This window comes from Diadema setosum, chromosome 8 (assembly GCF_964275005.1).
Source record: "Diadema setosum chromosome 8, eeDiaSeto1, whole genome shotgun sequence".
In the NCBI taxonomy this organism is placed as follows: Eukaryota; Metazoa; Echinodermata; class Echinoidea; order Diadematoida; family Diadematidae; genus Diadema; species Diadema setosum.
Genome location: NC_092692.1, coordinates 2,222,655 through 2,366,833, shown reverse-complemented (window position 1 = coordinate 2,366,833; position 144,179 = coordinate 2,222,655). Strand labels below are relative to the sequence as shown.

The 144,179-nt window shown below is 38.3% G+C and overlaps 1 protein-coding gene across 1 annotated transcript; it reads left to right on the top strand.

Annotated features, from left to right (window-relative positions):
* Positions 1 to 36,042: 36,042 nt before the first annotated feature.
* On the top strand, positions 36,043 to 118,078 carry LOC140231701 (MAM and LDL-receptor class A domain-containing protein 1-like). Its single transcript, XM_072311855.1, has 13 exons — positions 36,043 to 36,124; positions 40,724 to 40,873; positions 47,419 to 47,651; positions 49,791 to 49,911; positions 51,071 to 51,220; positions 52,759 to 52,991; positions 55,901 to 56,021; positions 57,530 to 57,679; positions 64,245 to 64,250; positions 96,325 to 96,557; positions 107,584 to 107,704; positions 111,398 to 111,514; positions 117,705 to 118,078. The coding sequence occupies exons 1-13, from the start codon at positions 36,043 to 36,045 to the stop codon at positions 118,076 to 118,078; spliced, it is 2,091 nt and encodes a 696-aa protein (XP_072167956.1).
* Positions 118,079 to 144,179: the final 26,101 nt, after the last annotated feature.

The window sequence follows — 144,179 nt, the reverse complement described above, 5'->3', positions numbered from 1 at the left end:
CATCCACTTACCAAGAAATACATGCTTTATGAATGGCGGCCTCGATGTCCCGCTGCACTCGTAAAGGGTTTTGTTCATTTCGTGACGTCATATTTTAGGGCCCGAAAAAGACGGTTGTTCCGGAGCGAATATCGGTGAAGCAAATCAGTCAGTTTTAACTCGCGATTTCTCATTCGCGCGAATATCTTTTAATATGTATCATTAACAATCTGTTTTAAGAGACATTTCCCTCTGCTTTGACACCTTCTTTTATATGATTTTCTTGATTTTAATGTCTCGTTCACCATACTTTAAGTCTGCAGTTGTAACGTAGTCTAGGACATTACCGCTGCTTTGCAACATTATTTCATCTCTATCAATCAGTTGATTACCTGTGTGCAAAACTTGTATACACAAGCGCGCGATTGCAGATTGCAGGTGGCAAGCGACCATGTTACCACCTACGAAAGAAATGCACAAGTTCGGCTAAGAGCCATCATCGAAAGAAGAGACGAATAGTGGAATGTTTGCTTGTTTCTGCTCCCAAACATAACAATTTGTTGTTCATAAGGGTGCTACGTATTCAACTAATGTCTTACATACACAACAGGTTTAGAACCGGTGGGCGACGTCCACACAATTGAAAAGTCCCTATTATTCGTTCCTTCTCGCCCTTGAGACGGATACGCTCACAGAAATTCAATTGGTGTGACAACAATATAGCTGGTTAGTTTGCAAAAAGAAAAGAAAAAATGGCGTGCAAAGTTGTGCATGGGAATGTTGCAGCTTTTGAAAAGGAAAATGGCTCACAGGGTTTTATTTAATGTAAATAGAGCAAATCAACCGGGAAAGATTATTTTTTTTTTTCTGTCGGCCAGATATTTTTTGAGTTACTGAAATGAGCGTGTCGTGAATAGGGCTACACAACCCACGCTATTACATGCTTCACGCATGAATATGAGTAGATTGCCAGGTTCTTCGCGTTTGACTGCATATGAGTGGCGTCTTTGAGGTCTTTCGATTACATACTCGTAGGAAAAGTATGCTCATTGAAGTGAGTTAGATAACATATTTTGAACTTTTGTCGTTAGAAATGACTAATGCAGACTTCTGTGTCTATAAAACTGACACTGTATACAGAGGATGTTAATTAAATGCATTATAAAAAAAGTTTTTGATTAAAAAGAAGAATAGATCCCCATGGTCCTAAACATGCCAATGCAGACTCTCTTCTATAAGGATGAAGTACACGAAAACTGGTAAGAACACGTCACACTTAGTGAGGAGAAAGTGTACTCAATATTTTACGTAGGCACAAATGTCTAAAACGACAGTGATTGTATGATATGCCATATACATTTGAACTGAAGTTTTCTCTTCTTTTTTCCGTAATGCAACTCAGTCACCAAAGCTTCATTATTGTTCTCCTCATAATCATTGCTATCATTATTATTGTGGTTATATTTTATCTAGTTATTGGTATTACCACTTTCGTCATATCTCAATTGCATTATCCATGTATTACAAAGTGAGTTAGCAATTTCCATTTTTATAAAATCATATGAATGGGAGGTTATCCTATCTTGAGGCCAAATGCTCATTTAATGGGAAACCAATCCGACTAGTTATAACCACACACACACACAAACAAATGGATATTGTCCTTGATGTAAAAGGGAATAATATCTAATCTTTTGTCGGTTTGTCCTCATAGACAATTGAAGTATTTTCACCTTAAAACAAATTAAAACGCTCGAGTGATTTGCCTCACGGTGACGAATGACATGTAATTCGGACTCTAACGTCACCCTTGGGATTCCGTCATGATATCTCGCGTGATAATGCCCTAATCTTTCGTAATAGTTATCACACGTAATAAGAGTTCATGCAGTGTATAAAAGCCATATTATAGAAGTTTGAAGTTTCAGGCACCAATGATTCAGTCAGAAGAACATTATAATTTTTTTTTGAACGATTAAACTGCATGACACAAAAAAAGAATGGTCTAGGGAGGTTGACATAAAATACTTTGAAATGTGTTACTCCACTTGACACTTTTGGCATTGGTGGGATAAGATATGAATACTGCAGAAAGGAATAGACTTCCCAAGATTGGAGAAATGCTAGAACTTCCTTTTTGAGGGGCATGCCGACATAATTGTACTGTCGTGACAAACAGACAAAAGATCCATGGAGCTTTAAAAGGGGAAAATCCTTGGCTGTGGTTCAATAAAAACTAGAAGTGCGAGGGTAAACAAAGAGGTCTATGTCGTTCACAATCTATAGGAGCCCTGTTTTTCTCAGTCTCACCATGGAGGTGAGTCTCACCTTCTATTCAATGCATGCATCGGGACGTGCTCTGATTGTCACCCAAATTCCATATTCTGAGAGCAATAATTATTGTTGGGAAACTCAAAGCGTTGTTGAATGATCTATCATACTAGTGTCACAACAGCATGAGATCACTGTGAATATGAAAAAAAAAGTTTTATAATGAGTCGGCTGAATCCACTCCCATTTACCATTTCCGCTGAACCAGTAAAACTGGAAAAAACAAAACAAAAAGGGTTGTGAAAACACAGGATACTAACCTTGCTTGAATCATCTCGAATTAGCTATTCTTTGCAAGAAAAAAAAAATGGTCTAGGGAGGTTGAAACAGAATAATTTGAAAAGTGTTACTCCAGTTGACACTTTTGGCATTGGTTTGATAAGATATGAATACTGCAGAAATAATAGAGTTCAAAGGTGAGAGAAATGCTGGAATTTCCTTTTCGAGTGGCAAATATGTTGTAAAATCATTTGATTTTTTAAGTTGTAGCGTTAGATGAGAACAAAAAAAATACTTTGTTTCTGTGCTTTTTTGATGGGCTAAAAAAGCGATTTGCACCAGATAGTCTGACATTAGAAAGACATATTATGCCCACAGAGTTGTTATTCATATATATATATATATATATATATATATATATATATATATATATATATATACATAATACATTCTTCCAGGCGGAAAAATTTCCCCGGCCTATTGTAATGGAATATGAGGACATACAATTTGTGTGCCAATGGTGTTCAATCAAGCAACAGAACGATTGGAATGATGCCGACATGATTATTCCCATGAAGTGAAAAAATCCCCTCGCTTATTGTTTGAGAAAAAAAAAAAAAAAACACACACACTTTTGTTCACACACTCAGGAGCTCTGATTTTCCCAGACCCACCTTCTATTCAATGCATGCATCGGGACATACTCGTGTTGTCACAGAAATTCCATATTCATAGAGCAATAATAATTGCTGGGAATCTGTGTTGTGTTGTTGAATGATCTTCTGTCATTTTCTCATGTCACAATAACATGAGATCACTGTTAAAATGATAAAAAAATATTGTAAGATGGCTGAACCCCATCAGTCTCCACCATTTCCGACGAACCAGTAAAGTAGGTATAAGATTGTAAACTGAAAACAAAAGGGTTGTGGAACAAACACGGGATACTAGATTTGCTTGAATCAATTTGAAGTAGCTCTTCTGATTGTTGATCATTGCATCCCTACTCCTCTTCCTTCTGCCTCATATAGGACGCTGGATGTTCTGCTTTAGAGCTGCCTCATGCTCCTTTTAAGAGGAGATTGGGGAAAAGAATCTGATGTCCTCATTACATGAAGAGACTTATGAAAGGTATTGGTAACAAGATTTGATAAAAAAGTCTGCCTGTACTCATGGGAACACGTGACTAAGAACAACTGATATCCAGCACAATTTTAATGCACATTTGGTTTGAAAACTTGCTGCCTGATACTATGAACTTATGTTTTTGTTTTTTGTTTATCCACGGGGGAGCTATATCCCCAAGTCTAGAAAGTCAGAGGTTCTGCAGCACCCTAGCACTCTTGACTACCAAGGGCATGCAATAGACCTCAATTATGAGTCCCACGTCACAATTGCAAACGTATGGTTGATTGGTCATTGTTAGGAAGATCAAAATTGAAGAAAAAACGCACAAACATTGCCAAGTTTGGATAAAGGTGTAAAGGTGTTTGGATAAATGCTTGGGGTGTATTTTGTTCTGTATCGAAGAACACCTGGGTCTCGTAACAATGATCTTTAGCAGTGACAGTGCAATCCAACGCTGTAATCAGTAGCTCACGTTTGGGCTACAGGAATCAAAAAGGTGTAGGTTGCCATCACGTTGATAGCTTTCGCTGTTTTTTTTTTTTTTTTCCGCAGATGCTCAGGACATTGCCTAGGTCAGATAAAACGGAAAAATTCGCTATGAAGTTGGTGCCTTTTTCCCTGTTTTGGGTAGCGCTTAGCTTCTGGGCTGTGTCTGCTCAAACTGGTAAGTTTCATCATGTTGGATTTTATCTCGCTGCATTTGTTTTTTTTTTTTTGTTGTTGTTTTGTTTTGTTTTGTTTTGTTTTGTTTTGTTTTGTTTTGTTTTGTTTTTTTTTTTTTTGGGGGGGGGGGTGATAAGCCAGTCTGGCGTATCGTCTAATTGCGTTTGTACGAAATCTTTCTTTGTTTAATAAGGTGATTTTGGTCATACACGTATCAGGGGATTTATTAGGTGTTAAAATCAAAATCATATATTTTACCAAAGAATTTCGTGTCACATTATTTAGCATATGTTTTTTTAACAATTTTTAATTAAATTCGAGTATAGTTTGAAGTCATGCAGGTCCGTCAAATTTGAAATTTTGAAGTATTCATCTTGAATACGTTATCGCTCTATAGGATGACCGGAAACTGCCCTTTTTCGTTTCATATTCTGAAAGCTGATGACTTGTAGATGTAATTTGATGGCTTTGTTGAGACTGAGAAAATGAATTGAAAGCTACTGAATTCCTGTATGAATTGAAAAACATAAAAGATTAAATGACTTTTCGAAAGCTGCATACATTCAAACGTATTGCACTTGTCCTTGACCAATTTTCACCCAGACTTCAGTGTGTTGTATCTTAGAGTATCGTCTATCAGAGTTACACTTACAGTTTTTGAAAAATAGCTTAGATGACATCATCGCATAAAAATAAAAGAAAAAAAAAAAACGTCTATTACATTTAACCTTGCTAAATTTCACCAATTTACGTGATATGTCAATGGCGGTCCAATTTTTTTCGAAATGAAAATTTATGACTTTATTAAATGAGCAATACTTCACTAACCCTTTGACGGTTTTCTCTCAGCTTTCAAATGTTGTAGCTGGCACTATAGGCTATCGGGGATATACTCTGCGTTATTTGATGGGATGTCGGAATCATTGCTAAGATTTGGTTGAAATTGATACTTCGGCTTTGATTGAAGGAACATGTTTACAGCTGTACGTATCATGTAGCTGGCATTGCTTGAGAATAAGAGGCTCAGTCACCTCCATTATTATTTTCTACACTTGCTTACTATGTCACGCACATCATTTACAAAAAAAAAACACAAAAACAACAACCAAAACCAACGTTTAGATAAGACGTCATCTTGGATATGCAATTAGGGTCAAAGTCAAGTATAATTACATTGTAACTCTGTATCATAGAAAGTTAAGGCTCTATCGCTCCATATTTTGCAGGTATACCATGTATACAGGCCACGGTACTCAAATCATTTTATAAAATAACGACCACTTTTTCAGATGCGTTCTTGGCTGGGTAAACTGGGGTCAGGGGTCAATAATGCTAATTACTTCTGTATTGGAGATTAATTAGCCTTGGCCTTTGGACGTACATGCTCTATGCCCGCCATATTTTGAACACATGTAGACCATGTTGCCTGGATCATTTCATAAAACAAGAACGCCTTGATCAGATTGAATTTGATCTTGAATATGTTAATTACGGTCAGATTCGAAGTCTCTTTAATCAATGTCCCATAAAGTATGTTATACTCTATAACTCCCATATTTTGCACATATTTCAGATAGACATTGTTACTTGAATCATTACAAAATAACTACTTCTTGTTCAAATACCATCTTGGCTGGGTAAATTGGGGTCAAAGTCAACGATACTTATGCACTTTATCGTAGAATATACAATCTGTACTAACATTATTATGTCTGGAAATACAAGATCTTTGTCCCTCATATTTTGGACACATGTTGAGTTCTTAGGTAGATCATTACATGAAATAGCGACGTGGTGATCAGACGCCATCTTTGATAAGCATATTGTTTTGAAGTAAAACACACTATTATCGTATTTGCGTAAATGCATGTCCTGTTCCCCCATTATTTGTACATAATAATATAGGCCAGATAAATTGTTTTATTTACAAGATGAGGACTCTTTAATAATAAACATGTAGCATTGTTTAATAGTGGAAGTCCCTTTGTTTTTGTTGTTGTTTTTTGTGGCGTATCAACTAACTCGTCCCAGTGACGAGTCTAGTTCTATTTTTCCCGTATTTTGTGATAACTGTACCTCAAAAGTCTTCTAGTCAATGTTCATTCGACTTCATACAATCATGTCAGATTCATGTCTATAGAATGAAGTCTGTTTAATGAGCTCAGTTAATCATAACCTCATCTACGCACCATTTTTGTTTTTAAAGTCAAGTAAGATGATCAATCTCCGTAACCAAAAGACATTTCTATACCAAATTTGATAAGCAGTAACTTCAAGTCACTTGTATTAGTGTTATGTTGTAGTAATCACTAGACAGAACATAATGACGTGCATGTAGGCGTGCATTTTAATTAAAAAAAAAAAAAACTGCTCGCAATGACTCCAAAATCATTCAGCATACTTTGAGCATTTCGAAAATTTGCACGCGCCCACGTCCGTGCGTGCTCCATCTGCGCCTACATGCGCGTACGTAAAGCGAAAATCATATATATAAATATATATATATATATATATATATATATATATATATACATAATCTTTTTACTATTTTTGTTTTTGCATAAAAACGCTTTTTAAAATTATTTAGCATATATTTGCAAAATTCAGGTCAACCCGAATTAAGATGATGTTATACGGGCCCGTCAAAACTGCAATTTTGCGCGTGCTTAAATGGTGACATACAGTGCAAAATATGCCGAAAAATTGTTCATCTAAAATCCGTTAAAGCTCGTTGGGATGAAAGGAAACTCCGTTTTCAGGTTTCTAATTCTGAAAGGTGATGTTGTTGCAGATTGCATTTAATTGGTCGTTGAGGATGACAAAATTCCAGTATGAAAGAAAAAATTCAAAGATTTATAAGCCTATTTCATTGTAATTCACTTATCCTTTGCCAATTTGCATCCATATTCCAGTATGCTGTAGCATCATCGGTCACAGTTAAGTGTCAACGTCATTAGTATAAAAAATCGATTACAGTTGATCATGATAAATTCGACCTATAATATACGTGTCTCTTTATGGCTGTCTGTTTTTTGTTTGTTTGTTTGTTTGTTTTTTGTGGAAAATTGACATGGCTTCTTTCAATGAGCAGTAGCTCCCTAATATCTGTACTGTTTTCTCTGAGCTTTTGATATAAGGTGGCTGAGACCGTAGGCTATCGGAAATGTTCCCTTCGTTTTTCATTGCATGTGGGGATCATGTCTAAAATTTTCATTGAATGTGATACATAGATGCAAAGGAGCTGTTGAGCAACACGTATATATATATATATATATATATATATATATATATATACATGTATATATGTATACATATAAACATATATATACATATTGTGACGCACTCGCCGTTTCGTGATTTTCAGAGTATTTGACTGCCTGTACAAATACCTCCGCGAGCCGTGTAAGGATGGCCGAGTAAAAGGGGTTCGTTTTTTAATGCAGATTCCAAAGATCCCTTTAAATTAAACTACAGTGTGTGTCTGTGAACTAATCGTTATCGTGTCGTCTCAGTAGCAGCTCACCGGCACAAGCTTCATTCATATCAGCACCATCAGCAGCGTCACTTAGATATTGTCACCCGAAGCGTCACTTGTAAGAAGTGTTAAATTGGTACCAACTCAGTCACGCTAACATGATACACCTTTCACAACCATGTAGTGGCACAAGTATCGTTGGTGGATATGGGTAAGTGCTAAGTCACTCATATACCTTCTCCAACTTCCTCTGGCACTTGTCTGGTGACGACTGGAACTAGGATTGTGGGCACGGGGTACTATGTGACGTATCACATTGCCACTGCCCCTATATACTCAGGCGACGACTGGAGCTCGGATCATTGGCACGGGGTATATGCGACAAGTCGCAATGCCAACTATTCCCAAATCGAACTCGATAATGTTATCCTCAGGAACAGTCCACGAAACTCGTGTGTCCTCAGGAACATCTAACACCGCTCTGCACAAGAAGACACAGTAGAGACGTCTAATAGGAGATTTAGGCTGCAACCTTTATTGACTGGCTGGCTAGCTTTCGTCCACTCATGTGAACTTCTTCAGGCCAAGTTATTTTAATAATATGATAATAATAATAGAATACGTTTATAAGGCGCTTAATACAGATGTTTCTAAGCGCACAGTTTACCGGAAAATTAATATTCATACCAAAAGAATACAAAAATACCAAAATACAAATACAAAAATACCAAACATAGATACAGTGTATAAATGCAATAAGTAATAAAAATCAAAATCAGTGTGCACCTCAATCGACCGACCCACAACTGGCCCATTCCAAAGGACTAACTACTGAAAAGATAAGTCCTCAGCAAAGTGTTAAACTGATTAACGGAAGTGGCTTGATGTATATAGGCAGCTAGAGAATTCCAGAGAGAAGGGGCAATTGTAGAAAAAGCACGATCACCGTATTTTGTGGAAGTACGTGGTCCAGGAGTCGGTAGAGGATGAACGGAGGGATCTTGAGGAAGTAATGGAACGTAAAGAAACAAGATTTGTGAGATAATTGGGGGCTTGCCCATTCAGAATTGTGAACGTAAGCAAAAGAAAAGATTTAAAAGATTTAAAAGATATGCGGCGATGTATGGGAAGCCAGTGGAGAGAGCGAAGGATTGGAGTTATGGGCTCGGATTTCCTGGAGAGGGAGACAAGTCTTGCAGCAGAAATTTGTACCCGTTGGAGTGGGAATAAATGTGTCTGAGGGAGGTTAGAAAATATGGAATTGCAATAATCTAGATGACAAGAAACAAATGCATGAGTTAATTTGGCAGTTGTACATGTAGGTCGGTCAAGTAGTTTCTTTATCTTCCCAATTTCCAACAATCCAAAAGATGCTGCCTTACAAATGTGCTTAATGTGGTGTTCAAGGGTAAGATTTTTGTCAATGATCAAACCAAGATCGCATACCCATGCACTCACTACACTTGGTAGAAACATTACCAGAAACTAAATCTGGGAATGAATTGGTGTTTCTATGTTTGGAATATATATGGATCATCTCTGATTTTTGTTCATTGGGGCAAGTTCAGAGTCTGACGAGTGGTCAGGAAGAATCAGTGGATCTTGGTGTCAGCATCAGCGATGAGATTCTTAAGGTAAGTTGACTTAGCCTTGAAGATGCATTCGTAGTATGATTCACACTCGTGACGGTACTGCTCCCGATCAAAACAAAGTCCTGACTTGATCATTCGACATTGGGCCCGGCGTCGTCTTCTCTTTGCCGCTCGAATCTCGGCGTTAAACCATGGTGCGACAGGTCTGATCGTTACAGTTCTCACCTGGAGAGGAGCGTACCTATCTAACAGAGAACGGAGACAGGTGTTGTAATGATTAGCAACTTCAGAAGGACAAGTCAAATCAAGAGAAGAACAGTAAAATTCAATGTTACTATAGAGAGAGTCCATGTCGATGTTGCGAAATTTTCTGTAGTTCACCTGTTTCTTGGGATTCTGCGGCCTTGTGCGGTTTGCTGAGGCAACAATTGCAGAATGATCTGAAGGTAGCGAAGATAACATGCTGACATAATAAATGATATCAGAGTCTGAGTTTCTAGTGACGAGTAGGTCCAGAGTATGACCGGCGCGATGAGTGGCACCTTTGACATGCTGCCTGAACCTGTTGAGGAATTTTGTTTCTTGGTTGCATGCATCGTTAATAGATTTTAAACTAAAAAGTTGCGTGTACCATCGGGTTAAACATATGTGGGTATTCAAAATGATCCCAACTTATACACAACCAGCAAGTAAGAACATATCCCAACTTATCCACAACCAACAAATAACCTCATAACATTAAACGTGTATCTAGTGATAATGCTCTACCACATTAAAATGACAGTTTAAACAGTGTACATAAAGAATCGCTCCCTGTACACAAACCTCATAACATTAAACGTTTAACTAGTGATAATGCTCTACCACATTAAAATGACAATCTAAACAGTGTACATAAAGAATCGTTCCCCGTTTCTACCAGAGAAACTAATTAGTGTTATTAGTTAATACTACTAGGTGTTTCAAAAACATTTCCCACTTTTGATTCTTAATAATTAAAAAAAACTGTATATCAGATAACACTGTCATTGATATGAGTGATAGCTGAACAGTGTACAATTTGGTTGAAAGTGGTTCAAATATGAAAGCATAAATCAGTTTTATGAAATACATGATTGATTTTACAGTTAGGTTCCAGATTTTGCTCTATTTCTAACCCTCTGTACAAAATTTCACTTTGCACAGGGTTCAGTGGGTGTGTATGGGAGTGTGTGGTTAACACCCTGACAATGGTCCTGAACAATGACCAGGGTTTGAATGCTTCATTATTAGTCCAGGCGCAGCGACCCAGAAAAAATGACTTCGTTCAACCCACCCCGCAGAAAAGGTTTGACTGCATGTTTGACTGCATGGGGTGGTCGGTTGGACCCTCTGGAACACCCCTAGGTAGTATGTGATATCAAATTGTGGTATCAATGAAATTTTACAGGCCTTTTTAGTTGCGACATGACCATATTCTTCGAGGAGGCGTCTGCGCACACTAAGACTACTACACGTACCACTAGCACTGCTACAGGCGCCAATGCCAGTGGTGCGTGTTATAGTCTTAGCGTATACAAAGACTTTTTTCCGCCACAAACATCGGTTTTTGCCTGCAAACTAACTTTTCACGCTAAGCTGGGGTCGGTGTAGTGTAGTTTCCAGACGTTTTTATTTCGTCTTTATTTCTCCGAGTTGAAGCAAGCCAAGTGAGAGTGCATACCCAGCGATTGTGACGCCCAAACCGTTTTTTTGCGGCAATCATTGAGCATGCACCCTCACTCGGCTTAGCGCAATACAGCGGGCTTCTGCACAACACACATGCTGTAACTCAGAGAAATAAAGGCGAAATAAAAACAGCTAGAAATTAAGACTAGGATCGGTAACGCTTGTCGCTATTGGGGCACTGAAAAAGTGACAAAGTTATCACAGTTTTTGCATTTATTTCATGAAGGATTCATCGAAACGCCTTAAAACTATATATGTGCATGTTGCTAGAGATGTCAGCAATACAATGGGATACATTGTAAGGTATAATATTGTGCATGGTTACCATGGTAACCGGATGCCTACAGGTGATTGGTAACTCCCAAAAATATCTGGAATTTAGACAGGTTTGTTTCTTTTGCCTTTCGTGCACATCACTCATTGTAGATGAGCTCTACACTGTAAAATTAGTCTGGATAAAAAGGAAAAAGACGCCCAAGATTTTTCCCTCATTCTCTCCTCAGCATTAATTCATTACTGCACTTTTTGAATAAAATCTACACATCATGATATTTCATTTTATTCTCTCTCTCTCTCTCTCTCTCTATATATATATATATATATATACATTTTTTTTTTACAATAGCTAACGAACACAAAAGTACGCTTAATTCTTTGAAGGATAATCCAGCGCACATGTATATTCCTTCTTTAGAAAGGAATTTATCGGTATTCTTGAATAAACTTCCTTTAAGAACATAAACAATCAATTCCTTTCCTCACCTCTTTTCCAGGATTGTTTTGAATAACCATCGCTCTGTAAATACTCGAAAGAGCTACTATAGAATATTGGCTTTGCTTTCTGTATTCATCTTATTTTTAAGGGAAATTTGTGTCCATACATTATTAAAAACTATATACATTTGCCTATCCTTTGAAGTCAAATTTGTGTTGAAAGTACGACGGATCCAACTTTTTCATGCATTTTACTATTCGAGAATGATATCTTTCTTTCAATGGCCGTTTATTATGCCTTTGCTTACAAATTTTGCTGTAACTTGATAATGCTTCAAAATATTTTTTGGGAGTTACCAATCACCTGTAGGCATCCGGTTACCATGGTAACCATGCACAATATTATACCTTACAATGTATCCCACTCAGTGGCGTAGCCAGGGGGGGGGGGGCGATGGGGGCGGTCGACCCCCCCTAAGATTTGGACCGGGGATTTGGGAGGCGAAAAAAAAAATGCGTGTATACTGTATGCATGCACATGAAGCGGGTCTCCTTTGCAACCTTTCATCAAATAAGATATTTTTTTTGAATATTTCACTCAAAGTGTGCACCAGATCGTTGAATTTCAATTCAAAATATGCAAAATCTCTCGTGCTTGGGAGGGGGTATCCCCCTCCCAAACCCTCCCCGTCTGTGCCTCTATTCCTAGCTTAATATACTTTTTAGATTAAAAAAAAAAATAAAATATGAATAATTCTGAGTGCACAAGACTTATCACTTATATTTCGAAAACTCAAGGTTCCCTCATGTATAAGTCGAATTTCCCCTTTTAATCGACCCTTTCCTCCCTCAGTCCCCCCCCCCCATCCGTTTTTTTTTTTTCTTTGGTGATTTCCCAATAATGTTGATTCCATCAAATATGCGTAAACGAGATATCTCAATTTCAACCTTAAAAAGGCAAAAGCTCCATCGGAAGGGAAGGGTGGAGATAACACTCGCCCACGCCTTCTCCCTTCTCGCCCGCCCCTCCCCCCCCCCCTTCCGCCATGCATAGAAGTAGACTGTGGCTATACCCAGATCGCTTTATTTCAATTTTAAAAACGCAAAAGCTCCGCGAGCGGGAGGGGGAATCCCCCTGGAAGCTATACCTCACTAGACTTTATACATACACACAGATGGTGCACATTCGGAATAAAAGCTAAATTCCGTGATTTTAACACTTATGAAAAAGTATTGCACCAAACATTTGCACCAGATCGCTGAATTTCAGGTCTGAAAACAGCGTTCATGATATTCAGTGTAAGAATTAATACAACAAGATTATTTAAATGATACCATTTTATAGGCAAATTGTTCAATAATAATTTACACTAAAATATACTGCAACCTTAAACAAGTGGGACTGTTTCAACTCGTTAAAACACGCAAAAACATGCATCAAATTGCACCATTTGCGACATCAAAATGCAAAAAGTTCTCACCGTGGGAGGGGGGACACCCCCCTCCCACACCCTCCCCTCCCCCTTCGCTCGCTCGGCTCGCTTGGGTTCAGTCGCGTTCATGATATTCAGTGAAAAGAATTAATACAAGAAGATTATTTGAATGATACCATTTTATAGGCAAATTGTTCAATAATAATCTACATCAAAATATACTGCTACCTTAAACAAGTGGGACTGTTTCACGTCGATAAAACGCGCAAAAACATGCATCAAATTGCACCATTTACAACATCAAAATGCAAATAGTTCTCACCGTGGGAGGGGGGACACCCCCCTCCCACACCCTCCCCTCCCCCGTCGCTCGCTCCGCTCGCTCGGGTTCAGTCGCATTCATGATATTCAGTGAAAAGAATTAATACAAGAAGTGTATTTGAATTATACCATTTTATAGGCAAATTGTTCAATAATAATCTACACTCAAATATACTGCTATACCTTAAACAAGTGGGACTGTTTCACGTCGATAAAACGCGCAAAAACATGCATCAAATTGCGCCATTTGCAACATCAAAATGCAAAAAGTTCTTACTGTGGGAGGGGGGACACCCCCCTCCCACACCCTCCCCTCCCCCCTCGCTCGCTCCGCTCGCTCGGGTTCAGTCGCGTTCATGATATTCAGTGAAAAGAATTTATACAAGAAGATTATTTAAATGATACCATTTTATAGGCAAATTGTTCAATAATAATCTACATAAAAATATACTGCTACCTTAAACAAGTGGGACTGTTTCACGTCGATAAAACGCGCAAAAACATTCATCAAATTGCACCATTTGCAACATCAAAATGCAAAAAGTTCTTACCGTGGGAGGGGGGACACCCCCCTCCCACACCCTCCCCTCCCCCCTCGCTCGCTCCGCTCGCTCGGGTTCAGTCGCGTTCATGATATTCAGTGAAAAGAATTAATACAAGAAGTGTATTTGAATTATTAGGCAAATTGTTCAATAATAATCTACACTCAAATATACTGCTATACCTTAAACAAATGGGACTGTTTCACGTCGATAAAACGCGCAAAAACATGCATCAAATTGCACCATTTGCAACATCAAAATGCAAAAAGTTCTTACTGTGGGAGGGGGGACACCCCCCTCCCACACCCTCCCCTCCCCCCTCGCTCGCTCCGCTCGCTCGGGTTCAGTCGCGTTCATGATATTCAGTGAGAAGAATTAATACAAGAAGTGTATTTAAATGATACCATTTTATAGGCAAATTGTTCAATAATAATCTACACTCAAATATACCGCTATACCTTAAACAAGTTGGACTGTTTCACGTCGATAAAACGCGCAAAAACATGCATCAAACTGCACCATTTGCAACATCAAAATGCAAAAAGTTCTTACTGTGGGAGAGGGGACACCCCCCTCCCACACCCTCCCCTCCCCCTCGCTCGCTCCGCTCGCTCGGGTTCAGTCGCGTTCATGATATTCAGTGAGAAGAACTAATACAAGAAGTGTATTTAAATGGTACCATTTCATAGGCAAAATTGTTCAATAATAATCTACACTCAAATATACTGCTACCTTAAACAAGTGGGACTGTTTCACGTCGATAAAACGCTCAAAAACATGCATCAAATTGCACCATTTACAACATCGAAATGCACAAAGTTCTTACCGTGGGAGGGGGGACACCCCCCTCCCACACCCTCCCCCCCCCCTCGCTCGCTCCGCTCGCTCGGGCTCGGTCGCTTCGCTCCCTCGCAGACTAACCGCCCCCCCCCCCCCTAAGATGAAATCCTGGCTACGCCGTTGATCCCACTGTATAGATGACATTTCTAGCAACATGTACATATATAGTTTCATGCAGTTTTGATGAATTCTTCATGAAATAAATGCAAAAACTGTGTGAGTTTGTCGTTTTCAGTGCCCCAAATAGCGACAAGCGTTTACCGACCCTAGTCTTAATTTCTAGCCGTTTTTTCGTCTTTATTTCTCTGAGTTGCAGCTTGTGTATTATGCAGAAACCCGCTGTATATATTGCGCTAAGTGGAGTGAGAGCACACACCCAGTGATTGCGATTCGGTCGTGACAATCACCGGGTATGCGCTCTCACTCGGCTTGCTTGAACTCTTGAAATAAAGACGAAATAAAGACGGCTAGAAACTACACTACACCGAACCCGGCTTGGCGTGAAAAGTTAGTTTGCAGGCAAAACCCTTGTTTATCGAAGAAAAAGTATATGCGCGCTAAGACTACTACACGCAGCACTGGCACTGGCGCCTGTAGCAGTGCTAGTGGTGCGTGTAATAGTCTTGACGTGCGCAGACTCTTTTACGTTTGTTCCAACAAATCAATCAATATAATGAAAAGTGGCCAGTAAAATTCTACTGACACCACAATTTGGAACCACATACTACCTGGGGATGTTCATAGAGGTCCCATCTACCACCTTGTCTGGTCAAACCTTTTCTGCGGGGTGGGTTGAACGAACTCCTTAATTAAGCCTCTTACAGGAATTAGCGCCTTGACTATATTGATTCATGAGAAATTCCACTATCACAACTAGTCTTTATTCAGCCTCTGGCAGTATCTGTGTAAAATCAAACGCCTGCCGATACTGTCGTTGAGTCGTGACAGTGCTCTCCCTATATACTTCTGAAAAACGAAATTACAATGAATACCTTCTGTTCTATCGTAAACATGGTGACAGGAAGGAAAGAAAATCAATTTGTGTATACACTTGTGTATATGAAGCCTTAAATAAATCTACTGTGAAACAAATCGCCCGAATGATAAATGCCGCTGAACTCTTTACCAAAAATGATCTATTTTATAGAAAAAGTGAAAAAAATTGTCAGACTATTTAATTAGTAGACAGTTGTATAAATATGAGAAGTTTTAGACAATTTATGGTTATTAATATCCCAAATTTAGTAATTTTATGTGAAGCAAAATTTGGAAATTATTGCCAGCTGGAATGAAATGTCCATCGTGTGTTTATTTGACCGAAAATCAGTATAAAAATCGGATCACGAATACAGTTGGTGAAAAATTTTTCTTAGCTCACTTTAACATACGCAGTATCAACAAAAATTTTGATAAGTTGCGCTTACTCTTAGAAAACCCAGATCATAAATCTTGCTCCATCATAGGGTTAACAGAAACATGGCTGAACTCTAATATCAGTCATTTATTTTCTTTACCCGGATTCGAATTTGTATTTAGAAATAGAAGCGAGAGAGTTGGTGGTGGAGTTGGTTTGTACATCTCGAAAAAATTTAAATATATTATACATGAGGAGATTAGTGTTATGAGCGATGTACTTGAATCCCTTTTTATTGAATTGATAAATCCACATGGAAAAAATATTATGATTGGCGTAATTTACAGGCCCCCTCGTTCGAATTTAAATGATTTTTTGATTGTTTTGCAGGATTTAGTACAAAATCCCATGATACTTAATAAAGATACATTTTTGATGGGCGATTTTAATATCGATCTCATGAAATGTAACTCCCAAAACACTTCAAAAGAATTTGTAGAAACATTAATGTCTGCTTCGTTTTTACCATTAATCTCCAAGCCTACCCGTGTCGCCAGCCAATCGGCTACCCTCATAGACAACATTTTTTGTAATGTTTTTCCACTTCCTGAGTCTGGTATCGTCCTCTCAGACATCACTGACCATTTTCCTATATTTGCTCAGGTACCAATTAAACTGAATAAACAAAATAATTATTATAAGCGTCGTAAGATTACTGCAGATAATCTTATAAGTCTTCAAAACAGTTTAAAAGAAATCGACTGGTCTTCTGTATACAACACTACAGATGTCAACTTGTCTTATGACTATTTCATATCTACTCTTACCTCCGAAATCGATAACCATATTCCCCTGCGTAATATAAAAAATAGATATAAGCAAATTCCAAGACTCCCGTGGATAACCCATACTTCAGTCTATATTACGATCTATAAAACAGGAAAAATAATTTGTTTTATAAATATAGATGTAATCCCACTGAAAAAAAATAAGAAAAAATATGTTTCATACAAAAACACACTCACCAAATTATTACGTACGCAGAAGAATATGTTTTATGTGAATCAGATAAGCAAATACAAAAATGATATTAAAAACACATGGAAAACATTAAAGAATGCTATGAATACATCTAACAATTCATCTAATATTTCTGAAATTCGGTGGGGCAATGCCTCCAGCAACACTCCCGCTGGCATGGCGGAAATTTTCAATGACTTTTTCTCTTCAATTGGAAAAAATCTTTCTCAAAATATTCCTCTTTCTAGTAAATCTTTTAATGATTTTTTAGATACACCTAACTCCAAAACTATACTTTTTGACCCAACATGTAAAGAAGAAATAATAAAGATTGTTGCTAATTTGAAAGAAGGAAAAAGTCCTGGCCATGACGGAATTGACAACTATTTGATAAAAAACATAATTCCTCAAATAGTGGATCCCTTAGTACACATTATCAACTCATCACTTACAACTGGCCATGTGCCAAATAGCATGAAAATTGCGAAAGTAATTATTATTTACAAGAAAGGGGAGAAGGATGATGTCAATAACTATAGACCCATATCTCTATTATCTTCTATTTCTAAGATTCTTGAAAGAATAGTTTATATCAGGACAGTACGTTTTCTTAAAACCTGCGACATATTCTCAAACTTTCAATTTGGATTCAGGGAAAATCACAGCACAACACACGCACTACTTGCCCTCATCGACAAAGTCACACAAGCACTCGACACACATTCACACACAATAGGTATCTTCTTGGACTTCTCCAAGGCCTTTGACACGATTAACCACGGAATACTTCTCGCCAAACTGTCTCATTATGGAATACGTGGAAAGGCCTTGGAGTGGTTCACGAGTTACCTATCAGAAAGATCCCAATTTGTATATGTTAACGGCTTTGACTCTCAAAGTAAAACAATTGCATCTGGTGTTCCACAAGGGAGTTTATTAGGCCCAGTGTTATTCATTATTTATATTAATGATTTTCATAGATCCTCGGAGAAACTATCTAACCTTTTTTTTTCTCACCCTGACCCAAACATTTTAATAAGAACAGTCAATGAAGAACTGAAAAAGGTTATACAATGGATATACGCAAATAAATTGTCATTAAATATTCAAAAAACAAAAGTTATGCTTTTTAGTAATTCTTTAGATAGCCTCCCAGGCAAAATAACATTCGATACTACTCCCTTAGAAGAAGTTTCTTCCTTTAAATTTCTTGGTGTTTGCGTCGATAACAAGCTTTCATGGAGGAATCATATTGATAACATATGTACAATTATATCACGTAACATTGGCGTAATGAATAGATTAAAATATTATCTTCCTTCATCTGCATTATTAACTCTTTATTCTAGTTTGATACTACCTTATTTAAACTACGGGATTCTTGCTTGGGGTAATACATATCAGATGTTAATTGATAAACTTCTTTTACTGCAAAAGACAGCGCTTAGAATTGTTTTTAATTTACATACCCGAGAATATACAGATGCTTTGTTTTCTGACCATAAAATGTTAAAAGTAAATGATTTGTATGTGTTTCAACTTGGCCAGTTTATGTTTAATTACAACAGTAACTTTTTACCTAAAATATTCCATGATTCATTTCATCGAAATAGTCATGTTCATAACTATCCCACGCGACGATCCGACGAATTTCATCTTCCACTAATGAGAACCGCACATGCCCAAAATACATTTCTTTATACCGGACCCAGACTTTGGAATAACTTAGATAATAGTTTAAAAGATTCCCCCAAATTTGTTACATTTAAATACAAACTCAGAAAATATTTACTTTCTACTTATAATCTTACATAATTTAAATTGTTTTGATTCATGCTTGAGCCTTCACCTGTCCTGATGTCGCATCACTTGGCGTGTTCTGTGTGCAGACTTCTCTTCTTTCTTCTCTCCTCTTCCTTTCCTGTCTTTTGTTCCTCGTAGACTTGTATTGTTACCGTCTTCTCTCCTCTCGGTACTGTCTCGCGTCTTACAGTGTATACGTGTGGGTAATCGAATGTGTGTACGAACGTGTTGTCCTTGTCATATTTTCCCGGTACACGTGGTTCAGTGAGCAGTGTCCGGGCACTAGCATTGGTATTCTATATTTTTTCCCAACCGGTGTATCTCAAAATAATTACATGTATATTGTTATAGAATAGTATATAATTTACTCATTATTTGTCTAGCGATCCACGTCCGACAAGCTATGCTTTTTAGTGGATCACTATTTTCCATAATCGAATTCATTTTCCGCTCTCCCACGAAGTATTTATACAGTGTTTTCCTAAATATTGTACATGTTATATGTTGTTCTATAACTTGTCTCGTATATATATTACATGAATCTTTTGCAAACGTTTGAACAATATTTCATCACGATCACATGTATACTTTGTACTATGTTTTTTTTTGGGGGGATTTTCGTTGATTGGAAATAAACTATGATTGAATTGAATTGAAAAAAAAATGTGGTATTTGCAAACACATGGAAACATGTACTTACTTTTTCCATGTGCATACATTTTACCCTTTACCGTGCATGAATTCAGACTAGCAGTGCCCAGGGCAATCCACATGAATTATTGATTAAGCATTCATGTGCCAGGGAGCCCGAGACTGACGCCTAGTCAACAGGTGGTTCAGGCATGTCCATTGTTCAGGGCCATTGTCAGCACACACTCACATACACATCATTGGTACCTGTGCAAAGTTCAATTTTTGTACAGAGGGTTAAAATTTGACCAAAATCTGAAACCTTATTTTATAATCAATCTTAGATTTAATGAAACTGATTTATGCTTTCATATTCAAATCACCTCCAACAAAATTGTACACTATTCAGCTATTATTCATATCAATGACAGTTTTATCGGATGAATAGTTTCTGAACTATTAATGATTTAAAATGCAAAATGTTTTTTGAAACACCAGATCTATATAGTATCGCCACAAGTGCTGAATGTGACAATATAATAACTTTTCGAGTGATATTACAGATTCTACAACTAATTGGTGTCACTGAAACTTTTTTTATATGCTATACTGTTCGTAAAAAAATGAAATGGATGAAAAATGAAATTGGATTTTTTGACATCAGTAATTTGTGGTAATAGAATAGTGAACTAAACACCTGAAGCATGAACTCGTGTGATGTGATGTGATATGAGGGTTGAAAATGAGAATATCTTAGCAATAATTTTTCTTCCCATTCTAACGAGCTAAAGTGGATTTAAACTTTGCGATTTTACACCATTATAACCAAACCTCCCCTGCGAGAACCCCAACTTCCTCATGCACACACAAACACACACACACACACACACTCATACACACACACACACACACACACAGACAGACATTATAGGTAAATGAAACGGAAAGGTCGTTCTCATTTGAACCCGACAGAGCTCGCAATATGTTTCAGCACATGGAACATCAACGATTTTCTCAATATTTCACTTTGAGCTTCACCGACATTTAATTAATAATGCTCATTCTTTGCATCATTCTATATCATTTTATGTTACACCAATGGCCAAAGACTTTGACTGTGACTTTGAATCCGGTCTCTGTGAATGGGAGCAGGCATACGGCGACGACTTTGACTGGACCCGTAACAGCGGACGTACCGGCTCGTATTCCACCGGACCAGATGGGGACCACACAACCGGCAGTAAGCACCTTGGTTTTGCCTTTTCCTTAATTTTATCATAATTAATACTTGTTTGTGTGAGAAGGAGACTTACAACTGTCTTTTGAACTTCCATGTTGCAATTTCTGTTCGTGTTCATACTTCTATGATTATTAGCACTATCATTACTATTAAATTTTTGAGCCTATTCGTAGGATGTGTATGTGGCCTTTTGAATGAGTCTCTTATCCGAATATGCTCTCTCATAGTCCCGACTCTTTTCTACCTTCTGTCAGAATACTGATGTAAAGGAGTGACAATTTCCTATATTAAAGATAACTGCAAGAAATACTAATGTTGCGGTTGTGAACAGTGTGAATGGGTTAAGAGCAATCAAATCAATGCTAGAAGATACTGAATGAATTGCAAACCTCATGATTCATTATCCAGCCGGAAGGTATTTCCCTTGTGTAAACATTGAATAATATTAGACATCCGCATTAAGTGATTGATAATAATTATGATAGAGATATTTCAGTATTTGTTATATTTTATGGTCTACATAAATTTCCTTTATTTTATTCAGTCCTGTCGGCAGCAAATCTAATTCTGGAATTATTTTGTCGACGTGACGTCACCGCTGACAAAACTGGCGAATTCGATCCTCGCTTTGTTAGTCACGTGATTGCCTTTTTGTCCAATCACCAGCCAAAAGTCTATAGAAATTATAGACCACTAAGTTTGTAACTTTTCTTTTGTTTCAATAATGTCTGTCACAAAAGGTAGCGTCGCCTTGGTCTGCCTCTGGCTCTCGCACCAAAGTATCTCAGGTTGTAAGCTTGTAAGGGTGGCTGGTTGGGTGGCATCCGTGTGAGGTGACCGAACCATTTAATACGTTGTTGCTTGGTATGATGTACAGTAGGACAGATGTGGCACCTACCATGTCTCTGATCACCTCGTTTCGTATCATGTCCCTCCTAGTCTTGTTCACGGCTTTCCTCAGACACTTCATCTCGCACGTTACCAGCTTCTGCTCAATTAAGAGTTCTTGTCAGGGGCCATGTCTGCCACTGGTAAGTGAGAGTTGGCAGGAAGATGGTGTTGATGAGCTTTGCCTTGGTACACATCGGGATATTGGGCGTCTAAGAAGGGGGACCAGTTGGTAGCTGACTGCGTTTGCTTTCTGACTGCGTGTTTTTATTTCTGCCCCCCCCCCCCAAGGAAAAACGCAGTGTCTACATCCAGCTCTATTTCTCAACAACCAAGATATTCACCATTTCATATTTTTGCCAAAGCCCCTGGAAAATATACTCTTTTGAAAAATTCCTTCCTTGTGGAATATTAGTCTATCTAGCTACCAATTTTCCTGGAAAATATCATTTTGTGTTTTTGTTTTGTTTTTAAGTTATCGATGAAAATGTAGATACTTTGGGGAAACCCCATGCAATTGACTGATTTCCCCAAGGAAAAACGCAGTATCTACAATGGAACGAATTTCCCCAAGGAAAAAACGCAGTATCTACAGCGGAATGCTTGCCAGGGCTGTAATGTGGTGCTACATGGCCTAGCCGCTAACTAGCATCTAACGTTAGATCTAGATCTGTACAGTCTAGGCTAGAGTCTGTCTAGACCAAAATAAATTTAAATCGGATGTCTGGACCCAGATCGATCTAGACTAGTTATATCGTTTATTCTAGGCTGGCTAAGTAGCAGGCTACACGAGTCTACTTAAGCAGCCTCAGGCTATGTATGCACGATACTGACAGAAAAAAAAAAAATAGCCTAGAAGGTTTAGTCTAAGCCCTACACGAGACAGGACTCTTTAACTAGAAAAGGTCTAAGCAAATGTTAGCCCGACCAGACCCTGTTAATACGCTACGCGAATACAGCGTCTGACCAGCGAGCGGGCACCTTCAAAGTGGGGAACCACAACACAACTACAAAACTTATGAAAATTTATACGTTCTTCATAAACAATGTACACGTTACCAAACGTTACTCACGTTAAGTGCATGCTTGTTAGTTTATACAGAAGGTTCGTAAGTCCATTGAGAGCCCTCGTGATAAGTCCGTGGAACCAAAAAATGATACTTTCTGGCGGATTCCCTAACACCGTCGGGGTTCATCGTTGCAGAATTCAAAATGGCGCCTTGATCTCTGCGGAAATCTTTTGCGTGCGTGCGATGCGCTGCTTGAGTGTTGGTGTAGCAGCACGGTCGACAGCGCGACCTTTTGAAAGGGCATTCAGATCATGTGACCTCCCGGATATTGGAAATGGCCGGGCGTGAAAGACGATGTACCGTTCGTGAACCGTTCTGGCACACATGCTGCATATAACCATCATTTCTAGGTAAGTTATTAAATCTAAATTTCAATATTCATAGCATAGATATGAAGTCTCATTATCATTTTGTTCGTCAGATGAGTTTGAAGTGACAAAAAAATGATCTAAAGTATCAAAATTCAATCCGATCGCATGCGATCGTTGGACCCTCTTCGTGTTTGGAGCTTCGCTGGTACAGCCCTGTCGCGCTACGTATGTACAGCGGCGACTGGGCTGTGTATAGTTAAGCAAATGTATACATTTGTGATTACCTCGCTTCGTGTGACAAACATGCATTTGTGTTTACCTCGCTTCGTGTGAAAAACGATCAGCTTTATTCTTTCAATATTGAAATAGTTTTGAATAACTTACTCATTATCTGCAGATACATTTTCTTGAGGGCTAGGCTCACGAGTAATTTTCCCCGCGACAACATTTTGTTTTAATCCAAGTACACAATCCCACTGTATGCTGACTAGCCGGGCCCTGTGCTGACTGCATGCTCAGCTAGCTGCAAGCTGTCAGTGTTGTGCTGTTATACAAATGATGCACAGGATAGAGTGCGTTAGTGGAGGCGTAGCGCACTCGAGGGTATTTACAATTGTGGAACATGCACGAGGCGAAGCCGAGTGCATGTTGCACTACATTGTAAATACCCGAGAGTGAGCTGCATCTCCACTAACGCCACGAAATAATCCTGTCCATCATTTGTTTTATAAAATGGGTCGAAAACTAACAGCATTTTTCACGTTGTACGTACCTTTGTGGGTCAATACCAGTCAGCTACATGTAGCACTCGAGAGAGAGAGAGTCGAGTCAAGCACGTCGCACTCGGAAATCCCGCACATGTAAGTACTGTACTGTACTGTACGTATAAGAGTACTGTATACGTACGCCACATATGCACACAAGAAAGGCCGGCCGGCAGCCCGAACTAGAAGTTGTTTACAGGATTGACAGCGCGTATAGTAGCGCGCGGTGCACTTGTAACAACTGATTGAGTGCGCACTGGTACTGCAGTGCAATGGTACTAAAGTAATCAAAGCCCACGTGACTCGTTTCAGCGCTTCCTATTGGCTACGTTCTTGAACCCATTTTATAAATTGTTTTAATGTGCACTCGGTTAGTCTTAATCACACACTGTGTTTTATATAAGGATCACGATCTCATCAAGATATTTACTAATCATTATTATTTCGTTAAGACATTTTGAACATTATGTTTTATTATTGAGCAAGTATATCTAAAGAAAGTAATTTACGTTCAAATTACAGAACAACCGGCAAAGTATTCACATATATAAATAACTGTCTGGTGATTAAGACTAGCTTTGTAGATACTGCGTTTTTCCTTGGGGAAAGTGCAAGTTAGGTGTAGATACTGCGTTTGGCAGTTACGGAAAAGTAGCTTTCCAAACATTTTTTTCAAAAATCTGAATATGTCATATGAACAAGGATTGCCCACTAACTATATTTATGCAAAAAAGTGGAAATCGACAAAAATGTCAGATACTGCGTTTTTCCTTGGGGGGGGGGGGGGCAGATTTCTCTGTCTAGTTTCCCATCTTCTGTAAATATACTGCCCAGGTACTTGAACTCAGTTGTCTGCTTCAGTTGAGCTCCATTGATGTTGATTTCAAGCTTCTCTGGGATTCTACTGACTGTCATGGCTTCAGTCCTACTCACACTGATTTTCATGCCATACGTCTCACAGCATGCGTTGAGCTGATCTGTATGCTCCTGTAGTTTATCCTTGTTGCTGTTTATCATGGCTTGATCGTCAGCAAACAACAGTTCGTTAAGTGCCTCCAGATCTAGGTTTGCGTCCTTTGTAATCTGGTCCATGTATACGATAAAGAGCAGGGGGAGAGGACACAGCCCTGTCTCACCCCAGAAGATACGGGGAACCAGTTGGAAAGTCCAGTAGAGGTGCGAACTGCGCTCTTGCTGTTGGTGTATGTAGATCTGATATTGTCTAGGAGCTGCCCCTTGATGTCATACTGCTCCAGGACCCTCCAGAGCTTATCTCTGTTCACTTTGTCGAATGCTTTCTCTTGGTCAACAAATACCAGATGGAGTGCTTTGTTGTACTCTAGGGCCCTTTCACTCAGCTGTCTCAGTGCAAAGATGGCGACAGTACAGCCTTTCCTTTTCCTAAAGCCAAGCTGGGCGTCGCTCAGGAAGTGTTTTGCCTTCGCCCTGGTGCGTTGCTCCAAGATTTTTGCAGACATCTTTCCTACACGGTTGAGGAGTGATATGCCCCTGTAGGTGCTGCAATCCTTCTTATTTTCCTTTTTCTTCCATATAGGTACCACTCCTGCGTTCTGCCAGTCCTCCCACGCCTTTAGGAAGATGGTTGTAATCCACTCAACTCCCGTCTCTCTACAGGCCAGGATAGCTTCTGTTGTTATGCCATCTACGCCTGCTGATTTTCCGTTAGGGCTGTTCTTGATGGCCCATCTTACTTCACTCTCCAAGATGGTGGGTTCGGAGTTGTCTGGGTGGTTGGGAGTGAACTGCGATTGTGCGTTGCTCACTCCAGATGGATTTAGCAGGTCATTAAGATATTCCTCCCATCTCTGCATGATCTCATCCTCTTCCTGCAGGGGCTGCCCATTTGCATCATTGATCACAGTGATGGGGTCGAAGGGTTCGTCACGTACCTGCGTGGCTTTCACGCTTTTGTAAAACTCTCTCGGGAAGTGTTTACACAATTCACTAAGCTCTTCACCATCTGACCATACTTTTTCCACGAGGCCTCCTTTGCTACTTTTACCACTCGCTTGCTATTTCTTATTGCAAGGTTGTATGTCACGTAGTCATCGTCCTGCTTTGACTTCAGCCAGATCTTGAAGAGCCTCTTCGTTTCTTTGATTGCCTCCTTGACGTCCTCGTTCCACCATGCTGTCGCCTTTCTGGTTCCATTCCCTGCCTTTCTATAGCCGCAGGCCTCTTGCAAGGTGTTCACAAGAGCAGCTTTGCAGGTACTCCAGGCCTCTTCCACATTCATGTTTGCGGGGTCCACCTCTTTCAGCTTTTGGCCTACCAAGTTGAGTATGTGGTCCTGTACCTCAGTATTTTGGAGCTTCCTCGAGTTAATTCTCTCTGCCTGTTCCCTTTTACCTGGCCTCCTCTTCTTCTGTGCTGTGTGTTTCAAAATGATTGGTCTGTGGCCTGTGTCCAAGAACGCGTTGGGTATGGCCCTTGCATCCGTAATACTGTTTCTCATACCAGTTATTGTAAGAATAAAGTCAATTATTACGTCTATCAACTATTAAACCCCACGATAAAAATCTTTTGTTGGGTCATGAATTCCACTAGTTCAGCCTCTTTGTTCCTCAGGCCACAGATGTGCCATGTACCAACCAGTTGGATATCCGTAAATCGTTATCCGTTTTCATGTCCGGTCCGTTTTCCGTTTTGATCAGTCCGTTTAGTATATAATTATCTCCTTTGTCTCGAGCAACAGTTATCCGCTACCTGCTTGCTAGGCCTGTCGTAGCTTCACCAGAGCCCCGTTGGCCAGCATAACCTGTTTCCAACGGCGTAAATCCGTATTGAGGAGTGGGGGGGGGGGGGGAGGGAATGATCGGCGATAGTCACCATCACCACGATTCAAGCTCATAACCGGACCGGCTTGATGCTTGAGGGGGTGGGGGGGGGGGGTGCCCCCCGCACACACACCCACACTTTACAGGGATCGAATGTTTGCATCCCCCACTCTTTTGCGTAAATATAAGTGGCAGCAAAAATATGAGGAATTTTAGTTCTTGCTTTTGCTTGTTTTTTTGTTTTGTTTTGTTTCTTTGTTTGTTTGTTTCGCTTGTCAGCCGACTTTCGGCGGAAAATCAGACCTTAAAAGTATTAAGACTTTTTTGTTGTTGTTTCTCTTGTCTTTGGTTTTCTTTCTTTTCGACTGACAGGCGATTTTGACCCCCCCCCCACTCTTTCAAAAACGTAGCATCGCCCTGAATGGGGGAGGGGGGAGTTTTATCTACTTGACAGAGTCCCACTTGTTAAAGGTAGCAGTACATTTAGATAAAGATTATTATTGAACAATTTTGCCTATGAGATTGTATTATTTAAATAAACTTCTTGTATTAATTATTACACTAAATATCATGAACACGACCGAGCTTGAACGAGCGGAGCGATCGAGGAGGGGGGGGGGGGGGCCGGATGGGAGGGGGCCAGTAAGAACTTTTTGGAATTTGATGTTGTAAATGTTTTTGCGCGTTCTGTCGACTTTAAACAGTCACACTTACTGAAGGTGGCAGTATATTTTGATGTTGATTATTATTGAACGATTTGCTTAAAATTGGTTCATTAAAATAATTTTCTTGTATCCATTATTACGCTGAATATCATTAACGCGACCGAACCCGAGCGAGCGGAGCGAGCAAGGAGGGGGGGGGGGGGGGGAGAGGGTGTTTGATTTAGCAGTATATTCATTGAACAATTTGCCTATAAAATTATTTCATTTAACTAAAATTATTGTATTGCTACTCTTACAATGAATATCAAGAACGCTGTCTGTTAAGCAATCAAAGAGAAAAAGAAAGCACACGAGGGTGTAGATTAAGGGGCATTTTTCTTCCCACACGAAGGTGATTTTGCATTTTCAGACCTGAAATTCAGCGATCTGGTGCAAACTTTTGGTGCCCAAAAACTTAATAATGGAATAAATAGGGCTTTTTCAGGAAAGTGTTAATATCACGAAATTTAACTCTTATTCCAAGTGTGCATCATCTGTGTGTATGTACAAAGTCTAGTGAGGTAGAGCTTAGGTGGTGGGTGTGGGAGGGGGATTCCCCCTCCCGCTCGACGGAGCTTTTGCGTTATTGGAATTGAAATAAAGCGATCTGAAGCACACTTTTGTGGAAAATTCGGAAATTGTCAATTCCCGAAGTGTACTAAGTCTGTAGAGGGACCAAGCAATTGGAAGGGGGCAAGATACCTCTCCCATATTCGATGGAGCTTTTTTCAGTTTTAGAACTAAATTTCAACAATCTGGTGCACACTTTTGTTGGAATATCTAGAAATTAGTCAATTAGAGAAGGTGGGAGGGGATAAGCCCTATACCCCCCTCCTACACGAGATTTTGTATTTTCTGATTGCATTTAAACGTTTTGGTGCACACATTTTGTGGCATATTTGGAAAACTGTCTATGTTCAAAGTGTAGCCACTTGTATGCATGGGGGGGGGGAGGGGGCGGGCGAGCAGGGAGAAGGCTTTTAACACCCTTCCCGTACGAGGGTGCTTTTGCCTTTTTAGAGTTGAAATTGAGATTCTCATATACGCATATTTGATGGAATATTTGGGAAATTATAAAAAACCAACAAATGATCTGGGGGAACTGAGCGAGGTAAGTGTTGATTACAATGGGATATTCCCCTTGTACATGAGGGAACATTTGAGTTTTCGGAATTTAAATGATAAGTCTTATGCACTCAGAATTATTCAGAATTTGTTTGTGGTAAATCTGAAAATTGTACGAAGGCTAGGGAAAGGGGCACAGAGGGGGAGGGTTTGGGAGGGGGTATCCCCCTCCCAGCACGAGAGATTTTGCATTTTTTTGAATTGAAATTCAACGATCTGGTGCACACTTTGAGTGAAATATTGAAAAACTTATGATCTTGCTTGATGAAAGGTTGAAACCAAGAGGGGAAAGGGTTGATTGAAAGAAGATATCCCCTCCCACCCGCGGTGGATCTTTTGCATTCTTTTCCTGTAACTGAAGTGACAGACCTGGGGCACACTTAAGATGAAACATTTGGAAATCTGTCAATCTATAAATAAAAAAAAAAAGGAAAAGGACAGAAAGTGGGAGGAGGTATCCCCTCCCACGCGAGAGAGATTTTTTTTTTCCATTTTCAGAATTGAAATTCTGCAATCTGGTGCACATTTTGGATAAGATATTTGGACAGTTTTCAAAAAAAAAAAGCAAGAAAATTTTCCTCATTTCGGGAATCATCGGGGATCAAAATGATATGTCCCCCCACCCCCGTCCGCATCCCCCGTCCTCCAGGATCGACGCCCCTGTGTACGAGGATGCTTTTGCATTTTTAGAATTCAGATGAAAATATCTCGTAAACACATTTTTGATGTAATCTGGGAAAGTTGCAATCCCAGAAATGTACTTCTTTTTTTTTTTTTTGGGGGGGGGGGGACCCTCCGTTAAGTGAAAGTATCTATTCAATTCAATTCAATATGGTTTATTGTGCAAGTTTAAAAAAAAATAAAAAAAACAATCCAGCAGCTCGAAGGCTGATACGGTTGCTTTACATTAGAATCATAAAAAAAAATGACATTGATAGGATAAGCATGCGTGAAATATGTAAAAAAAAAAAGAAAAAAAAAAGACATAATGCACATCAGACCGGGGCATCAAAAAATGGGATAGGTGAGAGTATTGCGCAACAGGTAAAGAGATACAGTACAGGTGTATGTACTTGTATAGAGAATAACAAATATGGCAAGATGGAGACGAGCGGGCAAGGAAGTAAAATGTTAAAGTGGGTGAAAAATTTCAATGCGTCGAAGCATGAGAACTACAAATAAAGATTGTGATATCGACACAACATCAAACGGAAATGCATATTAGTTATCATACAAAATCCGTAAATTAATTATTAAAAAAAAGGATAGAAAAGGGAAATATATTCAAATAATGGAAAAAAGGAGACGAAATTTTGATATAGAATTAAAAAGGAAAACCTAAAAATTATTGCCGGTTGACATATCAAAATTTCAATACCAGCCAAAACGTGAGGATGTGTTTCCCATGGTTAATGAAAGGGGAAAATAACCGATTGAGGTGGCATAAAATATGAGAGATGACATCACAAACGCATACAGAATCATACCTTAAAACAACAAAAAAGTAAAATAAACCAACAAATACTTCATATTATATATCACACATACGAATGTCTTCCCTTAACCACGTTGACTTCAGAAACATCCAACTATTTCAGTCCTTCAAAATCTCACTATTTAAACATTGTTATTTATGCAACCATCCCTTTAAATTATACATAAAACAACTCAAAATCTGAATAACCCTACACTTTAACCTTCTCAAGGTCATCCACAGACGGCGCCACGAACCCCAACACACAAAAAATGCATATCAAATACATTAAAATCATAATTTCCCTCTGCAATTTTATATTACATGTGTATTTCACTGTCATAGTTTGATATACATATCAGATAAAACAACTCAACTCCAGATGATCTCTTCCTCGGACTTTCCCTATGGGAGCGCTATTCATTACAAATCACACAATTTTTTTTTTAAAGATGCATTAGAGCCATGATATCTGACAAACACCACAGGCAAAACTCCCATAACAAATCAAATTAATACATTACAAAAATATTTTAAAATCATTTCTTCATATAATCATATCTATCATCTAATACCTGTGTTTTGTTTTGTTTTTTTGTTTTTTTTTTGGTGAAAATAAAAAGAAGAAGCAATGAAAAAAAAAAAAAAAAAACCCGAGTCATTCACAAACAAAACTACTTCACACTGTCCAGCAGCAAAATTATTACAGCCAAAAAGCCCAGTTTCATCTAGAACCATTATACGTGAACTGAAACCGGGGGAGGGAAAAAAAAAATCATCTCGGTCATTCTATTAAGAAAAAAACAAAAACAAAGAAAAAGGGCATCTCGGTCATTCCATATATCAAAAACGAATGAGGGCCAAGCGAGTATTAACACCAGTGAGCAACAGCACAGTGAATTAAAAATTGTAGCACAGTACCTGAAGCACGCCTCTTGTATTGCTTATAATTAGCACTTCATGACCAACATACGCAGTACACTCTTTATATACATTGCTTGGGGTATCATGAATATCCAGTTATCAGTAATCAAATATAAACATCAAAACCGAGCAGACAGCGATCACGTAATATAACAAATCAGAATAAACATCATTAGCTTCTGTTGTAATTGCCAGAAGTGTGAGATATGGAATTATATTGACATCCAACAGTATGAGACTCATTCGAATTCAAATACCTCTGAGTTCTACAGAAAGGTAAGTTCAAGTGTTCAGCGTTTCGCAGAGGCAAGTTGTAGCGAGAGATATATTTACGAGTGGGTGGGAGCATGTTGCGGTGCCGCTCAGACTTAAGAAGGGCAGCGCCAAAGCGACATAGTAATTCCTGCCTCCTGTCCTTCAAGGTAGGAATGTCAAAGTGATTCAACTGTTGGCTGTAAGAAGTGGTGTTTGGGTACGTAATACACTGGAGGGAGCGTTTTTGTACCCTTTCGATAGCTTCGCTCTGGGCTGCAGTTATGCTAGATCCCCACACAGGCACCCCGAATTCTAGCAATGGCCTTATGTACATTTTGTAGATGAGGACGAGGTCGGAGACACAGACACCATTCCTTCGTAAGGTGCAGAGTATATACAGGCGTCTAGAAGCACGCGAGACCATTTGGCTGACCTGGTCATCCCACTAGTTATCTCCTCCCACCCACGGAACTTTGCATTTTTTTTTTAAATTAAAGTAACATACCTGGTGCACACTTTATATGTAACACTTGGAAATCTGTCAATCTAAATGTGTATTAAGTAGAAAGGACTGAACGGGGAGGGTATGGAAGGGGGTAAATAGGCCTATCATAATCTAACGAGAGGGAGTTTTTGTATTTTCAGAATTGAAATTTAGCCATTTATGGGTGAAATATTTAAACAGTTTTCTACAAAAAAGTAAGAAATTTCCACACCTCGGGAGTTACGAGGAGGAGAAAAATGTTATGTTTGCCCCCAATACTTATAAAGGGGAACCCCCCCCCCCCTTCTACATAATGAAGGACCTTTTGTAAGTGAAAACTCTGCTGCACACTCTTTGATAAAATATTAGGAAATACGTCAATCTCAAAATTGTACAAAGTGACAAAGGGACCCAGTAGTGGAGCTTTTGCATGTTTATGATTGCAATTCAACGATCTGGTGCTTAGTTCTGGCGGTATTTGGACAATTTTCCATAATGAAAGTTCGAGATTTGTCTTCATCTCGGGAATTGCTTTGGGGACAAATGCTTTGTTTGCCCCCAACATTTCCGTAGGGGCGGAACCCCCCTTTTGCACCCCCCCCCCTTTGCACCCCCCCCCCCATCCCGAAATAGAATCGACGCCCCTGGTCATCCCTGTGTATGCCCGTAGATGTATCCTGACTGAGTCATCAGAGCCATTATCGTTTTAGGAATGATTCAGGAGGGGGGGGGGGGTGGAGTCAATTTAGCGGTATATTTTTTTTTTGTTATTGTTTGTTTGTTTGTTTGTTTTCGTACATAATTTGCAGATGGTCCCGAGTTGGTCGCGTCATAGCATGTTTACATGTAGGCCTATACTATTTGACGTTGTCAACGTCTGGATGTCGGTATTACTTTCTTCGCTCGCGAGCGAAGCGAGCGAGCCTTGAGAAAATTATGTATACATTATCTTAAAAGATAGAATACTATTCAGCTCTGTTACCTCTCTGAAGGTGGGCGTACGAACGTCATGCAATATGCCAATATTTACAAAATCACATTTCTGCTTCCTCCATTTTTTTTTCAAATTTCAGGGGGGGGGGGGGGATGATTGTACAGGCAATCCCCCCTCCTCCATTTCAGGGGGGGGGGATTCATACCCCCATCCCCCCCCCCCACCCCGGATTAACGTCCATGCCTGTTTCCACCTCCTACGGCGGGGACGCGGGGTTGGGCTTTAGGAGGCATATCAATCATGAGAAATTAATAGCAACATGAAATGTAGGAATATTATCAATCATATTTACAGAAGGAGTTTGAGTTTGAGTTTATGTTCTTTCACCATGGGCCCCACACTTTACCCAGTGGCTGTTCATATGGCTTACCCTTTCCCTATCTACTCCACTCCAGATTTCCATCAATTTGAATGATTACGAAGTAACTGCTGCATGATTTTTCCGTCTTTTGTCCATACCTCTTTCACTGACCACAATTTCGTTGCGGCATTGACGAATGTCATTTTGCATCCATTGAGTGTTGGTGGGATTTTAGCTGTGCTGAAGGAAGTGAATTATCACCCAACCACGTCCTCGTTTACCACTTATAAATCCAAGAAAAAGAGTACGTTTACATCTTAAGCCAAGCTTGCTTTTATCGTCTTCTCTGTAAATGAATTGAAAACATATTTGTACGCTCAGTAAGTTGTTGTGGCTTTGATTCTTGATCTGCCTTTAACATGTTTAAAGCCTTATATTATTTACATGGTATAATTTTCCCCTGTTGCAGATGGATATTACGTGTATATAGAGACAAACTCTCGTAGCTATGGGGATTTCGCACGCCTATGGAGCCCCGCCTACAGTGGTTACGGGCCCTTGTGCCTGACATTTTGGTATCATATGTACGGCAGCACTATCAACTCACTGAATGTCTACAAGTCAGAAACAAGATGGCCAAATGCGAATAACATTATATCCTCACTCAGTGGGGACAGGAGAAACCATTGGAGGGTAGAACAGGTAGGGTTTTGTTGTTAAATATTTTATCTTTGTTCTGCTTTATTTGAAATGAAAGTAAAATTTTATGAGAAATATTACGTTTTCAAATAACTCGAAGACAAACTTCGATCTGGTACTAACCGAACATGTGAAAACAATGAGCACCAACTCGGATTGAATACTTTGATGTATTGTACAAGATATGGATATAGGCCAATGTCCTACACACATTTATTAATGGCTTTGATGTATTTAATTTGTCATTGAAGAAAATTGTTCTTAGTGAAGCACTTCAATCCACAGAAAGAGAAACAATAAACTGTTGATTTAGAGGAACCAGCGACAATTTGTTGATTTATTTGATTTGTATATTTTAGTGCTTCAGATGCTTAAAGGTTTTATGACATACAAATGCATGTTGATTTGTGTTAATTCATGATACCCTCAACATCACTTTTTTTTTTTGCGGTTAAACGAATATCTAGAAACAATCCATATATTTTTAGATGATTTTTCTTCTATTTTACTTCAGATTACCTGGTACTTGGATACGCCCACAAAAAACCCTTCAAAACCAAGACTCTGGTTGTGACCTCATCTGTCAATCATTGCTAAAGTTATAATATGTTTAAGAAAAGACATGGGAACCACCTGCCCCTCGACTTCGCATAACTTGCTTGTTTCTCTGATATTAATGTGACTAACAAACAGCGAGGGAACATCAAGTTATGCTCGGTGTCGTTGAGGAAGTATTCCAATATCTTTTGTCCATCATATTAGTACTTTAGCAACGATTGACAGATAAGATCACAACCAGAATCTTGGTTTGGAAGGGTTTTTTTTTTATCTTATTTGTGGGCGTATCTAAGTAACCTAGAAATCTAAGAATGTATGGAAAGTTTCTAGATACAGATTGTATTCGCTTCCCCGCGAAAGTGATTTTGAGCATCATGAATCAACACAAGTCAACATACGTTTGTATGCCATAAAACCTCTATTCAATGAATTGTCTTGGAAAGAGAAATAGACAAAGCAATCTTCAGTTCATCCTTTCCAAACTGTGATGTAGCCGATTTCTTTTCATCTTACCCATAAGCGCGTCTTTTCATCTTACCCCAAAGCGCGTCTTTTCATTTTAGAATGAAAAACTTAATGAAGGGGTGCATGTCTTACATGGAGTTGATGGTCCCAGTCACTCCTTTTAACCAATGTAGTAATGAATAGTAGGCATGTGCACTCTAAAAACGCAAATGTTGAATCAACATTTAAAAGGGCCGAGAAGTGACAGCATTTTTTTTTTTAAGTGCTGCATCCATCTTTTAGAATAACATTTTAAATGTTGAATCTAGCAGGAAAACCAACACTTTGAAAATGTTGTCACTCCTCGGCCCTTTTAAATGCTAATTCAACATTTGTGTTTTTAGAGTGTGTGATTGCTAAATTAATATCAATTATTGCAATTTCCTCAAACAAACATCCACTAAAATTGTATAAGACAAAAAAGGTACATACAGACCAATGTGATTTGTAATCAGCTTGTGTATCAGACAAGCCCTATACTGTAACGAAGAAGGCATGTTTAAACTACATATCTTAACTGCATTTAAGTACAGACATTACTTCTTTCATTTCTCGACATCTAGGGAAATTTTAAATTTCCTCGTGATCAACTGTGAGTTGTACACAGCCTCCATCACTTAAACCTTAAAACCATTCCAATTTACTGCGTCGTGAAAGCAGAGAAACAGCACTAACTCTTGAGCAATTGGAAAAGTTGAACGTCTATACATCGACATCTTCCGTACAAGAGAACTTCCTCGTAATTGTCAATGTGGGTCCTTGTGTTTGAATACATGTGTGTACTACTCTGTCTTTTTTCTATCCCTTAGGCAAATTGTCCTTTCTTTTGTGTAATTTGACTTTTTTCCCTTTTTGAGGGGATTGCATACTACAAGCTCTGCTTTTTAGCAGTCCCTTCAATTTCCAACAAGTTTGTTTCTGAGTTTACCATCTGTCTTGATAATTTACCTATGTCTTCATTACATGTTATTATGTTAACAACATGGTTGTACTGATTTTGTGACGTTATTGGTATACGCGAACATTTCATTGTATCCCTCATTATTTTGTTGGAGTTAAAATAAATCAATTAGACAATTTTTGATTCGGCAGTGAATGCATTTGACTACCTTGTAAGCCGATGATTTTTAATCTCCTTGCCAAATATTCAATTTTTCAGATCAATATCAATGACAACAACACGCCATTTTACATCATCATGGAAGGTGTGAGTGGGAGTAGCTACACAGGTGATATCGCCTTTGATGACATTTACATTTCCCAGGGAATCTGCCACCGAGGTAAATATACCCATCTAAATATCGCAAAATTTCAGTGTTTACTGTATAGGTTCGAATGGCTTACAGAAGAATTTAGCATGAGAGGATTGCCCTTTCTTCTTCTTTTTCTTCTTCTTTTTCAACTTACCAATCAATGTCAACTAAAGATTAAAACGCATTCTAATAAGTAATATTGTGTTATTGTATGTGTTCATAATATTTCACATCAGTAGTGCTCTGTTTTATTTCATTTCATAGTTCCTGATTTTGTATAAAAAAAGAAAAGAATTAAGAATAAAAACAGTCATTGAATCCGAGCTGAATTTCATCGAGTTTTATTTTATTTTCCATCGACTTTAAATTCGAGCCCTATAGACTGCTCACCTGGCTCAGTACAAAGAATTAGAGCACACATTTCATTAAAAAAAAAGAATTCTTCGAAAATGAAAGAAGGAAATATTATATTATTTCAAGTATTCTCTCTGTGAATCCAATTGACAATACATAACTATATGGCCTAATAGCAACCTTGTGTTTCTTCACAACTGATCTACGATGATTCATGCAATTGAATTAAAGTCGAACTTGAATCCACTTAAGTCACAGTAAGAAATTATTTAGTTCCTTCTTGCGAGCTATGAAAAACTCTATGTTAGCAATCAATCAGAACAGGAAACTGACAAAGTGTGTGACGGTAATGTAAAACTATTGAAAGCTTAAATAGAATAGAAATAACATGCTGCGGGTATAAATATAAATAGTACAGTAGTCGATACAGACGCAAGGAGAAATTCAAAAGCGAACGGTTTTTCAAGTTCCGAAAATAATCCTATAGCTCTACGGACGTCCTTCGAATGGCAGCAGGCTACTTCGCCCTTAATCACCTCGCAAAGACAAGCTGTATAGATAAAACTAGAGATTGTAATTTGTCATTACTGACAAATTAAGGTGATCCGATTTTTTTTTAATCAATGATTCGAGTCCTAATCGCAATAAGCATGACCATACAGGTTTCATCTCTGTTTACAGACATTGGCCGTGTGATGTTTGGATTCTCATTTAGAAAAGGGAGTCATATCTGCCATCTTTGGTACCAAATTCTGTATACACTAGATGACGAAGATACAGCAACAAATACATATGACCTTTGACCCACCTTTACACTCCCAAGATGGCATCTGAGGAAAAAGTGGTTATTTTGTGAAATGATTCTTGCGACATCGTCTATACGTGTGCAAAATATGGGACAGAAAGGATAGGTATTCGCCAAGATACAAGATGAAATATTTATGACCTTTGACCCTAATTTACATACCCAAGATGTTGTCCGATCAAGTAGTTGTTATTTTGTGAAATAATGTACGTGACATGAACTAAACATGTGCTAAGTATGGGGGTGGTAGGAGCTGTTTTTTCTTGATTTATTGCAAAGAAAGTTGCAGAAAGAAAGAAATATCTCAACACATCAAAGATAAGCTTTAATTTCAACCAAGATTTTCGATGTGATTTCGACGTTGCATGAAAAAAACGAAGGGCACTTCACGATAGCGCAAAGTCTCAGCTACAACATATTAAAATATGGGAGAAATTCATCGAAGGGTAAGTGAGCTAGTCGCCGATAAAGACAATCATGTCAATTTTCACATCTAGAAAAATTCCCTGCCATAGAGATAACACGTCATAACGAAGATGCAGGAAGAAGTACATATGACCTTTGACCACACTTTGCACAAACAAGATGGCCTCTGTGCCAAAAATGGTTATTTTGTGAAATGATCCTTGTAACATGGTCTTTACGTGTGCAAAATATGGGAACGATAGGACATGTATTCACCAAGATACAGGATGGAACATTTATGACCTTTGACCCTAATTTACATACCCAAAATGGTGTCTGATCAAGTAGTTATTATTTTGTGAAATAATGTAAGTGACATGAACTAAGCATGTGCAAAATATGGTGGTGATAGGGTATGTTTTTCTTGAGTTATTGCAAAGAAAGTTGCAGAAAGAAAGAGATATTTCAATACATCGAAGATAAGCTTTAATTTCAACCATGTTTTTGGACGTGATGCCGACTCCGTATGAAAAGACGAAGGGCACACTTACGATAGCCCAAAGTCTCAGCTACAACATACTAAAATATGGGAGAAATTCACCGAAGCATAAGTGAGCTAGTGCTCGATAAAGATAGTCATGTCAGTTTTCATTTCCAGAAAAACTGCACTCTCATAGAGATAACACGTAAACTGGTCAAATTTGACAATGTTACTTTCAATCCCCTTTTACGAGGTGATGCCGTCATCTAATCAAAATATTGTTATATATGACTGAAAGAACATTTAATAAGCTACAACATATTGAAATTTGGACGAAAATCGACGAAAGAATATGGGAGATACGCTTGAGTGAACTTGAAATTTGATGACGTCATTTTGAAAATTTACTTTTTTTACTTTATTAAGAAATTTGATATCTTTTAATCGTTTTTTCAGCATCGCCAATCCATGAAATGTACAACTCATCAGCTTACAAAATATGTAAAGAAAATGGGGGGTCACCGTCCATCCTGACGAGTAAAATCGGATTTAAAATTGGCAATTTTTTGGCATAGTTGCACTGTATATCGCCATTGACGCGCGCGCGGAATTTCAACTTTGACTGGCCCGTATGACGTCATATTGCGTCGGATTGACTTGAAACTTGGTAGAAATATTCCCTGACATTTCAGAAATCAGATATAAGTGAAAAAACGATAAATTTCTATTGCATATAGGCTGTGCGTGCGTATATGCGCGCGCGCGTACGCGTCCGCCCGATTTTTTCAATTTTTCAAAAAATGCTCCAAATGGTCTGAAACGTGTGCAAAAAAAATTTTGAGCTCGATTGGAGCATACAAATATTTCAACGCGCGCGTTTTGAGATAAAAATGTATTTTGAGAATATGAGTAGAATTCGCTTGACTTGAAATATATACGACTTAAATTTCATTGAAATATTCCATTCCATTAATGAGATATGCCTGAAAATGTGTTTTCATATAATGATGTCATAGTGACGTCACGGTTGACTGATCACTATGATTTTACTTGCGCTGTCGTCTTTGCGACATGATACATATATGGTATAAGTTTGACATTGATAGGCAATGCACTTTCTGAGCTAACCTCTGCACAACTTTTGTCCAGAAATAAAGAAAGAAAGAAAGAATCCGTACAGATACAACAGGTGATCCGAGAGGATTCTCGGATCACCTAATAATGGTCTCTTAGAAATTGACGAAGCTTGACTGTGCAGTAGAAACGACTGATTTCACCCCAAACGTTTTCACGACGAAATGCATCATGTCACATCGAAAAGATGCCGATTCTCAACCTCTTTGAATATCAACCTTTAAAACAAGTGAGACGAAATGTTTGAACAGGGCAAGATTGACAATGTTCTCACGTTAGAAATATTAAACTGATTTTCCATACTTTTTTTTTTTGCTGTATTTTAGTTGAAATCGAAAAATGTTAAAAATTGAAATTTTGCCTTGAAAAGCCAGATCATTATCATCGTTGAACTAGCTGCTGTTGAAGCCGTCTATTAAGGTAGCGTTAGGGATTCGGAAAAAACCAGATGCATCCATGAAAATAGCTATTACGTATTTCACGATAAAATGTACTGTTCGGAGGAGAATAGCACAAGCCACAAAATTGAGGTGAATCCCTGCGATATGAAACGTTTTAATCAGTAGAATTGTAGTTACAGAGAAAATTACAAATAGATCATACTGCAAAACGTCAAAGCAGGAGGGTAGAATATCTAAAAATAGAATAAGTAACTAGTGAATTGGGAAAGAGAAGATTATCTTGTCCATCTTCTAGCTAAAAACTGAGAAAGCCTATTAAAAATAGCATGATGGCATTATCAAAGCTCTAAAATTAATCCATACATCGTTATTGTCCTCTTTTAAATTCATTTGTGTTTTTGTCTCTTTTTGGGGGCATGAAGAATACAATTCAATTGTTCTACTTGATAACAATGTCGCTCCCTGACACACTTGCCCCCCCCCCCTAACCCTCCCCAGAAGTATGTAGAAATACATATTTGATGTCGTTCATAATTATGTAGATGGTCACCATCTTTTCATTGATAGCGTTACGAAATTACACCCGCAAGTATGTTATTTTTCCGTTCATGGAACACCCTGTACAGGTGATTGACATGTAGATGGCGCTGTTTATCCTGTCGGTCTCGTGGGCCTTCTTTGCGTACTGTCGGTCTCGGGCTTTCTTTTCTTAGTGTCGGTCTCATGAGCCTTTATTGCTTAGTGTCGGTCTCGTGGGCTATGTTTGCTTAGTGTCGATCTCATGAGCCTTTGGTGCGTAGTGTCGAACTCATGGGTTGTATGACTCCTGAGCCGTATAACTCTTGGGCTGTATGACTCATGGACCTATTATTGATGTCGGTCTCGTGGACCGTATGACTCGTGCGTGTCGGTCTCGTGGGATGCCCCCGATAGAATTCGCATTATGTTGTAGCACATCGAACAGCAACGATTTTCTTCAACATTTCATTTTGAGTTTTACCGACACATTATCCTCACTCTATGCATCTTTCTATATCATTTTTAAGTTATACCAGTGGCCGAAGACATTGATTGTGACTTTGAATCCGGTCTGTGTGAATGGGAGCAGGCATACGGCGATGACTTTGACTGGACCCGTAACAGCGGACGCACCGGCTCATATTCCACCGGACCAGATAGGGACCACACAACAGGCTGTAAGATCCTTGGTTTTGCATTTTCCTTACTTTTATCATCCTTTATACTTTTTGGGGGGAGAAGGAGATTTACAACTGTCTTTTGAACTTGAACTTTGAACTTTGAACCCATGAAATGACATGTACAACTCATCAGCTTTTAGAATATGTAAAGAAAATGGGTGGTCACCGTCCAACCTGACGAGTAAAATCGGATTTAAAATTGGCGGTTTTTTGGCATAGTTGCACTGTATATCGCCATTGACGCGCGCGCGTAATTTCAACTTTGAGGGGCCCGTATGACGTCATATTGAGTCGGATTGACTTGAAACTTGGTAGAAATATTCCTTGACATTTCAGGCATCCGATAAGTGTAAAAAAAAAATGGCAATTTTCTATTGCATATGAGCTGTGCGTGCGTATATGTGCGGGCGCGTACGCGTCCGTCCAATTTTTTTTTCCATTTTTCAAAAAATGCTCAAAATGGTCTGAAACGTGTGCAAGAAAAATTTGAGCTCGATTGGAGCATGTAAATATTTCAACGCGCGCGTACGCGCACGTTTCAAGGGTGAATATGAATTTTGAATATATGAATAGAATGCGCTTGACTTGAAATATATGTGACGTAAATTTCATTGAAAATTTTTTTTTCCATTGATGAGATATGAATAAAAATGTGTTTTCATATAATGACGTCATAGTGACGTCACGGTCGACTGATCACTATGATTTTACTTGCGCTGTCGTCTTTGGGACATGATACATACATGGTATAATTTTGAAATCGATAGGCATAGGACTTTCTGAGCAAACCTCTGCACAACTTTTGAGGAGAAAGAAGAAGAAAGAATCCGTACAGATACAGAAGGTGATCCGAGAGGATACTCGGATCACCTAAAAAACAAAGAACCAGTACAGATACAGAAGATGATCCGAGAGGATACTCGGATCACCTAATTACTTTGTCGACGTGACGTCACCGCTGACAAAACTGGCGAATTCGATCCTCGCTGCACTTGTCACGTGATTGCCGTTTTGTCCAATCACCAGCCAAAAATCTATGTAGACCCATGAATTTGTAACTCTTATTTTGTTTCAATATTAGAAAGATTAAATGAGAACTTACGTGTTTGAAATTTGATCTTTATTTTACGAGGGAGTTGTAGCTAGGGAGAGAATACATTGAGAGACCCGCTTTGCGCACGCGCATTCATTTTTCGAAGCATCAAATGTGGCTGCTGGATATTTGAAAGATTATGGAGAACTTAGCCTCAAGTTTGAAAACTTTGGGAGGGAGAGGAGGGAATGTATTCTCTTCCTACAACTCCCTCGTAAAATAAAGATCAAATTTCAAACAGGTAAGTTCTCATTTAATCTTTCTATTTTACTTCTGGAGTCTCCGAAAGAGACTACATTGAGATTTTGAAGCCCAGCAGCCATATTTGTAAGAAAGATAACAGAAATGACTCTATGAATTGTCATTTACCAAAAAGGGGTACATTGTTTACCTCGTCTGGTCATTTCTTTAGTAAAGCAGATGTGAGACACTTGCTCCCATCGTCGAGCAAGGGTTTGCTGTAGAAATTTCTGAAAGTTTTTTCATTCGTCCAGCCTGCCTTCTCAAGGATAAACGAAACTGGCAAGTCTGCTCTGTGTGCAGCTGACGTCGCAGCTGCTCTTGTTGAGTGAGCCTTATATTTTGAAGTGTCGATTCCTGCCGCTGCCATAACATCTTTGATCCACCGGGAGATGGTTTGTGACGTTAATTTCGCATGGGGTCTGCGAAAACTAATAAAGAGCCGACGCTCTTCACCTCGAATTTCCTCAGTCCTCCGCATGTAGGCTCTGATGTAGTTGACAACGCACAATCGACGATCTGGGGGGGGGGGGGTAGGCTCTCATGCTCAGTGTGAGGCCAGCGTTTCCCGGCCTATTTTGTTTCAGTAGCTCGTTGAAATGAAGTGTAACTGATGATCCCTTGAGTATCATGTTGTCCAAATTCAGGAGCTGCAATGACTGTGCTCTCTGTGTTGAGATGAGAGCCATGAGCATGCATAGCTTTTTGGTGAGATCTCGCAGGCTCTGTGGATTTGCCGGTGACAGTTTTCTGAGATAGCAAAACACAATATTTACATCCCAAGTATCTACATAGCGAGGTCTTGGGGTTCGGAGATGGAAAACCCCTTCATAAATCTTGATATCAAAATGTTGTTCCCAACTGTAGAGGCACCATCCTCAAGAACTAGGAATGATGCGAGAGCACTTCTTGCTGTGTTGAGTGCATTGTATCCAAAACCTCCTATACATGAAAAAGCTCACTAAGAAATTCTAAAACAAACTGAACACTAGAGTGAAGATGGCTTTTCTTCTTACTCTTGCAAAAGTCTTTCCACTTCCTTATGTACACAAAATATTGCTTCTGGGTAGAGGCTCTCCAAGAAGCGGCCCAAATGTCCACAATTTCCTTCTTTAGTCCTATCCTTTCGAAGGGCTGCCGCATAACCTGCAACAGAGAAGATCAATTCGATCATACAAGGGATGTGGTTCATGCATTACAGGTTGCGTTAATAGGTTCCTACTCCTTGTAATTAGCACTGCTTCACCCTTTAACATCCTTTCAGCTTAGGAAACCATGCCTGTGTGGGCCAATTTGGCACTACCATTATGCCTCAGCTCTATCTGTCCTAATTTTTTGAAGACATCTTGGGATGAGACAGAATGGGGGAAAGGCATAGAATTTGAATTCTCACCAATCCAACGTAAATGCATCTACGGCTTCTGCATTTGGATCTGGCAACTCAAGTTGGTTGTTTAGTCTGGACGCAAAGAGATCAATGTCTGGAAGCCCAAAAACTGAAACTAGTTTGTTAAAGGCGTGCTTGTTAAGCATCCATTCATTTCGGTCACTGAACTTTCTAGACCTGCTGTCTGCCTCAGTATTCTCACTCCCTGGAAGGTGTGCTGCAGTAACCCAAATATTACGTTCCATGCACCACCTCCAGATGTCTCTAGCTGCACTGTCACAGTCCTTTGACTTAATACCTCCCATGTTATTCAAATAAACAACTGCTGTCTGACCTAAGGAGGACATGAGCATCATATAAAGAAGAGCAAAAGGACTTCAGTCCAAACCCGGCTGCCAATGTTTCCAGGTAATTGATATCATTCTTTCTAGCTCTTTTCATTTCAAGATCGTTCCATCTGCCTCCTGTTTCCACGGACAGATTTGTGGCTCCCCAACCAAGCCCACTAGCGTCTGTACGCAGCTCAAGTGTAGGTCTGTTACGATTAATACATGTAGGTGCACACTCCTCAATGACATGATAAATCCACCATTTGAGCTCTTCTTTCCCTTCTAATGACAGCTTCATAGGTCTGTCAAAATGGCCTTTGTTAGCTTTAAGGGCGGCAATTTTGTCACGTTCTAGGCATCTGTAGAAAAGAGGGCCATGTTGGACTCCAGGGAAAGTAGCTATTATCTTCCCGATAACATGTGACACCTGCCTGATTGTGGGTCTAGTATTGTCAAGCAAGTCTGAACAGACTGTGATATGTCCTGCATTTTCTCTTCTGGCAGGGAGATAGTCATATCACCCGTGTGCCGCTTAAACCCTAGGAATGTGAGCTCTTGTTGGGGTTCCAGCATAGATTTCTCCTCGTGGACTACGAAATCTAGTTCAGACAGGAGATTTGTGGTTGCCCGTACAGCCTCCTTTGCTTGTTCTATTGACTCTCCGATAATGAGAGTATCATCAAGGTAGCCTAGTACTTTGTGCCCCATTTCTCTCAGTGTAGCGAAAACAGGTTTCATGAGCTTGGTGAAAAGTCTGGGCTCTGTGCTGAGCCCATTTGGTAGGACTTTGAATCTGTAAAATTTCCCTTTCCATGGAAATTTCAAGAATTTTCTGTATTCAGTGTCAATTGGGATGGAGTAGTAAGCATCTCGGAGGTCGACTGAGGCTAGGAAATCTCCTGGGGAGATTAAAAGGGCAGCTGTATGAATGTTATCCATTTTGAAGTGTTGTACGCTCACACACTTGTTCAAATCTGACAAATCAAGTATTAGTCGGACACCCCCATTTTTCTTGGGTCGTGTGAAAATGTTGGAGAGAAATTCTCCTTCTTCATGACCACATTCTTCGATAACATTCTTAGTCAGTAAGCTTGTGATCTCTCTGTCAATACAAGCTGAAGATTTGGCACCATCACCTGTAAAAAAGCCTCACTCGACCTCCGACTGCCACTGGAGCTTTCCTTTGAATACATTGCACACATGTACAAATACATTGGGGACTGCTGGTATGATCATGATGTGAATCGAAACTACCTACCTCTTTGGGTATGATGGTAGTTATTTCTTGCGCTGCATTGGAGGCCTGTGCTAGGGAGCCTGTTGTGGGGGGCGGCTCGCTGTGCGGGGTGGTGGCTGCTTGCTGTGACCCCACTGTGGGCGCTGACCTAAAAAAGGCCTGCTACTACGGCCGGCTGTTGGTCTGTGTGTTAAAGCAGCTGAACTTGCAGTTCAGCCGGCGCTTCTGTATTGTCGCTTGGAGAAAGCTGCTCCCCTGTACAGGTGGTACGTATAATAGACTGTGGCCGCGAAATTGGGTTTCTCATCACCCCTGATGCAGCTTTCTGCTCCTCTTTGAGATCTTTCGTTCTCTTTCCCAATTCATCCCCGAATAGGAATTTAGTGACGGGAGTGGAAGGTTTGCAAAGATGAGAGTAAGTGGCTGCCATGTCCGTGGCTTGATAAGCTCTTTCCTCAACGAATTGAGTTCAAAATTGGCATTGCACAGCAACGCCAGTGCGTCCTGCTGTGTGTCGGTCAGCCGAGGTGATGGGAAGGACTGTATTAGCGCGCTCAGGCCCTTCGTCAGCGACTTCTGCACACGCTGTAACTTAGCATCTCTACTGCGTGTGTGTTGCGGTAGGTTATCCCAGATCGGGCCGTTCACCTTCGGTGTAGCGAGGTAAACACAGTTGCTCGGGGCTGGATACTTAGATGCCGTCTCTTCCAACACTTTTTCTTCTAGCGGGTGACTGATGAGGTAAGTACCGGTAGTAGAGCTGGCTAAGTCCTCGTCCACCGGTAGCCCCGTATCACCCGGCATGGCAAATTTTGCTGCGAGAACGGGAATTTCTTGCACGTCTGCCGCGTCGACCACTGTACTCAGAAGACTTTCCAGTCTCGATAGTCTGTCCTCGACATCCGAGGATTTTTCGGTCGTCTTTGGGCCCTACTTCGATTGCGGCACTTCACCCGCCATGTTAGTGCCGGAAACCGTATCCGACTTAACTAGTTTCTTTTTCGGCTTGACTTTTTTGTCTGTCGGAGAGGAACGTTCTTCGCAAACGTTGATGCTTTCCGCTGCGCCGGGCTGCTATAGCCGGATGATGCAGCTGTTGGAGCTGTTGTGCCTCCATCACGATGTAGCCACCGCGTGACTTTTGTGGAATGAGGCCGCTAGAAGATGCTGTGCTTGCCGCCTTGCTAAGCACCGAATAATCGTTGTACGATATAGGGAGATTGCGGAAATCTAAATTCCACTAACTGCTGGTTTCTAGAACCGATAGTACCGCGAAAACGCGATAAAAAATAAGAATTTTCGACTGCGATAGGGGAACTACGTTCGAATACTCGTGCGTAGAAACGCGATATGACTGCGCGTGCGCAAAGCGGGTCTCTCAATGTAGTCTCTTTCGGAGACTCCAGAATAACATGTATGTCACAAAAGCTAGGGAGATGTCATAAAGAATACGATGTCCTTGAAGTGAGGGGAATCATTTTCACAGTTTCCTATTCCCGCTGGTTTGATTTAGAAGACCTTGTCACCATTCTGCCGTACTTTTATAAAGAAAATTATACTGCTATCCTATAAAAATCGAACACTTGCTTTTCGGTTACAAAGCAGGGTCGTCACTTTTTTTTGAAGAAATCAAAGTCAGGTATCCCCCCCCCCCCCTCGCCATTATTAGAAAATTGATACGCGAATCAAGTGAACGGATATCAATTATGAGAAATTGATACCAACATGAAATGTAGGAATATTATCAATCATATTTAAAGGAAGGAGTTTAAGTTTAAGTGTATTTTCTTTCACCATGATATGGGTCACACACTTTACCCAATGGTTGTTGAAATGGCTAACCCTATTTAAACCCTAACTCCACTCCAGATTTCCATCAAATTGAATAATTACGAAGTAACTGCTGCATAAATTTTGCGTCTTATGTAGATACCTCTTTCATTGACGACAATTTCGTTGAGGCATTGACGAATTTCAATGCCGTATTGCCACATTGCCACATTTTGCATTCATTGAGCGTTTGTCGGCTTTTAGCTGTGCTGACGGAAGTGAATTATCACCCAACCACGTCCTCGCTTATCACTTAGAAATCCAAGAAAGAGAGAGTACGTGTACATCTTAAGCCAAGCAAGTCTTCTCTGTAAATAGATTGAAAACATGTTTCTACGCTCAATTGTTGTGCCTTTGATTCTTGATCTTGCTTTAAAGCCTTATATTATTTCCATGGTATATTTCCTCCCCCCCCCCCTCTTGCAGTCGGATATTACGTGTATATAGAGACAAACTCTCGTAGCTATGGGGATTTCGCACGCCTATGGAGCCCCGAATACCGTGGTTACGGGCCCTTGTGCCTGACATTTTGGTATCATATGTACGGCAGCACTATCAACTCACTGAATGTCTACAAGTCAGAAACAAGATGGCCAAATGCGAATAACATTATATCCTCACTCAGTGGGGACAGGAGAAACCATTGGAGAGTAGAACAGGTAGGGTTTTGTTGTTAAACATTTTATTTTTGTTCTGCTTTATTTGAAATGAAAGTAAAATTTTATGAGAAATATTACGTTTTCAAATAACTCGAAGACAAACTTCGATCTGGTACTAACCGAACATGTGAAAACAATCAGCACCAACTCGGATTGAATACTTTGATGTATTGTACAAGATATGGATATAGGCCAATGTCTTACACACATTTATTAATGGCTTTGATGTATTTAATTTGTCATTGAAGAAAATTGTTCTTAGTGAAGCACTTCAATCCACAGAAAGAGAAACAATAAACTGTTGAGTTAGAGGAACCAGTGACAATTTGTTGATGTATTTTAATGCTTCAGACGCTTAAAGATTTTATGACATACAAATGCATGTTGTTTTGTGTTAATTCATGATACCCTCAACATCACCTTTTTTTTTTTGCGGTTAAAACAAATATCTAGAAACAATCCAAATATTCTTAGATAATTTTTCTTCTATTCTACTTCAGATTACTTGGATACGCCCACAATAAATTCCCTTCAAAACCAAGATTCTGGTTGTGACCTCATCTGTCGATCATTGCTAAAGTTATGATATGTTTAAGAAAAGACATGGGAACCACCTGCCCCTCGACTTCGTATGCATAACTTGCTTGTTTCTCTGATATCAATGTGACTAACAAATAGCGAGGGAACATCAAGTTCTGCTCGGTGTCGTTGAGGGTCGTTCCAATATCTTTTGTTAATAATATAATAGTACTTCAGCAATGATTAGCAGATAAGATCACAACCAGAATCTTGCTTTGGAAGGTTTTTGTTTGTGGGGGTATCTAAGTAACCTGAAGAAATCTAAGAATGTATGGAATGTTTCTAGAAATTCGTTTCCCCAGAAAAGTGATTTTGAGCATCATGAATCAACACAAATCAACATGAGTTTGTATGCCATAAAACCTATATTCCATGACTTGTCTTGGAAAGAGAAATAGACAATGTAGTCTGCAGTTCATCTTTTCCAAACTGTAATATAGCCGATTTCTTTTCGTCTAACCCAAACCGCGTCTGAACTTAGAATATTTAAGAATGAAATGAAGGGGTGCATGTCTTACATGGAGTTGATGGTCCCATTGCAGTCACTCCTTTTAACCAATGTAGTAATGAATAGTAGGCATGTCTTATTGCTAGATTAATATCAATTATTGCAATTTCCTCAAACAAACATCCATTAAAATTGTGTAAGACAAAAAAAAAAGCTACATACAGAGCAATGTGATTTGTAATCAGTTTGTGTATCAGACAAGCCCTACTGTAACGAACAGCCAATCTTAATTAAGGTATAGAATGCATACTGTTTCTTCACATGAACCCTCCAGAGCACTTGCACCGAGATAGAGAAAGAAAGAGAGAGAGAGAGAGAGAAAGAAAGAGAGAGAAAGAGAAAGGGAGAAAGAGAGGGAGGGAGAGATTAATACAGAAGGCATGTTTAAACTACATATCTTAACTGCATTTAAGTACAGACATTACTTCTTTCACTTCTCGACATCTAGGGAAAATTTTAAATTTCCTCGTGATCAACTGGGAGTTGTACACAGCCTCCATCACTTAAACTTTCAAACCATTCCAATTTACTGCGTCGTGAAAGCAGAGAAACAGCACTAACTCTTGAGCAATTGGAAAAGTTGAACGTCTATACATCGACATCTTCCGTACAAGAGAACTTCCTCTTTATTGTCAATGTGGGTCCTTGTGTTTACATGTATGTGTGTACTACTCTGTCTTTTTTCTATATATAAGGCAAATTGTCCTCTCTTTTGTGTAATTTGACTTTTTTCCCCCTTTTTGAGGAGATTGCATTCTACAAGCTCTACTTTTTATAGCATTTCCTTGAATTTCCAACAAGTTTGTTTCTGAGTTTGCCATCTCTCTTGATTATTTACCTGTGTCTTCATTACATGTTATTATGTTAACCATATGGTTGTAATGATTTTGTGACGTTATAGGTATACGCGAACATTAATTCATTGTATTCCTCATTATTTTGTTGGAGATGAAATAAATCAATTAGACAATTTTTGATTCGTCAGTGAATGCATTTGACTACCTTGTAAGCTCATAATGTTTAATCTCCTTGCCAAATATTCAATATTCCAGATCAATATCAACGGCTACAACATGTCATTTTACATCACCATGGAAGGTGTGAGTGGGAGTAGCTACACAGGTGATATCGCCTTTGATGACATTTCCATTTCCCAGGGAATCTGCCAGCGAGGTAAATGTACCCATACATCGCAAAATTTCAGTGTTTATTGTATAGGTTCGAATGGCTTACAGAAGAATTTAGCATGAGAGGATTGCCCTTTCTTCTTCTTTTTCTTCTTTTTTATTCCACTTACCAATCAATGTCAACTAAAGATTAAAACGCATTCTAATAAGTAATCATTATTGTGTTATTGTATGTGTTCATAATATTTCACAGCAGTAATGCTCTGTTTTATTTCATTTCATAGTTTATGATTTTGTATAAAAAAGAACAGAATTAGAATATTAAAAACAGTCATTGAATCCGAGCTGAATTTCATCGAGTTTTATTTCACTTTCCTTCAACTTTAAATTCGAACCCAATAGATTGCTCACCTGGCGCAGTACAAAGAATTAGAGCACACATTTCATATTTCCTTCTTTCATTTTCTTTTCATTTTTCATTTTCTTCTTTCAAATAATCCTATAGCTCTACGGACGTCCTTTGAATGGCAGCAGGCTACTTTGCCCTTAATCACCTCGCAAAGACAAGCTGTATAAATAAAATAATGGTCTCTTAGAAATTGACGAAGCTTGACTGTGCAGTAGAAACGACTGATTTCACGCTAAACGTTTTCACGACGAAATGAATCATGTCACATCGAAAAGATGCCGATTCTCAAGCTCTTTGAATGTCAACCTTTAAAACAAGTGAGACGAAATGTTTGAACAGGGCAAGGTTGGTAATGTTCTCTCATCAGAAATAACTAAATGATTTTGCATACATTTTTTGCTGTATTTTAGTTGAAATCGAAAAATGTTAAAAATTGAAATTTTGCCTTGAAAAGCCAGATCATTATCATCGTTGAACTAGCTGCTGTTGAAGCCGTTTCTGGAACAAAAAAACTGTACCAACAAATCGAGCTTTATAATAGAAAGATCCCGCCGCTGGAAACCCCTCCCCATCGAGAACCCCAACACACGCATACACACAGACACACACACACACACAGACACACTCGCAGACATTATAAGTAAATAAAACGGAAAGGTCGTTCAAATTTGAACCCGATAGAGCTCGCATTATGTTGTAGCACATCGAACAGCAACGATTTTTTTTTCAACATTTCATTTTGAGCTTCACCGAAACATTATCCTCACTGTATGCATCTTTCTATATCATTTTTAAGTTATACCAGTGGCCGAAGACATTGATTGTGACTTTGAATCCGGTTTGTGTGAATGGCAGCAGGCATACGGCGATGACTTTGACTGGACCCGTAACAGCGGACGTACCAGCTCGTATTCCACCGGACCAGATGGGGACCACACAACCGGCTGTAAGCATCATGGTTTTGTATTTTCCTTACTTGCATCATCCTTTAAACTGTTTTTGGGGAGAAGGAGATTTACAACTGTCTTTTGAACTTCCCTGTTGCAATTTCTAGTTGTGTTCATACTTCTATGACTATTAGCACTATCATTACTATTACAGTAACTATTACAGTATCTGAATAGGCTCTCTTATAGTCCAGACTTCTTTTCTACCTTCTATCAGAATACGGATGTAGAGGAGTGACAATTTGTTGTAGATTAAAGATAACTGAGAGAAATAATAATATTGCGGTTGTGAACAGCGGATAGGGGTTAAGAGCAATCAAAATCATTGCTAGAAGATACCGAACAAATTGCAAACTTAATGATTCTTTATTCAGCCGGAAGGTATTGCCCTTTTGTAAGCATTGAGTAATCATCTCAAAAGGAACGGTATATCCTTAGAGGGATTATCAGGTGTTATACGCAACATTAGACGATCCAATATTTGTTCTGTTTTATGGTCTACATAAATGTCCTTTATTTCATTCAGTCTTGTTGGCAGCAAATCAAATTCTGGAATTACTTTGTCGACGTGACGTCACCGCTGACAAAACTTGCGAATTCGATCCTCGCAGCACTTGACACGTGATTGCCTTTTGTCCAATCACCAGCCAAAAATCTATATAGACCAATAATTTGTAACTCTTATTTTGTTTCAATAATCTATGTCACAAAAGGTAGGGAGATGTCATAAGGGATACGATCTCCTTATAGTGAGGATAATCATTTTCACAGGTTCCTATTGCCGCTAGTTTAATTTAGAAGACCTTGTCACCATTCTAACGTATCTTTATAAAGAAAATTATACTGCTATCCTATAAAAATCGAACACTAACTTTTCGGTTATAAAGCAGGGTCGTCACTTTTTTTGAAGAAATCAAAGTCAGGTATCCCCCCCCCCCCCCTCTCGCCATTATGAGAAAATTGATACGCGAATCAAGTGAAGGGATATCAATACTTATTAGGAACTGATACCAACATGGAATGTAGGAATATTATCAATCATATTTAAAGGAAGGAGTTTGAGCTTGAGTTTATTTTCTTTCACCATGATATGGGTCACACACTTTACCCAATGACTGTTGAAATGGCTAACCCTAACTCCACTCCAGATTTCTATCAAATTGAATAATTACGAAGTAACTGCTGCACAACTTTTGCGTCTTTTGTCGATGCCTCTTTCATTGACGACAATTTCGTTGCGGCAATGACGAATTTCACTGCCGTGTTTGCCACATTGCCACATTTTGCATTCATTGAGCGTTTGTCGGCTTTTAGCTGTGCTGACGGAAGTGCATTATCACCCAACCACGTCCTCGCTTACCACTTAGAAATCCAAGAAAGAGAGAGTACGTGTACATCTTAAGCCAAGCTTGCTGTTAAAGTCTTCTCTGTAAATAAATTGAAAACATGTTACTACGCTCAGTTGTTGTGCCTTTGATTCTTGATCTTCCTTTAAAGCCTTATATTATTTACATGGTATATTTCCCCCCTCTTGCAGTCGGATATTACGTGTATATAGAGACAAACTCTCGTAGCTATGGGGATTTCGCACGCCTATGGAGCCCCGAATACCTTGGTAACGGGCCCTTGTGCCTGACATTTTGGTATCATATGTACGGCAGCACTATCAACTCACTGAATGTCTACAAGTCAGAAACAAAATGGCCAAATGCGAATAACATTCTATCATCACTCAGTGGGGACAGGAGAAACCATTGGAGAGTAGAACAGGTAGGGTTTTGTTGTTAAACATTTTATTTTTGTTCTGCTTTATTTGAAATTGAAGCAGACTTTTGTGAGAAATATTACGTTTTTAAATAACTCGAAGACAAACTTCGATCTGGTACTAACCGAACATGTGAAAGGAAGAGCACCAACTTGGATTAAATACTTTGATGTATTGTACAAGATGTGGATATAGGCCAATGTCCTAAATACATTTATAAATGGTTTTGATGTATTTAATTTCTCATTGAAGAAAATTGTTCTTAATGAAGCACTGTAATCCACAGAAAGAGAAAAAATAAATTATTGATTTAGAGGAACAAACGACAATTTGTTAATATATTTTAGTGCCACAGATGGTTAAAGATTTTATGACATACAAATGCAAGTTGATTTGTGTTAATTCATGATACCCTCAACATCACCTCTTTTTTTTTTTTGCGGTTAAGCGAATATCTAAAAACAATCCATTTATTTTTAGATCATTTTTCTTCTATTCTACTTCAGACTACTTGGATACGCCCACAAAAAATCCCTTCAAAACCAAGATTCTGGTTGTGACCTCATCTGTCAATCATTGCTAAAGTTATGATATGTTTAACCCTAACTAGGCCGGGGGGGGGGGGCCTCCGAGGCCCCCCCCCCCCCTCGACGTTTCGCGCGATGTATCGCTAACGCGAAAAGCTATCGCTGCGACGTTTCATGACTTTTTTCTTTCAAGTCTCCCGCATCTTTTGACACCAAATTTGCGATGCCCGGGCGCGCGGTTCCGAAGTTGCGCATAAATATGTATGTGCATGTCAGACCAAAAATTGCTCAAAAACGTGAATTCGTGTACAATTTCAATGCAAACTGTGCTTACAGGCAAATTTCATAAAAGCATGATTATTTTGGGGTTTTGTTGATTAAAACCAATTCATAACATACTTTTTTGTTCAGAACAATGTCGCGGACAAGTTTCATCGAAAAAACAATGAAAAACATAAAGTCAAAAAAACAAAGAAATACATAAGAAATTCAAAAAAACAATAAAATACATAAGAATTTTTTTCTAATGGCGCAATTTTTTCTCTTATATTTTCTCAGGACACTAAAAAGAATATTTACACAAAAAATGTGCTCATTTTGAGCTTTATTTAGTGATTTATACCAAATTGTCTGATTTCATGCATCATTATGCATAAATTAGCATAATTTAGCATAAATAATAATTTTTTAAAAATTTAACTTCGTGGTACTTTAAATTACATCACAGGCAATGCGTGTGCCAATTTTCATCGCGATCGCGCGGTCGACGGCCGGGATCTGGAGGGGGGGCCTGGGAGGCCCCCCCCCCCCGGCTCTATGATCTACCTAAATAGCCCGGCCTAGTTAGGGTTAAGAAAAGACATGGGAATCACCTGCCCCTCGACTTCGCATGCATAACTGGCTTTTTCTCTGATATCAATGTGACTAACAAATAGCGAGGGAACATCAAGTTATGCTCGGTGTCGTTGAGGGTGGATTCCAATATCTTTTGTTAATCATATTAGTACTTTAGCAACGATTGACAGATAAGATCACAACCAGAATCTTGGTTTGGAAGGTTTTTGTTTTTGTTTTCTTTTTATTTGTGGGCGTGTCTAAGTAACCTGAAGAAATCTAAGAATGTATGTGATGTTTCTAGATATTCGTTTCCCCGCAAAACTGATTTTGAACATCATGAATCAACACAAATCAACATGCCTTTGTATGCCATAAAACCTATATTCCATGACTTGTCTTCGAAAGAGAAATAGACAATGCAGTCTTCAGTTCATCTTTTCCAAACTGTAATAAAGCCGATTTCTTTTCGTCTTACCCAAACCCCGTCTTAACCTAGAATATTTTAGAATGAAATGTAGGGGTGCATGTCTTACATGGAGTTGATGGTCCCATTGCAGTCACTCCTTTTAACCAATGTAGTAATGAATAGTAGGCATGTCTTATTGCTAAATTGATATCAATTATTACAATTTCCTCAAACAAACATCCATTAAAATTGTGTAAGACATAAAAGGTACATACAGAGCAATGTGATTTGTAATCAGTTTGTGTATCAGACAAGCCCTACTGTAACGAACAGCCAATCTTAATCAAGGTATAGATTGCATACTGTTTCTTCATATAAACCCTCCAGAGCACTTGTACCGAGATAGAGAGAGAGAGAGAGAGAGAGAGAGAGAGAGAGAAAGAGAAAGGGAGAAAGAGAGAGGGAGAGATTAATACAGAAGGCATGTTTAAACTACATATATCTTAACTGCATTTAAGTACAGACATTACTTCTTTCACTTCTCGACATCTAGGGAAAATGTTAAATTTCCTCGTGATCAACTGTGAGTTGTACACAGCCTCCATCACTTAAACTGTGAAACTATTCCAATTTACTGCGTCATGAAAGCAGAGAAACAGCACTAACTCTTGAGCAAATGGAAAAGTTGAACGTCTATGCATTGACATCTTCCGTACAAGAGGACTTCCTCGTTATTGTCAATGTGGGTCCTTGTGTGTACTACTCTGTCTTTTTTCTATCTCTTTATAGGCAAATTGTCCTTTCTTTTGTGTAATTTGACTTTTCCCCCCTATTTTGAGGAGATTGCATTCTACAAGCTCTGCTTTTTAGCAGTCCCTTCAATTTCCAACAAGTTTGTTTCTGAGTTTACCATCTCTCTTGATAATTTACCTGTGTCTTCATTACATGTTATTCTGTTAACCATATTATGGTTGTACTGATTTTGTAACGCTATAGGTATACGCGAACATTTCATTGTATTCCTCATTATTTTGTTTTAGATGAAATAAATCAATTAGACAATTTTTGATTCGTCAGTGAATGCATTTTACTACCTTGTAAGCCCATAATTTTTAATCTACTTGCCAAATATTCAATATTCCAGATCAATATCTACGGCTACAACACGTCATTTTACATCACCATGGAAGGTGTGAGTGGGAGTAGCTACACAGGTGATATCGCCTTTGATGACATTTCCATTTCCCAGGAAATCTGCCAGCGAGGTAAATGTACCCATCCAATTATCGCAAAATTTTAGTGTTTATTATATAGGTTCGAATGGCTGATAGAGGGATTTAGCATGAGAGGATTGCCCTTCTTCTTTTTTTTTCTTTTTTTTTTCAACTGACTAATTAATGTCAATTAAAGATCAAAACGCATTCTAATAAGTAATCATTATTGTGTTATTGTATGTGTTCATAATATTTCACATCAGTAGTGCTCTCTTTTATTTCATTTCATAATTTCTGATTTTGTTTTTTAAAAAAAAAGAGTTAAGAATATCAAATACAGTCATGTCATTGAATCCGAGCTGAATTTCATCGAGTTTTATTCTATTTTCCATCGACTTTAAATTCGAGCCCTATAGAATACTCACCTGGCTCAGTACAAAGAATTAGAGCACACATTTCATATTTCCTTCTTTCATTTTCGAAGAATTTTTTTTTTTTTTTACTGTTTGTATGTTTTTTACTGTAAGTATTCTCTCTGTGAATCAAATTGACAATACATAACTATATGGCCTAATGGCAAACTTGTGTTTCTTTAAAACTGATCTACGATGATTTATGCAATTGAATAAAAGTCGAACTTAAATCAACTTAAGTCACAGTGAGAAATTATTTAGTTCCTTCTTGCGAGCTATGAAAAACTCTATGTCAGCAATCAATCAGAACAGGAAACTGACAAAGTGTGTGACGGTAATGTAAACCTATTGAAAGCTTAAATAGAATAGAAATAACATGCGGGTATAAATGTAAATAGTACAGTATAGTCGATACAGACGCAAGGAGAAATTCAAAAGCGAACGGTTTTTCAAGTTCCGAAAATAATCCTATATCTCCACGGACGTCCTTCGAATGGCAGCAGGCAACTTTGCCCTTAATCACCTCGCAAAGACAAGCTGTATCAATAAAATAATAGTCTCTTAGAAATTGACGAAGCTTGACTGTGCAGTAGAAACGACTTATTTCACGCCAAACGTTTTCACGACGAAATGAATCATGTCACATCGAAAAGATGCCGATTCTCAAGCTCTTTGAATGTCAACCTTTAAAACAAGTGAGACGAAATGTTTGAACAGGGCAAGATTGGCAATGTTTTCACATCAGAAATAACAACCTGATTTTCCATACATTTTTTGCTGTATTTTAGTTGATATCGAAAAATGTTCAAAATTGAAATTTTGCCTTGAAAAGCCAGATCATTATCATCATTGAACTAGCTGCTGTTGAAGCCGTTTCGGGAACAAAAAACTGTACCAACAAATTGAGCTTTATAATAGAAAGATCCCGCCGCTGGAAACCCCTTCCCATCGAGAACCCCAACACACGCACATAGACACACGCAGATATTATAAGTAAGTAAAACGGAAAGGTCGTTCCCATTTGAACCCATCAGCGGTCGCATTATGTTTCAGCACATCGAACAGCAACGATTTTTTCAACATTTCATTCTGAGCTTCACCGACACATTATGCTCATTTTATGCATCTTTCTATATCATTTTTAAGTTATACCAGTGGCCGAAGACATTGATTGTGACTTTGAATCCGGTCTGTGTGAATGGGAGCAGGCATACGGCGATGACTTTGACTGGACCCGTCGCAGCGGAAGTACCGGTTCGTCTTCCACCGGACCAGATGGGGACCACACAACCGGCTGTAAGCACTTTGGTTTTGCCTTTTCCTTAATTTCATCATCATTAATATTTGTTTGTGTGAGAAGGAGATTGACAATTGTCTTTTGAACTTCCCTGTTGCAATTTCTGTTCGTGTTCAAGCTTCTATGACTATTAGCACCATCATTACTGTTACAGTAAAGATCAATTTTTGCGCCTTTTTCTTAAGATGTGCATGAACAGCATGTAAGAGTTCTCTTATCCGAATACGCTCTCTTATAGTCCAGACTTCTTTTCTGCCTTCTATCAAAATGGTGATGTAAAGGAGTGACAATTTCCTGTAGATTACGAGATAACTGCAAGAAATAACTAGACTCGGAATTTGTCAAGACTGACAAATTAGGTGATCCGATTTTTTTTTTTTTTTAATCAATGATTCGAGTCCTGATCGCAATAGGCATGACCATATAGATTTTATCTGTGTTTAGAGACATTGGCCGTGTGATATTTGGATTCTCATTTAGAAAAGAGAGTGAGGTCTACCATCTTTGGTACCAAATTCGGTATAAACCAGGGAGGTACCTCCCTGGTATAAACTATAACGAAGATACAGAATGAAGTACATTTGACCATTGACCCAACTTTGCACAGCCAAGATGGCATCTGAGCAAAAAGTGGTTATTTTGTGAAATGATCCTTGTAACATGGTCTTTACGTGTGCAAAATATGGGAAAGATAGGACATGTATTCACCAAGATACAGGTTGAAACATTTATGACCTTTGACCCTAATTTACATACCCAAGATGGTGTCTGATCAAGTAGTTGTTATTTTATGAAATAATGTACGTGACATGAACTAAACATGTGCAAAATATGGGCGTGATAGGGGCTGTTTTTCTTGAGTTATTGCAAAGAAAGTTGTAGAAAGAAAGAAATATCTCAATACATCGAAGATAAGTTTGATTTCAACCAAGTTTCTTGACGTGATCTCGGCGTCGTATGAAAAAATGGAGGGTATAGTCACGATAGCCCAAAGTCTGAGCTACAACATATTAAAATCTGGGAGAAATTCACAGAAGAGTAAGTGAGCTAGTGTTCGATAAAGACCGTCATGTCAATTTTCATTTCCAGAAAAATTCCCTCCCATAGAGATAACACGTAAACTGGTTAAATTTGACAAGGTTACATTATATCTAATTTCACGAGGTGAAGACATCATCCGATTAAAACTTTGATTGAACAAAACTTAAAGAGTATTACATTGGCTACAACATACTAAAATCTGGAAGAAATTCATCAAAGGGTAATTGAGTTAGTCGTCGATAAAGACAATCATGTCAATTTTCACATCTAGAAAAATTCCCTCCCATAGAGATAACACGTGATAATGAAGATAAAGAAAGAAGTACATATGACCTTTGACCCTACTTTGCACAGACAAGATGGCGTCTGAGCAAAAAGTGGTTATTTTGTGAAATGATTCTTGTAACATGTTCTTTACGTATGCAAAATATGGGAAAGATAAGACATGTATTCACCGAGATACAGGATGAAACATTTTTGACCTTTGACCCTAATTTACATACCCAAGAAGGTGTCCGATCAAGTAGTTGTTATTTTATGAAATAATGTACGTGACATAAACTAAACATGTGCAAAATATTGGGCTGATAGAGCTTGTTTTTCTTGAGTTATTGCAAAGAAAGTTGCAGAAAGAAAGGAATATGAAAATACATGGAAGATAAGCTTTAATTTCAACCAAGTTTTTGGGCATGATGCCGACTCCGTATGAAAAAACGAAGGGCACACTTACGATAGCCCAAAGTCTCAGCTACAACATACTAAAATATGGGAGAAATTCACCGAAGCATAAGTGAGCTAGTGCTCGATAAAGATAGTCATGTCAGTTTTCATTTCCAGAAAAACTGCACTCCCATAGAGATAACACGTAAACTGGTCAAATTTAACAATGTTACTTTTAATCCATTTTTACGAGATGATGCCGTCATCCAATCAAAATGTTGTTATTATATTACCGAAAGACCATTTAATAAGCTACAACATACTGAAATCTAGGTGAAAATTGGCAAAGGATTAGTGAGATACGCTCGAATGAACTTAAAATTTGATGACGTCATTTTGAAAATTTACTTTTTTTACTTTATTAAGAAATTTGATATCTTTTAATCATTTTTTCAGCATCGTCAACCCATGAAATGACATGTACAACTCATCAGCTTTCAGAATATGTAAAGAAAATGGGGGGTCACCGTCCATCCTGACGAGTAAAATCGGATTTGAAATTGGCGGTTTTTTGGCATTGTTGGACTGTATATCGCCATTGACGCGCGCGCGGAATTTCAACTTTGACGGGTCTGTATGACGTCATATTGAGTCGGATTGACTTGAAACTTGGTAGAAATATTCCTTGACATTTCAGGCATCCGATAAGTGTGAAAAAACGGGAAATTTCTATTGCATATGAGCTGTGCGTGCGTATATATGCGCGCGCGTACGCGTCCGTCCAATTTTTTCAATTTTTCAAAAAATGCTCCAAATGGTCTGAAACGTGTGCAAAAAAATTTTGAGCTCGATTTGAGCATACAAATATTTCTACGCGCGCGTACGCGCACGTTTTAAGAGAAAATATGAATTTTGAGAATATGAGTAGAATCCGCATAACTTGAAATATATGTGACGTAAATTTCATTGAAAAACTCCATTCCATTAATGAGATATGAATGAAAATGTGTTTTCATATAATGACGTCATAGTGACGTCACGGTCGACTGATCACTATGATTTTATTTGACCCGTCGTCTTTGGGACATGATACATATATGGTATAATTTTGACATTGATAGGAAGAACACTTTCTGAGCTAATCGATACACAATTTTTGTCCAGAAATAAAGAAAGAAGAAGAAGAAGACTAGAGATTGTAATTTGTCATCACTGACAAATTAAGGTGATCCGATTTCTTTTTTAATCAATGATTCGAGTCGTGATAGTGCAAAGTCTCAGCTACAACATACTAAAATCTGAGAGAAATTCACCGAAGCATAAGTAAGATAGTGCTCGATAAAGAGAGTCATGTCAATTTTCACATCTAAAAAATTCCCTCCCATAGAGATAACACGTCATAGCGAAAATAGAAAATATGACCTTTGACCCCACTTTGCACAGACAAGATGGCATCTGAGCAAAAAGTGGTTATTTTATGAAATGATCCCTGTAACATGGTCTTTACGTGTGCAAAATATGGGAAAGATAGGACATGTATTCACCAAGATACAGGATGAAACATCTATGACCTTTGACCCTAATTTACATACCCAAGATGGCGTCTGATCAAGTCGTTGTTATTTTATGAAATGATGTTCGTGACATGAACTAAACATGTGCAAAATATGGTGGTGATAGGGTTTGTTTTTCTTGAGTTATTGCACATAACGTTGCAAAAAGAAAGAAATATTTCAATACATCGAAGATAAACTTTAAATTCAAGTAACTTTTTTGACGTGATCCCGACATCGTATGAAAAAACGAAGGGCACACTTACGACAGCCCAAAGTCTCAGCTACAGCATATTAAAATCTGGGAAAAATTCACCGAAGCATAAGTGAGCTAGTGCTCGAAAAAGATAGTCATGTCAATTTTCACTTCCAGAAAAACTGCTCTCCCATAGAGATAACACGTAAACTGGTCAAATTTTACAAGGATACTTTCAATCCATTTTTACGAGGTGATGACGTCATCCAATCAAAATCTTGTAATTATAAATATGAAAGAACATTAAATAAGCTACAACATACTGAAAGTTAGGTGAAACTCGGCAAAGGATAAGTGAGATACGCTCGAGTGAACTTGAATTTTGATGACGTCATTTTGAAAATTTACTTTTTTTACTTTTTTAAGAAATTTGATATCTTTTAATCATTTTTTCAGTATCGCCAACCCATGAAATGATATGTACAACTCATCAGCTTTCAAAATATGTAAAGAAAATGGGGGGTCACCGTCCATCCTGACGAGTAAAATCGGATTTAAATTTGGCGGTTTTTTGGCATTGTTGCACTGTATATCGCCATTGACGCGCGCGCGGAATTTCAACTTTGACGGGCCCGTATGACGTCATATTGAGTCGGATTGACTTGAAACTTGGTAGAAACATTCTTTGACATTTCAGACATCCGATACGTGTGAAAAGACGGGAAATTTCTATTGCATATGAGCTGTGCGTGCGTATATGCGCGCGCGCGTACGCGTCCGTCGATTTTTTCTGAAATACTCCAAATGACCTGAAACGTGTGCAAAACAATTTTGAGCTCGATTGGAGCATGTTAAAATTTCAACGCGCGCGTACGCGCTCGTTTACTATGAACGTGACTAAATTTTATGAAATATATCAATAGAGCTTGACTTGAACTATATGATATGTAAATTTCATTGAGAAAATCCATTCCATTAATGAGATACGAATGTGAACGTGTTTTCAGATAATGACGTCATAGTGACGTCATGGTTGACTGATCACAGTGATACATTAGATCTGTCGTCCTTATGACGTGATACATATATGGTATCAGTTTAGAAGTGATAGGTGAATGACTTTTAGAGTTAACCGCTGCACAACATTTGAGGAGAAAGAAATAAAGAAGAAGAAGAAGAAGAAGAAGAAGAAAGAATCCGTACAGATACAATAGGTGATCCGAGAGGATACTCGGATCACCTAAAGAAGACCCAACAAAGAACGAGACATGAAAACTCGTCACATTGAGGACGAGTTAGGTGATACGCTTGTGGTCATCAGATGACAGTCATCTGTGATCGACAAAGAAAAGAATGTAATATAGGCACCTTAAAGTTATATTGAGCGTGCTTGCGAAACCGTTTTTGTAACCACTCGGCCACGGGTCATCCACGGAAATGGTAAGACAAAAAAAAAAAAAAAAAAAACAATGTATAGATATAACAGGGGGAAAGTCAATGCCCACTCAACTAACGTGGCCGTGTGAACATCTATTGCATTGCTAGACGGAAAAGCGGCCTTGTAACGACTGAGGTCGCTATGCCATTTCTGGCAACTTGGAAAAAATACGTCCCGCAGACATAAAACCTATAATCGGCTGGTTTTGATACCTTGCCTTTAATCATAATTTCCAGTGTAATGACGTCATCAAATTAATAAACAATGACATCGTCTTGAAAGACAATTGTTCAAAGGACAACACCTCAGTCGTCGTCATTACATACTATGATCGGTTTGACAAAGTCAACCTGCAAAAGTTTGCTGCAGTCGAAGCAATGTGGTCTCCAACACACAAAAAAGAGGGATATGGCGTGTGTGTGTGTCTGTGTGTGTGTATAGGTGCGTTTATATACGAACGTGATTTCTACATGGACGAATATGTAATACAAAGTTGAGGAAAAAAAAAACAGTAAATAGCTAAGTATTTTGTTTTGTGATCTTGTGGGGTTCGAACCCGCAACCTCACGTCTCTGAGACGTCGCCTTTAACCACTCGGCCATACGTCTCGACAAGAAAATATGAGGAACATTATGGACTTGAAAGACAGTTGTTCAATATATAACACATTCATCGTACGTTGTCAGTTTGCTATTGACATGACAATCTATCACACAAATATGAGGCAGGTATTAGTACCTGTATGAAATTATTATAGGCATGGTTATCAAATTCCCCTAAAATTTCCTTATAATTGCCTTATTTTTACACACAGTTATGCTATCCCTTTAAACTCGTCACAGTTTAATTAGAATCATTAACATCATACATTAGTACCATATTCAGTTCCATAGCTGATTACGTTTGCTAATCAATTAAGATTAATTGTCTAGAATGTGTCATATGGCCAACCTGTATACACACGTATATACACACACACAATGTTAAATGTATGTATCAAACATCTGTAACACAACTTTGAACTAACTGTAGGAATTATCGCTGCACTTATCATCCATACTTTTTATCACTATCTGAAACTCCACAAAAACCACTAATTGACAAATAATCATCAATACAGAAGACTGAATACCTTTTTTACAATGTATAGCTTGTTACATGTATAAATCAGCACAAAGTAACCACGACTACATTGTGTTACTAAATTGATATGAACAAATTTCATTTTGTTACAATATACTATATCAGTTTGAAAAGCCCAGCCTCCAAAACTATGATTTTGCAGCAATCGAAGTAATGCAGTCTCCAACGCAAAACAAAGGTATACTGTGTGAGTGTGTGCGTATAGGTGTGTTTACATGCAAATGTGATTTCTACATGGACGAAGGTGTAGTACTCCATTGAAGAAAAAAAAAGTAAAAAAAATAATAATTATTTTCTTTCGTGCTCTTGTGAGGATCGAACCCGTACGTGTGCAACCTCACGTTTCTGAGACGACGCCTCTAACCACTCGGCCATATGTCTCGACGAGAAAATTAGAGGAACGTAAACTTATGTACGTGAAAGACGAATCAGGAATCATTTCGTCCGCATTCCATTCTCATTTTCAGTTTTAAATTGCAAAATTGTCAACCTCATGAGGAGATTTCAAAGAATAAAATGCATGATTACTGCAGCTTATTGTCACAGCTACAACATACTTAAGTTTCAGAGGAAATGAAGCAAAATCAGCTGAGATAAAGGTGCTTAAACGTTGTCAAGTCAATGCATGGTTTCTAAAAAAATCACATCCCATAGACATAACACGTAAACTTGTCCGATTTTGCGTCTTTACATTTAAACACAATTTAAAGCATGATGACGTCATCAAGTTTCAAATCTATGACATGGACTTGAAAGGTAAATGTTCAAAGTACAACATATCTGAATTTGGGATAATATTGAGCTTAAACAACAGAGATACGAGCAAATGAATGTCAGAAACAGTACCTTAAAAAAATCAATTCCACTTTTTTGATTTCAGATGATGATATGATGACGTCATAATGTATTCATGGAGATATTGATACTTGAAACGTTATTTCCAATTCATATGTTTTTGTAATATGCAATAAAAACATAGGGTAACCAGACGTTTTAAAGAGCTATGGCGAAATAAACAAAGACATGTTTTTCGCTATATTTGCACATAGACGCGCACACGAAATTTCAACTTTGACGCCAACGCATTCCTTTGTTATAGGTCAAAATTGATCGGAAATCAAAGGATATTATTGCTTAATGTATCAGGAATCCAAATCTGTCAAAAAATGTGCATTTTCATTTTGTCTACGCGCACTACGCGCGAAAATGTGCGGACGGACGCGAACGCGCGAAACGCTTAAAATTGTCTGAAACTTCGAGATTTCCCATTGGTAAGTTGTTTTGAGCCTTTTAAAAGTTTGACGCGCGCGTACGCGCCCGTAATAATGTCCTAGGTAATTAGCATTAAAATGTAAGATAGAGCGTGACCTGAACTTAATGTCCACCGAAAATGATACAGAAATGACCTTTAGTTATGAAGTTATGATCGATCATGTAACATGGTCCGAAAATCACAAAATGGCGCCTAGATGACGTCATAGATATGCTACTGTCATGAAAACCTTATTGTGGCTAGATTTTGTCATGAGACATGTTCCCTGAAAATGTCATGTTATTCCGTAATGTCATTCTTGAGATATTGATGACACAAAATTGTCCAGAAAGAAAGAAGAATAACGAGACATGAAACTCGTCACTTTAAAGACGAGTTAGGTGATACGCTTGGGGTCATCAGATATCGGTCACCAGTGATTGACAACGAAACAATGAAATATAGCGACTTTAAGTTATATTTCTGCAATAATATTTTAGCAAAGTCGATTTTTTTTGGACCTTTATTATTCAGATCATATTGTTAGTAACAATGCAAACCACATGGAAAGTCCTGTACGTGTGTCTGCGTGTGCAAGTAGGCCCAAGTAGATTAACAGGTTTTCTTAGTACAGTGTATCTCTACGATGACGAACAAATATAAACACGAACAAATTGAAACACGTCAATACAGTGTTTTAAAGATCGTCTTGACTTTAATAGTGGTCTTTTAAAAATATGAACTCTAGCCCTTATTTCCATAACCAAAACTGCTATATCGAATCTTGTCATTAATATGATCAGTTTGGAGAGCTCTTAAAGCTACAAGCCTGTAAAATTTTCCAGCAATTAAGCAATGAATCATCCAATCCAAAACAAAGGAAAATATAGCGAGTGCGTGTCTTTACAGAATGGGATTTATACCCGGACGAAATATGGTGCTATATTGTACTAGTAACTACTTGCTGACTTATTTTAAGGGCTCTGCTGGTTGAGTATCCATGTTTAGCTAAATGAATTGTAATTTGGCGATAAACAAAAATTCCCACGAGCAACAGAAACACTCTAACCTCCGATATAAAATAAGGGAAATTGCGTGTTTGTGTTCGTGGGGATGTGTATACTTGAGGAAATAGTGAAACAAATGACATAGGAGTGAAGCTGAACTGCCTAAGAAAAAAAAGGAAAAATAAAGAAAGCCCTTGCAGCTACAAGCCTGTGAAATTTTCCGGCAGTAAAAGCAGTGAAACGTCCAAAAACAAAACAGAGGCAAATAGAGAGAGTGTGTGTTTGTTTACATGACAATATGATTTGTACCTAGACGAAAGCGGCATTACCTCAACTAAAATAAAGAAAGAGACATAGCTTCTAACCACGTAACTAAATGGTAAGTCTTTTCGAACCAAGAGTGTGGAACGTAAGATGAATCATGACGATCACCCGTGACCGACACATCTTCAAAGGGAACAGTTAGAAGTGGAAGGAGTGTCAAGCATATTGTCTCAACAAAGCAATGAGACAATGACATTTAGGCATTCCATAATTTCGCTCTAAAATCAATGGTATTAATCATGTAGGCCTACCATTGCTTGCATAGTCCATAAACTTTGCTTTACAAACTTTCAGTGAAACGTGTCATAACATAACTATGTAACTCCATTAGCAGTGACTACTAGATAAACAAAGATATATCAAAATGAACGCTTAGCACATATAACTCAGGGGATTATAACCTGATACTCCGCTCTTCACTGCTCAGATGGCAACAACACTCATCACCTACGGCTGCGTATAGAGAAACAGCCATTACTTAAATAACAGTTTTGCCTTTTATTTGGCAGATCGACACACAACCCCCTTTAAACACACTGTAATTGGCACGGAGGGACATGAAAGAACTCTTCACTAATACTAAACAGCATATGCATTCCACTCATGTGGCGCAAGATACCTCTAAAGCAACATAAAGCCTGTCTACAACTCCGTTATTGGGTCAAACAATACTTTACAGTATGAAATATCACAGAGATGAGCGAGACGGTATACACCTGGCTTAGAGTAAATCAATTCAGTTCTTTTTCCCACTCAAGTTGAAGTATTTATATAAATGCATAAATCCCCACCTTCAGTATAACAAAACAAACGTAGCGAAAAGGGAAGAGAAGACGAGACCTGGCAAAAATATACTGCACCACTGCAATTTATAGTGACAAGTGAAGCAAAATGTATTAGATGTTATAGCAGTTGTTTTTTTTTTAGCATAAACAGACAAATAGAGGACATGAGACACATTCGTGAAGTCCTATTCTTTATACAGTCCCACATAATTCAGATGAAATTGTTTCTGTCATGCAACCATGTGAACATTTCATGCGTGTGTCGGCGTGGGCAAGTAAGTCGATCAGACAGGATATGTAAGTGAATATTTACCAATAGGTCTTTATACTGTTAAAAAAACAGAAATCAAACCTGGCGATAAGGTCTTTTAAGGGTCACCTTCACATTTACATTTGTATTTTCAGGTCGAAATTTCCAGTCGAAGCGCTTTGGTTTCCAACACAAAACAAAGGGATATTGTGTGTGTGTGCGTATAGGTGCGGTTACATGCAAACGTGATTTCTGTATAGGTGAAGGTGTAGTACTCCATTGAAGAAAAAAAGTAAAAAAAAAAATAAGTATTTTGTGTCGTGCTCTTGTGGGGTTCGAACCCGCAACCTCACGTCTCTGAGACGTCGCCTTTAACCACTCGGCCATACGTCTCGACGAGAAAATATGAGGAACGTAAAGTTATGTATGTGAAAGATGATTCAGTAATCGTCTGGTCCACATTCCATTCTCATTTTCAGTTTTAAACTGCAAAATTATCAACCTGATGAGATTTGCAAAAATAAAATGCATGATTTTCTGCAGCTTATTGTCTCAGCTACAACATACTATAGATTCCGAGGAAATAAAGCAAAATCAGCTGAGATAGAGGTGCTTAAACGTTGTCAAGGCAATGCATGGTTTTAAAAAAAAAAAATCACCTCCCATTGACATAACACGTAAATTTGTCCGATTTTGCGTCTTTACCTTTAATCACAATTTGAAGTGTGATGGTAAGTCTTCTCGAACTAAGAGTGTGCAACGGAAGCTTCTACGTGAAAGATGAATCATGACGATCACCCGTGACCGACAAATCTTCAAAGGGATCAGCTATTAGAAGTGGAAGCCCTCGTGCCAAGCATATTGTCTCACCAATTCCAAAGCAGTGATACTCTTACATTTAGGTATAACATAATTTCCCTCTGAAATCAATGGTATTATTCATGTACAATTGCTTGCCTTGTCCATAAACTTTGCTTTACAAACTTTCAGTGAAACGTGTCATAACATAATTCTGTAACTCCATTAGCAGTGATTGACTACATAAATAAAGATATATCACATTGAACGCTTAGCGCGTATAACTAAGGGGGATTTTAGCCTGATGCTCTGTTCTTCACTGCTCAGATACCAACAACACTCACCACCTACGGCTACGTATAGAGAAACAGCCATGGCGAAAATAAGGTTTTCCTTTTCTTTGGCAGATAGACGCACAACCCCTTTAAACACACTATAATTGACATGGAGGGACATGAAAAAGTTCATTACTACTACTGAGCAGTGATGCCTTCTACTCATGTGGCACAAGATACCTCTATAGCAACATAAAACCTGTCTACAATTCCGTTATTGGGTCAAACAATAACAACCTGGAATTTCAAAGAGATGAGCGAGACGCCGTTATACACCTGGCCTAGAGTTAATTCATTCAGTTGCCATTCCTGCTCCAGTTGAGTTATGTAAATTATTTTCTGACCTGTCTTGTGCAGTGTAACAGGAACAAACGTAGAGAAAAGGAAAGAGAAACGAAAGGTGGCAAGCGGGGCACTGTATACCAAGGGCAATTTACAACATTACGTATGATAAATGAAGCAAATACAACCTCCAGCCTCCGACAACAAAAAAAAAATGGAACTTGAGTGACTGTGTCTCGTGGGGTAGTATACTTGATAAGATAATACGATAAATGACATCGGAATAAAGCAGAACTGCCAAAAGAAAAACAAAGAAAGAGAGAGAGAAAAAAAAAATAATAGCGTCCTGCGGGTCTCGAACATCTCGTCCTAAGGTAGTGCATAATGACAATGCAGCGGGCTAAGCGACTATAAAGCCACACGGCTGTCCCGAAGATTGGATGTGAAATTCATAACTTCATATCATTTACAAGATGAAAAAGTTCATTACTACTACTACTAAACAGTGATGCCTTCCACTCATGTGGCACAAGATACCTCTATAGAAACATAAAACCTGTCTACAACTCCGTTATTGGGTCAAACAATAACAACCTGGAATTTCAAAGAGATAAGCGAGGCGCCATACACCTGGACTAGAGTTAATCAATTCAGCTCCCATTCCTGCCAGTTATCTAAGCGTACATGTTCCTACCTATCCTGTTACAATATAACAAGAACCAATGAAGAGAAAAGGAAAGAGCAAACGAAAGGTGGCAAGCGGGACACTGTAACAAGGGGCAATTTACAACATTAAGTGTGACAAAATTAATGAAGCAAACCCAATCTCCAAACTCCGATACAAAACAATTAAGGGAAATAGAGCAGCCGTGTTCACGGCTTACGTATACTTGATAAAATAATACGATAAATGACATCGAGTATAGCTGAACAGCCGAAAAAAAAAGAAAGAAAAAAAGGTAAAAGTCCTGCGGGAGTCGAACTTCTCGCCTTCCTGTATGGCGTTATGAACACCCAGCGCGCTAAGCGATTACACCACACGGCTGTCCTGAAGATCGTTTGCGAAACTTAAATTTTTAATTATACAATCGTGACTGTTGACGGAGATGGCGCTATTCAACTTCCCACAAGTGGCCGCGTGGATTCGACCAATATACAGTTGCAAACAACAATCGCCAATCGTTCCGTACAGATTGCATTCTCATTTTCAGTTTTTAACTACAAAATTGTCGACCTCATGAGGAGATTTTAAAATATAAAATGCATGATGACTGCAGTTTATTGTCTGAGCTACAACATACTTAAGTTTCAGAGGAAATGGAGTAAAATCAGCTGAGATAAAGGTGCTTAAACGTTGTCAAGTCAATCCATGGTCTAAAAAAAAATCACCTCCCATAGACAATACACGTAAACTTGTCCGATTTTGCGTCTTTACCTTTAATCACAATTTAAGGTATGATGATGTCATCAAATTTCAAAACCATGACATGGACTTGAAAGGCAAATGTTCAAAGTAAAACATATCTGAATTTGGGATAATATTGAGCTTAAACAAAAGAGATACGAGCAAATGAATGTCAGAAACAGTACCTCAAAAAAATTAATTCCACTTTTTTGATTTCAGATAATGATATGATGACGTCATAATGTATTTCGGGAAATGTTGATGCTTGAAATGTTATTTCCAATTCATATGCTTTTGTAATATGCAATAAAAACATAGGGTCACCCCGCGTTTTAAAGAGCTATGGCGAAATAAACAAAGACATGTTTTTCGCTATATTTCCACATAGACGCGCACACGAAATTTCAACTTTGACCCCAGCGCATTCCTTTGTTATAAGTCAAAATTGATCGGAAATCATTGGATATTGTTACTTAATTTATCAGGAATCCAAATCTGTCAAAACAATTGCATTTTCATGTTGCTTACGCGCACTGCGCGCGAAAATGCGCGGACGGACGCCTACGCGCGAAACGCTTAAAATTGTCTGAAACTTCGAGATTTCCCATTGGAAAGTTGTTTTGAGCCTTTTAAAAGTTTGACGCGCGCGTACGCGCGCGTAATGATGTCCTAGGTAATTAGCATTAAAAAGTAAGATAGAGCGTGACCTGAACTTAATGTCCACCGAAAATGATACAGAAATGACCTTTAGTTATGAAGTTATGATCGATCATGTAACATGGTCCGAAAATCACAAAATGGCGCCTAGATGACGTCATAGATATGTTACTGTCATGAAAACCTTATTGTGGCTAGATTTCGTCATGAGACATGTTCCCTGAAAATGTCATGTTATTCCGTAATGTCATTCTTGAGATATTGATGACACAAAATTGTCCAGAAAGAAAGAAGAATAAAAAGAAACGAGACATGAAAACTCGTCACATTGAGGACGAGTTAGGTGATACGCTTGTGGTCATCAGATGACAGTCATCTGTGATCGACAAAGAAAAGAATGTGATATAGGCACCTTGAAGTTATATTGAGCGTGCATGCGAAACCGTTTCTGTAACCACTCGGCCACGGGTCATCCACGGAAATGGTAAGACAAAAAAACAACAACAATGTATAGATATAACAGGGGGAAAGTCAATGCCCACTCAACTAACGTGGCCGTGTGAACATCTATTGCATTGCTAGACGGAAAAGCGGCCTTGTAACGACTGAGGTCGCTATGCCATTTCTGGCAACTTGGGAAAAATACGTCCCGCAGACATAAAACCTATAATCGGGTGGTTTTGATACCTTGCCTTTAATCACAATTTTCAATGTAATGACGTCATCAAATTACAAAACAATGACATCGTCTTGAAAGACAATTGTTCAAAGTACAACACCTCAGTCGTCGTCATTACATACTATGATCGCTTTGACAAAGTCAACCTGCAAAATTTGCTGCAGTCGAAGCAATGTGGTCTCCAACACACAAAAAAGAGGGATATGGCGTGTGTGTGTGTCTCTGTGTGTGTATAGGTGCGTTTATATACGAACGTGATTTCTACATGGACGAATATGTAATACAAAATTGAAGAAAAAAAAAACAGTAAAGTATCTAAGTATTTTGTTTCGTGATCTTGTGGGGTTCGAACCCGCAACCTCACGTCTCTGAGAAGTCGCCTTTAACCACTCGGCCACACGTCTCGACGGGAAAATATGGGGAACGTTATGGACTTGAAAGACAGTTGTTCAATGTATAACACATTCATCGTACGTTGTCAGTTTGCTACTGACACGACAATCTACCACATGAAGATGAGGCAGGTATTAGTACCTGTATGAAATTATTATAGGCATGGTTATCAAATTGCCCTAAAATTTCCTTATAATTGCCTTATTTTTACACACAGTTATGCTATCCCTTTAAACTCGTCACAGTTTAATTAGAATCATTAACATCATACATTAGTACCTTATTCAGTTCCATAGCTGATCACGTTTGCTAATCAATTAAGATTAATTGTCTAGAATGTGTTATATGGCCAACCTGTATACACACGTATATACACACACACAATGCTAAATGTATGTATCAAACATCTGTAACACAACTTTGAACTAACTGTAGGAATTATCGCTGCACTTTAATATCATCCATACTTTTTATCACTATCTGAAACTCCACAAAAACCACTAAATGACAAATAATCATCAATACAGAAGACTGAATACCTTTTTAAAAATGTATAGCTTGTTACATGTATAAATCAGCACAAAGTAACCACGACTACATTGTGTTACTGAATTGATATGAACAAATTTCACTTTGTTAAATATACTATATCAGTTTGAAAAGCCCAGCCTGCAAAATTTGGCAGCAGTCGAAGTAATGCAGTCTCCAACGCAAAACAAAGGTATACTGTGTGAGTGTGTGCGTATAGGTGTGTTTACATGCAAACGTGATTTCTACATGGACGAAGGTGTAGTACTCCATTGAAGAAAAAAAGTAAAAAAAAAAATTATTTTCTTTCGTGCTCTTGTGAGGATCGAACCCGTACGTGTGCAACCTCACGTTTCTAAGACGACGCCTCTAACCACTCGGCCATACGTCTCGACGAGAAAAGTAGAGGAACGTAAACTTATGTACGTGAAAGATGAATCAGGAATCGTTTGGTCCGCATTCCATTCTCATTTTCAGTTTTAAACTGCAAAATTGTCAACCTCATGAGAAGATTTCAAAGAACAAAATGCATGATTACTGCAGCTTATTGTCTCAGCTACAACATACTTAAATTTCAGAGGAAATGAAGCAAAATCAGCTGAGATAAAGGTGCTTAAACGTTGTCAAGTCAATGGATGGTTTTAAAAAAAATCACCTCCCATAGACATAACACGTAAACTTGTCCGATTTTGCATCTTTACTTTCAATCACAATTTAAAGTATGATGACGTCATCAAATTTCAAAACCATGACATAGACTTGAAAGGCAAATGTTTAAAGTACAACATATGTGAATTTGGGATAATATTGAGCTTAAACAACAGAGATACGAGCAAATGAATGTCAGAAACAGTACCTCAAAAAAATCAATTCCACTTTTTTTATTTAAAATGACGATATGATGACGTCATCGCGTTTTCCTGGCAATATTGATACTAGCAATGTTATTTACAATTCACATACTTTTGTAATATGCAATAGAAATATAGGGTCAACGGACGATTTAAAGAGCTATGGCTAAATAAACAAAGACATGTTTTTTCACTATATTTGCAGAAAGACGCGCACGTGGAATTTCAACTTTGACGCCAGTGCATTCCTTTGTTATAGGTCGAAATCGATCGAAAATCAATGGATGTTGTTACTCAAAGTATCAGGAATCCAAATCAGTCAAAAAAATTGCATTTTCATGTTGCTTACGCCCTCTGCGCGCGAAATTGCGCGGACGGACGCGCACGCGAGAAAATGTTTGAAACGCTTAAAATTGTCTGAAACTTCGAGATTTCCCATTGGGAAGTCGTTTTGAGCCTTTTAAAATTTTGACGCGCGCGTACGCGCGCGTAATGAAGACCTGGGTAACTAGCGTTAAAAGGTAAGATAGAGCGTGACCTGAACTTCATGTCCACCGAAAATGATACAGAAATGACATCTAGTTATGAAGTTATGATCGATCATGTGACAAGGTCCGAAAATCACAAAATGGCGCCTAGATGACGTCATAGATATGTTACTGTCATGAAAACCTTATTGTGGCTAGATATTGTTATGAGACATGTTGACTGAAAATTTCATGTCATTCCGTAATGTCATTGTTGAGATATTGACGACACAAAATTGTCCAGAAAGAAAGAAGAATAAAAAACGAGATATGAAACTCGTCACACTAAGGACGAGTTAGGTGATACGCTTGGGGTCATCAGATGTCGGTCATCCGTGATCGACAAAGAAAAGAATGTGATATAGGCACCTTGAAATTATTCAGCGTGCATGCAAATCCGTTTCTCTAACCACTCGGCCACGGGACATCCACGGAAATGGTTAGGCAAAAAAAAAATGTATAGATATTACAGGGGGAAAAAGTCAATGCCCACTCAACAAACGGGGCCGCGTGAACATGTATTGCATTGCTAGACGGAAATGCGGCCTTGTAACGACTGATGTCGCTATGCCATTTCTGGCGACTTGGGAAAAATACGTGCCGTAGACATAAAACCTATAATCGGCTGGTTTTGATACCTTGCCTTTAATCACAATTTTCAGTGTGATGACGTCATCAAAGTACGAAACAATAAGCCAGTTCGGGGTTCCACTTTGAGCATGAGCAGAAAAAGGTCATCTGTACCAGCAGAGCATGGTGGTTTTTAAATTCACTGAGATAAGCATCTGTAATGTAATGATTATTCAACTGATCCCTATAAGTGGTGCTTGCCAGCACATCCACATGACAGCAAAAGCGGTGTCTGACAATTATCAATAGAAAGAGATTGTTAATACATTCAATGCAAAATAATGAAATGGATGCTTTCCAAAATGTCAATGGAAGGATCATTCTGGTCACCTGGTCTATGCAAGTTCATCCTTTGTTTGAACATGACTGATGAATTCCATAAATTGTTACGTTGGGCAAGCTCATGCCTTCTGTCGCTTGAAACTAGTGGAGTGCCTAATCAACTGAGAAAGAAGAAAGGTCATTTGTACCCATGTGCCCATGAGCTAACCCCGAACTGGCTTATTGACACGGTCTTGAAAGACAATTTTTCAAAGTACAACACCTCCGTCGTCGTCATTACATACTATGATCGGTTTGACAAAGTCAGCCTGCAAAAGTTTGCAGCAGTCGAAGCAATGTGGTCTCCAACACAAAAAAGAGGGATATTGTGTGTGTGTGTGTGTGTGTGTGTGTGTGTATAGGTGCGTTTATATACGAACTTGACTTCTACATGGACGAATATGTAATACACCATTGAAGAAAAAAAAGTAAAATAGCAAAGTATTTTGTTTCGTGATCTTGTGGGGTTCGAACCCGCACGTATGCAACCTCACTTCTCTGAGACATCGCCTTTAATCACTCGGCCATACGTCTCGACGAGAAAATATGACGAACGTAAACTTATGTGTGTGAAAGATGAATCAGGAATCGTTTCGTCCACATTCCATTCTCATTTTCAGTTTTAAACTGCAAAATTGTCAACCTGATGAGGAGATTTCAAAGAATAAAATGCATGATTACTGCAGCTTATTGTCTCAGCTACAACATACTTTAGTTTCAGAGGAAACGAAGCAAAATCAGCTGAGATAAAGGTGCTTAAACGTTGTCAAGTCAATGCATGGTTTAAAAGAAAAATCACCTCCCATAGACATAACACGTAAACTTGTCCGATTTTGCGTCTTTACCTCTAATCACAATTTTCAGTGTGATGACGTCATCAAAGTACAAAACAATGACATGGTCTTGAAAGACAATTGTTCAAAGTACAACACCTCCGTAGTCGTCATTACTTATACTATAATCGGTTTGATAAAGTCAGCCTGCAAAATTTTGCAGCAATCGAAGCAATGTGGTCTCCAACACAAGAAAGAGGGATATTGTGTGTGTGTGTGTGTATAGGTGCGTTTCTATACGAACGTGATTTCTACATGGACGAATATGTAATACACCACTGAAGAAAAAAAAAAAGTAAAATGGCTAAGTATTTTGTTTCGTGATCTTGTGGGGTTCGAACCCGCATGTGTCATGGTATACCCTACTGTAAAGTCATGTAATGTCGTTGTGTTTCTACTGTCTTGTTCTCTCCTGTCTTTGTAAAAAAAAAAAAAAAAAAAAAAAAAAGTTTAATGTATTCACAAGAATCCTTTTGAGTGGTTCACAATTTACAAGCATGCTTTTCAGTGAACCTCTCAGTTCTTTCTTTCTTTTTTTTATCCTCCAAACATAACTTTGTATTTTGCCGGTATGCATGTATAATTTCGTATTTGTTAACCATTATCTACCATGTAAAGTCGAATACATGCCTATGTTATATCTTCTGATACATTTCGTGTTATGTTTGACGAAAAAGAAAGAAGGAATGAAATAAATGAAATGAAAATGAAAATGAATGAATGAATGAATGTGTGCAACCTCACTTCTCTGAGACGTCGCCTTTAACCACTCGGCCATACGTCTCGACGAGAAAATATGAGGAACGTAAACTTATGTATGTGAAAGATGAATCAGGAATCGTTTCGTCCACCTTCCATTCTCATTTTCAGTTTTAAGCTGCAAAATTGTCAACCTGATGAGAAGATTTGAAAAAAAATAAAATGTATGATTACTGCAGCTTATTGTCTCAGCTACAACATACTTAAGTTTCAGAGGAAATGAAGCAAAATCAAGTGAGGTAAAAGTGCTTGAGCGTTATCGTCTATGCATGGTTAAAAAAAAAATCCCCCCATAGACATAACACATAATCTTCGCTGATTTTGATATCTTGCCTTTAATCACAACTTCTAGTATAATGACGTCATCAAATTAGAAAACATCGACATGGACTTGATAGACAATTGTTCAGAGTATAACATATTCAACGTATGTCGTCAGTTTGGTATTGACTGGACGATCAAACACAGGAACATGAGGCAGCGATTAGTAATCTTCGCTGATTTTGATATCTTGCCTTTAATCACAACTTCTAGTATGATGACGTCATCAAATTAGAAAACATCGACATGAACTTGATAGACAATTGAAGGGGTCGATGCAATATAGTGCTAACCCACACAATGTTCATTTTGAGATAATCGCTGTTGAATGTTTGGAAAGTCCATACATTGTATATTGATAAAACATGAATGCATGCATTTTTTACCATCTTATTGGTTGAATTCAAATATGATATTTTCACGGAGGTTAGAGTGAAGGATAAGGATTATGAAAATGCTTAATCGTGTCATTAATTCCCAATCAATGACATCCCTACTATAGGCATATCATAATTTCTCATCTAAAATCAATGGTCTATAGGATTCATGCACCATTACTTGTATAGTGCATAAACTTTGCTTTTTAAGCTTTGAGTGAAACGTGTCATAGCATAATTCTGTAATTCCATCAGCAGTGATTGACATAATGAAGAAGAAATATATATCACATTGAACGCTTAGAACCTAACGGGGGGGGGGGGGGGTATTATAGCATGATACTCGGTTTTTTACTGCCCAGCTAGATGCCAACAACATCCATCACTCACGGCTACGCATAGAGAAACAGCCATGGCGAAAATAAAACTTTGCTTTCTCATAGGCACAATGACACAGTACCCCGTCAAACACACTTTTCTTGGCAGGGATGGACATGAAAAAGTTCATTACTAATACTAAACAGCGTATGCATTCCATTCATGTGGAGCTAGATACCTCTATAGCAACATAAAGCCTGTCTTCAACTCCGTTGATAGAACAATGACAACCTGAAATTTCAAAGAGATGAGCGAGACGCTATATACACCTGGCCTAGAGTTGATTTATTCAGTTCTCATTCCTACTTCAAGTTGGGTTATGTTATTGTAATCATTCCCATCTGCAGTATAACAAAACCAAAGTGAGGGAAAAGGGGAGAGAAAAACGAGAGGTGGCAAAAGGAAAACTGCATGCACAACTGCAATCCATAGCATTGCGTGTGACAAGTGAAACAAATGTTTTAGTTGTTATAGCAGTGTTTTATGAGCATAAACAGACAAATAGACAGACAATGTCAAATTTAACCCGTTTAGGACGTGTCCCGAGTATACTCGGGCTGACGTTTTCCAGGCTGTGGACTGGTCCCGAGTATACTCGGGCTGAGAGAGTGAAATGAACACGCATTTTTAAACTTAGAATTTCACCAACAATACGATGCCTATGTTGAAAATGATTTATATTTTGTGGGACTACATACATCAAAGTTGCCATCTGTGAACATTTTGTGATGATTGGTCATATCTTATGTCTATAAACAAGCAAAATATTGACAAACATGAGTGCAATTTTCACGACATTCAGACCTTCGCAACGGTCGGGGAACTGACCAATGACGAGCGACCAGCCGCACGCTCTGGCGATCTCATTTGCATCGGTATGCAAATTGTCACACTCAAGTGAAAAGCGTGCGTGCGGCGGTCAAGACCGTTGCGTGCACGCACCTACCTTATCAGCACACATTTACATGATAAAGTATTGTAGCATGCTACTTCGTGTTATATCAGTGCAATGTCGTACTTATGGATCTTCTATGAAAGCCACCTCGGCATGGCAACCTGTTTACCATTATTGGCATGAAATGTTGGCCTTCTTCTTCCGCTGCCGAGTCCTGGGATTTGCCAAAACTCGGCGAATTGAATAAATTCAAAAGTAAATATTTTGCGTGTCCCTGCATGCATGTGATGTGTGTGAATGTTTTTGTGTCTGTTTGTTATCATGACAGCGATGTTACTTGTAGTTGTTTGAAGAGTTTTACCGTCATGAATAATATTCTAATTATGTTACAAAATCGTTTAAAAGAAAGAAACCACTTGGCCAAGAACAAACCGAGTAGGGGATGTACTGCATACAAACAACGCAGGTGGCCAGAGTATCAGGTTACATTGTACCTCCTTGAATAGACAGGATGTTGATACAAAAACATTCCTAAGACGCACTCGTAGACGCCATCTGAAAAGTCGGGGATTATGAGCATAATAGAGAAGTTCAAAGGCCGATTACAGACAGTCTCTTTTTTCTGCACCGGTCCATAGAATGCATTATAGTGATGTACTTCGTATGTATTACGTAACCACTTTTACGGACCCCAATGATTTTATGGTTGTTGGGAAGCGAATGTGCAAGTTCTCATGTGGTTGTAACCAATATGTACAGAATTTAAACTTCGACAACGAAATATGCTGCAATAAAGCGAGTAAACAAGACATATGGCATTTTTTTTCTCTCATACGCTTAGCATTCGCCAAAAAATTGTAGATGTAATCATGATGTTCGGTATTTGATGTTTGCAGCATTTAAAAGAAGTAGTCAAAATAAAATAATATCCCATATTTCGATGATACCGACGATGGTGATGTCGACTGTTTAGTCTTTTTTGTTCTAGTTTTGTATGAATTCCTCATAATATGCTAATATTCGGCTATAGTCGCTCTGTCAATTACTTATACATTTAGAAGTCTGAGGTGTTTTCAGTCCACTTCTTTCGTAAGTTCACGAGTCAATTTTTTTTCGATCATTGAGTTCAATTCATTTATAATCAGTCAAATATGACAACTTATACCGAAAAAACCCGATTTCTCTTTTTTCTTTCTTTGTAGAAAGCGCTCCAAATTTGCGAAGTGGTGATTCAATTTTGCGAGAGACGGAGATGTGATAACCACATCGCTTAAATTGAACACTTTGTTTAGGAGCAAGGTATTTCGGGCAATAAAAACATGAAATTAATGTTCTTGTCTTATCTCATGTTTATCGATGTAATCAATTTTTTTTCATGTTGCTATTGAAGTAATTTATGCACTTATCGTGCCTGTGTATTTTTTTATGTCTACGTATATCTCTGCATTTAGGTATGCCTACAATCATTCATTCCATTAGACTTCGTGAAATCGCATTGAAGCATTTTCATATTCATAAACGATTGCAGCAAATGCTCCTTTCCTTTATACATTATGCTTATTGAATGATATTGTTAGTACTTCATTTTTGTTTTTGTCTTTTATCGGGGGATGACTGGTATACACAATAAAAAAAAAATATTGATTTACACTCATGACATAAGAGAAGATTATTTCAGCAAAATTAGCCGTCTGTTATGAGATATCAAAGAATGCCGGGAGAAATGTCGTTTATTTCAACAAAAATATCGTCTTTTCCTTATTTTCTGAAGTGATGTAATAATTGTAGGTCTTCAAGCCTGTGTGGCTTGTACTTGCCATACTTCCATGATCATGTCGGCTTCTTCTACAGCTGCCGGATGGCCAACCTTTTTTGTTGCTAAATTGAATGAATTTCTCCGTCGAACTCGGGAATGCTCACCTGCGACCCTGTTTGAAAAGACGCTCTCTCATATTGAGACGAATTTGAATTCTCAATGGACATTCTAATTTGAATTGTGTTAAGGCTACGTAATTTGAAGTGATAGGATATAGTGAAAGGAAACTGAGATTGAATGAACATCTTCATTGCGCGATCTTTTTTTTTAGGCGATTTTGAATTACCTAACTGTGAAATTAGAAGACAAACGTACACACACACACACACACAAATGACTGCAAAATCTTTGCATAATGTTCAACCATTTTGAACACTCGAATATTCCGTTTTGCTCTTCCTTTGTAATACATTAATTTGCCTCGATTAGTGCTGCTTCGATTTATCTCATTGCATCTCATTACTTTCCTTTCCAGCTATCCACTTCTTCATTCCCATCATCTACAATTAATCGTTAAATTGAATATCCCCATTGATGGTGGCGATCACCTTTCCAAGATACTTTGCCCGTATTATTATATATAATCTCATTAGATATCACCATAACACAGATTATAGGCAAACCTAGGTGTGTGTAATATTTCATTTCGCTTGCAAAAGTGTGTTCAGATTACCGTCCATGGAACTAAATTTAGAAGACCAGCCTATTTTTTATCTCTTTATCTCTCAATCTTTCTTCTTATCGCATAGAATCCGATGTTTCGTTTGCAGACCGGAAGAGCTCATAAATGCTCCATCAACTGACTTGAATAGGTGTTATATATATATACAATAATCTATCCCGTTTGCTGATGATTATCATATCACTGTGTGACATTTAATTTCAAGTGATGTGCAGTGAACAATACCTTCCCGCCATTACGGTAGAGTTGTAAGGGAATCATGATTGCACATAAAATTTGCAACATACAACCCGACAATAAACTTACAAATGCGCTCGTTGATCTCCTTTATTCATCTCATGGAAACCTAAGTCATATAATTATGGTCGAAATCTGGAGGCAGTCATGATGGATAATTTCACAAAGCAAACGTCTTTATACAAAAATGCATGGAGTTCGCAGGTTTAGTCACCATTAGCTGTCAAAGATTGCAAGAAAGATGCAACGATTTATCTGAATATTGAACATCCCATCAGGCTCTTGTCAACATTATGAACATTGTTGAAACAAAACCAAGAAACAAACTCAAATGGAAGATTGGTTTGAGAAACTCAACTTCGATGTTGCTTGAAGCTTTTTTTTTCTCTCTCTCTCATACTTATGAATGACAGCGTGATTATGTTATAAGATCGTTCAAAAAATCTACTCGGCCAACGAACCAAATAGAGGATATACTGTATAATAGTCATCATTTTCATACAATGCAAGAGCCGATATTGCCACATATGGGGTCTTACAATTATATTCATCATGGTGAAACACAGCGTAACATGTGCGCGTGTTATAGGCAAGAACACTTTGAATAGACCAGGTGGCCAGAGTATCAGGTTACATTGTACCTCCTTGAATAGGCAGCATGTTGATACAAAAACATTCCTAAGACGCACTCGTAGACGCCATCCGAAAATTATGAGCATAATAGAGAAGTTCAAAGGCCGATTACAGACAGTCTCTTTATTCTGCACCGGTCCATAGAATGCATTATAGTGATGTGCTTCGTATGTATTACGTAACCGCTTTTACGGACCCCAATGATTTTATGGTTGTTGAAAATCCAATGTGCAAGTTCTCATGTACTTGATACGAACATGTATTACAGAATTTAAACTTCGACAATGACATACGCTGCAATAAAGCGAGAAACAAGACATACGGCAGAAGTTGTCTTTTTTTTTTCTCTCTCTCTCTCATACGCTTAGAATTCACAAATAAAAATTATGATGTTCAGTATTTGATGTTTGCAGCATTTCAAAGAGGCAGTCAAAATAAAATTACATCCCATATTACGACGATACCGACAATGGTGATGCTGACTGTTTAGTCTTTTTTGGTTCTAGTTTTGTATGAATTCTTCATAATATGCTAATTTTCGGCTATATAGTCGCTGTGTCAATTATTTATACGTTTAGAAGTCTGGGTTTTCAGTCCATCTCTTTCGGAAGTTCACAAGTCAAATGATTTCGCGATCATTGAGTTATAATGGTTTTAGCAACACACCACCGTTTTGTAGCTCAATCGATTTATAATCAGTAGAATATGGTAACTCATACCTAAAAAGAAATAAACTCTTTTTATGTAAATTTGTAGAAAGCACTCCAAATTTGCGAAGTGATGATTCAGTTTTGCGAGAGACGGAGATGTGATAACCCGTCGCTTCAATTGAACACTCTACTTTGTTTAGGAGCAAGGAATTTCGAGCAATAAAAGCATGAAATGTTCTTGTCCATCTCATATATTGATGTGATCAAATGTTTTCATGCTGCTATTGAAGTGGTTTATGCACTTATCGTGGCTGCGTATTTTTTTATAATAATTGCATTATACATCTCTGTATTTACGTAGACCTACTTGCATTCATTCCTTTAGACTTCGTGAAATCGCATTGAAGCATTTTCATATTCATAAACGATTGCAGCAAATGCTCGTTTCCTTTATACATTATGCTTATTGAATGAGAATAGTACTTCATTTTCTGTCTTTTACCGGGCGATGACTGGTATACACAATAAAACAAAATAATATTGATTTACACTCATGACATAAGAGAAGATCATTTCAGCAAAATTAACCGTCTGTTATGAGAGATCGAAGAATGTCGGGAGAAATGTCGTTTATTTCAACAAACATATTATCATCTTTTCGTTATTTTCTGAAGTGATGTAATGATTTTAGACCTTCAAGCGTGTGTGACATGTGCTCGCCGTTCTCCCATGGTCATGTCGTCTTCTTCTATCAGCTGGCGGGTGGTCAACCTTTCTGTTTCTAATATGAATGAACTTCTCCGACGAACTCGGAAATGCTCACCTGCGACCCTGTCTGAAAAGATACTCTCTCACATTGATGCGAATCTGAATTCTCGATGGGAATTCTAATTTGAATTGTGCTAATGCTACATTTTTTGAAGTGATAGGACATAGTGAAAGGCAAACGAGGTTGAATGAACATCTTCATGGCGCTATCTTTTTTTCTTTTTTTTTTGTTGGCTATTTTGAATTACGTAACTACGAAATTGGAAGGCAAACGTACACAAAAAATGACTGCAAAATCTTTGCATAATGTTGTACCCTTTTGCCCTTTTTTGCCGTTTTGCTCTTCCTTTGTAATACATTTGTCTCAATTAGTGTTCCTTCATTTTATCTCATTGCATCTCATCACTTTCCTTTCCAGCTATCCCCTTCTTCATTCCCATATATACAAACGTGCAGATTGAATATTATCATTGATGGTGATGATCGCTTCTCCAAGATACTCTGCCCATAAAATTTATATATGTATGTATGATACATTACATATGTATTATATAAAACGTAGAAAGATATTACCAAAACACAGGTTGTAGGCAAACCTCATCTTGTATAATTTTACATTACGTTTGAAAAATCTTTTCAGATTATCTACCATCAATCAAACAAAATTTAGATGATCAGCCTATTTTTCTCTCCTTTTTCTCTTCTCATCGTATAGACTCCCCTGTTTCATCTGAAGAGCTCATACATGTTCTGTCAACTGGCTTAAACAGGACCGGTGTTTTATTCTTAGTTTTTTGGGTTTTTTTTTTTTCTATGTAAGAAATAACTATACTCATTTAGGTTGGTGATTACTTTTTATAATAATTAAATATATGTCTTGTATCACTGTGTGAAATCTCATTTCACTTGATACATAGTGAATAATCATTATCTTCCCGACATTACGTCGAAGTTGTAAAGGAATTGTAAGATCGCACAGAAAAATAGCAGCATCAAACCCCGATAATAAACTCACAAATCCACTCGGTGATATCCTGTATGCATCCAATGAAAACCTATTATAAGTCGCATGATCGAAATTTGTAGGTAGTCACGATTGATAATTTCAGGAAGCAAACTTCTTTATACAGACTTCTTCAGGGGATGGCAGGTATCGCGCAAGCGTGGATTATGCATTTTTATTCGTCTCAAAGAAAGTTAGAAAGATGCAAAGATTTGTTTGAATATTGAACATATTCCAGGCTCTTGTCAATTTTATGGGAATTACTGAAACAGAACCAAGAAATAAACTCAAGTGGACGTTATTCTATTACGAAATTCGACTTTGATAAATCAGTATCACCAATTCTACTTGTAATATTACATCGTTGATGGTTTGCCTAGTGTTGAAATAAAGCCACGTGCTTCTGTTACAGACACGCGAGCTTTGTATTTGGATACAAGTAGCGGGGACAAACAAGGTGTAACAGATTTTCAAATGTTGTATACAATGAATTAACTTCCTTCTGTTTCCAAAATTCATTGACTAGCTATGGTAAGGAATTTTGTGAACAACAGGAAGTCAAGAGTGGGTTCGTGTGCCTTTGATATCGCCACAATACGAGATTTACTTGGCGTGTCTTACAGTCGTGTAAATGGAAATACGCAAGCCTGAACACAATCCTCCGATCGATCGCTTTTCATTGAAAGACTTTGAAGGCTTGTGATCAACGGATTACAGTTTCCATAAAAGATTGCCTCCATGAATCAGTAAATTCAAGACAATTATGTAGTAGAAATTTGCGACACTCTCGACATAGCCTGGTGCCCAATAATAAAAGACGCTGTTCATTTGAGTTGACGAGGGAACGTAAATTGACTATCGTACAGTACGTGAAGTTCAAACCGCGCGCGCGAACCCAGATAGCGAAGGGAAGCGACATTATTATTCATGAGCGGTCGTTATTCATCCAATCAGAAAGCGGATTCCTACACCGCGTACACGGCAATTTGATGATTGGGTAAAGCGGGACCGTAAGTCACACCCCTTAGTAACCCTCGGTTCGGGCTCGATTTTGGAAAACCTGTCCGTCTGTGGGGGTGTTCGCTCGCCAAAGCAAACCGTCCTAAACGGGTTAAAAACCATCAATTTAATGTCAGAGAAGATGGTAAACAAGATGCATTGAAACCGTAACTAAATCGAACATATTCAGATATAACATTCTTGAATTAAAAACAAGATAAAGAAAAATAATGTCCACGTCAGGATTAAAAAAAAAAAAACGCCGCACGAACATGCATTATATTCTTGATGCAAAGTTCCAAGGATTGTCTCATTAATTTAAAAGCAATGATTCCCTTACCACCACCAGCACCACACCACAATGACGTCTCTAAAATCAATGGTAGCACATATCATTGTATCTTGCATTGAATTAGCTCCCTTTTCCTAAACTACCAGTGAAACGTGCCATATTATATGGTGTAATTCGATCAGTAGTGATTGACTTTAAAGAAGAAAGATAATGCAACAAATTGAATGCTTACCACATTGCTTATAGGGCTATTCCAGTTTGGTACTGATCTGTTCTATTCTCCCAGATGCCAACAACACATATCACCTATGGCTAAACTAGTGAAACAGCCATGACGAAAATAAACGACAGAGAACCCTGTCAAAATCACTACACTAATTGGAAAGGTATTGCCCGAAATTCCTCATATAATATGAAGCAATATCAAGTCACTTCCTTCCCTGCCTGTCTTTAACTCCGTTTTTGTCAAACAATAACAACCTGGAATTCTAAACAGATAAGCGAGACGCCATACACCTGGACTAGAGTTAATTAATTCAGTTCCCATTCCTGTTAGTTATGTAAACGTACACGTTCCTAAATATCCTGCTACAGTATAACAAGAACAAAATCTAAATGAAGAGAAAAGGAAAGAGAAAAAGAATGGTAGCAAGCGTGGCACTGTTTCAAGGGGCAATTTACAACATTACGCGTGACAAAATTAATGAAGCAAACCCAACCTCCAAACTCCAATACAAAACAAGGGAAATAGAGTAGCTGTGTTCATGACATCAGAGTGAAGCTGAACTGCTGAAAAAAAGAAAAGAAAAAAGAAATAAAAGGAAAAAGTCCTGCGGGACTCGATTAACTTCTCTCCTTCCGGTCGGGCATTATAAACACGCAGCGTGCTAAGCGATTCTGCCACACGGAAGATCCGAAGATCCTGTGCGAAACTTAAATCTATCTATGTATGCTATACACAACACAAATTTACATTGATATTCAGTTTTTTGGCGATATACGTCAAGTGACTGAGAGCGCTGTTCAACTTCCCACGAGTGGCCGCGTGGATTCGATCAATATACAGTTACAAAGATAAATCGGGAATCGTTTCGACCAGATTCCATTCTCATTTTCAGTGATCGACAACGAAAATAATGTTAAGTAGCGACTTGAAGTATAATATAATATTGAGAAATATTCGTGAAGTCCAATTCTTTATGCAGTCCTACATAATTCAGATGAAATTGTTTCTGTCATGCAACCAATTGAAAATTTCGTGTGGTGTCGGCGTGTCCAAGTAAGTTGATTGGAAAGGATATGTGAATGAATATTTACCAATAGGTCTTTATATTGTAAAAAAAAAAATCAAACATGGCCATGCGGTCTTTTAAGAGCCATCTTCACTTTAACATTTGTAATTTCAAGTCCAAGTTGCCAGTCAAAGCAATGTGGTCTCCAACACAAAACAAAGGGATATTGTGTGTGTGTGTGTGTGTGTGTGTGTGTGTGTGTGTACGTTTACATGAAAACGTGATTTCTACATGGACGAAGGTGAATACTCCATAAAAGAAAAAAAGCAAAAGATGTAAGTATTTTGTTTCGTGTTCTTATGGGGTTCGAACCCGTACGTGTGCAACCTCACGTATCTTGTGACGTCGCCTTTATCCTCTCGGCCATGCGTCTCGACGAGAAAATATGAGGAATGTAAACTTATGTATGTGAAAGATGAATCAGGAATCGTTTCGTCCTCATTCCATTCGCATTTTCAGTTTTTAGCTGCAAAATTATCAACCTGATGAGGAGATTTGAAAAAATAAAATGCATGATTACTGCAGCTTATTGTCTGAGCTACCACATACTTAAGTTTCAGAGGAAATGGAGCAAAATCAGCTGAAATAAAGGTGGTGAAACGTTGTCAAGTCAATGCATGGTTTAAAAAAAAAATCACCTCCCTCAGACATAACACGTCAACTTGTCTGATTTTGAGTCTTTACCTTTAATCACAATTTGAAGTATGATGGTAAGTCTTCTCGAACTAAGAGTGTGGAACGGAAGCTTCTACGTGAAAGATGAATCATGACGATCACCCGTGACCGACACAGTCATCTTTAAAGGGATCAGTTATTAGAGGTGGAAGACCTCGTGCCAAGATATTGTTTCAGCAATTCCAAAGCAATGATACCCTTACATTTAGGTATACCATAATTTCCCTCTGAAATCATTGGTATTATTCATGTACAATTGCTTGCCTTGTCCATAAACTTTGCTTTATAAACTTTCAGTGAAAGGTGTTATAACATAATTCTGTAACGCCATTAGCAGTGATTGACTACATAAATAAAGATATATCAAATTGAACGCTTAGCGCGTATAAAAGGGGGATTTTAGCCTGATGTTGTGTTATTCACTGCTCAGATACCAACAACACTCATCACCTACGGTTACGTATAGAGAAATAGCCATGGCGAAAATAAGGTTTTCCTTTTCTTTGGCAGATAGACACACAACCCCTTTGAACACACTATAATTGACATGGAGGGACATGAAAAAGTTAATTACTACTACTAAACAGTGATGCCTTCTACTCATGTGGCACAAGATACCTCTATAGCAGCATAAAACCTGTCTACAATTCCGTTATTGGGTCAAACAATAGCAACCTGGAATTTCAAAGAGACGAGCGAGACGCCATACACCTGTCCTAGAGTTAATTTATTCAGTTGCCATTCCTGCTCCAGTTGAGTTATGTAAATTATTTTCCGACCTGTCTTGTGCAGTGTAACAGGAACAAACGTAGAGAAAAGGAAAGAGAAAACGAAAGGTGGCAAGCGGGGCACTGTATATCAAGGGCAATTTACAACATTACGTATGATAAATGAAGCAAATCCAACCTCCAGCCTCCGACAAAAAAAAAAAAAAAGGGAACTTGAGTGACTGTGTGTCGTGGGGTAATGACATCGGAATGAGGCTGAACTGCCAAAAGAAAAACAAAGAAAGAGAGAGAGAGAAAAAAAAATAATAGCGTCCTGCGGGTCCCGAACATCTCGTCCTAAGGTAGTGCATAATGACCATGCAGCGCGCTAAGCGACTATAAAGCCACACGGCTGTCCCGAAGATTGGATGTGAAATTCATATCTTTATATCATTTACAACATGAAAAAGTTCATTACTACTACTAAACAGTGATGCCTTCCATTCATGTGGCACAAGATACCTCTATAGCAACATAAAACCTGTCTACAACTCCGTTATTGGGTCAAACAATAACAACCTGGAATTTCAAAGAGATGAGCGAGACGCCATACACCTGGACTAGAGTTAATCAATTCAGCTCCCATTCCTGCCAGTTATCTAAACGTACATGTTCCTACCTATCCTGTTACAATATTACAAGAACCAATGAAGAGAAAAGGAAAGAGCAAACGAAAGGTGGCAAGCGGGACACTGTAACAAGGGGCAATTTACAACATTAAGTGTGACAAAATTAATGAAGCAAACCCAATCTCCAAACTCCAATACAAAACGAGGGAAATAGAGCAGCCGTGTTCACGGGTTACGTATACTTGGTAAAATAATACGATAAATGACATCGGAGTAAAGCTGAATTGCCGGAAAAAAAAAAAGAAAGAGAAAACTTCCGCGGGAGTCGAACTTCTCGCCTTCCGGTATGGCGTTATGAACACCCAGCGCGCTAAGCGATTACGCCATATGGCTGTCCTGGAGATTCTATGCGAAACTTAAATGTATGATTATACTGTCGTGACAGTGCTGACTGAGATGGCGCTATTCAACTTCCCACAAGTGGCCGCGTGGATTCGACCAATATACAGTTGCAAAGAACAATCGGGAATCATTCCGTACAGATTGCATTCTCATTTTCAGTTTTTAACTACAAAATTGTCGACCTGATGAGGAGATTTGAAAATATAAAATGCATGATGACTGCAGCTTATTGTCTCAGCTACAACATATTTATGTTTCAGAGGAAATGGAGCAAAATCAGATGAGGTAAAGGTGCTTAAACGTTGTCAAGTCAATGCATGGTTTGAAAAAAATCACCTCCCATAGACATAACACGTAAACTTGTCTGATTTTGAGTCTTTACCTTTAATCACAATTTCTAGTATGATGACGTCATCATATATCAAAACCATCACATGGACTTGAGAGGCAAATGTTCAAAGTACAACATATCTGAATTTGGGATAATATTGAGCTTAAACAACAGAGATACGAGCAAATGAATGTCAGAAACAGTACCTCAAAAAAATCAATTCCACTTTTTTTATATAAAATGACGATTTGATGACGTCATCGCGTTTCTCTGGCAATATTGATACTTGGAATGTTATTTACAATTCATATGCTTTTGTAATATGCAATAGAAATATAGGGTCAACGGACGATTTAAAGAGCTATGACGAAATAAACAAAGACATGTTTTTTCACTATATTTGCAGAAAGACGCGCGTGCGGAATTTCAACTTTGACGCCTGTGCATTCCTTTGTTATGGGTCGAAATCGATCGGAAATCAATGGATACTGTTACTCAAAGTATCAGGAATCCAAATCAGTCAAAAAAATTGCATTTCCATGTTTCTTAAGCGCTCTGCGCGCGAAATTGCGCGGACGGACGCGCACGCGAGAAAATGTTTGAAACGCTTATAATTGTCTGAAACTTCGAGATTTCCCATTGGGAAGTCGTTTTGAGCCTTTTAAAATTTTGACGCGCGCTTACGCGCGCCTAATGATGACCTGGGTAACTAGCGTTAGAAAGTAAGATAGAGCGTGACCTGAACTTTATGTCCAGCGAAAATGATACAGAAATGACATCTAGTTATGAAGTTATGATTGATCATGTGACAAGGTCCGAAAATCACAAAATGGCGCCTAGATGACGTCATAGATATGTTACTGTCATGAAAACCTTATTGTGGCTAGATATTGTTATGAGACATGTTGACTGAAAATGTCATGTCATTCCGTGATGTCATTGTTGAGATATTGACGACACAAAATGTGGCAGAAAGAAAGAAGAATAAAAAAAAAGAGAAATTTTGACAATTACAATAGGTGATACGCTGATAGCGTATCACCTAATAAAGAGAGATTTTGACAATCACAATAGGTGATACGCTGATAGCGTATCACCTAAAAAGAAATAAAGAGAGATTTTGACAATCACAATAGGTGATACGCTGATAGCGTATCACCTAATCAGTACAGATACAGAAGGTGATCCGAGAGGATACTCGGATCACCTAATAATGTTGCGTTTGTAACAGTGTGAATGAGTAAAGAGCAATCAAATCAATGCTAGAAGATACCTAACAAGTTGCAAACTTCATGATTGATTATTCAGCCGGAAGGTGTTGCCCTTGTGTAAACATTGAGTAATATCAGACATCCGCATTAAGTGATTGATAATATGAGAGAGATATTTCCTTTTAGAGGTGTTATGTAAGCTAAACATTTTCGCGGGGCTTAAATTTTCCTCAAGAGGTCATTTTTTTCACCCCGAAGTGCACAGGGCCGAGAGTAATTTAATGTTATCTCAAGAGGAAAATATTTCTTAAAGGTACTATCAAATGTAATACGCAACAATAGACAAGGCAATATTTGTTATATTTTATGGTCTACATAATATCCTTTATTTCATTCAGTCATGTCGGCTACAAGTCATAATCTGGAATTATCGTCGATGTGACGTCAACGCTGACAAAAATAGCGATCAAAACAAAAAATAAAATCGATCCTTGCTGCATTAGTCACGTGATTGCCTTCTGACCAATTACCAACCAGTATTTACCTAGACCATTTTTTTTTTCGATAATGTCTGTCACAAAAGGTAAGGAAAAAGTCATAAAGGGTACGATATCCTTGTAGTGAGGAGAATCATTTTCACAGTTTTCTATTGCTGCTAGTTTAAGAAAACCTTGTAACCATTCTGCCGTACTTTTATAGAGAAAATTATACTGCTATTCCGTGAATATCGGGTACTAACTTTTAGGCTATGAGGCATGGTTGTTACTTTTTTAAACAAATCAAAGTCATGTACCCCCTCCCTTTCCATTATTAGAAAATTGACACGCGAATCATGCGAAGGGATATCAACTATAAGAACTTGATACCAACATGAAATATAGGAATATTATCAATCATATTTAAAGGAAGGAATTTGAGTTTGAGTGTATTTTCTTTCACCACGGGTCACACACTGACGTCTTTAGCCAATGGCTGATCTTCATTGAGTCGGTGTAGTTTAAAAATCGAAACAGTTTTAAAATACAGCATTCTTATAATTAATCTACATCACCTTAAGCACTTGTTCGATCACTGTTTCAGTACACCAATGTAGTATCTATGACAAAAGAGATCATGGGCGTACATACTCGAACAGGATTCGAACCTACGACCTACTGATCACCGGACAGGCGTCTTATTTTCTAGACCACCGAGCTCCCGCACGGTAACCATCTCTGGTTCTACTCCTTATAGCATGCGGCGAGAAACTGCGTAACTGATGAAATTCTTGTGTCGAGTAGTTTTCATTGCAACATCGACTACATCGATGTAAATACATAACGATTACAACCGGCAGTACAAGGATTAAATCCAGCAGTGAATATAAGGCGGAAGCTCGGGGGTCTAGTGGATATAAGATGCCTGTCAGGTGATCGGGAGGTCGTAGGTTCAAATCCTTCTTGAGTAATTATGTCCATGATTTCTTTTGTCATCGCTGTTACAAAAACACTGATAAATTAAGTGCTTCCTTACGCCGATAGAGTGTAATTTGTCAATTACTTGCAATGAAAACAACTCCACGCTCGATTTCCATCAATTTGAATAATTACGCAGTAACTACGGCATGATTTTTCCTATACGACATTTTCGCTGCAGCATTGACGAGTGTTCATAGCTGCTGTTTCAGCTAGGTACTCGAGCATCGGGCTGCCTTTGTGTTTGAAGCGATACTTTGAAGCGAGTTGAAGACCATCTGTCGACTTCTGTAGGCTGCAAATTTGACGATGATGGGTTTGTGTGCTTGTTAACGCTCTGTTTTCTGTCTTGAATTGGATGTGCACAGGACGTGGTGTCCCCTTGCGCTTCTTCGGGTGACCCGCCTCCATATGTCTCTATCCCTGGCCAGTTCCTCAGCATCCTGTATTCTACTTCTAATCTGGTCACTCCAGCACAAAGGGGGCGTCCAGGCGGTCTGGGAAGTTGTTCCTGTATATGCCCTCAGGGGCAATCGGTTCTCTGACATCTGGATAACATGGCCAAACCATTTGTGTTGCCTTTTTGTCACTTCATCATTGATGGTATTAGTGATTTGGAGTTGGCTTATGATGTCACTGTTCCTTATTTTATCCATAAGGCATACTCGGCAATAGTTCTCAGGCATCTTATTTCGAAGACCTGCAATCTGTCCCTGTCTGCTTTCTTCAGTGTCTGCTCCATATGTTTCAATAGGTCTTTAAGTGCTCTGTATATGCGTACTTTCAGAGATCTGGTAATGTCCTTATTAGTCCAGATATTTTTCCTTAGTCTTCCAAAGGACCAGGCGGCAAGAGTAGTGCGCCTCTTCACATCCTCTGTTACTGAGGGTATCACACTACCAAGAAATACGAAGTTCTGCACTTTGTCTACACATGTGGCATCATCTGAGGATATCATAACTTCACACTTGGAGGTGTTTATCTTCATACCTCATTTTTTCAGGCTTCGCGATCCTCTAGCTTGGCAGTTGATATTTGGAGTTTTTCAAAGACCAGCTCGAGCAGGGTAGTATCATCGGCATACCTGATGTTGTTGATACACATACTACCCATCTTCACTCCACTGTCTAATTTTTGATATCTGTCATCAAAAACTCTAGGAAGATGTTAAATAAACTTGGGGATAAGAGACATCCTTGTCTGACACCTGTCACAACTGTGAACCACTCCGTAACGTTCCCATTTACAAGCACAGCCCATTTGGATTGCTCATACATGATTAGATGAACCAGATCCTTTTCCACTCCTATGGCATAGAGACATTTCCACAGTGTTTCCCTCCATAAGGCGGCTTTTAAGTCTACGAAGTTCCATTGTATGGGAATGCGTCTTTCCTTGGCCTTTGCTAGTATTTCTCGAACTACAAATACTACATCTGTTGTACCTCTGGAGCTTCTGAATCCACATTGTTCCTCTGAAAGGTGGTTGTCTATTGTATGTTGGATCATATATGGAGTATCATCCTGCAGAAAACTTTTCCAGGAACAGATTAATACAATAGCTCTATAATTCACAGGGTCTAGTTTGTCTCCTTTCTTATACACCGGAGTGATGAGGCCTTTACTCCAGTCCTCTGGTGTTTTCTTTTGAAAAAGAGTCTTATCAGCAATCTTTAATATCATTCGTGCCATAGGTTGTTCCCCTGCCTTTAATACTTCTGCTGAAATTTTGTCAACTTCTGTGGCCTTGTGATTTTTCTGGGTCTTGATAGCTGACTCAACCTCTGCCATTGTGAAAGGTTCACTCTCGATAACTGCAGGAGGCGGATCTGGTATTGACTGCAGGACACTATCATCTCTTGGGAACTGTGTGTTCAAATGTGTGCTAAAATGATCTTCTCTAGCAGTCCAACACATCACTCTTAGGGGTAGTTTTTTTTTCAGGGTCCCTTCCTTGTTCTTTGCTATGGGTTGTATTGTGTCTCTATCATCAGCCAACTTCTGCACCTTCTTAAGAAGTTCATTCATTCATTCATTCATTCATTCATTCATTTTATTTCCACACGGTCACTTGTTTCAGCAACAGGCTGTTCTTCAACAAGTCCGTGCATCTTAATAAAAAAAACCAGTTACATCACGTAATACAAAAACATCATAATACACAAAATCATACTGAAGAATAAGAAGAAGAGGAAGAAGAAGAAGAAGAAAAACACTTGAGCTTACAGGCTACATATCACATTCTCTATTCCCCTCCCCCTCCCCCTCCCCCGTCCAATATCAATAAAATGACTATTAAAACTATCAGCCATGTCATCTTTATCTGTAACATCAAAATTATCTTTTTTAATACATGGAACTTTCACAGAATTAAATTTATGTGGCATTAAACATTTCAAAGATTGCCAGATTTCATCCGATCGACCATTACTTTTATTAATACAAGTTGTAAAATATTTCTTCTTCTCCATTCGGAAACGTGCAGTAACTTTATTTCGTAAATGTTTATAGTGTTTCCAATCTTCAGATAAGCCTGAACGTTTTGCTTTTTTCTTCTGTTCATTTCTTTCTCTTATCAAACAAAACATCATTACTAATCAATGTGGATTATTTTTTCTTAATTCGGGTTTTTCTTATGGGTGCATGTCGATTAATTACATGTAACATTGCTTTTTCAAACATATCGTACGCCTAGCTCTTTTACATCATCCATTGATTCAATTTCTTCCCATGAGAGAGCTGCAATGTCTTCCCTAAGTTTTTCATTATCGACTTTATTCGTTTTTTCGTCCCACTTTATACCTGTGTTCATTTGCCTAACTACAATTCTTTTTCCCGATAGTACAAAATACAAAATAATGGTCGCTGAACGCCGTTTCAATGACGTCAGCTCTAACAATTTTCTCAGGTTCATTCGTCCAGATCAAATCAACCAGAGTCCCTGTGTCTTTTGTCTCTTTTGTGGGGGAAGAAATTAACTGTTTGTCATTAAATCTTTCCATTATTTCACAAAATCGTTTCGTGTAATAAGGCTTATCTATTTTCAAAAGGTCACAATTCATATCACCTAGTATTACACTATCACGGCTTGTTGAGTCAAGTCTCACTAACACTGATTCAAACAAATTTATATTTGCAGCACTGGAGTTGGGCGGCCTATACCAGTTAACAATACATGTGGAAGGGGTGTGTGGTCGTTTAACCTCAATGACAATCATTTTTAAATCGTAAACGAAGAAATTCCTTTTAACAACATGATCTATACCTTCTCTGATAAAGACAGCAACACCGCCACCTGATCTGTTTGTATCTCTGCTCTCGATGAAATAACCTTCACAAGAAATTTCAAAATCTTCGATAAGATTAGAGAGGTGGGTTTCACTTAAGGTCAGGATATGTAAGCCTGTTTGCTTGACAATGAGGCGTATTTCATCTATGTGCTTTACATGGGAAGAACAATTTAAATGAACAATTCTCATACCAGTGCATTTAAAACAAAGTTAGAAATTTTTCTTCAATTATCGGCAGAGTTCTTGTATTTGATCAACTAATCCACTCCATTCCATACATTTCTTCTTGGGTTTAGTCAATGAGGACAGATGAAAAGGTAAGTATTGAAAATGCATTTTGTGCATCTCCAATTGATAAATGAGTGATGAATATTATAGTATTGTTCTTTATTTATTCCCACATAAGTAGTGTGCATCCAGGCAGAACATGAAGTACACTGTAGTCCTCTCTGATTGTTTTTTTACTGCTTTGGCACATGGTACACAGGGGTATCTTAGAGTCATGAAAATATCAAACAACTTTTAAAATGAATCAGTGCTATAATGGAAAAAAAAATCAAATTCATGACTATCATTGCGAGCATTTGCTGCTTCCATTTCCTCCACTTCCCTCAGTAGATTTTTCCTTTTCCACTTCTTAACTTGAAACTTGACTGATTTATTCAGCTTCTTGTATCTATTATTGTTGACAGTATTAGGATGATTAGGTTTGGCTTCTTGCTCTCCTTCTTTGTTCACAAATCCAGTTACTAGTTTAGCTCTCCTGATTCTTCGCTTACCACTTACAACACCAAGAAAAAGAGAGTACGTTTACATCTTAAGCCAGGCTTGCTGTTAAAATCTTCTCTGTAAATGAATTGGAAACATGTTTCTACGCTCAGTTGTTGTGCCTTTGATTCTTGATCTTGCTTTAAAGCCTTATATCATTTACATTGTATATTTTTCCCCTCTCGCAGCCGGATATTACGTGTATATAGAGACGAGCTCTCAAAACAATGGGGATTTCGCCCGCCTATGGAGCCCCGCCTACAGTGGTTACGGGCCATTGTGCCTGACATTTTGGTATCATATGTACGGCAGCACTATCAACTCACTGAATGTCTACAAGTCAGAATCAAGATCACCAAATGCGAATAACATTGTATTTTCACTCCTTGGGGAAAGGGGAAACGCTTGGAAGGAAGCACAGGTAGGGTTTTGTCGTTACATATTTCATTTTGAAATTAAAGTAAAAATTTAGGAATGATATTACGTTTTCAAATAACTTGAAACAATCCTCGATCTGGTACTAACCGAACATCTGAAAACACTGAGCACCAACTCAGATTAAATACTCTGATGTATTGCACATGATATGGATATTAAATGTTCCACAGAGTCTTTGTCTTTGTAGCCAGGTCTCTATCTTTGACCTCTGATGACCTCAGATGACCTATGATGGGGTCAATGACATAAAGATATCAGAACATTGATATTTGGTGCAATTGGTTGATGATAAACATGATTACGATGTCATATTCATTTGTATTACCATTGAATTGTTTTCCTATTCCACAGAGCAAGAGAATTACTCACGTGTCTCTACCTTTGACCCCCGAGGACTGTGACATTTCAATGACCTCAAAATATCAATATATTGATATTTCATGTACATGTATAGTCAGGGTCAACTTATACCCGATGCAGGGGCGGATCCAGGAATTCTGTAAAGGGGGGGGGCGCACCTAATATTTCTGGTGCCACTTCCGGGTTTCATTTCATTTTTTTCCTTTTTATTTCTTTTGTTTTTAACGATAAATAAAGGGGGCGTGCGCCTCTTGCGCCCCCCTCTGGATCAGCCACTGCGATGTACAATCATGCATTATGCTGTTAGTATTTATGCTATAATAGAAGAATCTTGTCATTCCATGGAACATTGGTCATTACCCTGTGTATTATATCCAACTTTGACCTCTCAGGACAATGAGAGGTCACTGACCTTTTAGAATATCAGAATTTGTGTAGGCTTACCTACATTGATGTTTGGCTTCATTGGTTTCGTAAATGCTTATGTACAAATCACGCCTTGACATTGGATCATCTTGAAAACTTTGACATACTGTGAGGCCCAAGACATGCATTCCACATGAAGCAATCCTGTGTTTTGCAAACAGCTATTGCCAACGGAGACCTACCCTGGAAATAGATTAGCATTTATGGCAAACCATGGAGAAAGCGGATTGTGCAAAATATTTTGGAGTCTACTCCCATAGCGGGCTTAGCTGGAATCACATCGCCACAGCAGTTTAAAAAGGCTATACTTCAACCAAAGACTCTTTCCAGACGAAGATATCACAAAGTTCAGGTGCTTTGCTACTCCACACTGCTCAGGACTGTCCTGGAATATGCATGAATCATCTGGGATCCATTCACCCAAGCAAACATCATGAAGTTTGGAATGATCCAGAGAAGATATGCACTCTTCAACTGTAATGACCATCACATGCAAAACAAGCAGTGTTACAGCCACACTTAAGAAAAAGAAGAAAAAACTACAATGGCAATCCCTGTAAGAAAGTACAGTACAGGCAAATTCAGCGATGATGTTCTGCATGAAGAACTCCACAATATCCACTCCGCAGGAAGTTGTGGCTCCATTGCTGCATTCTTCAAAAAGGGCCAGTGACCAGAAATGTCAGGCATCATTTGCAAGAACACAATGTAGGCCTTCTCCCAAAGACGTTTTTTTTTTTGTTTTTTGTTTGTTTGTTTGTTTGTTTTTTTTAATCGCTACCATAGGCAACTGTCTCTTGTATCTCTTTAACACGCTTCAGGGGAGAGATACTCGATATTTAGCTCTGCTATTAAAGATACAGATGTCTGTTTTGTTTTTGTTTTTTTGTTTTTTTTTGTTTTTTTTTTTGCTGCATATAGATCTTTGGAGACCTTTTTAACCAATTAAGAAAAGGTTTCATGGCAAAATATTATTTATATATTACACATTATAGTGAAGAAAAAGAAGAATAAGAAAGAGAAGAGGAAAATAGATCTGCTGTCAATGATGCAGAGCCAATACCAATCAGGGGACCGTTTCATGAAACTTTTTGTCAGTGATTTACACTGACAACTGTTAAAAGCTACTGAAATCCTTGCGTCTGATTGGCTGATAGCAAATTTGTCGGTGAAAACCTCCGACGAACTCGTCTCTGTTGGCAAAGGATATTCTAAAGCTCCAAGTAAGTCCTTGGGGTGGTTTACATTATCTGGGCGTAGAGAGTTGGGTTGGGTCTATGAGGATATGATGCTTTGTTATAACAATAGGTCTGAGATATCTGTTTTTTTTATGTTTGTTTTGACCATCGGGCATGGATCTCCTCCACATGTTTTTTTCAATAGACTTTGATAATTAATACAGTGTAGTTGAGAAAAGAAAAAATAACCTCTCATTGTCCTGGATGGAAGTCAAAATTGAACAGTGTGTGGAATGCTTTGGCTAACTTTGTCAATTTGGGGGTGCTGAATCCAAAAAACTTTGGTTCCATTTTTTCCGACCACGTCTTCAGCCGCCATTTTGAATTTCAAAATGGCCGCCATAGCAAACTGTATTTTTATCCATATCTCACTAAGTGAGCATTGTAGAAGCTTCAAATTTGGTTCAAAATGCATGGCTTTGATGTCAGACACTGTGGTATATCTTTTTCTGATATTGTGGATTGTTTTGATACAATTTGTAGGCAGCCATCTTGAATTTCAAAATGGCCGCCATGGCAAACAGTATTTTGAACCATATCTCATACAGTCAGCATTGTACTTGAAGCTGCAAATCTGGTGCAAAATGCCTGGTTGTGATGTCAGACACTCTGCTATATCATTTTCTGATATTGTGGATTGTTTTGATACAATTTTTAGGCTGCCATCTTGAAATTCAAAATGGCCGCCATAGCGTTTTTAAACCCATATCTCATGTTGCAATTATTGTAGGAGCATCAAATTTTTAGTAATGCACATGCTTGTGGTGTCCAACGTTCCAGTACAGCTGTTTCCTATTATGGATCACTAGATAGGCCACCATATTGAAATTCAAGATGGTGGCCATAGAAAAACATATAATACTGTGGGAAGCGCCTTAGATGAATTTGCCAAAAAGATTGTCCTAGTTAGACCGAATTCAATTTCAAGTCACGCAGAACGACAGCCATCTCTAATTCAAAATGGCCGCCATAAATTCAGATGTAAAGACGACGGGTTCCAATGACGTCATCAAGCCATCGGGGGGGGGGGGGGCAAAAACTGCGTAAGGGGAGGGGGGAGGGGAGGGGTCCCACACCACTTCCCATAAGTGTGGGCAAGCGTGTAAGCGTTACATCCCATGTCCCATGATTATAGCCAAGCGGGTATATGTGGTTGGCGTACTGCGTGCTACAGCTGTACGCTGAATACACACGTGATTTGTTTTTGCCTCTCAGGTAATACATTATTTGGTGTCATGGAACCTTGTTAATAGTTACATTTAATCCCAGTTATTAAATACTCGTACAAAAGCAAGCATTGATACGATTATTTAGGTGATCTTCAAAAACTTGATGCTGCCTCGAGAGAATGAAGACAAACAAGGAAAAGTCTCGCAATGGCAAGAAATGCCATGTTCATCCTACCAGGCATCCCATTCACAAGCTTGTTTGTTGACCACAATAATTGAAACATCTCATCAGGGAGCTCATGATTGCTGGATGTATTTCTAGAATAATACAGAATGAATAAGGAATGTCAATGGGTAGTTTTTTTTTCCTGATTGCCCTTGTGGCGATGCGGGTTCTACTGTTCTGAGTAATTCCACAATCACTCTTCATCTCACAATTTTATGGCCTTCTCCTAATTCTCACTAACAAAGGTTCATTTTTCGTACCCATGTTTAAGAAACCCACAAAATTGAGCCAAATAATCAGCCTGAAAGTTGAAATACTGATCGGTCAATTCCATCTGACACAGATACCACATCACGGAAAAAAAAAGAAATAAAGGGTTCATCAAAGATGCCATGGGAGTCACCCGTCACAACGAGGAAGCAGATGTCCTCATTCCATTGCATGCATTAGATGCTTCAAGAGCAACGGGGAATTTCAGAGATACTGATGATTATTACGTATAGACACTGACATTTTCATTCTCCTGATGGATCTTTGTTTTACTTTTAATACTGCATCGCATGTTGTCTGCTCCATCACTGGAAAAGGAGATGATAAAGTACAATAGACATTGTTGACGGATTATGTTCTGCAAATTGTTGCGAAAAACAAAGGTCTGCTTGGTCATGCCTTTCATGGTGCAGGCTGAAGTTGAAAATTTAAGGATGTCTCAAAGAGCAGATGAATCAAGAATTCTCTAATGCCCCAGTCACATATAAACACGGTTGCTCAAGGATCTACACGGTGATCCGGAGAAATCCGGGGACGTCCGGGGATATCCGGGGAGATCCGGGATTTGTACACACGGTATCAACACGGCAGCTTCACGGATAAGGCCGGAAGAGCGCGGCGTCTACACGGACAAACACGGCATCTACACGGATCAACACGGCAGCTACACGGATCAACACGGCATCTACACGGCAGCCACACGGACCACCCCGGATTGCTCTGCCAACACGGCAATCCCCGGATGACGCCGGATGTTTTTGACCTCCAAAAGTTGCCGTGTTGGCCTCCCGGCGTCAACACGGACCTCTCCACGGATCAGATCCGGGGTGGTCCGGGGTGATCCGGGATGTCTATGTGACTGGGGCATGAGCCTTGAATCACGCAGAATGTGCAATGACACAGTCCATGCCTTCCAGAAGTTGGGCGTGGATGACTTCAACCTGGAAAATCTCCCGCTTTGCTCTCGTAGAGTCTTGATACAACACATCCAGAGAACAAACCTCGTAAACCTTCACAACCTAAATTGTGCCTCTACTTACAGGAGAATATAATATGGTACATTGTAGTTATTTCCGGCAGATATACATAAACTGTGCAATTAAATGCTTTGAGCTTCCTACACCAACGGTAGCCACAGTATTCATTATCATGTTCAGAAGGCAAGAAATGCAAAAGTCATTGTTTCTGGAAGAATTTAGAACCAATTCTCCCCTGTGTACAGCCCTATACAAGTGCTGTGACTTCAAAAACACATTGAGGGAATGAGCCTAGAAGACATTAACTAAGTAAATATCCCATGAATTTTTTAGTACACGGCTAATACCGTTTATTTAAACTCTACAACCAAATCGTCTAGATGGGGGCATTTAGTCACTCAGACATAGTTATTAGGGCACTTTTGAAAGTCATTTGCTTTGACACCAGAATCACATGACTTCACATTCTCAAGTTTTACCAAAATGCAATGCTCTTAAAGGAATGTTTCCCATGGAAGCCATTTTGCATTTCAACATGGCAGTGTAACTACAGGAAGCAGTCCCGCCTATGCAATAATAATACTATTTGTTGAAGTGATTGACTTACACATAGGTCCGACATGAAAGTGCTCCAGTATGCTTGAGTTTGCAGGGTAAAGATCTTACAGCACCAAATATGGGTCAAAATCCATTTTGAATTTCAAGAGTGGCAGCCTATGCGAATAGTCCATTATTACAGAATGTATATAATTATGTGTGTGTGTGTGTGTTTGTAAAAGAATGAACAATGTACACCACCATAAACATTGATATGCCTAAAAGTTGCTTGTAACCACAGATATTAGCTGAAAAGCAGCCATTTTGAATGATAAAATGGCAGCCTAAAAAATGATCTGCAATTTTAGGGAGGAGATCAAAGTGCATCTGAATGTTCAACATCATGAGCCCGGTTTATGCCCGAAATGTGAACTTTCTGTATTGCTTACAACATGAAATATGGGTCAAAATATACATTCTGGTATGTCGGCCATTTTGAATTTCATGATGGCCACCTATAATATCAAAATGGACTGGTCATCATTTCAGAGAAAGATGTTTCAGAAAGTCTGATAGCATATGCATGCTCTTCGCCCCAAGTTAGAACCTTACACGATGCACACGATATGAGATACAGGCACAGAACTCTAACACAGTGTGTAAGAGTTCTGTGGATACAGGCCCAATTACATTTGCTATGGTGGCCATTTTGAATTTCAGGATGGCCGCCAACCAAAATGATCCATCATTTAAAACAAAAATGTATATATTAGCATGTCTGACATCATAAGCATGCTTTTTGCCCCAAATTTATACTTCCCATAATGCTTACAACTTGAGATACAGGTAAAAATACATTAAGCTATGGCAGCCATTTTGAATTTCAAGATGGCAGCCCTCAAATTGTATTAAAACAATCTACAGTATCAGGAAATGGTGTATCAGAATGTCTGACGTCATAAATATGCTTTTTGCATCAAATTTGAACCTTCTATGATGCTCACATTATGACAACTGGGTCAAAATACAGTTTGCTATGGCGGCCATTTTGAAATTCAAAATGGCGGCTGAAGACGTGGTCGAAAAAAATGGAACCAAAGTTTTTTTGGATTCAGCACCCCCAAATTGACCAAGTTAGCTAAAAAAAGTCAATTTTGGCACGAAAATCTCACGAGATCCAATATTTCGACATAGTAGACCGTACTATATTGTTTCTTACAATTCTCTCTTCTCTTCAACATGTGTACCGGTAATAAAACACATGCACACACCGGGCCATCACTTTGGAGGAGGGGTGGGGTGGTGGCAGGGATAGTTGACCCCCATCCCAATAAATTCTGAGATTTGGACTTTGGTCTGTTTTGTTTTGTTTTGTTTTGTTTTTGTTTTTGCTTTTTAGACAGAAAACTGCCCCGCTTTCTACCCTTAGTACACTACTTTTACTGATAATTTCCCATATATTCCATCATAAAAAAAAATGTGTACACAAGATTTTTTTTTTTAATTTCTATTTCAAAGGTTCCCTCGCATGGGAAGGGTTGGGGACAGCCCCGTTCATACCCTCCTCTCGCTATATCAACCTCCCCTCCATGCATTGATTATGGCTACACATTTTGGGATGGATTTTTTTTTTCAAAAGGGTAGTTCAACCCAGAGTGGCACGAGATCATTAAATTGAAAACAAAAGAATGCAATAGCTCCATAATGTGGGAGGGGGATACCTCCACCCACATCCTTCCCTCGAATCGTCTCCCTCCATCGATGGCTGACTTACGACACCTCTCTGATACAAATTTCGAGATATTTCTCCAAAAGTGCACGTGTACCAGATCGTTGACTCTCATTTCTCAAAAGACAAGAGCTCTCTCGAATGGGAGTGGAATACCCTACCCTCTCCAACGCTGCTCTTGCTGGGTCCCCACCCATATTGACTTGGTACACTTTGGCGATCCATGATTTTCCAAATGTTCCACAAAACGTATGCATCAGATTCGAAAATTAAAATGTTCGTCTTCGAGGGGGGGGGGGGTTGGTGAGATGCGCCAACACCCCATGAAGTGACATAATAAGTGACGACGCACACGTCAAACAAGAGCTGCACTAAATCACTGATTTCAGGTCTAAAACTGCAAAAATCCAATCCCCTACCCATACCCTCCCCCTCCGCTCCACTCCTGTGCACTATGGACTTATGCTTACACATATTTTCCAAGTTCCCCCCCCCGAAAACAGATCGACACCCCTGCTCTGTGCACACACCCGATGTAGATAATTACCTGAAAAGTTATGCGAAAGAATGAGCAGCCATTTTTTTTTTTTGGTCACAGAAATGCATACTTTGTAAGCCCTACATTGTAAACAATTAACTATTAACTATCGCAATATCAATATTAATACCCTCACATTTCATTTGAGGTCTTTGCCCTTGTGCGATTTTCATAGGTGAAAGGTAATGGCTCGTCAATAAACAGGGCCTACGAGTGCTCTCTAGAACATCATCATGTTTACCATTAATCAATGATGCCAAACTATTCTGATATTTTGAGGTCATTGACCTCTCGAGATCATCAGAGGTCAAAGGCAGAAACTCGTCTGTGTGCCTTGGAATATGAAGATAATGTCATTGTAAAACAAATACGCTTGTTTTGTACATCTTTACCATGTTTATCACCAACCAATGATGTCATAGTTCAATATTCTGATATTCTGAGGTCATTGACCTCTCAAGGTCATCAGAGGTCAAAGTAGAAACCTGTCTGCTCTTCAGAATATGAAGACAATTTCATTGTAAGAAAGATATGTGCTTGTTTTGTACATCTTAACAATGTTTACCGTTAACCAATGACATCACATATCAATATGATATTTGAGGTCATTGACCTCTAAAGGTCATCAGAGGTCAAAAGTTCAAACCTGTCCATGCTCTGTGGAGTCAGAAAATGTATTCCCTGAAGTATAGATGCATGTTTAGTACATCATAACCACATATATCATTCACAAATGTCTCAAAACATCGATATTGTGGTATTCAAAGCTCATTGACCTCTGGAGGTCATCAGGAGTCAAAGGTAAAAACATGTCAATGCTTTGTTGAATCAGAAAATGATTTCTCTGTAGTATAAATGTATGTTTAGTGCAACATAACCACATCTATCATTCACAAATGTCTCCAAACGTCAATATTCTGATATCTAAAGTTCATTGACCTCTGGAGGTCATCAGAGGTCAAATCAGACTTACCTCCCGATCTTAAAATAAATCTTATGGTATGTACTAACAGTGGTGAAAGTTTCATGCTTTAGTCAAATTTTGCACAATTCTCGTGATTTTGAATCTACTATATAGGCCAATGTTCTGAATAACTTTATAAATGGCTTTGATGTATTTAATTTGTCATTGAAGAAAATTGTTCTTAGTGAAGCATTGCAATCCACAGAAAGAGAAACAATAAACTGTTGATTTAGAGGAACCAGCGACAATATGTTTGAATATTTGACTGCTACAGATACTTGAAGGTTTTATTACGTACAAATGCATTTTGATTTGTGTGAATTCATGATACCCTCAACATCACTTTTGCGGTTAAACAAATATCTAGAAATAGCTCATATATTTTTCTTCAGATTACTTGGATACACCCACTAGAAAATTCCTTCCAAACCATGATTCTGGTTGTAACCTCATCCGTCAATCATTGCTAAAGTACTGATATGTTTAACATAAGACATGGGAACCACCTGCCCCTCGACTTCGCATAACTTGCTTGTTTCTCTGATATTAAAGGACAAGTTCACCTTCATTAACATAAGGATTGAGAGAATGCAGCAATATTAGTAGAACACATCAGTGAAAGTTTGAGGAAAATTGGACAATCGATGCAAAAGTTATGAATTTTTTAAATTTTTGGGTTGGAGCCGCTGGATTAGGAAAAAGGCTCGTGATGTCATATGAGTACAACAGTATAAAGAAAATGTAAAGAAAATTCAACTTTTTTTCATTTTTTTTTCACATAATAAAAGAGCACTTGACTTGCCTCTTTCTAAAGGCAATGGGAATAATATTACCCATAACATATGTCAGTAACGAGTAAAGGGAATGTGTATTTTTTTTTCAAAAGATGAAATTTTGTGAAATTCTCTTTATATTTTCCTTATATTGTTGTACGCATGTGACATCATACACTGCAGTAGTCTTCTCATCCTGCGGTGACTGCAAAAAAAAAAAAAAAAAAACTTCAAAATTGCATACAACTTTTGAACAGATTGTCCGATTTTCCTAAAACTTTCAATGATGTGTTCTACTAATATTGCTACATTCTCTCAATCCTTATGTTAATGAAGGTAAACTTTTCGTTTGATTTGACTAGCAAATAGCTAGGGAACATGCAAGTTATGCCCGGTGTCGTTGAGGATGCATTCCAATGTCTCTTGTTAATCATATAAGTACTTCAGCAAAGATTGACAGATGAGGTCACAACCAGAATCTTGGCTCTGGAATTTTTGTATTTTTTTTTAATCATTTGTGGGCGTATCTAAGCAACCTGAAGATATGGAATGTTTCTACATATTGGCTTAAACGCAAAAGTAATTTGAGGGTATCATGAATCAACACAAATCAACATGCATTTATATGTCATAAAACCTTTAAGAAAGCTATATTCCATGACTTGTCTTGGAAAGAGAAATAGTCAAAGCAGTCTTCAGTTCATCTTTTCCAAACTGCAATATAGCCGATTTCTTTTCTTCTTAACCGAACCGCGTCGTCATTTTTAATAGAAAGAAATGAAGGGGTGCATGCCTTACATGGAGTTGATGGTCCGAGTCACTCCTTTCCACCAATGTAGTAATAAATAGTAGGCAAGTGTGATTGCTAAATTCACATCAATTATTGCAATTTTATCAAACAAACATCCACTAAAATTCTGTAAGACAAAAAAGGTACATATATACAGAGCAATGAGATTTGTAATCAGTGTATATAATTGTGTATCAGACTAGTCCTACTGTTAATGAACAGCCAATCTTAATGAAGGAATAGATTTCATGCTGTTTCTTCATAAAAACCCTCCAGAGCACGTCTACCGAGAGAGAGAGAGAGAGAGAGAGAGAGATAGATGAAAACAGAAAGCATGTTTAAACTACATATCTTAACTGCATTCTTGAAATACACACACTACCTTTCACTTCATGACATCTGGGGAAAGTTTAAATTTCCTCGTGATCAACTGTGAGTTGTCCACAGCTTCCATAACTTAATAACCTTAAAAACCATTCCAATTTACTGCGTCGTGAAAGCAGAGAAACAGCACTAACTCTTGACCAATTGGAAAAAAAAAAGGTTGAACGTCTATACATCGACATCTTCCGTACAAGAGAACTTCCTCGTAATGGTGTGTGCATGTATGTGCGTACTACTCCTGTCTTTTGTTTTATCTCTTAGGCAAAATGTCCTTCCTTTTGTGTAATTTAACATTTTTCCCTTTTTTTATGAGGGGATTGCATACAACAAACTCTGCTTTTTAGCAGTCCCTTACATTTCCAACAATTTTAATTGTTTCTGATTTTACCATAATTGTACAACATTTATTTGTATTTCTCTTGAAAATATTAACCTGTGTCTTTGTTTCATATTATCATGTTCACCACATTGTTGTATTGATTTCCTGACGGTATTTGTATACGCGAACATTTCATTGTATTCCTCATTATTTTGTTGGAGATGAAATAAATCAATTCGACAATTTTTGATTCGACTATCTTCTAAGCCGATAGTTTTTAATCACCATGCCAAATATTTGATTATCCAGATCAATATCTACGGCTACAACATGTCATTTTACATCACCATGGAAGGTGTGAGAGGGACTAGCCATAGAGGTGATATCGCCTTTGATGACATTTCCATTTCCCATGGAAACTGCCTGCCAGGTAAATGTACACATCGCAAAATTTCAGTGTTTATTGTAAAGGTTCGAATGACTTCCGGAAAAACATGAGGCAAATATCTCGTTTGAAGAAGCTACACCCCTGTAGACAATGCCAGTGTATATCTTGGCAATCAAGGACTTAAAAACCAAAGATATAAAACACATGTTTCTTGACCCTGGCCTAATCTAAGCATCAGTCACCGCCACAGGGGGGGGGGGGGGGCACCCGCGAGAGGAGGAGATTGTTTTGGTTTTGGCATGGGCTATGTAGCTCCATTGTGCGTGTGTGTGTGTGTCGGCAAACTTCTTCAATGCTCTCCTTCTTATTTTCCTGTATTTTCGTTATTTATGGGTCAAATTTTTTCGTTCGAAATTTAAAATAGATGACCATAGAATTTCTCAATAGAATATAAAATTGAAAACTTTAGAAAGAATAGAGAAAATTGAGTTCACTTTGAGTGGTCTGCCACAGGCAGATATCCTTATCATGCTCTTACGTAATATGACAGCTGTTGTAGTCATTAAACCCTGGCTTGGCCTCCAGATCCAGATCCGCACGTAGAAATGATCACTTTTTGGTTTTACCATGTTATAGAACACATCGTTACCAGCGAACTGCAGTGCCTTCACTATTTTGTCCGTCCTAATTATCCTTTCATTAGAATTGTTTTGTGGTCTCCTCGATACTATTCTCTGTTTCTTTCTCTCTTTGTCCATCCTCCTTTCATGTCGACACTTTTCCTTTCAGTTTTCTCCTTTTTTTTTCTTCGTTCCTATATCAGTATTGAGCTCAATCATAATTGGAATTTGAATTTTTGGAAATTTCGTCAGCAAGTTTTCATTTCAAGCTTTTTTTTTTTTTTGGTGGTGGTGGTTTCAATAGTAATGAATAATTTTATGGTTTAATTAGAATACTTTGAATAAGAATGGTTGAATGCATTATATACTGTTGTTGGCAACTATACAGCATTCTCTCGGTCACATCTCTCATGTACACTGTATGTAGCGTTATCCGCATTGTGAATACCTCCTATGTTATGCTCTTCTTCTTTCTATTTTTTTTTAAATTCTAATTGCACAATTGGCACTACGCATGTATACTTCATATGTGTAGCTCGTTGCTGCTGTTGATGGTTTTTTTTTTAATCTGTAATCAATTTGAAAGATTTAAGGGTTTTTTTTTATTACCTTTTTTTTCCCTGTTTCTTTCTGTTTTACCCCTTCTCTTTGATTTCTCCGTTCGTTCTCTCTCGATCTATATGTTGCTGCTATCCTTTGATTATCTTATTCGCTTTCACACCTGTTTGCGAATACTTATTCACACCTGTTCGTGAGTACTTATTTTTCTCTCTGCTCCGCTTTGTTTCCCTCGTTGTCATGATCCCTATGTTAGTCTCTTCTCTCTCCCTCTCTCTCTTGTAGTTTCTGGTTGTCCTCTTTTATTTCTTATCCGCTTCCACACCTGTTCGCGAATATTTATTCAACGTCTCCTATTTAATTCCCTTGATTTTTTGTTTCTTTTCTCACTCTCTTCTTGAATACTGATAGCCTTGATTTTTTTTTTTTTGGTCATGACACATTATGATGTTTGCATTAGGCTGCGTTTTTTTCCCCCATAACTTTATTTGCACTAGTATGAAATTGATTTAAATTTCTGTGTATGACTGCATTCATTTTTAGTTGCTGTTTTTTTACTCCAATATTTATCTATCAATATGATAACATTTAAAGTTTTTTAATGTGTGAATTATATGTAATGAATTTTATCATGTATATTGTATGTGAGGGTGTGTGCAATTTCTCGTCAGTTGATGCCTTATCTTTGTTGTTATTATTGGTGCTTTTTTATTTTTTTTTATTTTTATGATAATGTGATTATAGTTTGTCTTTTTTTCGGGGGTGTCCATATGTATCAGTTGTGTAAAATGTCAGTTTGTTTTATTTCTTTTCTTTATGTTTCCCTGTTGTAAAGCTGTAAAGATTGATGTAAACCAAATATGGTTAGTCTTCGGACTTTTATTTGGTGTTTTTTTTTTTAATAAAACCGAAATTGAATTGAATTGAATTGAAAAAGGTTTGCCACGCCTGAGTAGAAAGTTATTTTGCAATGGGCAAATACATAATTATCCTCCCACCTCTCAAACGAGGATTCGTTAAGGGGGGTATAGCACCCCATCAGCTTCGTTTGCCAAAGGGGTCTCGTCTCAAACGGGGGTTTGACGGCATGTTTAGCATGAGAGGAGTGCCCTTTCTTCTGCTCTTTCTTTTTTTTTATTTCAACTCACCAATCAATGTCAATTAAAGATTCCATCGCATACCAACAAGTAATATGTTAAATATGTTCATAATATTTCACTTCCGTTATACTCTGTTTCATTTTATTTCATTCATTTCATAGTATCTAATTTTGTATGAAAAAGGAAAAGAATTAAGAATATCAAATACAGTCATTGAATCTGAGCTGCATTTCATTGTTGTTGTTTTTTTCAATCGATTTGGAATTAGAGCCCTTTAGATTACTCACCTGGCTCAGTACAAAGAATTGGAGCAGACATCTGATATTTCCTTCTTTAATTTTCGAAGAAAAAGGTTTTTTTTTCTTTTACTATTAACTATTTTCGAAAAGTTCAAGTACTCTTTTTGGGAATCCAATTGACAATACATTACTATATGGCCTAATATCAACCTTGTGTTTCTTCAAAACTGAATTACAATAATTCAGGCAATTGAATAAAAGTCGACTTAAGTCACTTGAATCAACTTTAATCACAGTGAGAAAACATTTAGTCCCTTTTTTCGAGCTATGAAAAATTCTATTTCAGCATTCAATCAAAACAGGAAACGACGGTAATGTGAAACTTTTGAGGGCTAAAATGGAATAGAAAAAACAAAAACATGCTGCGGGTATAAATGAAAAAAAGTACAGTAGTCGATACAGACGCAAGGAGGAATTCAAATGTGCACAGATTACTTTCAAGTTCCGAAATTAATCCTATAGCTCTACGGACGTCCTTCTGATGGCAGCAGGCTTCTTGGCCCTGAAACACCTCGCAAGAACGAGCTGTATAAATAAAACAATGGTCTCTTAGAATTTGACAAAGCTTGACTGTGCAGTAGAAACGACTGATTTCACGCCAAACGTTTTCACGACGAAATGCATCATGTCACATCGAAAAGATGCCGATTCTCAACCTCTTTGAATGTCAACTTTTAAAACAAGTGAGAAGAAGTGTTTGAACCGGACATAATTGCCAATGTTCCCACATCAGAAATAACAATGATTTTTGATACATTTTTTTGCTGTATTTTAGTTGGAATCGAAAAATGTTCGAAATTGAAATTCTGCCTTGAAAAGCCAGATCATTATCATCGTTGAACTAGCTGCTGTTGAAGCCGTTTCGGGAGCAAAAACTGTACCAACTAAACTATAATATTGATTTAGCTTTATAATAGAAAGATCCCGCCAATGCAAACCCCTCCCCACCGAGAACCCCAACACACGCATACACACACACGCACACGCACACAGACGTTATAGGTAAATAAAAGTTCGTTCTCGTTTGAACCCGACAGAGCTCGCATTACGTTTTAGCACACCGAACATCAACGATTTTTTCAACATTTCTCTTTGAGCTTCACCGACACATTATGCTCATTCAATGCATCATTCTGTATCATTTTTAATTTACACCAGTGGTCAAAGACATTGATTGTGACTTTGAATCCGGTCTGTGTGAATGGGAGCAGGCATACGGCGATGACTTTGACTGGACCCGTCGCAGAGGAACATATGGGGACCACACAACCGGCAGTAAGCACCTTGATTTTGCCTTTTCCTTAATTTTATTATCATTAATACTTGTTTGTGTGAGAAGGAGATTTACAACACTGTATTTTGAACTTCCCTGTTTCAATTTCTTTTTGTGTTCATATTTCTGTGACTGTTAGCACTATCATTACTATTACAGTAATTCTTGCGCCTTTTCGTAGGATGTTCATTAACACCATGCCTATTGGATGAGTTCTCTTATCCGAATACGCTCTCTTATAGTCCAGATTTTGTCTGCCTTCTATCAGAATACTGGAGTAAAGGAGTGACAATTTCTTATAGATTACGAGATAACTGCAAGAAATAATAATGTTGCGGTTATGAACAATGTGAATGAGTTAAGAGCAATCAAATCAATGCTAGAAGATACCTAACAAATTGCAAAGTTCATGATTGATTATTCAGCCGGAAGGCGTTGCCCTTGTGTAAACACTGAGTAATATTAGACATCCGCATTAAGTGACTGATAATGTGATAGAGATATTGCCTTTTGCAGGTGTAATGTCAGCTGAACAATTCCGCGGGGCTTATATTTTCCTCAAGAGATCAAAAAGTCGGGAGATGTCATAAAGGGTACGATCTCCGTATAGTGAGGAGAATCATTTTTGCAGTTTCCTATTGCTGCTAGTTTAATTAAGAAAACCTTGTCACCATTCTGCTGTACCTTTATAAAAGAAAACTATACTGTTATTTCTCGAATATTGAGCACTAACTTTTGGGCTATGAGGCATGGTCGTCACTTTTTTAAACAAATCAAAGTCAGGTACCCCCCTTCCCTTGCCATTAAGAGAAAGTTGACACGCGAATCAAGTGAAGGGATATCAATTATATATAGCCCCACCGTTGGTACGGGACTATCCTTAGCCCACTTTCTGTTTACACTCGTTTTTGCCAAAGTGGGCTAGCCCCACCGATAGTACTGTACTATCTGGCCCTGCAAAATAGCAGGGGTTAGCACCGCAATTGCGGTGCCAAGCAAGTGAGTGTAAACAGAACGAAACAATAATCCTGGGCTAAGCGACGGAGACGAAGTTCGACCCTCGCTGACCAATCAGAAACGAGGTAATCAAGTGCTGCCGGTGCGTACGTGTACAGTACACAGCGTAATTATGAATATTCATGTGGTTTGGAAAGTCCGGGGCTAAGAAATACGAGTGTAAAAAGGTCAGTTATCTCCTTAGCCCCGGACAAGAGATAGTACGGGACTAATTGGCGAGTGTAAAAAGCTGAAAAAATTGGTACGGGACTAACGATAGTCCTGGGTCAAGGAAAGTCCGGGGTTAAGAAACACAAGTGTAAAAAGCCCTTCTGTCGACTTCTGTAGGCTGCAAATTTAACGATGATGGGCTTGTGTGCTTGTTAACGCTCTGTTTTCTGTCTTGACTTGGATGTGATACGATGACTCCTGACAATGCACGAAGGCTGATCAATGCTCCTGTTTTTTTTTTCTTGTTTTTTTTTTCTTGACGACATCAATGATAACGGCGTCAATATTTTCGTCCTTTCGTTGTGGATTCCTGTAGAATCTGAAGGGCTTTTTACACTTGTAAATTTTTGCTTAGTCCCGTACCAACGGTGGGGCTAAGGGGGGGGGGGGTCCTTAGCCCCACCGTTGATACGGGACTATCCTTAGCCCACTTTCTGTTTACACTCGTTTTTGCCAAAGTGTGTTTTTGCGTGCGTGTACGTGTACAGTGCACAGCGTAATCATGAATATTCATGTGGTTTGGAAAGTCCGGGGCTAAGAAATACGAGTGTAAAAAGGTCAGTTTTCTCCTTAGCCCCGGACAAGAGATAGTACGGGACTAATTGGCCAGTGTAAAAAGCTGAAAAAATTGGTACGGGACTAATGATAGTCCTGGGTCAGAGAAAGTCCGGGGTTAAACAAGTGTAAAAAGGGCTTCAGACAATCTCGTTGGGAGGACTTCTCCTGTTCTTCAATGTCATGTTGTACCTTTGATATGTCATTTTCCAAGGCTTTCAGTTTTGCATGCATTGTATTTAGCTGTGCTGAAGCAAGTGAATTGTCACCCAACCATGTCCTCGCTTACCACTTACAAAACCAAGAAATACGTTTACATCTTAAGCCAAGCTTGCTGTTAAAGTCTTCTCTGTAAATGAACTGAAAACAAGTTCTACACTCAGTTGTTGTGCCTTTGATTCCTGATCTTGCTTTAAAGCCTTTATTATTTACATTGTATATTTTTCCCCTCCCGCAGCCGGAATTTACGTGTATTTCGAGACTCGCTCTCAAAGCCATGGGGATTTCGCACGCCTATGGAGCCCCGCCTACCGTGGTTACGGGCCCTTGTGCCTGACATTTTGGTATCATATATACGGCAGCACTATCAACTCACTGAATGTCTACAAGTCAGAAACAAGATGGCCAAATGCGACAGACATTGTATTCTCACTCAGTGAGAATAAGGGGAACGTTTGGAGGGAAGCACAGGTAGGGTTTTGTCGTTAAACATTTTATTTTCGTTCTGCTTTATTTGAAATTAACGTAAAATTTTATGAGAGATATTACGTTTTCAAATAACTCGAAGACAAACTTCGATCTGGTACTATCCGAACTTCTGAAAACAATGAGCACCAACTCGGATTGAATACTTTGATGTATTGCACATGATATGGACATAGGCCAATGTCCTGAATAACTTTCTAAATGGCTTTGATGTATCTAATTTGTCATTGAAGAAAATTGTTCTTAGTGAAGCACTGCAATCCACATAAAGAGAAACAATAAACTGTTAATTTTGAGGAACCAGCGTCGATTTGTTTAAATATTTGAGTGCTTCAGATGCTTTAGGGGTTTATGACATACTAAGGCATGTTGATTTGTGTTACTTCATGATATCCTCAACATCACTTTTGCGGTAAAACGAATATCTACAAACAACCCATGTATTTTTCGATAATTTTTCTTCAGATTACTTGGATAAGCCCACAAGAAAATTCCTTCCAAACCAAGATTCTGGTTGTGACCTCATCCGCCAATTATTGCTAAAGTACTGATATGTTTGTTTGTTTTTTCACATTATGTAGATACAATTGTGTTATGATTCTTTACATGTACAAAATGTTGTTGCTGATAAAACTTCAAATTTGGAACTTCAAATACATTGGAACGCACCTTCCCCTCGACTTCGAATAACTTGCTTGTTTCTCTGATATTAATGTGACCATACAAATAGGGAACATGCAAATTATACTCGGTGTCGTGAGAGTGCATTCCAATATCTTTTCTTAATCATAATAAATATCAGTGATTTGGCAATGATTGACAGATGAGCTCACAACCAGAATCTTGGTTTGGAAGGGTTTTTTTGTGGGCGTATCTAAGAAATCTGAAGAGAAATTATTTAAGAATATATGGAATGTTTCTACATATTCATTTCACCGCAAAAGTGATTTTGACTTTATCATGAATCAACACAAATCAACATGCATTTGTATGTCATAAAACCTTTAAGAAAGCTATATTCCATGACTTGTCTTGGAAAGAGAAATAGACAAAGCAGTGTGCAGTTCATATTTTCCAAATTATAATATAGCCGATTTTTTTTTTCTTCTTACCCAAACCGCGTCGGAACTTAAAATAATTTAGAAAGCAATGAAGTAGTACATGCCTTACATGGAGTTGATGGTCCGAGTCACTCCTTTTCACCAATGTAGTAATGAATATAAGGCATGCGTAATTTCCAAATTAATATCAATTAGTGCAATTTCCTCAAACAAACTTCCCCTAAAATTTTGTAAGACAAAAACGTACATACAGAGCAATGTGATTTGTAATCAGTGTACATTATTGTGTATCAGACTAGTCCTGCTGTAATGAACAGCCAATCTTAATGAAGGGATAGATTGCATGCTGTTTCTTCACATAAACCCTTCAGAGCACGTCTACCGAGAGAGAGAGAGAGAGAGAGATGAAAACAGAAAAGATGTTTAAACTACATATCTTAACTGCATTCTTGAAATATACACACTACCTTTCACTTCATGACATCTGGGGAAAGTTTAAATTTCCTCGTGATCAACTGAGAGTTGTACACAGCTTCCATCTCTTAAATCTTAAAACCATTCCAATTTACTGCGTCATGAAAGCAGAGAAACAGCACTAACTCTTGAGCAATTAGAAAAGTTGAATGTCTATACATTGACATCTTCCGTACAGGAGAGCTTCCTCGTAATTGTCAATGTGCGTCCTTGTGTGTGCATGTATGTGTGTACTACTCTGTCTTTTTTCTATCTCATAGGCAAACTATCCTTTCCTTTGTGTAATTTGACTTTTTCCTTTTTTATAAGGGGACTGCATACTACAAGCTCTGCTTTTTAGCAGTCCCTTTCATTTTCAACAATTTTGTTTCTGAGCTTACCATAATGGTATAACTGTGAATGTTCTCAGTCATCCAGGTAAAGTATCACATGAACTACAGTGTATATCGGTAAATGTAGTCAACTGGACTTACTTGTAATTCGGAGTAGCGACGTTTCACGTCCTCTCCGGGACGCTTCACCAGGCCGACTGATCTTTGGCGGCAATTGGTTGTTGACCCGTAACACGGTCGGGGAATTTCGGAAAGCGTCGAGGAATCTTCCGAACTGCCGGGTTGTAGGCTCCGGCTAAGTTGTGTCGCAGGCCGACTGCCGACTAATATCTATGAGCAAGTGTCGCAGCTCACAGCTCAGTCGCAGCTGTCTCAACATCGGAAGTCAAAAGAAAGACAGCAAAAGTTCAAGAGATTTTTTAATTCAAAGCACTCTAGATGTGATACGGACAAGGATTGGAGAAAGAGGGGCAAACCACATCTGAAAGAGGATTCCAAAGATAAATGGGTGAAAAACCTTTCTAGTAGACCTTAAGCGCAGCGGAAAAGAACGTTCTCGGGAAAGGCTTAAACTTCTCGGTGGCACCAGACCGCATACCCTTTCGCGGAATTCATAACTGTGACTGAGTCAGCAATCGGGAATAGCAAACTACAGGCACCGGCAGCAGAGGAATTAGAACTCGGGTGTCAGCTTGTTTAGTGAATGCCAGGACGCCAAACTCCAACCTTTCTATTGCAGAGAGAGAGGCTGCCAAAACACTGAGCAAGGAGGATAACATTATCTTGCCAGCAGACAAAGACAGAAGCACTGTGAGTTGGCTCAGTGAGTTGGCTCAGTCCGTAGCGCGTCTGCCTCACGATCACGCGGCCCGGGTTCGAACCCGAGTCTGGACTGAGCAATGTTGTGTGTAAGCATACCGTCCCCTCTAGCAAGAGACAAAACACTGTCCCTCGGATAGGACATAAAATGGAGGTCCCGTGTATGAGAGAGTAACAGCTCATGCACGTAAAAGATACCACTTCGTTCATTCATCGCAAAGAGCAGGGTGTTTAACCCGGTGAAGTGGTCCCATCTCACATCCAACTGGACCCCATGGAAGACCAGCTTAACTTAGCTGAATATGGGCTATCCAGCCATCTTCTCAGACGGAAATGAACAAACAAACAAACTGTGGTGTTAGACAAGACAGACTACGACGGCAAAGTGAATGAGCTACTGAGCGACACAAAAAACACATGAACTTCTCAAGCGTGACCCCTCAACTGGCTACAAGAAGAGAGTGATTGTCACTTACAGAGATCGGAAGTCATTGAAAAGGCCTTGTACTAGAGACTGTATCCAGATACGAAGCTCAGCCCGGACCATATCTGTTCTTTATTGGAGCTGTGCCTGAATGCCACTTATTTTGTATACAGTGGCCGTTTCTGCAGACAGTTTCATGGTTGTGCGATGGGCTCGCCAGTGTCCCCAATTGTGGTAAATCTGCTTTGAACCGGTTTGAACGCCAGGCTCTATAATTGTACACGGCAATCTCACCAACATACTGGTTCCGGTACGTAGATGATACATGGGTTAATATCAAAGAAGACCAGCTGGATTCCTTCTTTGACCACATCAACAAGGACAATAAGTAAACTGAATATCAAGTTCACACAAGAGAGAGCAAAGGAGGGAAAACTCGCTTTTCTGGATTGCCTGGTCAATATTCAGAGCGACGGTACGCTGCACACATCAGTCTACGGGAAAGAAACACACACGGATCAGTATCTTTCCTTTGATTCGCATCACCCCCTGGTCCACAAGTTAGGGGTAATCAAAACCCTTCTCCACGTGGCAGATACCATCTGCTTGGATAAGGACACGAAAATCAAGGAACACAGGCACGTTAAAGAAGCACTCAGCGCATGTGGATACAGCGGTTGGACATTCGAGAAGGCAGCTCATAATTGCAAACCAAGACACAAGGACAATCCTAACCGTAGCAAGACAACGACAGAAAAGCGGAGGTACAACGTGACGGTTCCCTATGTTTCCAGACTTTCTGAGAAAATCCGTAGAATCTTCAGCAAGCATCATATTCCTGTCTCTTTTAAGCCTACCAACACATTGAGACAGAAGTTAGTCTATCCTAAGGATAAAACTCCGAAGGACCAACAAAACAACGTGGTCTATGATATCCAATGCACGGATGACGAGTGTGAAGAGCTGTAGAGAGACAAAACAGACCTTGGCCAAACGTATGTACAAGCACAGACGAGCTAGCTCGTCTGGATGTGGAGACTCTGCCGTATACTCCCATCTGAACAGCAGTAACAACACATTTGACAACAAGGACGTGATTATCTTAGATTGTGAGGCACTGTGGCTCGAGAGGGGAGTCAAAGGCCCAAATTCACGAAGGTGGTACAAATGAAACCATGGTTTAAACCATGGACAAAAACCATGGAGCGCCAAGTGTCGCATTGGAATATTTCGTTACGAAATCAATCATTTCGTCGATGAAATAATTACTTTGTAACGAAATGACAACATTTTTGTAAGTAAATGAACATTCTCTACTCCAAACGGTCATTTTGTCGACGAAATGACCAATTTCGTAACGAAATATTCCGTGCGACACTTGGCGCTCCATGGTTTTTGTCCATGGTTTAAACCATGGTTTCATTTGTACCACCTTCGTGAATTCGGGCCTAAGAGTCTATCTACGTAAAAAGGGAGGAGCCATTCCTAAACCGAGGAGGGGGCCTGCGACACAACCTAGCCGGAGCGTACAACCCGGCAGTTCGGAACATTCCTCGACGCTTTCCGAAATTCCCCGACCCTGTTACGGGTCAAAGCCAATTGTCGCCAAAGATCAGTCGGCCTGATGAAGCGTCCTGGAAAGGACGTAAAACGTCTCTACTCCAAATTACAAGTAAGTCCATTTGACTACATTTACCGATATGGTTCATATTGGTATAACATTTATTTGTATCTCTCTTGATAATTTCCCTGTGTCTTCATATCATGTTAGTATGTTTATTACGTTGTTATACTGATTTCGTGACGTTATTTGTATACGCGAACAATTCTTTGTACTCCTCACCATCAATTAGACAATTTTTGATTCGTCAGTGAATGCATTCGACCACCTTTTAAGCCGATAATTTTTCATATGTTTTCCATTCCCATATTGATAACCCAACAAGAATATCCCAAACATCGAAAACCTTGTTGGATAATATTTTTTTCTAATAACTTCTCTGTAAATAAATTCCTTATTGGTATTTTATATTATGATATATCCGACCATTTACCGATATTCATTATTCTTCGTTATTCTGATAAACGTCAAAAGTATTTCAAAACCCAGGCCAATAATGAACAGAAAAGAATCAGACGAGAATGTTGAATTACTTAATTCTGACTTAGCGAAGGAAGAATGGCAAGAAGTGTATCTCCAAAATGACGCCGATAAAGCTTATGATATTTTCCTAGATAAACTTTTATATTATTATCGAAAAAACATTTCTTTAGTTAAAAAAAAAAACACGTAGAAAGAACAAACATCCCTGGATTACAAAGGGAATCATCAATTCAATAAAAACCCGTAATACAAAACATTTTACCGATTACAAAAAATATAGATATATACTCAGTAACTTGATTCGTATTTCTCGTAAAATGTATTATTCTGATAAGTTTGATAATCAAAAGGATAACGTAAATGGCTTATGGGAAACTATATATGAATTAACAGGTAAAAATAATAAGGAAACATCGTCCGTTTTTTATAATGAAAAAAAAGAACTCAAAAACCCTGATGAAATATCTGAGGCTTTTAACTCATGCTTTGTAAATATTGGCCCCCAATTACCTTCAAAAATAAAAAACAAACATGTTCATTTAAATTTTACTGAATTTCTTCCACCAAACTGCGACAAATCCCTTTTCTTTAACCCAACAGATGAGGAAGAAATACTGGAGATTGTTAACAGATTAAAGTGGATCTAGTGGCCATGATGAAATAAGTGTTTATATACTGAAGAAAATCATCAAACAAATAACCACACCTTTATCCTACATTTTCAATCTTTCACTGTCTTCTGGAATATGCCCAAACTCATTAAAAATTGCGAAAGTAGTTCCAATTTTCAAAAGAAAAGACAACCCTTCTCTTTTAACAAATTATAAACCAATATCATTATTACCTAGTATTTCTAAAAATCCAGAAGAAATTATTCATAAACGCCTGTACATTTTTCTTCATGTAAATGACCTATACGTACTTATACGTAATTAGTTTGGATTTTGAATAGAAAGGGCCATTCCACCGATTTAACTATAATTCAATTGGTAGATAAGATTACTGAATCTTTTGCAAATAAAAAACACCTTATAGGAATTTTCATGGATTTATCAAAGGCTTTTGATACCATAGATCATGATATATTAATTTACAAATTAAAAAGATATGGTATTCGTGGTTTAGCACTTTCTTGGATTATTGATTATTTATCCAACAGAAAGCAATATGTACTATTTAAGTCATCTAAATCTCCGAATTCTAATATTGTATGTGGTGTTCCTCAGGGATCAATTCTTGGCCCCCTACTGTTCCTCGTATATATCAATGATATAATAAATACATTAAAAAACTCTTAAATTTATACTTTTTGCGGATGACACTAATATTTTTTATTCCCATGAGAACCTCTAAACACTGTTTAATACTCTGAACACGGAAATAGACAAAGTCTCCCAATGGTTTATATGTATTAAATTATCCCTTAATGTCTCTAAAACAAATTTTATATGTTTCAAACCTACTGCTTCACAGAACATTAACAGCAGTTATTATATTAATATTGATGGATTATCCTTAACTGAAGTAAGATCTACTAAATTTTTTGATAATCACAATTGACTCGAGTTTAACTTGGAACGATCACATTCGTAATATCCACACGTCTGTCTCAAGAACTGTAGGAATTTTATATCGACTGAAAAACTTCATTTCTCGAAATTCCCTGACGATAATGCATTGATCTTACCACATATCACATACTGCAATATCGTTTGGGGAAACTGTGGCTCAACTAAAATTAATCCAATTCTTACCCTCCAAAAACGTGCTGTACGATTAATTACCAATTCCCGATACTTATCCCCATCCAATCCCCTATTTCGTCAACTTAAAACATTGAAAATTGAGGATTTTCACACCTTTCAAACTGCTGTTTTTATGTATTATACATTCAATTGTCTTCCAAAATTTTTTGATGGCTTCTTCACTCCAAATTCCACCGTTCATTCACATCCAACACGAAACTTACCATCTCGAAAACCCCAGAATCATTTTAGCTCAAAAATCATTAAAACATAATGGACCAGATATTTGGAATTCTTTACCCCCTAATTTAAAACAATGTACGTCGTTGAACATTTTCAAATGAGAACTAAAAAACACCCTCATAATCCAGTATACTTCTGATACATAAATATTCATACCACCTGGTCAACAAACACCCTAAACAATGAGTTCACGGCCATAACTGAAGTAACATTCACCTCATCACACTGATACACAAAATAACACTCAACGTACAAACCAAGATTCACCCCAGCACAATGCACACCGCACTGCACCGCGCGCCCTTCGCACAATTACTTTCCACTCAGTGAGTGGCAAGATCTTCTGTATGTATATCTTTATTGCGCTCTTCGCACAATTACCCCCCACTCAGTGAGTGGCAAGATTTTCTTTATGTATCTCTTTTCCTGGGGCCATCTTCCTCGTCAAGCTTAGCTTATGATGATGGTCCCCTGCATTTCATTTTTATCATTTCCTATTGCTTCCTTTTATATATAATATTCGTTCTTGAAAAAAAAAAATGTATGTATGATCCAAACGTTACGAATATTAGCTCTGTAAATGACTATGTAAGTATTTTGTTGATTTGTATTGATTTTGAAATGCAGAAATAAAAACTGAACTGAACTGAACTGAATTGCCATGCCAAATATTCAATTTTACAGATCAATATCTACGGCTACAATATGTCATTTTACATCACCATGGAAGGTGTTAAAGGGAGCAGCAACACAGGTGATATCGCTTTTGATGACATTTCCATTTCCCAGGGAATCTGCCAGCGAGGTAAATGTACCCATCTACACATCGCAAAATTCAGTGTTTATTGTAGAGGTTCGAATGGCTTACAGAAGAATTTAGCATGAGAGGATTACCCTTCCTTCTTCTTTTTTTTTTTCAACTTACCATTGACTTACCAGTTAACCCGCGGGTTGTCTCATTAGTTTTCTGGCCATAGGTTTGTGTGTGAAATTTGTGCACATTTGACTCATTGGCAGAGAAAGGGTTAACGATTGCGTCGCATTCTAATAAGTAATATGTTATTGTATATGTGTTCATAATGTTTCACATCGGATATGCTCTGTTTCATTTTATTTCATTCATTTCATAGTTTTTGATTTTGTATGAAAAAGGAAAAGAATTAAGAATATCAAATACAGTCACTGAATCCGAGCTGCATTTGACTGAGTTTTTATTTTCCATCGATTTTAAATTAGAGTCCTTTAGATTACTCACCTTGCTCAGTACAAAGAATTAGAGCTTTCATTTGATATTTCCTTCTTTCATTTTTCTTTTAGTATTAAGTTCTCTCGAGAAGTTCAAGTATTTTCTTTGTGAATCTAATTGACAATACATAACTATATGGCCTAATAACAACCTTGTGTTTCTTCAAAACTGAATTACAATAATTTATGCAATTGAATAAAAGTCGAACTTGAATCAACTTTAGTCACAGTGAGAAAACAATTAGTTCCTTCTTGCGAGCTATGAAAAATTTTATGTCACCAATCAGTCAAAACAGGGAACGACGGTAATGTAAAACTTTTGAGGGCTAAAATAGAATAGAAATTACATGCTTCGGGTATAAATGAAAATAGCACAGTAGTAGATGCAGACGCAAGGAGGAACTAGATTTGAATTTGTAAAATCCCCCAAGGTGTCTCTGTATGCTGACGACACCTCTATATACACTGCACATAAGAATGCTGAATCTGTGGCCGATACTCTCAACAAGGATTTGGAAGCAGTAAATCGCTGGTTTAAAGAGAATAAAGTATAAAGCATTTTAATGTGCATATTGAATCATATGAAATTAAGTGAGTAACACATATTACATATCTTGGTGTTATCATTGATGAACATTTAAATTGGGAACAGCATATTGGAAAAAATATCAAAGGAAATAATAAGTAAAACGGATACGACCTTATATAACACAACAGACAGCATTGATATATTATAAGAGTATTGTACAAGGAAGATTTGACTACTGTGATGTTGTGTGGTCAAATTGCAGTAAAATGATGATTTATAAATTGCAAAGATTACAAAATCGGGCACTGCGTAGCGTTCTGAAAGTTAATTGGAGGTTTTCAACACAATTGATATATGATCAGTTAAGTATTTCTACTATTAAAATAAGACAGAAACACAGAATGTTACATGCAATGCATAAAATTGCTCTTATGGTTTACCCCAAAAGTCTGTGTGAGTTGTTTTCATGTAAATATACAAATTATTTTTTCAGATGTAATATGTTAAAATTTGAGTTATGTAGATTTTCAACTAATTTCAAACGTAGGAGTTTACAGTACAGGGGATGTCAAGTGTGGAATGATCTCCCAGATAATATCAAGATTATGAGTTTTGATAATTTCAGGTCTCATTTGAAACAGCAGCAGTTGTAGTTTGATATCCACTGCATATCATATTACATCATATTAATTATCATAACGTTTCCTATTATGTTACGCGATGAGTACTATTGACATTTGTTTTATATCAATCTCTTGTCAATGTCTGCATTTTGTTATTCATATGCTGTTATATGTAGATATACTTTTCTTTTCCTTCGTGATTTTTTCTCTTTTTTGTTCTTATTTCAATCATTGCTATACGCTGTTACTGAATCTATGTTTCGTTCTGTTATATTGTATACATGCACGGACTTGCAGAATAACAGCCGATGGCTGAGCAAGTTTCATTTTTATTACCGTGTTGAAATAAAATGAAAGTGAAATGAAATGAAATGAACACTGACAAATTAGGTAATCCAATCTATTCCAAGATGACATCTGAGCAAAAGTTTGTTAATCTATGAAATGATTCATGCGACATGGTCTATACGTGTGCAAAATATGTCAAATATTATATGGGACAAGTATATAGTTACCAAAATACAGGACGAAGAAACATTTATGACCTTTGACACTAATGTACCTACAAAAGACGGTGTCTGATGAATTAATTGTAATTTTATGAAATGATGTGCATGACATGGCCTAAGCATGTGCAAAATATTGGGGTGAAAGGGCGTGTTTTTCTTGAGCTATTGCAAAGAAAGTCACCGAAAGAAAGACATATCTCCCGACATTGAAGCTAAGCGTCAATTTCAACCAGGTCTTTGGACGTAATCCCGATTTCCAATAAGAATATGGACCACATGAACGATAGCCCAAAGTTTCATCTACATATTAAGATCTGGGAGAAATTCAGGGAAGGATAAATTAGCTAGTGCTCGATAAAGACAGTCGTGTCATTTTTCATTTCCAGAAAAAATGTACTCCCATAGAGATAGTACCTCATTTGCACAGCCAAAACGTCGTTATTTTAATGATCCATCTATCTAGGTCCATGTGTGTGCAAAATATGACGGTGATACCATATACACCAATGAGATTACAGAATGAAGTATATTTAACCTTTGACCCCACTTTACACAGCCAAGATGGCATCTGAGCAAAAAATTGTCATTTTGTGAAATGATTCTTGCAACATGTTCCTTACGTGTGTAAAATGTGGGAAGAAAGGACGTGTATTTACAAAGATACAGGATTAAACACTTTTGACCTTTGATCCTAATTTACCTACCCAATATGGTGTCGGAGGAAGAAGTTGTTATTTTATGAAATGATGTTCGTGACATGAACTAAACATGTGCAAAATATAGGGTTGATAGCCATTGTTGTTGTTGATCTATTACACAGAAAGTGGAGGAAAGAAAGAAAAATAAAGAAGAAGTTAAGGTATTGTATAGAAATTTGAAAGAGAAGCATAGAAATATAAGAAAAAGATAAAGTTAGGAAGGGAGAATAAGACTAACTAAAGAAAAAGAAGAAAAAAGTGTTAAAAAAAGCAAAAAGCAGGGATGAGGCTCGAACCCGGGATCTATAGATTAAAAATCCGATGCGCTATGCACTGACCTATTTCATCCCCCATAGGCGCTGTGTATTAAGCAAAATGACGCTACATCGAAGCCAAGTGCCAATTTTAACCAAGGTTTTTGGCATGATCCCGACGTCGTATGAAAAAATGGAGGGTACAATTCCGATAGCCCAAAGTCTCAGCTACAACATATTAAAATCTGGGAAAAATTCACAGAAGAATAAGTGAGCTAGTGCTCGAAAAAGATAGTCATGTCAATTAAAAAATTTTTCATTTCCAGAAAAACTGCACTCCCATAGAGATAACACGTAAACTGGTCAAATTTGACAAGGTTACATTCAATCCATTTTTACGAGGTGATGACGTCATCCAATCAAAATTTTGATGATACATTATGAAAGAACATTTGATAAGCTACAACATACTGAAATCTGGGTGAAAATAAACAAAGGGTAAGTGAGATACGCTCGAGTGAACGTGAAATTTGATGACGTCATTTTGAAAATGTACTCTTTTTATTTTATTAAGAAATTTGATATCTTTTAATCATTTTTCCAGCATCGCCAACCCATGAAATGACATGTACAACTCATCAACTTTCAGAATATGTAAAGAAAATGGGGGGGGGGGGTCACCGTCCATCCTGACGGGTAAAATCGGATTTAAAATTTGCGGTTTTTTGGCATAGGTGCACTGTATATCGCCATTGACGCGCGCGCGGAATTTTAACTTTGACGGGCCCGTATGACGTCGTATTGAGTCGGATTGACTTGAAACTTGGTAGAATTATTCCTTTACATTTCAGACATCCGATCCATGTAAAAAAAAAACCGTGAAATTTCTTTTGCATATGAGCTGTGCGTGCGTATATGCGCGCGCGCGTACGCGTACGTTTTAAGTGTAGAGATGAATTTTGAGAATATGAGTAGAAAGAGCTTGACTTGAACTATATGAGACGTAAATTTCATTGAGAAATTCCATTCCATTAATGAGATATGAATGAAAATGTGATTTCATATAATGACGCAATAGTGACGTCACGGTCGACTGATCACAATGATTTTACTAGATCTGTCGTCTTTGGGACATGATACATATACGGTATAAGTTTGAAATTGATAGGCAGAGGACTCTCTGAGCTAACCTCTACACAACTTTTGAGGAGAAATGAGATGAAGAAGAAGAAGAAGAAGAAGAAAGAATCCGTACAAAAACAGAAGGTGATCCGAGAGGATACTCGGATCACCTAATTCAAATGTGAACGGGTTACTTTCAAGTTGCGAAATTAATCCTATAGCTCTACCGACGTCCTTCGGATGGCAGCAGGCTACTTGGCCCTGACTCACCTTGTAAGAACGAGATGTATAAATAAAAAAAATATGGTCTCTTAGAAATTGACGAAGCTTGATTGTGCAGTAGAAACGACCGATTTCAGGTCAAACGTTTTCACGACGAAATGCATCATGCAGTATCGGAAAGATGGTGGTTCGCAACCTCTTTGAACTAAACTTTATTATTGATTTAGCTTTATAATAGAAAGATCCCGCCGCTGCAAACCCCCCCCCCCCAAGAACCCCAACACACACACACACACACACACACAGAGACATAATAAGGAAATACAACGAAAAGGTTGTTCTCATTTGAACCCGACAGAGCTCGCATTATGTTTTAGCACATCGAACATCAACGATTTTTTCAATCAACATTTCACTTTAACCTTCACCGACACATTATGCTCATTCTATGCATCATTCTGTATCATTTTTAAGTTACACCAGTGGCCAAAGACATTGATTGTGACTTTGAATCCGGTCTCTGTGAATGGGAGCAGGCATACGGCGATGACTTTGACTGGACCCGTAACAGCGGACGTACCCGCTCGTATTCCACCGGACCAAATAGAGACCACACAACCGGCTGTAAGCACCCCTTTTTTTTTTTTGCCTTTTCCTTAATTTTATCATCATTAATACTTGTTTGTGTGAGAGGGAGATTTACACCTTTTGCAATTTCTGTTTTTGTTCATACTTCTATGACTATAAGCACTACCAGTACTATAGGTTTTCCAGGTCAAATGTCCACCGAGATAGACCAAATGTGAAATAGGTAGTTCAAATGTCCATTCAGCTGAATAAATGTTCATGACAGAATATGGTATCAAATTGGGCAATTCAAATGTCCACTAATAGGTATGAAATATCCGTACAATTAATATCAGACAAGAGACAATGCAGTTCAAATGTTGCATAGCAAAATATTACAGAGAACAATGCTCCGGGATACCATTGTAAGATAATGTTTTCAAGTGTCCATTTCCTACTAGACAGTGCTTTCTTGAATCACAAAATCATTATTTCACATAGGTAATTGTATCGTTTAGGACACATTTTCCAAGTGAAATGTCCACTGGCTCAAACACATTGTTCAAATGTACATGTGTATTGTAAGAGTGATGAATATACTTATGTCCACAATACAATGCGGTTAGCAATAGGCAGTTCAAATGTCCATGTAGGTATGGAATGTCCATGTAGCACATGTCAAATATCAAACTAGGCAGCTTAAATGTCGCATAGCCAAATAAGTGTCCAAATGACTGGAGCAATGTCCCCATAAGGGAGATCGAATGTTACATAGTGATTTCAAATGTCCATAGTCTTAAAACTGCTTATTTAAACCATATAAATCGTAACCTTACATGCAGAAACGCATTCCTCAGTAATTAGTCTTTCATGTACCTGTTATATACACAAACACAGGTCCATACCGTGTCAAAATCAGTAGGGTTAAACTGACATGTCTCATGATAGCGGTGTAACTTCCTTGCGTAAAATTTATTATTTGTACGAAAGAATGAAGATTTCTGGTATGAGAGCTATTCACTTTTGATGTCTAAAACAAAACATGAAGGAAGTCATTATCTTCAGAGTCTGATTTCATTTTGTTGGTGATATGTCGCATCATCCCATATGTATATATATATATGTATATATATATATATATGTATATATATATATATATATATATACTCAGCAAAAAAAAGTAAGTTCTGGATGTATCTCAAAAAGTATTTTACGGATTTTCATAATTCAAACGGGAATGGATAGGGAATTTCATTACTCGTAACATGAATGGCATATCATTGCCACCAGATATGATTATTGGTGTGAAAAAAAAAATTATGTCAAAAGGCATGGAAAAAAAGTTGCACTTCAAGCTATATGAAGGATAATTATTGTATACATTTCCTATGTAAGTTAACAAATGACCTTTTTAAATTGTGCAATTCTCAGGAATTTCTTCAGGTACAATGTGCTTCCCTATTAAACAGATGTTATGCATACTTTTTAAACAATAGCCTTTTCAAGATGAAAATGTTGGTAGAAGCCATGTGATTTGTAATTCCAATCTGGGTTGATCACATTAATGTGCCTATGGCCATTTTGCATCATGCGCTCAAGTTGTAGATTAGTTTGTTGAGGGAAATGGCATCGAACGTATGCAGTGGCCTGCAAGATAGCCTGACTGTAATCCAGAAGAGAATCTTTGGGATGTCATTAAGCGGAAAGCGGGCAAGAAGGTGAAAGATGATACTTCACTGCGAGAATTTAAGCGCATCTTGCAGAGTGCATGGGCCAACATTGAGCAGTGCCAAGTAAACTTTAGTTAACAGTATGAGGAAGAGATGCCGGCTGTTCATTGAAGCGGATGTTGGACATATCAACTATCAAATACTTCACTGTATGCTCATGAAAAGAAAGAGATAGAGAAATATGCAATCAACCATGCTTAAATGTTCAGAATCATGAGTGATTGTTTGATTATTTGTGTAAAAGTCATTGCAAATCACTATAGTGCAACTTTTTTTCCCATGCATTTTGACATAAAATTCATTTTTTCACACCAATAGTGATATCTGGTGGCAATGATTTGCCACTCATGTTATGAGTAATTAAATTCCTTATCCATTTCCGTTTGAATTATGAAAATCGGTAAAACACTTTTTGAGATGTATCCAAAAATGCTAGGGGGGAACTTACTTTTTTTGCTGAGTGTATATATATATACACAGAATATAGAACGGCCATTCTTGTACTCCCACTAATGCGATTGTGCTGCAGTTCAGAAACAAATGTAAACCTGTCATTTTGATGTCAATTCTTAAGTTTCAGTTTTCTAAGCAACGTTTCCTGTCCGGCTTGTCGGACAGAATTTTAAAGTGGGACGGTTTCAGTCGGGGCTCTAACCTATTATCAGTTATTACCATTTTATCTTCTTTCTTGTTTTTTCTAACTCTTTACTTCTCCCTCCATCCTCTCATTTCTCTTCCCCATTTTTCTCCCCCCCCCTTTTTTTCTTTTTTTTCGGTTAAAAAGTGGTACAATGCATACCTGGCCATTCATTTCGATAGTCCTGCTTTTGTATTACCTGGAAAAAAAAAACTTTTTTTTTAGATAGGAAATTGAGAATCAACAAGAGAAACGAAGTTATTTCGTTGATGTCACTTTAATCGTGTTGCATAATGTTGGCATAGTCTCCATAGGCAATGCTTATCAGCGTGTTTTCGAGTCTAAGGATATTTGAATTACCTATGTGACATTTGAATTCCCTATGACCGACATGATACTCTCATTGACCTGAGATGACGAAAGAATTTCTATTGTGTGGACATTTGACTTGACTATAGACTTCTTACATACCTATTTGGACATTTGATTTCCCTAATGGCATTGGAATGACTATTTCATACTTGCTTCGCTAAAGAATTTGATTCAGAAAGCCTACAATTTTACATGTATGTTCTTGTGCCTGCAGAGCAACATACATCAAATGCCAGGCTCCGGTGGCAAGAAATATGAAATTTATTATTATCATTTTTTTTTTTTTTACACGTACATATTTTACCCAAAAAAAAAAAATTGTGAATCTTATTATAGGAATTTCATCTAATATCTTTATCTGTTAAGAATAGAATTATCCAGGGTCGGACTATTTATTTCCTTTGTCAGGAAAAAAAATGCAAGTCACTCTTCATGATAATGATTCTTAACTCTTTTGCTTCACCCCATGGAACGTGATACTTCTTTTGTTCATTTTCTTGCAATTCATGGATATTTTACTGTCGTTTTACTGCAAATGCAAAATTGCTGCTCGAGTTTCAAATTTCTATATTTAATATAGAAATTTGAAACTCGAGCAGCAATTTTGCATTTCTTTTCATGAGCATACAGTGAAGTATTTGATAGTTGATATGTCCAACATCCGCTTCAATGACCAGCCGGCATCTCTTCCTCATACTGTTAACTAAAGTTTACTTGGCACTGCTCAATGTTGGCCCATGCACTCTGCAAGATGCGCTTAAATTCTCGCAGTGTAGTATCATCTTTCACCTTCTTGCTCGCTTTCCGCTTAATGACATCCCAAAGATTCTCTTCTGGATTACAGTCAGGCTATCTTGCAGGCCATTCCATACGTTCGATGTCATTTCCCTCAACAAACTGATCTACAACTTGAGCGCATGCCCGATGCAAAATGGCCATAGGCACATTAATGTGATCAACCCAGATTGGAATTACAAATCACATGGCTTCTACCAACATTTTCATCTTGAAAAGGCTATTGTTTAAAAAGTATGCATAACATCTGTTTAATAGGGAAGCACATTGTACCTGAAGAAATTAATGAGAATTGCACAATTTAAAAAGGTAATTTGCTAACTTACATAGGAAATGTATCCAATATCCTTCATATAGCCTGAAGTGCAACTTTTTTTCCCATGCTTTTTGACATTTTTTTTTTCACACCAATAATCATATCTGGTGGCAATGATATGCCATTCATGTTATGAGTAATGAAATTTTCTATCCATTCCCGTTTGAATTATGAAAATCCGTAAAATACTTTTTGAGATACATCCAAAAATGTTAGGGGGAACTTACTTTTTTTTGCTGAGTATATATATATATATATATATATATATATATATATGGGATGATGCGACATATCACAAAAAAAAAATGAAATCAGACTCTGAAGATAATGACTTCCTTCATGTTTTAGACATCAAAAGTGAATAGCTCTCATACCAGAAATCTTCATTCTTTCGTATGAAATAATAAATTTTACGTAAGGAAGTTACACCGCTATCATGAGACATGTCAGTTTAACACTACTGATTTTTCAAGATTCAAGATTCAAGATAATTTATTGTCATGTATAAAATATACATAAAATTTGTTTTCGGACATACATAAAGATAGAGGTGCATAAATGAAGAATATAAATCATGAAATAAGTTAACATGAGTTTTATACCATACATACATAAAATATATACATTTAATACAAAAAAAAAATATTGCAGGAGAAAATAAGCGTATATAAAGTATGCATTTTTTTTTTCCTTCGCCCCATTCACCCCATCCAGGCACTTCCATATGCTAGAGCACTCCTCCAGTTGAGACTTTAACACATGTTCTACACACCACCACTACCCCCCCCCCCCCGACTCTCAGAGAGTACACACCCACACACACACGCACACACACATACACGCACACACACATACCCCACACCCGCGAGTTACACCCATATAAACTTATACATACACACACACACATACACCAAAACTATCACCTAATCAACATGAAAGAGCGCTCCAGCACACAAAAGCCTGGGCAAGGATAGGAGACAGTAAATTATCTCAAAGAGAATTTGCTGCGTGACAAAGGCTATAAAAAAACAGAGACATTCATACACCATACTAAAATATAACAGGCAGTGTGACGTATTGCAAATACTCAATAATGTTATCACATTTGTATTTTGTTGAAAAATTCTCTTAATTCTTTTCCTTCTTTCCTTTTCTGCGTATGTTCCAGTAACAAATACAATATATAATAAATTAAAAATGTTTCATCACAAAATCTAAAACATTCAGTTCAGTCATAGGTCATAGGGTTGGCAAGACATGCAGCTCAAAACTTCCCAGGTGTACTGTTGGCTCATCCACAATTACACTGCTGCTGTTTACAAATTTGTGTACAATTATTTTGCAATGAGTCAAAAATATGTAACAATTCAACATAACTAATGAACAATACAATTGTCATCAAGTGCACACACACTGGACTTTCACACCACAAATACATTGCACAAAGGGTAATTAAGCTCAACACATACAGTCCATGTAGATAGGTCAAAGCCCTGCTTGGGCCGAGTCATCTGGCACTTGTCTTAAAAATACAACTCATGAATCATGAATCATTAAAACAGTTCACATATTTTAAACATATGACATATACTATAAATAACAAAAAAAATAACCTCATCTGTTAAATCTGCTATTGAAAGCTTTACATGCTGCGATCAGAAATGACCGTCTGAACCTCTCCGTCTTTACATTTGGAAGTCTAATTCTACCTGATCTGTTTACAGTCACCTCATCATGAAGCGGATGTGATTCATCTTTCATTACAATATCAAGTCTAGACACAAGATTTTGACACGGTATCGACCTGTGTTTGTGTATATAGCAGGTACATGAAAGACTAATTACTGAGGAATGCGTTTCTGCATGTAAGGTTACGATTTATATGGTTTAAATAAGCAGTTTTAAGACTATGGACATTTGAAATCACTATGTAACATTCGATCTCCCTTATGGGGACATTGCTCCAGTCATTTGGACACTTATTCGGCTATGCGACATTTAAGCTGCCTAGTTTGATATTTGACATGTGCTACATGGACATTCCATACCTACATGGACATTTGAACTGCCTATTGCTAACCGCATTGTATTGTGGACATATATTCATCACTCTTACAATACACATGTTCATTTGAACAATGTGTTTAAGCCAGTGGACATTTCACTTGGAAAATATGTCCTTAACGATACAATTACCTATGTGAAATAATGATTTTGTGATTCAAGAAAGCACTGTCTAGTAGGAAATGGACACTTGAAAACATTATCTGACAATGGTATCCCTGAACATTGTTCTCTGTAATACTTTGCTATGCAACATTTGAACTGCATTGTCTCTTGTCTGATATTTGTACCGATATTTCATACCTAAGTGGACATTTGAATTGCCTAATTTGATACCATATTCTGTCATGAACATTTATTCAGCTGAATGGACATTTGAACTACCTATTTGACATTTGGTCTATCTCGGTGGACATTTGACCTGGAAAATAACAGACGACGTAGAATCTGTCACCCTTGTGGGTGACGAGATAATCTGTTGCACTCCTGTACTCTCTACCATACTCAGATAATCATATACCTTTTGATTATTCGTTTGAGATATATCTATATTGAAATCAACAAGAAGTACAATGACTGTTTTTCCAACCTTAAGCTCCTCTAAAACATTAAGCAAGCTATTTCAAAATTGTTCAACATCAGTATTTGGTTTTCTATAAATTATTCCTATCACAGTTTTATCAAAACAATTCTGATTTATCCTCAACCAAAGACTTCCTGTGTGTTCAACATGATAATTGAGTGTAACATGCTTCAGCGTCTTATGAATATAAGCTCCTACGCCTCCACCCCTCTCCTTTCCCTGTGACAATTGACCTCCAAAACATAATCCTGTAATGGTAATGTGTTAACATCACATGTACTAACGTTCCAAACTTCAGAAAGTGCAATAATATCAAATTTGAATTTAAGGCTGTGATCATACAATAATTGCAGTCCACTTATATTTTTATTTAAAGACCTAACATTGACATGAGTGATACTAAGAGAGTTCTCGTTTATTTTATTTATTTTTTTATCAAAATCACTGGGACATAATTTGTTTTCATGAACTTCCAAAGTATTGACTTCATTTTCTATCATTACTTATTGGGTTGGAGTTCATTCTAATTTGGGATTAACAAGGTCACAGGCTATACTATAAAGTGAAGTTGAAGTCGCTATAGGAAACATCATCAAAACCCAGATCAAACAGATCATCCGGGTTCTTGATGATCCTTGTCTCTCCAGTTGTTAGTTTGCAAGACACGTTCCCGTACTTGCTTGTTGTTGATTTGACATTTGGGGCCGTCTTTACCTTCATGAGGATGGAATGCCGCATTGCTGTCAAGTCTTCATTGATGTATACCCCCTTCATGTTGCCCTTCCCTTTAAGTCCAAAACGGGCAGCATACAAATTGTCTCTTTTCCTCCTTGCTGTGAAGCGGACAACAGTTTGCCTGCTTGTCCCTCCTTAGCGCTTCTTTCCAAGTCGGTGACAAGAAGATATGTCCTCAGGGCGTATCTCCACACCAGCTTCCCTGGCCACTTTAGCAATACTTTCAGCAAGCTGGTCCTCCGTCTCCTCCTCAGCCTCAGGGATCCCAGTCAGCCGAAGGTTGTCCCTTCTCAGCTCCTGCTGAATTTCATCTTGCTGGAACTGTATTCGCAGCAAATGTGGATTGATGGCTTCCTTGATGGTGTTGAGACAGGCCTCCTTGACCACCTGCACTATTTGGGGTAGTGCAGCTTTAAGCGCTGTTTTCACTGCCTTATCTATGAGCTGAGTGATCTGGCTGCCTGCTGCCCCACCCTCACTTAGCTCTTCACACCCCTGTCGCTGGGTGCGGTCTGGCCTCCCTGAGCTGCCATTCCTCTCTCCCTCTCCACCACTTGGTCAACTCCCGGGTGGGCAATGAAAGGCCGCCTTTGAGTTGGAGTTTGGTCTTGTGGTTTAGGACTGCTAGGCAAAAATTTCCCTGGCATCTTTTTCTTCTTGCTTCGACCAGGCATGTTGGCAGGAACTCACAGTAAATGCTATATGTGGGACTTGAGTTTAAAATTGACACCAAGATTAGCAAAGATGCTGTCCTGAGAATGCTCCTTATCTCTTGCGACGGATAGTGCCAGTGAAATCAAACCGCACCAAAACAGTCTACTTTGTGTCCAGTAGTCAAAGGTGGTAATAATTACTTGATGAAAAACTTGAAAAAGAACAAGAAGATGACAAATCCAGAGAGCCTTGTAACACGTGACACATTGCAATTATCATTATTAACTTTGAATACCACAATTGTCAAATGGCAAAATTGGCCAAACAGTGAAAGCCTGACGTTGGTCCAATGATGGTACAATGTCAGACCAACGTTATATATCAACAATTTTATACTTTGAATGCTGCGTTGGCCCAATATTGGTAAAACGTCATGCGTGTATGTTGGCATAATGTCAGAATATGACGTTGGTTCAACGTCATTTTGGTCGTCGGACCACCACTGGTACAACAGTGAAAGTCTGACGTTGGACCGACGTTGGCACAATGTCAAATACATCATATCAACCAAATTTCCACTTTGAATACTGCGTTTGTCCAATGTCAATCCATATTGAATGTCGACTGGTGGGCATAATGTTAGAAATGTGACGTCGTACCGACGTCATTTTGGCAATCGGTGCAACGTTGGCCCAACAGTGAAAACCTGACGTTGGTCCAATGCCGGTGCAATGTTAGACCAACATTACATCAACTATATACTTTTCCAGTTTGAATGCTACGTTCGTCCAACGTTGGTCCAACGTCATGCGTGTACATTTGCACAATGTCAGAAGCGTGAGGTTGGCCCAACGCCATTTTGTCCGTCGGGCCAACATTTTTTTACACAGTGAAAGCCTAATGTTAGACCAACGTTGGTAAAATGTCAGACCCTCATTGTATCAACCATTGTCCTCTTTGAATCCTGCGTTGGTCCAACATTAGTCCAACGTCTTGCGCGTATGGTGGCAAGTCAGAAACATACTGTTGGCCAGCGCTGTGGCAAAGAGTTGCGTGAGTGTTAGCCATTGTTAGGGAGATTATAGCATAATTATGTAATCCACAACCGGGTATTTTTCCAAATGTTGATGAATTTTAGTATGCAGTTGAGTTTAAATAGCTAGAAATGGCCTACTGGAGTGAGGTTGGTGTACTTAATTGGACTGGTACTACATATAAGTTCGGTCTGAAATTGGGATAAACGTCATTTCCATTACTGTATTATCCATCATAAGAGAGTCTGTAAATTAAAAACTAGTGAAGATAGACAAAAGACATTACATGAAAATACATTGATGCCAAGATTAAACATTGTTTTAGATTCAACAGTTTTATTCTTATTTCCATTAAAGGAAATAACATGATTTAAAGCCGTACATGTTGTCAATCTGACTTTCATTCCTTCATTGAATGATGGTTCACCGAACAAACAGAATATACAAATGGCACGGATTATATTTTTACAAATGTACACTTCGTCATGGCGGCAAAAAAGATAATTCATCATAACAACGGAAAAGAGAAACCTTAAACTGTTAAGCTATTTAAGTGTTTACTGCTTATATTATTGCCAAGTCATAATCATGTGAAAAAGCAGTTGGGACAACGTTGGCCCAACGTTGGAATAACGGCATACCAAGATCATGAATATTAATGAGAGAATTTGCAATTCAAATGTGGCTCAAAATATTAAAAACCATTAAATTAAAAAGTATTGACGCTGGGATTAAACTGTAAACTGTGTTATAAATTGTTATCAAATTATTGCTGATTTATTCACAATTTCCACTCTCGTTTCAAAAAGTATTCCGATGTTTTGATGGAATTTTGATGAAAATGTAATGAAAGTGTCATCCATCGACACGCGGGGGTTTATAAAGAAAATCAAATGCTCTTCTTTCAGCTAGGTATTGGAATAGGTATAGGTATAGGTATAGGTATAGGTATAGGAATAGGTATAGGATGTAGAAGCTTAGGAATAGGGTAGATTGTAGGAATTATAGGAATAGACTCTAATTCACGTGGCTTCTGCCCAGAAACAAGACTACGAAGGCCTAACGTCAGAAACATGACGTTGGCCTAAAAAGCTTTTAATGTCATCGGACCAACGTTGGGTCAACAGTAAAAGGATGACGTTGGAACAGCGTTGGTGCATCGTTGGCACAACGTTGAAAAGTGAATGATAAACAGTTTAAATGGGGTCGGTATAACAGTGGGATAATGCCATAATATCGTGGGAAACTGGTTGGTACAATATTGCTTTAACGTTGGGATAACGTCATTTCACAGTGGGAAAAGTGGTTGGTACAACGTTGGTCTAACGCTGGGATAAAGTCATTGTTGGGTGGTTAATACAACGTTGGTCTAAGGTTGGGAATACACCATAACACCTTTGAAAAGTGGTGGGTATAACGTAGATATAATATCAACATAATATGGTGGATCAACGGTGGGATAACGTCATTACAAGGTGGAATAGTGGTCGATGCAGCGTTGATCCAATGGCAGGATAGCGTCGTAACAGAGTCGAAAAGTGGTTGGTTTAATGTTGGGGTTAACGTCATTGCAAAGTCGAAAAGGATATGGTTTAACTGTGTGATGTCATACAACAGTGGAAAAGTGGTTGGTATAACGTTTAGCTTAACGTTATAACAGGGTGAAAAAGTGCTTGGTATAACTTTAGTATTACGTCAAGATTTCACTGTTGGGCCAATGTTAGCCCGACGGCCAAATTAACGTTGGATCAACGTCATGTCTCTGACGTTGCGCCAACGTACACACATGTAGTTGGGCCAACGTTGGGCCAGTGCATCATGCATAATGAAAGAATTGTTGGTATAACGTTGGTCTGACATTGTACCAAAGTCGGCCTAACATAAGGCTTTTACCGTTGGACCAACGTTGGCCAAAATGACTTCGGAGCGACGTCACGTTTCTGTTGTTGGCCTGGCGTACATGTATGCCGTTGGACCAACGTTGGGCCAACGCAGCATTGCTATCTGGGATATGATAGAGATATTGACTTTTAGAAGTGTAATGTAAGCTAAACATTGCCGCGGGACCTAAATTTTCCTTAAGAGATCATTTTTTTTCCCCGAAGTGCACAGGGTCGAGAGGAATGAAATGCTATCTCAAAAAGAAAATACATTCTTAAAGGGACTATCAAGTGTAATACGCAACAATAGACAAGGCAATATTTGTTATAATTTATGGTCAACATAAAATGTTCTTTATTTCATTCAGTCCTGTCGATAGCAAGTCATGATCTGGAATTATTTTTCGACGTGACGTCACTGCTGAAAAAAATAGCGAATTCGATCCTCGCTGCATTAGTCACGTGATTGCCTTCTGACCAATTACCCATCAGTATTTATATAGACTTGATCTTAAAACATTTATTTTTTTTAATAATGTCCGTCACAAAGGATAGGGAGATGTCATAAGGGCACAATCTCCTTGTAGTTTTCACAGTTTCCTATTGGTGCTACTTTAAATAAGAAAACCTTGTCATCAATATATATACATATATATATATATATATATATATATATATATATATAATGTATATAAACTATACTGATTTTCCATGAATATCGTGCACTAACTTCTTTTGGGCTATGAGGCATGGTCGTCACTTATTTTTACAAATCAAAGTTAGGTGCTCCCCCCCCCCCCTTGCCATTATGAGAAAATTGACACGCGAATCAAGTGAAGGAATATCAAATATAAGAAATTGATACCAACATGAAATATAGGAATATTATTATCAATCATATCTAAAGGAAGGAGTTTGAGTTTGAGTTTATTTTCTTTCACCTCAAGTCACACAATTAAACCAATGGCTGTTCTTCTTTGAGTCGGTGTAGTTTAAAAATAAATACAGTTTTAAAATACAGCATTCTTATAATTAATCACGTATTCGATCAGTGTTTTAGTGGTATCCATGACAAAAGAGATCATGGGCGTACATACTCGAGCGGGATTAGAACCTACGACCTACTGATCACCGGAAATGCGTCTTATTCTCTAGAGCACCGAGCTCCCGCCAGGTAGCCTGCTCTGGTTCTACTCCTTATTGTATGCGGCGGGAACTGCGTAATTGATGACATTCTTGCGTCGAGTAGTTTTCATTGCAACATCGACTACATCGATGTAAATACACAACGATTAAGCCGGCAATATAAGGATTACAACCAGCAGTGAAAATAAGGCGGAAGCTCGGTGGTCTAGTGGATATAAGATGCCTGTCAGGTGATCGGGAAATCGTACATTCAAATCCTTCTTGAGTAGTATGCCCATGATTTCTTTTGTCATCGCTGTTTTAAAAACACTGATCAATTAAGTTCTTCCTTACGCCGATGTAGTGCAATTCGTCAATCACGTGCAATGTGAACTCCACGCCAGATTTCTATCCTTTTGAATAATTACGCAGTAGCTGCGGAATGATTTTTTCTACGACATTTTCGCTGAGGCATGGACGAGTGTCCATAGCTGCACTGTCAGCTATAGGTACTCGAGCATCGGGCTGCCTTTGTGTTTGAAGCGGGACTTCGTGTTGAAGACCATCTGTCGACTTCTGTAGGCTGCAAATTTGACGATGATGGATTGTGTGCCTGTTGATGCTCTGTTTTCTGTCTTGACTTGGATGTGATACGATGGCTCCTGGCAATGCACGAAGGCTGAAGGCTGATCGATGCTCCTGGTTTTTTCTTGACGACATCGCTGATAAGGGCGTCCAGTGTTTTCGTCCTGTGGTTTTGGAAACCCGTAAAATCTGAGACACTCTCGTTGGGAAGACTTCTCCTGTTCTTCATATAAGTTCTTCAATGTCATGTTGTACCTTTCCAAGGCTTTCAGCTTTGCATTCATTGAGTGTTGGTAAGCTTTTAGCTGTGCTGAAGGAAGTGAATTATCACCCAAACACGTCCTCGCTTACCACTTACAAATCCAAGAAAGAGAGTACGTTTTACATCTTAAAGGGTGTGTACAGTTCTGGTCGAAACCACTCTATGAGATGTCAAAGAGCATGCAATTCTAAGGGGTATCAAAAGTTTATTTGATGGAAATCGGTTTTGAAATGGCTGAGCTATCCAAAAACAAGGTAAAACAAAGAGATCCTAATAAAAGGCGTGGCCTGTCGCCTTTTATATTATCACTTTTTTTGGATATCTCAGCCATTTGAAAACCAATTTTCATCAAATAAACGTTGAATCCTTCTTAAAATTACATGCTCTTTCATATTTCATAAGAGGTTTCTCATTATCTCACTTAGGAATGTTCAAAACATGAATCCCCACCTCAACCAGTACTGTACAGTCCCTTTAAGCCAAGCTTGCTGTTTGCGTCTTCTCTGTAAATGAATTGCAAACAAGTTTCCACGCTCAGTTTTTGTGCCTTTGATTCTTGATCTTGCTTTAAAGCCTAATATTATTCACATTGTATATTTTTCCCCTCTCGCAGCCGGATATTACATGTACATAGAGGCAAGCTCTCATAGAAATGGGGATTCGGCACGTCTATGGAGCCCCGCCTACAGTGGTTACGGGCCCTTGTGCTTGACATTTTGGTATCATATGTACGGCAGAACTATCAACTCACTGAATGTCTACAAGTCAGAAACAAGATCACCAAGTGCGACAAATATTGTATTCTCACTCAGTGGGAATAAGGGAAACGATTGGAGGGAAGCACAGGTAGGGTTTTGTTGTTACACATTTTATTTTCGATTTGCTTTATTTGAAATTAAAGTAAAATGTTATGATAGCCATTACGTTTTCAAATAACTTGAAAACAAACCTCGACGTGCACATAACGTGGTACTAACCGCGAACATCTGAAAACAATGAGCACCAACTCAGATAGAATACTTTGATGTATTGCACATGATATGGATATGGGTCAATGTCCTAAATCACTTTTGATGTATTCAATTTGTCATTGAAGAAAATTGTTCTTCATGAAGCACTGCAATCCACAGAAAGAGAAACAATAAACTGTTGATTTAGAGGAACCAGCGACAATTTGTTGAAATGTTTTAGTGCTACAGATGCTTGAAGGTTTTATGACATACAAATGCATGTTGATTTGTGTTAATTCATGATACCCTCAACATCACTTTTGCGGCTAACCGGAAACCTGGACACAGGTTATTTTTTATATAATTTTTCTTCTATCTTTCTTCAGTTTTGTTGGATACGCCCACAAAAAAAAAAAATCCCTTCCAAACCAAGATTCTGATTGTGACCTCATCTGTCAATCATTGCTATAGTACTGATATGTTTAGCAAAAGACATTGGTACGCACCTTCCTCTCTACTTCGCATAACTTGCTTTTTTCTCTGATATTAATGTGACTAACAAATTGCGATTGTACATGCAAGTTAAATTCGGTGTTGTTGAGGGTGCATTCCAATGTCTTTTGTTAATCATATTAATACTTAAGCAAAGATTGACAGATGAGGTCACAACCAGAATCTTGGTCTGGAAGCTTTTTTGTGTGTGTGATTTTGTGGGCTAATGTAAGTAATCTGAAGAAAAATTATCTAAGAATATATTATGGAATGTTTCTAGATATTCGTTTCAACGCAAAAGTGTAGTTGAGGGTATCATGAATCAACACAAATCAACGTGCATTTGTATGTCATACATGGGCGTAAATCCGGAGGGGTGGGATGGGGAGGATGCATCCCCCCTCCCCAGAAAATGGAGGAGGGGGGATGGCCTGTACAATCATTCCCAACCCTGAAATAAAAAAAAAGGAAGAAGCAGAGATGTGATTGTAGTGATTTGGCACATCGCATGTAAGTTCTTACGCCCGCCTCCAGAGAGCTAACAGAGCGTATCAGTATTCTTTCTTTTGGGATTCGTATACATAATTTTCTAAAGCTCTCGCTCGCTTTACTCGCTCGCGAAAATAGTAATATCGACATAAGGCATGGCGTGGAAAACGTCAAATATATGCCTACATGTATACATGTTATGACGGCCGCAATTGGGACCGTCTGCTAATCACGTATGAAAACAAACAAACAAACAAAATATCACCATAATTGAACCCTCTCCATTTCGTGAATCATTGAGCAAACGATGATGACTCAGGATACATCTGTGGGCATAGACAGGGATGATAGGATGGGGGCGTCGATCCCAGCAGCAGATCTTTCACTTACAAAAGTTCCCTCATATGCAGAGGTGTCGATCTGGGGGGGGGGGAATGGTTCCCCCATAGAAGTATTGGGGGCAAACATATCATTTTGCTCCTCCTGATAATTGCCGAGATGTGGAAATTTTTGCCTTTTTTGATAGAAAACTTTCTAAATAAATTATTTTACCCGAAGACGGCTAAATTTCAATTCTGAAAATACAAAATCTCCCTGGCGTGAGAAGGGGATATGCCTACCCCTTCCATACCCTCCCCGTTCAGCCCTTTCTACTTAATATACTTTTAGATTGACAGATTTCCAAATTTTTCATCTAAAGTGCACCAGGTCTGTCAATTCGGTTAGAAAAAATGCAAAAGTTCCATCAGGTGGGTTGGAGGAGATGTCTAGCACTGTACTTTCAATTAACGGAGGGTTTCCCCCATGGATTTAGTACACCTCTCGGATCGAAATTTTTCCCAGACTAAGTTCCATCATATGTGTATTTAGGAGATATTTTCATCTGAATTCTAGAAATATAAAAGCTCTCTCGTATGCAGGGGCGTCGATCCCTGGGGGGGGGGGGGCAAAATGCTTTGTTCTCCAATGATTCCCGAAATGAGGAAAATTTTCTTGCTTTTTTGATAGAAAACTGTCAAAATATCTCATCCAAAGTGTGCACCAGATTGCTGATTTTCAATTCTGAAAATGCGAAATCTCTCTCGCGTGGGAGGGGGATACCCCTCCTCCGTTCGCGTCTTTTTCTTTCCGTAACCAAGCGAGAGATTGTCTCATGATTATTCATTGTGCGCAGCCGCAAATGCACAATTCTCCTCGGCAAGAGCGGGAACCATTTATGAATATTCATTGCGAAGGACGCAAAGCCCCTGCAAAGACTTACTAGTATGGAGATGTATATGATACAGTGTATGATGTATGTGTGTGTGTGTGTGTGTGTGTGTGTGTGTGTGTGTGTGTGTGTGTGTGTTTGTGTGTGCATGTGTTCATATCGTGTGCACAGTGGCCCTCTGCCTCCACATGTACGGAACTGAGCCGAGAACTGAGGACTGAGTAACAAGGCCGAGTATAGGATCTCGGGTCATTTTCAACATATAGGCTATTATTCAGGGAGATAAGAAGGATTCAACCCTCCACCTCCTTCAACATTCAAGAACCAGGCTCTACAGCTCTGCTGCGCCGAGCGAGGCAGCAACTTGGCTGTCCGAGACCGAGCCATGTTGCATGTTTAGCTGTTTTCTTCTTTTTAGGTGATCCGAGTATCCTCTCGGATCACCTTCTGTATCTGTACTGAATCTTTCTTCTTTCTTTGTTTCTTTCTTTATTAGGTGATCCGAGTATCCTTCGGATCACCTTCTGTATCTGTACTGATTCTTTCTTTATTTCTCCTCAAAAGTTGTGCAGAGGTTAGCTCAGAAAGTGCATTACTTATGAATGTTAGACTTATACCATATATGTATCGTGTCCGAAAGACGACAATCGAACTAAAATCAAAGTGATCAGTCGACCGTGACGTCACTATGACGTCATTATATAAAAACACATTCTCATTCATATCTCATTAATGGAATGGAATTTTTCAATGAAATTTACGTCACATATAGTTCAAATTAAGCTGATTCTACTCCTGTTTCCAAAATTCATCTATACCCTTAAAACGTGCGCGTACGCGCGCGTTGAAATATTTGTATGCTCGAATCGAGCAGAAATGTTTTTTGCACACGTTTGAGACGATTTGGAGCATTTTTTGAAAAATTGAAAAAATCGGACGGACGCGTACGCGCGCGCGCATATACGCACGCACAGCTCATATGCAATAGAAATTTCCCGTTTTTTCACACTTATCGGCTGCCTGAAATGTCAAGGAATATGTCTACCAAGTTTCAAGTCAATCCGACTCAATATGACGTCATACGGGCCCGTCAAAGTTGAAATTCCGCGCGCGCGTCAATGGCGATATACAGTGCAACAATGCCAAAAAACCGCCAATTTTAAATCCGATTTTACTCGTCAGGATGGACGGTGACCCCCAATTTTCTTTACATATTCTGAAAGCTGATGAGTTGTACATGTCATTTCATGGGTTGGCGATGCTGGAAAAATGATTAAAAGATATCAAATTTCTTAA

Coding starts and splice junctions, on each gene's coding strand:
- LOC140231701 (XM_072311855.1), top strand. CDS start 36,043: ATGGAAGGTGTGAGTGGGAGTAGCTACACAGGTGATATCGCCTTTGAT. Junction 40,874..47,418: donor TAGGGACCACACAACAGGCT/GTAAGATCCTTG, acceptor CCCCTCTTGCAG/TCGGATATTACGTGTATATA. Junction 52,992..55,900: donor ACCATTGGAGAGTAGAACAG/GTAGGGTTTTGT, acceptor TCAATATTCCAG/ATCAATATCTACGGCTACAA.